The sequence below is a fragment of the Hyperoodon ampullatus genome (assembly GCF_949752795.1).
Source record: "Hyperoodon ampullatus genome assembly, chromosome: 3".
Lineage (NCBI taxonomy): Eukaryota > Metazoa > Chordata > Mammalia > Artiodactyla > Ziphiidae > Hyperoodon > Hyperoodon ampullatus.
This window is the reverse complement of record NC_136916.1, coordinates 50,819,079-50,963,257: the sequence shown is the minus strand read 5'-3', so window position 1 is coordinate 50,963,257 and position 144,179 is coordinate 50,819,079. Positions and strand designations below refer to the sequence as shown.

General features: G+C 38.8%; 2 protein-coding genes across 4 annotated transcripts in view; both read left to right on the top strand.

Moving 5' to 3' along the window:
• The window catches only part of RORA (RAR related orphan receptor A), a gene marked incomplete at its 5' end in the record, with an annotated part of 726,551 nt that extends 694,243 nt beyond the window's left edge, over positions 1–32,308 (top strand). For all 3 annotated transcript variants that reach the window (XM_079699026.1, XM_079699025.1, XM_079699024.1), the window contains 8 exons: positions 14,733–14,874; positions 18,442–18,837; positions 24,731–24,852; positions 26,449–26,581; positions 27,249–27,356; positions 29,151–29,261; positions 30,200–30,312; positions 31,946–32,308. In XM_079699026.1, the coding sequence (XP_079555152.1) occupies positions 14,733–14,874; positions 18,442–18,837; positions 24,731–24,852; positions 26,449–26,581; positions 27,249–27,356; positions 29,151–29,261; positions 30,200–30,312; positions 31,946–32,110 (1,290 nt within the window). In that variant the 3' untranslated portion in view covers positions 32,111–32,308. The remainder of the gene's footprint in view (positions 1–14,732; positions 14,875–18,441; positions 18,838–24,730; positions 24,853–26,448; positions 26,582–27,248; positions 27,357–29,150; positions 29,262–30,199; positions 30,313–31,945) is intronic.
• A 12,241-nt stretch (positions 32,309–44,549) lies between these two features.
• On the top strand, positions 44,550–108,715 carry ICE2 (interactor of little elongation complex ELL subunit 2; the record flags this gene model as incomplete). Its single annotated transcript, XM_079701002.1, has 15 exons — positions 44,550–44,590; positions 46,527–46,631; positions 51,935–52,196; positions 53,135–53,254; positions 67,834–67,971; positions 69,104–69,220; positions 69,394–69,553; positions 70,514–70,695; positions 78,187–79,183; positions 79,887–80,062; positions 84,700–84,829; positions 98,863–98,947; positions 100,419–100,469; positions 104,306–104,564; positions 108,532–108,715. 15 exons carry the CDS (start codon positions 44,550–44,552, stop codon positions 108,652–108,654), a joined length of 2,946 nt encoding a protein of 981 aa, XP_079557128.1. The 3' UTR covers positions 108,655–108,715.
• Positions 108,716–144,179: the final 35,464 nt, after the last annotated feature.

Genomic DNA, 144,179 nt, shown 5'->3' with positions numbered 1-144,179 from the left:
GTATTCCCAGCTCACCCTCTCCAAGTCCTTTTGGCCACGTGTAGAGAGACGGTATAGTGTCAGGCTTATGCTCTGACTCTGGAACCAGACTGCCTGGGTTCAAACTCCAGTTCTCCTATTTACCAATTTGAGCAAATACCCAACCTCTCTGTGCCTCTGTTTCCTCATCTGTAAAATGAGGATAGTAATTGTAGTTACTTCATATGGTTGTCACGTGCATATAGGTAAAGCACTTACACGAGTGCCAGGCATGTAACAAGCACACATTGAGTGTCGGCTCTTGTTATTATCATTCCTGGGCAAACTCCTCATGTCTGAGTAATGTGCTCTGTAGTCAGACACTATTTCCAGGATATCTGTGGGTCCAGTCTTGATTTTGTGACCATTTGTGATTTGTAATGTAGACTCTGCCAATAAAAACAATGAAAATATGAGCACCCCCTCGGGTGCTCTATAAGCACTGTTAGAAGTCCAAAGACATAGAAGACTGAATCCTTCCCTCGAGCAGCTTACAGTCTAGTCATAGAGATGAGGCCTTCATAGCAAACGAAGAACTAAATACTAGAGTAAGGCCGCAGTCTGTGATGTGACCCAAGAAGCACACATCCACTAGGCAGCCAGAGCCTAAAAAAGGGGAAGTCTTGGTTGTATAACCCGGTTTGACTGGAGCAGAGAGTCACTTTCTGCAGATAGTGGAAGATAAGGATAGACAGGTATGCCATTTCCAAATTTTTAGGAGCTCTGTTATGCCAAGGTTTTCTTTGTAAAATTATTTTCCTTGTTATTTGGAGATCATGAAGGAACAGTGTACGAGCACTGGGCCAGCCCTGAATATTGCATTTCAGAAAACCATTGAATCCAGGCCTGCAAGGGCTTAGTTCTGCCAGTAAAGACGTTCCTGAGCTCTTGGAACAGAATTTAGTCCCAGCCCTAGCTGGGTGAGCACTAGCAGGGGGTGTAAGGTAAGCTGGGTAGGCCTGCCAGGGAGGAGGGCCCGGGCATGGAGCACGGGGACAGCAGAAAAGGCCAGAAATAAAATGAAAGGCTGCAGATGTTAGGGTTAAGGTTCGATCTTCAGAGTGAGTGCAAATGCTGAAGTGTTTATAGAAAAACGACGACTGGTTGAGGCTTTCCTTTGAGAAATGGTTCTGTTTATCATTCAACTTCATTTCCTAGCTTCAGTATTAGATACAGTGGCTGCTTAGAGGAGGAGGATGAAAAATTTATCTCAAGATTAAACAAACACACACACAGAATTTTTAATCCATATCTTTTTAGACTTTGGGCCTCTACCATAACTTTTTTCCCCAATTTTGTTGAGAAATAATTGACATACGTTGCTGTATAAGTTTAAGGCATTCAGCATGACGGTTTGATTTACATATCTTGTGAAATGATTACCACAACAGTTTCAGCTAGCATCCATCTTCTCATGCACAGTTGACCCTTGAACAACACGGGTTTGAACTGCATAGGTCCACTTACTTATACTCACACGGATTTTTTTCATTGGAAAAAATCATAAATAAATATGAATTTCTTTTTAACATTATCTTTTCATTTTTGATGTCTAATGTTGGTAATACATATAACATCTCCTTTATTGTATATGACAATATGGATGTAGATACTGACAGACAATTCACCTTGAAAACAAAGGACATAAACTTATGGTATTGATAAATACAGTACAGTACTGTCAGTGTATTTTCTCTTCCTTATGATTTTTTTTAATAACATTTTCTTTTCTCTAGCTTACTTTATTGTAAGATTATGGTATATAGCACATACAACATACAAAATTTTTGTTAATCAACTGTTTATGTTATCAGTAAGATTTCCGGTCAACTGTAGACTATTAGTAGTTAAGTTTGGGGGCAGTCAAAAGTCAAACTCGGATTTTTGACTGCATAGGGGTCTACATACCCTAACCCCCGCATTGTTCAAGGGTCAACTCAGATACAATAAAAAGAAAAGAAAAAAGGGAAAGAAATATTCTCCTTGTGATGAAAACTCATAGGATCTACTCTTGTAGTAGCTTTCCTTTATATCATAAAGCAGTGTTAGCTATGATTATCATTCAACTATAGCTTCTTAAATAATAATGTACAGTTGAGTATTGAAGTTAGTGAATTGATTTCTGATTACATCTAAGACCCTTTGCCTCGTGATAAATCTAAGAATAGAGTCCATTCATGTGTCAAATGTTTATTCATCAGGGCTTCCCTGGTGGTGCAGTGGTTGAGAGTCCGCCTGCCGATGCAGGGGACACGGGTTCGTGCCCTGGTCCAGGAGGATCCCACATGCCGCAGAGCGGCTGGGCCCGTGAGCCATGGCCACTGAGCCTGCACGTCTGAAGCCTGGGCTCCGCAACGGGAGAGGCCCGCCTACCGCAAAAAAAAAAAAAAAAAAAAAAAAAATTATTCATCAATTAATACATTTAAGATGATGTCTTATGCAAAGATTCCTCTTCCACCCAGCAAAGGGAGAACTTGTAATAGTGTCTTCACATTAACAAATATGCTTTCTGAAATTAACAATAAAAAGTCTTCTCAAAGATATCCAGAATGTATAATTGGTACTTTTTTTTTTCCTGAAAGAGTTAAAGCATTTTCTGGAGCTTTTTATGTATTAGGTTAAAAACCATATCCATAAATGTTCCTTTTAGGCCCAAATTGTTTTTTAAAGGATTCTAATATTTTTATTTCAGTTGTAAAATATCACTAGCCCTGGATCAACTTGTCCACTTTTCAGCATTGGTACATTCATGCTCAACATTTTTACTTTAATATTTTATAACACTTGGCCCCAGTATTAGAGCTAGCCATTTAAAATGAAAATTAGACTTGGCTTTTATTACATCCTCTGAGATCAGAGTTTCACTTCTGTTATATACAGGTGATAGAAACAAATTTTTTATTTAGCAAAATCTTCCAGGCCTGTGATGAAATAAATGCACAAGTGGTAGGATGTGTTAAACCCCAATTTGCATCAAGATGATTTCAGGGTTTTTTTTTTGTATTTTTCTGGTTTCTTTGGTTTGGTCTTAATCATGCCTCAGCTCACAGAAGATGCTGGGCTTCTGACCTTGTCATAGATAGGGTCTCACATGGTGTCTGGCTCAGAGTAGGGCCTCTCACTCTTGCTTGGGAATCACTGTTGCTGAATGTGCCCACTGGATTGGATCTGAGGATGGCAAATCACCGTATGGCAAAGCAGACATCTCCACTTACCAAATATAACACACGAGGTCAGCTTTAATCAGAGATCATTTGCATATACAGTCCTATGGGGAGGCCAGTCACTACTGAACAGGAAAGTAGTTGAGGAGATCCACGTTTCCATGACTTATTGCTGCCCGATGCCTGAGTGTGGGACCATACCAGCTCACTTTGGAGAATGAGGTTTCCTGTTTTTTTTTTTTTTCTAAAGAACAAATTTCCTTCTTATTTGCTTCCTTGGGGACTGTTATTCCTGTATCCTCCCCCCAGTTTAGTTTTATCATTTCTCCTGCCTCTTCCTCTCTCTGATTTTAATCTATGCATATGCCCTCTCTTTCCCCCTCAATAAAATTAAGTTGCCAGTTATCTTCTTTCTTAACTTTAAATCCTTAACTTTCTGCCCACGTTTATCCAAAGATATTTCTTTTCCTCACCCCCATACTTCCGAACATTCCAACAGAAACTTCCCAAAATAAATAAAATCGAAACAGAGTTCATGCCCCTCCAACTAGGATTCTCAGCTCATCTCAGCCACAGAAATGGAATGAGAGGGATTCCCACGTCCATAGTCCCCCAAATACCAACATTTCCGTTGGATTGGAAAATACAATAATCCGCTCAGGCATATGAGCATTCACCATAAATCATAGAGTTATGAATAAATCTTGGTTGTCAAAAGCAAATGTGTAGCCGTTCCAACGCGTCTGCCATTAGAATTCAGCAAGGCAGCTGTCAGCTGTTTTCTTGTAATTAAACAGCCAATGAGCAGCTAATTAAGACATATGTGTATACAGAAGTGGAAGTGGGTATGTTAATGAACTGTAGGAATCAATTCATTAAGTGAAAATTGTCAAAAGACCAAACATCAGATCAGCATTTCAGCCTGTGCCTCACTGGGAAGGAGCCCCGAGCCAGAGGGGAGCCCCTCAGAGCTATACCCCACTCCACCCCAGCACCTTTCCAGCCACACCCACAGGTCTCTGTACAGCCAACACCCTCTTGGGGGCAAAACTATTAATAACCCCAATAGGAAATACCATGTGTATTTCAAAGCTTTTTATCAAGGAGACCTAGCAAAGGAGAGCGTTTTCCTACTTGCGTAAACCTGGTATTCGATACCCTATAAAATGCCATCTCCCTCACCTTGTGTTTGAACCACTACATGGAACTTTGTACAGCTGAAAAGTGGGGCCTTTTTACTTGTTTGTTTTGTGGTTTATCTGTTTCTGTTTGGTCTGCCCCACATGTTTGTCTGGATGATTTTTGGATAGTGTATTAAGAAGTCTCTGGCCTTTGGGTTAAGATGCACCCAGGGTTTAGGGATTCAAATCCTGGCTTCTCTCCTTACCTGCTGTGTGACTTTGGATACATGGTTTAACCTCTCTGAAGTGTCATTTTCTTATTTGTAAACAGATATAAAAATACCTACTTTGCAATGTTGTTATGAATTGCAAATAAATCATGTTTGTGAAGTGTCCTCCACGGTGCCCGGTATAGAATAGGAGCTCAGCATATGATTGTCACCACTGTTTTTATCACTGGCATCATTTTTCCTCTGGTCATTCATTTCACAAGTGTTTGTTGACTGCTCCAAGTACTAAGTTAGCTACTGGAAACAAAGAAACAAAGCTGTCAGTGAGGGAGACAAATTAGTAATACAGCAAGTTAAGGGCTATGAGGGGGATAGCTACAGGGCTCTAGGGGTGTACATGGGAGGGACCCCTCAACCAGCCTTGGGAAGGGCAAGGTCAGAGAAAGCGAATCCTCAAGAGAAGAGGAGAACTTCCAGGTAGGTTGTGGGGCCGGGGTAGGGGGTGTGGAATCCTTTGAGGAACTGTGGACACAGTGGTTTAGGCTTGGCCAGGGTGTGACTTTGAGAAGAGGAGAGAGCTGCCTGGACAGGTGGCCATAGCCAGGTCATCAGTGAGGAGCCATTGAGGGCTCGTAAGCAGGGAAGGGACTTGATCAGGGTTCTGTTTTTAGAAACAGAACATCTTCGGTGACTGTGTGAGGATGGATTGAAGGGAGGAAGGATGGAAGCAGGGAGCAGTGGGGAGGCTGTGTAATAACCCATTCAGGAGACGGTAGATGTGGGAACCTGAGAAAATTGCAGTAAAGATGGAGAAAGGTAGATGGATTGGGGAAACATGAAGGTGACCAGAAACAGCCTAACTTAGTGAGTGCATGGATGTGGGTGGCGAGGAGGCAGGAAAGCGCATCTTTGTGCTTTGAGTATCTGGGTGATGGTGGTACCCTTGACTGAACAAGAAAACACTGGAGGAGAAGAGGCTGGGAAAATGGTCAGTGGGTTGGGAAGTGTTCTGTTCGGAATGAAGATCAAGCCATTCAGTATGTATTGAATGGGTAAACAACAAGGTCTTACTGTATAGCACAGAGAAAAACTCCACAGCATTTAGTATCGTATGATGAACCATAATGGGAAAGAATATTTAAAAGGAAAGCATAGGGCTTCCCTGGTGGTGCAGTGGTTGAGAGTCCGCCTGCCGATGCGGGGGATGCGGGTTTGTGCCCCGGTCTGGGAGGATCCCACATGCCACGGAGCGGCTGGGCCCGTGGGCCATGGCCACTGAACCTGTGCGTCCGGAGTCTGTGTTCCGCAACAGGAGGGGCCACAACACTGAGAGGCCTGCGTACCGCAAAAAAAAAAAAAAAGGAAAGCATATATATATATATATATATATATATATATATATATATATATATATATATATATATATCTCTGAATCGCTTTGCTGTACAGCAGAAATTAACACAACATTGTAAATCAACTCTACTTCAATTAAAAAGAATAAAAAAGCCATTCAGCTGAAGTTTCTGGAGAGTGTGTGTGTATGTGTGTGTTGGTGATGGGGGTGACAGGGCTGTAGAAGGCCAGGCCATGACTTTGGGTTTGTGCCTGTCCAGAATACGGGGGAGCCACTCAGACAGCCTGGTGAGAAGCGAGGGGTCCAGCAAGGACTGGGCTCAGTCCAGTCACGTGCTGGTCAGTTTTTAGCAACCAACAGTGTCTATATGTATGTCCATAACTTTAGTGTATATGTCACTGATGTAATTTCATACATTTTATAAATAGTAAAATCGACAATATTATAAACAGAGACTATAGTGTATAGTATATATATATACTATATAGTATATATATAGACAGCCGATTCTCACGGAATGTGCTCATTGATTTTTGCTGAACTCTCACATCCATACCTGTGGTTGCAGCTGACGAAAGACTGTAGCACCAACGTGATTTTTCATTTACATTAATGAATAAGAGGAAAGTGAAACAAGGAAAAACATATTTTGGAACTTCACTCATTCGTCAATGATGACTTGAGCAACTTCTTTGCTGAATCAGATAATAGTTTTTAAAAACTGGAAGAATATTTCTTTACATTCTTTTTTGTGCTCTTCACAATGTGATGGCTACAGACATGACATATTTTTAAATTGAACCCACATCATTATCATTTTCTTCATCACTTTTTTTTTTTTTGAGGTATGCGGGCCTCTCACTGTTGTGGCCTCTCCCATTGTGGAGCACAGGCTCCGGACGCGCAGGCTCAGCGGCCATGGCTCACGGGCCCAGCCGCTCCGCGGCACGTGGGATCTTCCCGGACCAGGGCACGAACCCATGTCCCCTGCATTGGGAGGCGGACTCTCAACCACTGCGCCACCAGGGAAGCCCTCTTCATCACTTTTTAAAAATTTTTATTGAATTATAGTTGATTTACAATGTTGTGTTAGTTTCAGGTGTACAACAAAGTGATTCAGTTATATATATATGTGTACATATATCTGTTCTTTTTCAGATTGTTTTCTCATATAGGTTATTACAGTGTATCGAGTAGAGTTCCCTATGCTATACAGTAGGTCCTTGTTGGTTATCTATTTTTATATAGTAGTGTGTATATGTGAATCCCAAACTCCTAATTTATCTTCATCACTTTTTAAATCTAAGCAGTAAACAGAGCCATAAATCAAGCCCTGATCCATAGCACTTGTCAATTTCTGTGGCATAAATACTCTCAGCACATGGTCAATTTCAGACCTCCCCACACGACATCTCACTGCATGCACAGTAGCACACCGTTATGCAGTGAGCTACCATTCAGATATAATTGATGTAAATAACCTCAAAAACAGGGACAGTAGCAAAATAGTAATAAAATAATAAGTTAATGTTTAATAATGGTGATGTTTAACAGTTGGTTCACAAAATTCCTGAAATGTTAATATTCAGTTCTTGCAACCTGGTATCAGCCTTCTCCCACACCCATGGCCTCAGTTCCTGTCCTGGGGAGCTCCAATCTAGTGGAATCAATGAAAAATTTCATAGTATACAGCCAGATTGTTTTTTAAAAAACAATTAGGGAATAAAATTTTACAGGGCTTCCCTGGTGGCACAGTGGTTAACAATCCGCCTGCCAATGCAGGGGACACGGGTTCGAGCCCTGGTCCCGGAAGATCCCACATGCTGTGGAGCAACTAAGCCCGTGCGCCACAACTACTGAGCCTGCACTCTAGAGCCCACGAGCCACAGCTACCGAAGCCTGCACGTCTAGAGCCCGTGCTCTGCAACAAAAGAAGCCACCACAATGAGAAGCCCGCGAACCGCAAGGAAGAATAGCCCCCGCTCACTGCAACTAGAGAAAGCCCACATGTAGCAACGAAGACCCAATGCAGCCAAAAATAAATAAATAAAATTATTTATTTATTTAAAAAATTTTTTTCCCAGAGAATACAGACAGAAATCAGAAATAAAACTCAAGGAAAGGCACTTTGAAAGACTTGGTGAAATAAGGAGAGATACACTTGAGAGTTCTCTTTGAGGCAGCAGGAATGGGGGCAGAAAGCTGACGTGTGTGAGGAAATCAAGACTGTGTGACATTGGTTTTGTTAGCTCAGCACTGCAGGAGAGATGCTTACCTGGGAGGACACTGCACTTAAAATTAGGGCACTAGAGTTTGAGTCCCAGCACTAACACGTAGCCATGGGACAGCCTTGGACAAGTCACTTACCATTCTGAGCTTCCTTTTTGTTATCTGCAAAATCAGAAAACTAGAGTATAGACCTTAACAAAGGGAAGGCAGCAGAGTCTTCAGAAAGCTTTGTTAAAATGTTTGCCATACAACATGACATTTCTTCTTTTTTGACCTATAAAAATGGTGCTTTCACATTGTTCAAACTAGTTTGTATGTCTGCGACTATACTCTCAAAGCAACGTTGTAGTTCAATAGATCTCATGTGTATTTTATAAAAGCTACATGGATGATTCTCATACACCGTCAGTTTGAGAACTACTGAATCTGATAATCTCTCTACTTCATTTCATCTCTAAAGGCCTGTTTGTATTATTCTAATGTATTGCAACAACTCCATGTGAGTATGCTGCCACTAGGTGGTGGTAGTGTGCCGCAGCCACACCAAGTGCTGTATCCTACCCTGCAGTTCATCATGGTGGCCCTCTATGCTCAAGCCCACCATGTTTATAATGGCACATCTCCGTGTATCTTGACATCCGTAAAAAGTGAACTTTTAAGAAAGCCAAAGAAGTCATTCATTAGCTCAGCTTTTAGAAATAAAACTCCAAAATTGTGTACTTAATATCTTTCCCAGGTGACTCACAGCTTCAGCACTTTCTTCTTTATGTATACCTCCTCAGTTCCACCCCAAAACTCCAAGTGCTGCCTTGTGCTGTCACTACTCTCTGTGTGGCCTCAAGCTTCCCAGCCCCTAGAACTGGTGTCTCAGCTTACTCATTTCTCAGTGTGACCTTCTCCAGGATTGCTCCCCAGTCAGTCAAGATCCTGCTTCTACATTTATGAGCATACTTCTCCCTTGAGGAAGGAAGGTACCTACCATACTTTCTCCCTTTCTTCCTCTTCTTTCTTGCTCTTCTAATCCTTCTCCTCTTATGTATTCATCAGCTTTAAATACTTTTTCAGTTTAACTGCCCAAATCCTCTGAGAAACCCCAAGGAATACTAAAATGAAAAGTTTTTTTGTTTGTTTGTTTTTAAGGGAAAAAGGGGGGCAGGAAAGGAAGACCAAGCCCTCATTCTGTCTGAAATGCAAAGTTTAGTGTGTCTGAGTCACCCAGGCTTACCTCTTTCTCCCTTCACAGCTCTCACCTTATAACCCCACCTGACCCCTCCCACTTGGTATTTGATAGCTAGCCTTGTGGGCATGACTCTGTCGATTTAATCCAAAAGAAAGGTCTCTTCTCTGTTTCTTAGCACTGCCACTCCCTGAACTTTCCACAGTCATTTGCTCAAATGACTCAGTGAGAAATAAATGGTGTTGTAAAGAGTAAGGTGAAGCATCCATGAACAGGGAACTATATTCAATATCCTGCGACAAACCATAATGGAAAAGAATATTTAAATAAAGAATGTGTGTGTGTATATATATATATATGTAAAACTGAATCACTTTGCTGTACAGCAGAAATTAACGCAACATCGTGAATCAACTGTACATCAATAAAAAACAAACAAAAAACAAAGCTGAGGCATCCGAAGAAGTGAAGTCCTTTTCCAAACGTTGGTTCCAGCCTCAGTGCTGTCGCTCCAAGAGCATGTGGAAAGCCTTGTGGATTTGCTTTGCAACTGATGGCATTTCTCAAACATCTTTAATGATAGTGACTGTGTGTCCTTGAAGTCAGTTTGTTGTTGTTATTGTTTTGTTTGTTTTCTAAACAAGCCAGAGTAATTTAGAAATAAGTAATGTGAATAAAAGGAGACATAATCCTCCCAGTCAGAAATGAGGGAAAATCACGAAATTGTGAGACTGGTTTCCTCATGTAAATAACCCACATCAGGAGGTGGCAGTAGAAGAGGAATCTGTAAAATGACTGGGCATTGGCGCCGTGGCCAGCCAAAGGGGCTAACCTGAAGGAAAACGCTAATTTCAGAGCAGATCAGTCTCACTCTTTTGTTATGCATACCTTGTGTCTTGACACTGCCTCCTTTCAGGATTGCCTTCTATGAGAACCCCTAAGTGGGAATCCTTCTGAACACTCAAAGGAAGCAGAAAAACAACAAAAGGGATAAACGTGTGAGTTCTGGAATTAAACCACCTAAATTCAGATCCTGGCTTTACCTCCATGCTGGGGGGTAGGGGGGGAAGGGGGTGGGGGGGTTCTGAGCTAGTGCCTCTCTCTCTAAGCCTCAGGTTCTTTGACCTAAAAACCAGGAAAATGATAGCACCTGCCTCGTGTTGCCCTTGTCAAGATTACGTGATGGAATCCATATAAAGCACAAGGTGCCTAGCAAATAATAAGCACTGTTTTAACGATTCCTGGGATTGGTTTTAATCAAGTAGGTGAGACATATAGACAGAAAATGACTGCTGTGAAGAGAGAAGTTTGTCAGATTCACAGACTTAGAGAGTGAACTTGTGGTTACCAAGGGGGAAGGGTTGGGGTGGGGAGATAGATTGGAAGTTTGGGATTGACATGTACACACTGCTATATTTAAAATGGATAACCAACAAGGGCCTACTCTATAGCACAGGGAACTCTGCTCAATATTATGTAACAACTTAAATGGGAAAAGAATTGGAAAAAGAATAGATATATGTATATGTATAACTGAATCACTTTGCTGTACACCTGAAACTAACACAACATTGTTAATCAACTATACTCCACTATAAAATAAAAATTTTTTAAAAGAGAGAGAGGAATTGGTTATAACATAGGTCCCTTGAAACAGGAGGCACAGCATGCCACACAGAGGACCACAGTGGAAAGCACCAGGGTCAGTCAGGAGGCTGATGGAATGAGGGGGAAACATGGGAGGAGGTGGCTGGATGTTAGGGTTCTGGATCAGTTGGTCTGCATATAAAAGGTGTGCTCCCAGGCAAGTTGTTTGCTATTTCTAGGAATTAGGTAGTCCTGGGAAGCATAATCTCTCCTGGGTTATCAAGACCTCAAGATGTCAAAGCATTAAAAATACAGAATAAAAAGATATGATTAATACAGACACTCATTAAGATCTCTCATCATCATCATTATCATTATGCCCTCCCAGAATTCTCTTGTAGGAGAGCAAACTGGTGGTTGTATATAGCATCTGTGCTAACATCCTGGAATTTCATTAGTGGTGGTTTGATGTTAACTTGAGTTTAATATGTGAAAACTAAAGAGTAGCCTTTTTTTCCTTTGATAATGATCCAAGCATTATTCAAGAGCTGTGTCTAGTCCTGGATTTCAGATTTTTTAAGAAAGTGGAGAAACTGGAAAAGATCCTAAGAAGAAATACTAAAGGTACAAAAGAACCTAGAAAGAAAGGTGACAGATGCTGTGATTTGGTCTACAGACAAGGTAGATAACTTGGCAGCCTGCAAGTACTGGTTCCATTTAAAGAAAAAAGAGAGATTGTGTAGACATTCTCCATATTTGACGATTATAGAACGAAATGGAGCAGGCTCATTCAGCCTCAGCTAAAGGAAAAGCAAATAAATCCTGATCCTAGGCACCTGCAGTGACAGCAAACATGGAGGGTCTGAAGGTGGTAGGGTCTCAAGAAAGTAATAAACAGGGCTTCCCTGGTGGCGCAGTGGTTGAGAGTCCGCCTGCCGATGCAGGGGACGTGGGTTTGTGCCCCGGTCCGGGAAGATCCCACATGCCGCGGAGCAGCTGGGCCCGTGAGCCATGGCCGCTGAGCCTGCGCGTCCGGAGCCTGTGCTCCGCGACGGGAGAGGCCACAACAGTGAGAGGCCCGCGTACCGCAAAAAAAAAAAAAAAAAAAGAAAGTAATAAACACCTTTCAGCCTTGACAGAGATTATGTCTCAGACTCAACTGAATACCTGGACAGGTGACCTCTTGGTATCTCTTTCTAAGGATTATCTGCCTCTGTTACCATTTATATTTTCTTGAATTCTCTCCACTAAGCCCCAAAGAAAGCTTTACTTCTCACTTTCTTGTCAATAGAGGAAAAAAAAAAAAAACCATAGCTTTTTAGATATTTTGAGAAGAGAGAGATTGCCTCACAGAAGAGGCCAGACTTGATATCAGGGAGGTTTAAAGTACAATAGAGAGACAGTCTGAGACCCTGGGCCCCCAGCCTTGCCCATATTGGTCAGTGAGCAGCCTGGCAGAGAGGTGGTAAGAGATCAGTGCCTGTCCCTCCCATCCTAAGTTGGTTTCCAAAAGGAAAGAACTGGGAACTGAGGTCATATCCATCATAACCATGACTTAATCCACAAAGTCCCCAGCCATCACAGAAGAAAGCAGATGTACTGAATAGTTCTTCCTGAGTAGCTCACATACCTTTCTGCCCACATATTGTAGAAAAATCAGAAAGCACAGATGAACAGAAAGAAAATTAAGATCACTCATGCCCCCACCAACCAGTGCCAGCTGTTCTTTTCATTCGAGGACATAATTTTCCAAAGTTTCTTCCATGTTAAATATATGGATTTTCCCTACAAAATTGGATTATATTGTGTTTAGTTCTTTAGCTGTTTTTTTTTATTCAGCAGTATGTTTTTAATAACCCTTTTATGTCAATAATTGTATTTCTAAAACACCATTTTTAAAGGTTGCTGAATGTATAGATATCCAGTATGACTCTCCCAATTCACTACTGTTGGACATTTAGCGTCTTTCTAAAATTTTTTTTCTACCTTACCGATAGTGCTGTGATGAACATCCATGTAGGTAAATCTTTGTACCATTCTTAACATTCCTTTAAAATATATTCCTTAAAGGGTAATTACTGGTTCAATGGATAGGCATGTTTTTAAGGATTTTGATAGAACTGCCAAGTTGGCCTCCAGAAAAATCTTCTGGTGAGAGAGTGCTCTTATCAGTTTGCCCAGCACTCTGTCACTCTGTTAGTTCTTCAGGATTTTACCTTACCTTCTCCACTAGCGTCCCTTTGGTGGGGATCATCCGTCTTTGCCATTAAAGATTTGAAGGTGACTATACTCTTTTGTACCTTCCATGGCTCTGCTTCGTAGAAATGACTCTGGTTACCTTCTTTTTTTTTTTTCAGAATACATCCCTAGTTTGGAAAACCACTGAGAGATAAGTAAACAATCAAAAGATAACCAGAAACAACCCCCCCATATGTTTGGAAATTAAGAAATGTGCTTGTATAGATAAACAACAATATCCTACTGTATAGAACAGGGAACTATATATATATATATAAAATATATATATATATACACACATACACACACACATACATATATATGTAACTGAATCACTTTTGCTGTACACCAGAAACTAATACAACATTGTAAATCAACTATACTTCAACTTTTAAAAATGTGCTTCTCAAGAACATATGGATTAAAGAAGAAAGCTGTTGAAAACTAGAGCATGTTTCAGGTTGAATAATCATGAAAATACTACATAGCAGAACTTGTGGGCTGCTACCAAAACGTAACTAAAAGGAACCCTTGCAGCTTTAAGAAAAGAAACAGCAGTGAAAATTAATGAGCTAATAAGAATCTAGCTCAAGGGCTTCCCTGGTGGCGCAGTGGTTGGGAGTCCGCCTGCCGATGCAGGGGACGCGGGTTCTTGCCCCAGTCCGGGAGGATCCCACATGCCGTGGAGCGGCTGGGCCCGTGAGCCATGGCCACTGAGCCTGCGCTTTCGGAGCCTGTGCTCCGCAACGGGAGAGGCCACAACAGTGAGAGGCCCGCGTACCGCAAAAAAAAAAAAAAAAAAAAAAAAAGAATCCAGCTCAAGAAGTTAGCAAAAATGAATGAATCAATGAGTGAATGACTTAATTAAATCCTTGAGGTCAGTACTCCTTACGCATCTTAGTGCAGCTCCTTATTTCCAAAACAGTGCTTAACAAATAAGTGGAACTTGATGAACATCAGATTGGATTTGTTCAGTCTTCAAGGCCATGATTCTAAACACATGGTATTGCCAAACTGTCAAGGGTAGAGTATTCCCAGTCTGATTGATCTGCCAAGATAATCCTTCCAAGTGTCACTTAACTTCTTGGGGCAGTAGATTCTGACTTGAGAAATGGAAGACGCATAAAAGATGGTGGATTTACGTGGTCTGGTTGGGATGAGCACAGTGTACCAGGATTGCAGCCCCCTGAGTTACGGTGAAGCTGCATCTTCTTATCTCTGGACACCCCAGAAGAGTGTTTTGTGTGTATTCTACTAAAAATGTTTTGGAGATAAAGGTTAAAGATAAGTGCCTTTGTACTGTTTCATTAAGCACGCAGCTTTTGATCATCAGAGACCAAGAAGAGGGCCCAATCCTGTGCCTTCTACATAGGCAGCTGTCTGCTGCAGTTAAAGTTTTGCATATGTAAGGAACACAGGATTGGGCTCTGGGGATCAATTTTACTCGAGGAAAAAGAAGTGACTTTAATTTCATTAATGGTCTCCAGGATGATTGTGCTACAAGTTTAATTCTCCATTAAATGTGCATGCTGCATGGCGCTCCGTTTCTTGCCTTTAGTGTCATTCAGCTCCAGCTGACACTAACCTGTTTTCTATTTCATAACTGAATCACAGGGCTTTTTCAGGAGAAGTCAGCAAAGCAATGCCACCTACTCCTGTCCTCGTCAGAAGAACTGTTTGATTGATCGAACCAGTAGAAACCGCTGCCAACACTGTCGATTACAGAAATGCCTTGCCGTGGGGATGTCTCGAGATGGTGAGCACCCGCAGCCTGCGTTGTACAGTAGCACAGGGTTGTGAAAGTGCCCTCGGAAGCCTGGACCCAGATCTGCCAGAATATGTCCCCTCTGTCCCTCCAGCCCCTCCACCCCTCCCTCCTCTGGCGGCTTTGTGGGTGTCACAGCAGTTACTTCTCCTCCATAAACCATTCCAGTCAGTTCACTGGATGATGGAGGACTGGGGGTGGGGTGGCGTGGAGGAGAAATGTCTGTGTGTGGTCAGAACACCTTCAGATTTTTGACGTTTAAAACAGGGCTCCCCAACCCCCAGGCCACGGACCACTACCAGTTAGGAACTGGGCCGCACAGCAGGAGGTGAACGGGGGGCCAGCGAGCGAGCGAAGCTTCATCTGCGGCTCCCCATCGCTCCCATTCCCGCCTGATCCCCCCCACTCCCCCGTCCGTGAAAAAATTTTCTTCTATGAAACCAGTCCCTGATGCCAGAAAGGTTGGGGACTACTGGTTTAAAACATTACATGTGGATGAATTGATGGAAGGTGAGTGTCACCTGAGGGTCTTAAAAAGGATACCTTCTAGAAGCATTTTTCCCCACAGAAAACACAAGCCAGAGCTAATTGTTACATGTCTTACACTAGTAAGGTTATTGGCAGTTGGGATGAATTAGCTTTTATGCTAACTGGATCCAAAGTCAAACATTTGTACATACAGTATGTGTGAAAATAGTGCAAAGCATGCCCAAGTGACAAATGTTCTTTTCATTAAGAGAAACTATTTTAAGAACTAGAGACCATCTACCATTCATTTGCAAAACAGTTCAGGATCTTCCTGGAAAACTGTCTTAAGTGCACAGAATAATCAACACCAGATTTCAAGACTATTCTTATATAAGGAAATTGGGCAGTTAGTGTAGTGGATACATTTTAAGGACCTTTCCAAATATACTGGCTGGCTGGTTCTCTTGAGAGATCCCTTTGAAGGAAACATCTCTTCCAATGGAGTTTCAGCCTGTGGAAAAATAACTTCAGGCTGCTGGGCAGGCATTCTGAAGGTCTCCTTTCCCCATAATCAGATGTTCTTGGGGCCTGTGGACCCACCCAGGCACAAGTTGTACACAGGGTGACCTCTTAGAATTTGTAGGACCAAAGTGAAGTTTTGGGGATTGGAAGATGCAAGTCACAGAACTTACACTGTATTCTCAGAAATTCCTGTGATATGCAGCTCTGCAGATTTCATCTTCCAATGGCACTAAACTCATAAAATTAGGTATATCTCTCATGAATCTGTAAGTTAAAAATCACAAGTTGTGTGTGCATTTTCTCAAGACCCGATCCAGGGACTTCCCTGGCAGTCCTGTGGTTAGGGCTCTGGGCTTCCACTGCAGGGGGCGTGGGTTCGATCCCTGGTCAGGGAACAAAGATCCCACAAGACGCACAGCACGGCCAAAAACAAAAAAAAACCTGATCCATTCATTTCACTTATGGGATAGTATGATTACTGTGTTAATATTAAGAAAAGAGTTAAAACACAATTCAGAGTCATAGCAGAACAAGTTTCCCCTATGGGTATTAATCCCCTTGGGGGTTCCAGAGTATGCTTTTCAAAAAAATTAAGTACCTTCAGTATGCCTTGTGGAGATTTCTCGTATAAGTGACAGCACACTTTGTTGTGGACTTGGAGTGAATTTGGGGACTTATACAATTATAGGCCTGAAATTCAGAGCCCACATCAGCCTGACTGCTATCTAACCAGCCCCACCCAAGTTTGTCACCTGAGTTGTGGAAACTGGAAATTGACCAGAATCCAGCTCACCTGTTTCCTCTGTGCAAAATGAAAGTACATCCTCCTTGGCAGGAAAAAGATCCTCCAGCTGGCCTGGACAGTGGGCCCTGATTCCCAGCTTCACTTCCATCTATCCTGCCTCCTGCCCCAAGACTCATAGAATTATGTTGATGGTCAGATGGGTGAATTCATCCACCTGGTCAGGTATCAGTTTAACCATAATCAATTAGGAGGTCTTAATCCCTCCAGCAGCGGCTTTATCTACACATACAGAGTCAGGCTGAGAAATAAATGGGTTAGTGGGGGGTTCAGACCAGGAAATCATAGGATTTTTTTCCTCAATTATCTGGATGTTTTAGGAGAAATCATTTGGGATTCTAAATGAACTGGAAAATTACTCCAGTCACTGTTCCACTTTAAATATGGGGACACATCGCACGGAGAAGGGCTGCACACACAAATTCTCCCGATGGGGATCTTCCACAGAGTCTGCCCTTTCCAAAATTCTGATATTCTTTTTACTTGAGGCTAAATGAGAACAGCAGAAAGTGTCCTTTAAAGATGGGTCCAAGGCATGGAAGCAACCTAAATGTCCATCGACAGATGAATGGATATAGAAGATGTGGCACATATATGCAATGGAATATTACTCAGCCATTAAAAGAAACGAAATTGTTATTTGTAGTGAGGTGGATGGACCTAGAGACTCTCATACAGAGTGAAGTATGTCAGAAAAAGAAAAACAAATACCGTATGCTAACACATATATATGGAATCTAAAAAAAAAAAAAGGTTCTGAAGAACCTAGGGGCAGGACAGGAATAAAGACACAGACATAGAGAATGGACTTGAGGACACGGGGAGGGGGAAGGGTAAGCTGGGACGAAGTGAGAGAGTGGCATGGACAAATATATACTACCAAATGTAAAATAGCTAGCTAGTGGGAAGCAGCTGCATAGCACAGGGAGATCAGCTCGGTGCTTTGTGACCACCTAGAGGGGTGGGATAAGGATGGTGGGAGGGAGATGCAAGAGGGAGGAGATATGGGGATATATGTATATGTATAGCTGATTTACTTTGTGATACAGCAGAAACTAACACACCATTGTAAAGCAATTATACTCCAATAAAGATGTTAAAAGAATAATAATAATTTTAAAAAGACAGGTCCAAGGGTCTCACAGGGACCCCAAGACCCAGGAGCAAGAGAGGGCATAGACTCAAGAGATGTAATTCATGGAACTGCAAATGCTTCGTCCAGTCTGTTGAGCTTTCGCAAGGAAGCCCCAGATTTGGCTGTTTGATCAGGAAGAAACTCATGTAAGCATACGGATTAGTGAAATGAGTGCAAGTTGAGGTTTGACTGCTTGTGCCCCGATAACACCTCCGTGAGTCTGTGCGTCCCTGTGCTCTGGTCTGAACACTGGGAAGAGAAATGTCTAGACCAACTGCCTGGGTAGAGAGGGAACAAGCCCATTAAGTCGCATTTCAGTAGCTCCCACTGAGCCTAGGGTTGTGTGACAGCACAAAAACGTAGGTGGTCATTGCTCTGGGTCTCTTGTACCAGCCCTGGGTCTGTTTGTGAAATGCAGCTCCTCTGGGATGTGTCTTTGCTTTTTGGGATGTGGAACAAGCCTATGTGAGGTGGGACCATTTATTTTCACCTCGGGATCACGTCCTTATTTTGTGGTTGTGTGGTTTTTGATGGAATTGTCTGCAACTTCAAAGGAACTCCTAAAGCATGCTGGAGAGGATCATGGAGAAAAGCGTGTTGTATACGGTGTGCCTTGGCTTTTTTCTTCCAGCTGTAAAATTTGGCCGCATGTCGAAAAAGCAACGAGACAGCTTGTACGCAGAAGTACAGAAACACCGGATGCAGCAGCAGCAGCGAGACCACCAACAGCAGCCTGGAGAGGCCGAGCCGCTGACTCCCACCTACAGCATCTCGGCCAACGGGCTTACGGAGCTTCACGACGACCTCAGCAGCTACATCGACGGGCACACCCCCGAGGGCAGCAAGGCAGACTCCGCCGTCAGCAGCTTCTACCTGGACATACAGCCTTCCCCGGACCAGTCAGGTCTTGATATCAACGGAATCAAACCAGAACCAATATGTGACTACACACCAGCATCAGGCTTCTTTCCCTACTGCTCTTTCACCAATGGAGAGACGTCCCCAACTGTGTCCATGGCAGAACTAGGTAATGGCTTCCGTGTTTCCATTGGGGTGGACTACTTGGGCCATTTGAAGGAAATGGGATTTGTCTGACTTTCCTCTAATGAGTTATGTTATTAAAATGATGCATCTAGAAGGGTGAGTCACCTTTACCATTTGGACCACTTCATAATTCCAACCTGCCCCCTTGTTTTTGTCCACTGTTTCCCATCATATATTCAAGAAACTCAGTGACCTCTCAGCATCAGAGCTGAGACAATATGAACTTAAAGCAATCTTTAAATTCCACAGAAAACTGTGAGTTCAGGGAATGGCCCCATTAACTCCACTGATTTAGTTATGTTCTAAGTATTGCTTTATACCAAAAGTTATAAAAATAGCAACCCACAAACTTAACCTGGCACATAAACATGGGTTTTTGACCAGTGCAGAGCTTTACAATTTTTGAATTGGTTGCTAAAATTTTAAACCTGGACAATTCCACCTGAAAGTTCAGATTTTCAGTTTCTTGGGGAAGGAAAAAAAAAAAAAAAGATCTAGTTACACTGGACCAGCATTTGGGAATGGCAACAACCAACTGGTACCACTTAGGGCCCAACGCCTTGAAATGGGCCCATCCCACTCTCGGCATTTATATCACTGCCCAGTCCCTGTATGCATCTAAGTTTTGCAACTCTGACACATTCTATAATCGTTAAAGGGAAATTGGCTTCTTTATTTGCCAGAATGTTTTGGTGATGGATATTAATGCAAAACTGATGTATTTCATAGAAGACTCACCATGCCCCAAAAAACCCCCCACAAAAACCTGTCATTTCCTTATTCCTGTGACATTGGTGCTTCTTGGGAGATGTGACCTAGAAATGTTAACACAGACAATGGAAAACTTTTCATTTCAAGGAAGTTGTGTTATAACATCCTCTGTTATATTTACTCAATTTTTAAGCACAGCACTATTATTAGAGAAACTTTGATAAGGACCTTTACTCTTTGAGAATTTGATCCACTCCTCCCCACGGCTCCTCACACAAGGTTATAATCCTTTGGGATATTTCAATTAGTTGCTATGAAGATGACTAAGTTAAGAGGAAGAGAGAATGAAGACTTCACATGGAAAAGAACCAGCGGGTTCTGACTTGAGCACAGACGTCCTTAGTTCACAGAAATAATGGTTGTGTTCTTTAGATGGTTTCTCCACCTCTGTACCCCATAAAACATTTTTTAAGTGAAATTTATATTTCCAGTAAAATCTTTCTCCAAATAGAACAAATTGAATGTTCTTTACGGTTTTTACACAAGCACCTCTTTATGGGTCTAAATTTAAATCCTCAAGAGCAGGGACATTTTAAGCCTGGTCTTTAACCACTGAACAGCATTAAAGGTGTATCCCAGCTCTTTTGATTAACAGAGAAACCTCAGAACTAGAAGCCAAGCTGAGCAGAGCTAGGCTTGATTTTTTTTTTTTTTTTCTTGAACTAGAACAAAAACCTTCCGTTTTTGTCGTGAGATCTTGGTTGACTGAGCCTTAAGCAGAGCTGTAATGAAAGTAAAATTTTCAGAAATGAATAAGGATTTGATTGAAAACTGACATGATACAGTGAAAAATGACCTAGCTCACTTTAGGTTTGCTTCTACTTTATCATAAATACTAGTGAATCTATGCCATTTGCTTGTCAAATGTTCAACCCAGAGATAAACTCACACTGCTTGGCCTAAGTGTGTCCCTTGAACATGGCACTTGGGCTAAATGTGCACTAATACCCGAGTGGAGCCAGAAGTGGCTCAGCCGATTTCCCCAGCCCCTCCTTCACCCACAGATCCCTTTCCTTTTCTACAGCTGTCACCTCCCAGTGAGTCTGAGAGCCCTGTGCCCTCATCCATTCTCCATGTTCTCCTAAACTAGGGATTTTTCACACATAATTGTGGCATTTTTCCCACGATGAATAAAACTAACTCATCACTAGGATTTGCCCCAAACCCAAAACGAAACAAGAATTTAGTTGAAAGGGATATAACGGAGCTCTGATTTTCTGTCCCATTTACAGGTGCAAAATAGTTTGAGGAGCTAAGAGTAGTGTAAAAGCAGCCAAAGACCTTGCTGCTGCTTCTTCAAAGCTCTCTGAAGTTCCCTGGCATTTCCTTGGGGGCTTAAGTCCGACTCTTTCTTTAACTAACTTGACTTCATTTTAGGCTAAATTTTATCATCAGATTTGAAACAAATGAAACCATTTGTGCAATTGGAAAATAAATTGTAAATTAACATATCCTAAGCTCAGTTCTATCTTTCAATAATAGTATCTACTAATCCATTATACTGTTAGTGGAAATACATCTGCATTCCTGGCTACGAAATTTTGCCCCTGATGTACACTTAGTACCTGAATTATACATTCCAGATATACTACCTAGGTTCCTTTTTTTAAAAAAGCTAATTGGGGAATTCCCTGGTGGTCCAGCGTTAAGACTCGGTGCTTTCACTGCCATGGGCCCAGGTTCCATCCCTGGTCGGGGAACTAAGATCCCGCAAGCCGAGCTGCACAGCCAAAAGAAATAAAAAATAAAAAAGCTAACTGCACTTATTACTATAATTCATAACTAAAGCCTTGTACATAAGAGATAACTGGTATGTTGGGCAAAGCATGAGACAAGAAGTCAGCTTATGTGGGTTGTGGTCCTAGCTTTGCTGTAGGTTGTACAACCTAGTATAAGTCATGTTACCTCTGCAAGCTGCAGTCTCCCTACCCATGGACTATAAAGATTCAGAGCATAGACTCTGGAGCCAAATTGTGTATGTTTGAATCACTGTCCACTTGCCAGCTGTGACACCTTGAAAAGTCACTTAACCTCACTGTGGCTTGGTTTTTTCATCTGTAAAATGGAGATAATACTAGTATCTTCCCCCTAGAGTTGTCATGAAGATTAAGAAAAAATATTTGTATATATACACAGTATATATATATATAATGTATATATATAGATGTAGGTAGGTATGTTATATGAGTCTGTTATATGAGTCTATGTTATATAGAGTTTACATAGTAAACTCTACCTAAGTGTTAACTTTTACCGTCATTGTTAATGTCATTATCTACAAAGTGATGAGAGTTTGGACCAGATGATATCTAAAGTTCCATACCACTGTGAAAATCTGTGACTTTCTCAGAAGACAGAATTTTCCTTCTGAAGTATCTAGACCTTGGCTGTCCTGATGAAGCCATCATAGTTGAGGAAGTGAACTGATTTGCCTGTCACAAAGTGAGTTATCCAACTGAGCTCAGACCAGAAACCAGGTCTCCTAACTCCTAGTTCCAAGGTATTTCACTATGCCAGACTGTTTGTCTGAGAGAGCACACTAACTTCTTAGCTTTTACTCAGTCTGACCATATTCTCCTTTGCTGAAATGGAGACTTACAAACAGCACAGTGTCTAAAATCTTACACTTGCCAAATCAAGTATGAATCTTGATCAAAGGCAGCTGGTGAGAATGCAGCCACTGCCCTCTACTGGTCATTGGACATTGCATCATTTGTTGTCGCTTCTAAAAGCTGGACTCAAATAGGTAGGGATGGGTGGGGACAATTTTTAAGGATGAAGTGAAACAAGATGCTGACCAAACTAACTGGAAACAAAGCATGATCTGGAAGAGGATACTGTGAGCTTCTTCCCATTCTTCCCTTCCTAGGATTCTCCCAGCTTCCCTGTGAATGCTTTGCTTTCATCATTTCTTTCATATTTATAAAAATTGAATTTACTATGTACACACTTATTTTCTTGTTTCTGATTCCCCATTATTTTGTCTTTATTCCCCTCTTCTCTTCACACACATCACTGATTCTAAGACATAGACATAATTTCTTTCTCTCTCTCAGTTTCTGTCTCCTTTAAATTTTTTTCTTTTGTTTATGTTTTATTTTTTATGATATTTACTTATGTTGTTTTCACGTCTGTGTGTTGCCAAGTAGAGCTGTTAAGGTTTATCGTGCTTCAGTGTTTCAGAATCTCTGAGGAGGTTCTAGTCTCGAGCTTTGTTTAGGTGAACCTGCTCCGTTTTCACACAAACAAATCTGATTCTGTTTGACGGAAGCAGTAACAAATTTCCAAACAAAGACACTCTTACTAGTGTTGCTAAGTTTGCCCTCAGCACCACTGTTTTAAATAACTTTCCTATTATATATTCAAGACCCTGGGAGGGGCATCTCTTTAGGATATGGTTTTGTATTCTTGGAGTCTTGTCAGTTCTTCTTTTAAAATACTTCTTGAATTGTCCATCCCTTCCATAACAATTATTAGCAACCTATTTCAAGCTCTTAGTCCCTTATGTCTAGATTTCAGCAGCCTTCTAATTGATCCTCCTGCCTCCAGTCCACCAATGACAAAACTGCTTGTTCTGTTTCCCCAAATACAGTGTTCAGCATGTCAGCTCCCTCTTGAGAATCCTGCTGACTCCTTTTGTTAATCAAGTCCATACCCTCAATCTCAACATTCAAGATCCTTCAGGATGTGGACTCTTCTCTACCCATACTTCTGTTTTGACACCATCACTTTTTCACATCGTCCTGTCTCCTGTAGATGCCATATCCATTCTTTCATCTACCATCCCTTGAACGTGGAACTGGTCCACTCCCTCACACACTGGCCTCTGCCTACCAAATCCTCCCCTTCCTTCAGGGGCCAATCGAGATGTTCTCTTCTGTCAAGAAGCATCCCCTAATTCCCCTCATCTCTCCCTTCTCTGATAGCACCTATTATGTTTTTATTTTTCTTTCTCTTCTAGTAGAATTCAACTTCATGCTTTATTGTCTGGTGTCTTAAATTGTCCTTTCAGCATGTATGTACATGTTCTCCAGATTATAAGTCCCTAGAGAAACTTATTTGGCATCTATTTCTTTTAATATCTTCAAATTCAGTACACTTCAGGGTAATAAGAACAAATGTTTATGTAGCAGATGCTATGTTATCCTCTCTATTCTAAGTGCTCAACTCACTTAATTTTCACAGATGCCCTATGATAAGTAGGAAATTAGGTACTATTTTCCTCATTTTACAAATAAAGAGACCGAAGCGCAGAGAGGTTAAGTAACTTACCCAAGATCACACAGCTACTAAGTAGCAGAGCTGAGATTCAAACCCAAGCAGTCTGGGTCCAGAGTCCATCTCACCTCTTAACCACCACACTATATATATAGTGACATAGTAGGCTTCAGTAATGCTTGTTCTGCCATTTTTTTTTTTTTTTTTTTTTTTTTTTTTTTTTTTTGTGGTACGCGGGCCTCTCACTGCTGTGGCCTCTCCCGTTGCGGAGCACAGGCTCCGGACGCGCAGGCTCAGCGGCCATGGCTCACGGGCCCAGCCGCTCCGCGGCATGTGGGATCCTCCCAGACCGGGGCACGAACCCGCGTCCCCTGCAGCGGCAGGCGGACTCTCAACCACTGCGCCACCAGGGAAGCCCTGTTCTGCCATTTTTGCAGGAAAAACAAAATACATAGTTGTTGTCCCCCAAAAAATACCATTTTCTAATTTTTCAAGAGTAATCCTCCCCCAGTCAATGTATATGGCAGATCTGTCTTCATAAAAATACCAAGTACAGGTCGTGTCAGTCATTTTTCACACTTCTCTAGGTCAATATTTTCAACTCCAACATTCACTCCCAGACGCTGGTGTAAAGGCACAGAGAAGGTCAGGTCAGGAGGATCTTTGAAGACGCCAAGCCTTATTGCTAAATGTTGGCTTTGCCTGTCCTTCATCCTCATGTCCCCAAATATAGAGTAGTTCCAAATTGCTTACTTAAATATGTCGAGATCATTAAAACTGGTTCAGCCATGTTGCTTTATACTTGTTACTTTTTAAGTCAAATACTAAGTAGGGAAAACCCTGAAGAACTTGGCTTTTCATGTTGTGATCTCCTGTTTTCTCCTTAGAACACCTTGCACAGAATATATCTAAATCACATCTGGAAACTTGCCAATACTTGAGAGAAGAGCTCCAGCAGATAACGTGGCAGACCTTTCTGCAGGAGGAGATTGAGAATTACCAAAACAAGGTAGACTGAAGAATTTTACCTAAGATTGAGGCAATGTTGGGAAGGGTGTTTGTGCAGGAGGTTTGAATACAAACAGACCAAAGAATGAATGTTTTTCATCAGATAGCAGATTTCTATTTAAAAATCTTTCTTCCAGAGCTGATCACGCTCTTGGGGCTTTGTCACCTTATTGAGATGTCAGTGTGCGAAATTTCAGAAATAGCACACAGATTCTATTGTTCCTGTAACTATACACATATGTCCTATCATTTGTCAACAGGGAGCTAGATTAAGGAGCTTCCAAAAGGCTCAAAGAATTGGGATTTGTCCCGATATCACAATGGAAGATTTCACGGTCCAGAAGTTGATGTAAAATAATCTCAGCCTCATGGTTCCGAAGTTAAAAAGGAGGAGTTTAGAGAATATGTGTAAAAAAAAGTTTGGAAGCTATGATTCTAATTCCAGTCTGAATCTAGCAACATGAGTCTGACAAGCAGTGCTGCCAGTTACCTTTTTCTATAAAACAGTCTGATCAACAAATTACCTAAATGGGAGGGCAGGGCTGGAGAAGGAGGACTTTTAATTATCCATTCTGCCTTTAGTAAAAGAAAATGCTGTGATTTTTCCCAATAATCATAGAAATTCAGGCTTAGGAAGTACCGTAGAGATTATCAAGGTTAATCCTCCCCTTCATTTTACATATGAGGAAACGAGCATCCCTTGGCACATGGCTGAGAGCGAAAACATCAGGACTAGACCATGAGTCCTGGTTCCTAATTCAGTGTTTCTTCCATCCTGTTGTATTGGTAGAAACAGTCTTAAACTAAGATTGGGGAAATAAGTGAGCAACAAGATGGATCCAGGTTGGCCTGTAACTAAATTGGAGAGTGGGTATATAAAAGGAATTAAACAGGACAGGTTGGGGGAATAGCAGCGTATCACCTTGTTTACCTTTGAGATAGCAGGTAACCCCAGCAGCCAAAATTACCAAGGGAAGCAAGAAAGCAGCAAACAGCAGCAAGGTGTGTGAAATGGGATTCAGAGTCAGAAATGCTGGGATTTGAATCCCACCTCCAATACCTCTTAGCTGTGAAACCTCTGTGAGCATTTGTGTCCATTTATGGGTAATGGAAAAACATTCTTGTGAAAATGAAATGAGACAAGGATGTCATAAAGCACCCAGCTCATAGCAGGTGCACAATAAATATAACTGACTCCCCTTTTCTTCCCTTCCCCCAGTAAAGTGGTGTGAAATTCCCCAAGGCAAAATAATTGCTGACAAGGAGATTCTACTTTGCTACTCTCCATGGCCCAGGATTAAATCAGTGGCGTGGGTTGCTTTCTTGACTCCCGTTTTCATCTTCTGCTGCATATATGCTCATAACATCTTCCCCCTGTCCCTTTGCCACCAAAATGGTAAGAGAGGAATTGGAGGAGACCAGGAAGAACTTGGAAGCAATCATTATAACCCAAGTAACTGGCCAACTGATTATTTTTAAATCCTCTAGCTTTTTTGGATCCATTTCCAAAGAAGGATTTTACACAGTAGGAACAGTTAAAACAATTGTGTCAAGGGTATGGGTAATGGGGATGTTAATGCGTTTCCCTCTTCAACAGCAGCGGGAGGTAATGTGGCAATTGTGTGCCATCAAAATTACAGAAGCTATACAGTATGTGGTGGAGTTTGCCAAACGCATTGATGGATTTATGGAACTGTGTCAAAACGATCAAATTGTGCTTCTCAAAGCAGGTATGTGCTTTGCAAGTGAATTTTGAGATCTCTGACTAACCTGCTTTCACCGGCTTATTAAAGAAATGCTTGGTAAGGAAGGTGTCGAGAACAGTTTTTCTCCAAATGATAATAGCTCAGTTTCTCTTAGCAGAAACTGAGAGGTTTTTTTTTTTTTTTTTTTTTTTTTTAAGGTTTTTGAGCTATTTGCAGGAAACATTCCCTCCATTTTGCTTCTCCTCTAGGTGAAAAGATTAATTTTAAAGACACCTGCATTCCACAGTTTTAACCATCACCTGTGTTTTGTTTCTGTGCCCCAGGTCCTCAGGAGGTTTTGGTAAGCTGTTAGGAAGAAAGCTGTTTGTGGAACTCAGAGAGACATCCCCGGGTTTTTGTTTGTTTTAATAACAGGAGTCCATGTTTTTCTCGCAACTCTGAGATTCTGTATTATTGCAGGACAGAGAAGTGCCCTAGAAGTAATTCATAAATCAGTCTCTCTTCAGTAATACAGGCCTTAGCTTTGGCACAAGTCTTTAATTACTCTAATGAACTCTGCTCTTTTAAATAGAGAGCTAAGGTGACTGAGAGCCTGCTAGTTAAGCCCAGCCCCATTGACTCAGAAAGGGGTCTCTATGGTCAAAATCAACTCACCAAGACAATAACCCACCCCGTTTCTGCCTTTGCTCAGGTTCTCTGGAGGTGGTATTTATCAGAATGTGCCGTGCCTTTGACTCTCAGAACAATACCGTGTACTTTGATGGGAAATACGCTAGCCCCGACGTCTTCAAATCCTTAGGTAAGGAAATCTCTGAGTGCTTTGTCTTCAAATTAGGACTAGGGGAAAAGATGGGAGTTGGGTGAAAGCTCTTCTTGAACAAAATGGAGATTGGTTTTTTGGACACAAGAGTTAAAGGATTTTATACCTATGTTACTTTATAGTTAATCACCGTAGAAAATATACACAGCTCAAATGCTTTTTGTCTGTATTACACCTAAGGGTCTAGAGTTTCATTTTATCTAATTGGTAATCGAAGAAATTTATGTTATATATCCTTCCAGTTCCCTTCCAGGTTTTAAGAACCAGGTTTGCAGGGGATATATTATTCAATAAACTAGAGGATGTGATTTGCTACATAAAATCAAGCAAGGAGCTAAAAGTCTGCCCTTCCATACCTGTCAAATAACAACCGTTAATGAGATATCAAAGAAAGAAAGTATAGCTAAGTGAAACTGTGACATATACTTTAAAAATAAATTATTTTAGATTTCTGTAATTTAAAGTAAGACAAAGTCATTAAGAAGAATGGGACGGTATCCAAGATATGTTGTTAAGTGATTTTAAAAACAATTAAATGACGGAAGGTATGTATACTTGAGAAGAGCCCGTTGACACTTTTTTTTTGGCTGCGTTGGGTCTTCGTTGCTGCGCTCAGGCTTCCTCTAGTTGCGGGGAGCAGGGGCTACTCTTCCTTACGATGCGCGGGCTTCTCATTGCAGTGGCTTCTCTTGTTGCAGAGCACAGGCTCTAGGCGCGCAGGCTTCAGTAGTTGTGGCACGCGGGCTCAATAGTTGCGGCACTCAGGCTCAGTAGTTGCGGCACGCAGGCTTGAGGGCACAGGCTCAGTAGTTGTGGCGCATGGGCTTAGTTGCTCCATGGCATGTGGGATCTTCCCACGCTAGGGCTCAAACCCATGTCCCCTGCATTGGCAGGCGGATTCTTAACCACTGCGCCATCAGGGAAGTCCCTAGCCTGTTGACATTTAACTATATGTACATAATATGGAAATCTGAAAGAACAGACCCCAACTTAACCAGCTTTGTGGGGGTGGGTTTTTATTTTATGGGACTTTCACATTCTATGTTTTCAGTTCTGTAATAGTTACAATAGGGACTTCCCTGGTGGTCCAGTGGTGAAGACTCTGTGCTTCCAATGCAGGGGGCATGGGTTCAATCCCTGGTCAGGGAAGTAAGATCCCACATGCCATGTGGCACGGCCAAAAACAAAAAAAAAATTATAATGGTTTTACCACCATAATGCGTCACTTGTTTGCATTTCTAAGCGTGTTGTACATAAAATAGAGTGGAAAACAAAAAAAATGAGTGAACTTAACATTTCAGTTAGATTATAGCTGTTAGACTCTATTGGTTAAGAGTGTGGGCTCTGAAGTCGGGCAGCTGGCTTTGAATCTCAGGCTGTCACTTCCTACTTGTGGAATCTTCAGCACATTCCTTTTCTTTCCAAGTCCATTTCCTTGCCTTTAAAATGGGGATAGTAACAATAACACCCCCCTCATAGGGCTGTTGTGAAATAGTAGAATATCCAAAGAATCCTCTCAGAGCAGCACCTAACACAGTAATCACACAACAGAAGTTCACTGTCATTATTGCAAATGATGATGATGGTGGTGATGTTGGTGGTAATGGTGATGGTGGCTAAACTGATTTTTCTTTTAACATTTGAAAGTATTAAACTATAGAAATGTTATTACTAGTCCCTCTGATCTTCAACTGCTAGATCCCTCTTCACCTTCTTCGATATTTTTCTCCTAGAATAGTAACCAAACTCCTAACCTGTCTTTAATTTTGGCAGGTTGTGAAGACTTTATTAGCTTTGTATTTGAATTTGGAAAGAGTTTATGTTCTATGCACCTGACTGAAGATGAAATTGCATTGTTTTCTGCATTTGTCCTGATGTCAGCAGGTAAGATAACCAAATAGAATGGTTTTTAAGTTGTCCAGGTAAAGAATTTCTACAAGTACGTAACTTACAATGGCTATAGACTATTCAGAGGGACTGCCACCCTTATTAAGTCTAATTTTAAGTTTTTCAGACAACAGTCCCCTGCTACACACATACATATACATGTACGCTTCTAAGAAGACCTCATGCCATTCTGATAATACCTTAAGAAATGAGAATTGAATAAAATCCCATCTACGATTAGCCTCCTGCTACCAAGAGAAATGCTGTGGTAGAGTAGGTGTGCCCTTCTCAACACCAGTCTCCAAGATAACATGGTTTTTAAAACATTCTACTTTTTAAAAAAATCCATTTGGATGTCATCCACAAGCGTATCTGAATTTAATGTATGTTTTCAACCAGTACTGCCTCTTGGTGATAATCACTTTTGCAAATTTGCTATCTTCTTTTTGGAATTCTTAAACATAAAACCTTTATCCTAAATTAACAATCCTAATTCATTTGGCACTCTCTTGACAATTTCAGTTGCCTTGGACTATAAGGCAATTTTCATATTTGCCAGAAAAACTTAGCAGGATTGATATGAGTATGTCATTCAGAAACATAACTATTAGAAAGGCTTAAGGGCCATGGTGGTTTCATTTGTACTCGTCCGAGCATGGCCTTAGATTTAAATGGCTGTCTTTTTGGAAAGGGAGGACCCTTCCTTCTTTCAAGTGTCAGTAAAGATGGAAAGGCTTAACACTCTGTTTTGTAACTGTCCTAGATCAGCTTTTCACTCCTTTAGGAGCAAATTTTGAAAGAGGGGTGAAAGCGGCCTGTTAGTCCCTGACTCTGCAGTGTGGTGTAATAATCTGTATCTAGGAGTCAGGAGGAGTTGGGGTGTTCTGACACCATATGTTGGAAGAATACTCAGGAGTATGGTTTTTCATATTTAGATCGCTCATGGCTGCAGGAAAAGGTAAAAATTGAAAAGCTGCAACAGAAAATTCAGCTAGCTCTTCAACACGTCCTACAGAAGAATCACCGAGAAGATGGAATACTAACAAAGGTGAGAGCCAAAGGTTTCCCACTGACAAGCCTGAATTATCCCTTGCCCAGGTCACGCCAGCCACGTTTATATGTCATGCCACCAGACCCCAAAAGTATCAGTAAGCAGTGGCCTGCTGAGAAGAAAGAAGTATCCTCATTTCAAAAAATTATCTTGGGCCAAAATTCAGGTTAAATTCTATTTATTATCATCGGTTATAAAGTGTCCTGGAATAACAGAGCGATGATAGAATTTTTTTTAAAGCATTGATACATTCTGAAAAATCCTCCACCTATCCCATCAAAGATGGGCAGAAGGCAGAGTTAATGTTCTGCCGTGATATAAACTAGAGAATTTAGAGTTTAAATCTTTGATTTCAGAAAGACGAAGTTATGAAGGACTAAAACAATAGAATTAATCTATTCTAATATTAGTTCTAGTTCCATTAAAGTCATTAGTAATCAACAGTAAATGACTTTTGTATTTTCTTCATCAATTTTGCATTACTACCCTGTATTCAAAGCATAGGGTTTCATTTTTGCTAATTACTATCTTTCACAATAAAAATATAATTAGGATGTCAATTAAAAATATGATAATATCCTTCAGTGTTAGTGCTAGTAGTATGTATTTGGTCTTAGAAAAATCAGCCCTATTCTTTCTTGGATTATTTTATGTGTTTTATTGTTCCAGAAGATGATTTGAAAGGTTTGGGTTTTTCTTCCTGTCCATTTTCTTTCTTTTCTCCTGATAGCTAGGTTAGGTCAGAAAGGGGAAGTTGGGGGGTTAAATGAGGTTTTGTTTTTGATTTTGCACCTGTTAAATGAGACACTGAGGCAGGATTGGGAAAGAGAAGGAAAAAGACCTTTTCTCCATCTTCTTGCCCCAGTGCAAGGGTACCATTAGGGTCTTTGATTGTAGAGAGCACCTAACACATGGCCAAGATCGATGCTCTGGTGAAAATGTTTCTTAGGATTATGCTGGGTGGAGATTATAAATATTTTGTGCTATACAATGCTTTAGAGTTTAAAAAGCATTTTTGCAAGTCATGTTATTGTACTCAACAGGTAAATAGTCAACGCTGAGACTTCCACCAGGCCTGCTGACTATTTTTTTTTGTTTTCCAGTCGGGACCTTTTGGGCAGACCCAGAATTGCTTTGTTCTAGGCAGAGCTCTTTCTCCAGAGAAACTTGTTGTCACTGGAGTTGACTAGTACTCATTTTGCATAAAATACGTAGGGGCTGCCATCATCTCTAGTTGCAGTGGCCTCACCTACCTGTGGCTGTCCCCTTGCCCACTTGTCTATTACCACATGTCTTCCTTTTCCCCAGTGGTAGAGGGTGGGGTTCAGGATGGTAGAGCAGAAACCATGTTTGAATAGGAGGAGGAGGTGAGACACTTGGGTTCTTTTGCTTATGAACATGTTTTTGGGTTACAAATTATTTGTCTTCAAAATCATATTTAATGTATACATGGTATTCTGTGATACGACTGTATCATCATTTATTTTTACCCTTCCTCTATTACTAGACGTTTAAGTTGCTTCAAGTGTGTTTCTCCATTGTAAACAATGTTGAAGATCATCCAGATGCCCTGATTTTTGATTCTCACGTCTCTTCTCTCCTGACCCTATGTCCTTTCTTCCACTTATAGTTAATATGCAAGGTGTCTACATTAAGAGCCTTATGTGGACGACATACAGAAAAGCTAATGGCGTTTAAAGCAATATACCCAGACATTGTGCGACTTCATTTTCCTCCATTATACAAGGAATTGTTCACTTCAGAATTTGAGCCAGCAATGCAAATTGATGGGTAAATGTATCACCTAAGCACTTCTAGAATGTCTGAAGTCCAAACAATGAAAAACAAACAAACAGACAAATTAACCGAGACACTTTATATGGCCCTGCACAGACCTGGAGCGCCAACACACTGCACATCCTTTGGTGATCGGGGTCAGGCAAAGGAGGGGAAACAATGAAAACAAATAAAAGTTGAACTTGTTTTTCTCATGCATATGATTTCCATTATGCCTACAGATATGGACCCTTTTTCTGTCTCGACTTCTTGATCATTGACCTCTGTTTACAACAGAAGGCGGGTACTAAAGTCAGAGGATGTCCTTTTTTTTGTAGCTCACTGCCCACAGACTTTCTACACCTGTCGGTAACAACAGAGAGTCCAGCACTAATCGGTGACTGGTGTGCATAGCGGAGGTTGCGGCATTACTTTGCACAACTTGCTCTTTGTCTCATGAAGGAAGTTTTTATTTTTTCACCGATTATTGCCAGTCAGCAGGATGGCATGAAAAGGGTCCATAGCACTAGCAACAATAGCATTATAATATATTACAGGGTAAATGGGCATGAAGACTATATATAGCTAAAAGAGATATTGTTTATATATTGTTTTAATTAATATAAAATGTAGTTACTGGTGTAGCTTTTCCTGTTGAATTGATAAGGCACTTTCATTTTGCACCTTTTTTCTTTAAATTAAATGCTAGCGTGTTCACTGTCGTGTCGCATGTGCACCAGAAACACAAGTTTAACTGAGAAGGCTTGGAAGGTACGTCGGGAGGTATTTATGCTGCTGTTTACACAATTACTTTTAAAAGACTGGCTGGTCATATCTAGAAATCACGCTGTTGGATTAATTTCTTTTTTTTACACATGAATTTGGAATTAGAAACAGAACTCTCCCTAAATTGTACTTTGCTTTTGGGTCAGTTTAAGGATAGATGTGTTTATGCTTCATACAAAGTTGAGTGATTGATTGATTGGTGCTGTGGACTTACACCCTTGTGCACAGTATTTTTTAAAAGCTTTTGAAAATGCCACCTCATTGAGGCAGGGGAAGGGAGGCTCATTTTGCACAGCTGCGTAGTTATATAGACTCAGCCTCAACTTGGAGTTCTTATGCTTTAAGAACGGATCAGTAACCAGAATATTTATCAGAATCTAGCTTTTATTAGAAGAAGGACCCAAAGATTATATCTGGAGCAAATGCACACTCCCCATGTGAAAACATGAAGCATTTACTTTGTGAATGTTTATGTTCTTGGTATAATCTAGGAACCCTGAGAGTTTATCTCAGAGTGAATGGTTTCTAGACTAACTGCCTCTAGATGGTGTCATTCTAGAACACTGTTCTCCATGTTTCATAGTCAATGGATAGGAGGGCAAAGGAGGTGTGCGATGTTGAACCAGTTTCTCTTATTTAAGTATTAAATATTTTAAGCCTTTAAAGTGAAGTCGATGCAAGCTGCAAACATTTACTTTTGTATTTATCTTCACTAGAAAACTGTGGACTGTAATTTATTTTATTAAATCTTTAGAAGATTGTTTGGCTTTTGTGTTCAGGTGAGAAATACTGAGTTGTTTTTGTTTAATTTTGTGGCTTTTTTTTAAATAATTCCCAGTGGGGGAAGGGAGAAGGAACAGTCTGATAGACAAGTGTGCATATTTTAAAATAGGTGACCTTTGGGAATGTAGGCATTTAGATGATGATTTTAGTCACACTCGGAGTGGGGTTCAAACTTCTGGTCTGCCATCGAAGACCATGTTTGTACAGAAAAGAGAACATTTCCCATAGTGTAAAGGTGGGAGTTTCCAAGCAGCCCGTTACAGCGAAGAAAGCATCTCCCCTACCACCAGGGTCCCTCCCAAATCTTCTGCAGGAAATCGGCTCCTGCTGTCGTGCTGGGTCATCAAGCACGAGTTTCCCAGAGCCCTCCACTCTGTTTTTAACTCCACTGGCTTTCTGACTTGTTTCCCGAGGGACTTGGAAACAGGGAAGGAATTATTCACACCGAAGTGTGTATGAAGCCTAAATGACATCTAAAAAATTGTTTTTTCAAAAATATAGTAAGGGTTTCACCATAAACAGAAGACGAGAGTAATATTTACTTAAATTTCTTACAAACATATAAAACTTTATGGGACTTTATATAGAGAGGTAACTATCAGCATATAGTATTTATATTTGGGCAAGAAGGGTTAAATCAAATTTTTTATTTAAATAAGCATAGTTCCTTGAAAGATCAATAGTATTTATACTCTGAAAAGAGTACCAAGCTTAGTTCGGTTATTTATTTATCCATTTTTTTTTTTCCTGTTGTTTCTCCTTTGGGAGGAAATGGTGTGTTTTTATTTTGGTTTTGGTTTGTTTTTTGTTTTTGCTTTTTTGTCATTCTGATTCACTAAATTTGGGGATGGTTTTATTAAAGTCTATTAACTTCTTTTTAACCAAAGCTTTCTGAATATGACCAGCCTCAGGTGCTAGCGCATTAAAGAGCAACTAAACCTAATTCCAGTGTCCATTTGTGAAATGATGAGAACTAATTGAACTTCTCTGAGGGTGAGAGAGAACACAACGTTGAACTTAAATTCCTTTTCCCAGAAAGGATTTTGCATGTACCTAATGCAAAAAAAAAAAAGCTCTAATCTCAGTAATAGTCACACCATGGTGACATTGCTTTTAGAGTAAACCAAGATACATTGACATGATGCTGCTACTAGGTCTTTGTGAAAGAAAAACAGGGTGTGAGACTTTAAGACTAAGTACATCACAGTGTAGGAACAGAGTAGAGAGTAATAGAGGCGTGCTAGGTGAAATGAGGGAACAACTATTATTCGGATCGAAGCTGGGATCTGAAGTTAAACAATAATCTCTGTTGAAAAAAATATGAGGTACAGAGAAGGATGTGAAAAACTTTGTATTTTTATTTTCTTCCTTATTATAGAAACACCTGTGTGATGACACAAAATACTTGGTGATATAGAACAATTATTATTAATCGTTCTTACAATTAAAATTTCCTAATCTTAGATGTCCTATAGTCTTTTAAAGATTGGAATCACATCATTGTTATCCTGGCTGCTGTAATGCCTTTTATACAATTTTTTAACATAGGGTAAATAAGGCTTTTGCACAGAGCCTGAATACCTTCGGTTACAGTGGTGTCCAAATGATTGCATTATATTGTGAAGAAACTGGCCGTGGTCACAATGAAATCAAAAGTGCAGATGAAAGTGCTTTTGGGGGCAGTTTGCAAATTGTGGTTAAAGCTACGGATTTTTTTTTTTTTTAAGTGTTCAGCATCCCAATTTGCTTTAAAGGTGTGGGGTTTTTTTTTTAAGTCTTCAGCATCCTAATTCACCCTTTCTAACTTAAAGAAAACATGACTTAAGACACTGCTTCTAAGTTTGGTTGTTCTTTATAGTGTGGATATTCAGATCTCTGTGAGTGTATGGGGGTGGGCTGAGGGTCAGATGAGGAGGGAGCGTGTGTGTGTGTGTGTGTGTGTGTGTGTGTGTGTGTTTATGTCTGTGTGTATGGTTTTCGTGTGTATGATGTGTGTGTGTGTCGAACCGCTTCTAGGCTACTAAGTGTCAATGGAAAAGAAAATGTATTCAAAATACTTAAATCAAAACTAGAAGATGGAAAAAAAAAGATTTATTCTATACAAAGCCTTGTCTGGACCACTTTAGAGAGACTTCTATTTTTTTAACCCTTCTATAAATATTTGATGGCACTTGAAATATTCCTGCAATAAAATGTGATTTGTGTAAAGAAAAAAAAAAGATTTTGTAATGTGAAACAAAGAAAGAAAGTAATGTAATTTTCTAAAAAAAAAATACAAACAAACTTTGTATTATTTTCTTGATGGAATTTGTCTATCTGTCTTTGGAAAACTTTTTATTTCATTGAATGTGCCATAGTAGAAATACGTGTTTTTAGTTTTAGACTTAAGGAATAGCTGTTTGTGTTCCGACATTCCAAAATGCAAAACAACCTAGTAGAATCTTTAATGAAAAGGTTTAAGTAGGATGTAAGCTTCTCTCATTGTTGCTTTTTTGCACATGTTCTTCATTCCTCTCTAGTGCAATATGTACATAGAGCACTTGCGGGTGTACCTTGATCCCTCAGGGAAAAATACATATTTGTACAGTTTTTTTGGTTTTGTTTCTTGTTTTGTCTTTTGTGGGTTTTTTGCCTTTTGTTTTTGGCTAAGGAATGTCGACTGAATCACTTGTTATTGTTGAGGGGCAGCCAGATAATAATCCTAAAGCCACTGTTTCAAACATTGATTGTTTAAATCATGTGTCCTTCCAGTGCTATTATTTGAAGATAATAATAATAAAAAGTTATTTTCTGACAGTTCTTTGTGCTGATTGGTGAAAAAAAAAGGGTAAATAAGCACCTTACAATTGACTTACTGTGAATGACAATCCATCTTGATATCAACAATAGAAGCCCTATCACTTTGGAGTTGGGGTTAAGAGTCAGAAACAATGTGCTCAGGGATCTTCTAAAACTCTTAAAACAGGGTGGCCAGTACTACTGGGACAAAATTGTGTTTTGTATTGTTAATAATAATGATAAAACTATCCCTCCAAGGCACAAGTGAACTGTGTAGAACTGCGCGTGTGTATAAACTTCACTGTTGTTCATTTTGTTTTGTTCAAAATGTATGCGTTCTTCAGTCTTGTATGCTTAAAAACATTGAATAACTTCCAAAGCAGTACAAAGTGATGCCAGTATGTTCAAAAGATAAATTAATAGGTCATATATCAACAAAGAGCATCATTCAAGTACAGTCTTGCCTATTCCACTTACCATTTCTCTAATAATTAAAATATTCTTGATAAATATATTTATAGCATTATATGTTAAAAACTATTATTCCAAATCCTATATAGCATGGATAAAAATTTTTTAAAGCAGTAATGAGATGAGAGCCCTACCTATCAGTGCAGTGAGAGAGGTAAAAGATGAAACATTGTGTTTTTTTTTCCCCAAATACCAGCAAATAACTCCCATTTTCACCATGTTCTCCTCTAGAAATAAACCAAAAAAATCTCTTTATGTAACACAATTCTACTTCTGCATTTGTAATCTGTATGAGAGCTAATGTTTAAAGACAAACAAAACCCACCAGTGTAACAGCAATGTGAGCCAGCTTTTAGGGTTACATTTTACATTTTTGAAACATTTTGAAAGTAATATTTCGATATATTACTTTCCATAAGGTCAGTGAACATCACTGTAATTGTTGGCTTTGGTTCTTGCACACCTAGAATATACTTTCAGAAGAAGCTTTACATGTTTTCTTACCACCATGGAAAAGCAAAATTTGGGATAACTTTCCATGTGTTTAGATAAAAGAGAAACCATCACTTTGTTTTGATGATAAAAACTATGGGAAATGGCAGAAATCTCTCTCCCTCTCTCTCTCTATCTATCTATCTATATATATGCACACACACAGACGTTATTGACGTACATATTATAACATTTGGTTGCCACTTCTTGCTTACAAAGATATGACACAGCAGAACCCCATAAAAACAACTTTATACTGTGGATCAAATTATATGCCCATAAATGCAATTGCAACAGTAAAACTTCATCTATTACTAAAAGTCTGTGATATGGGTCTTAATTGTATTCCCAAAACAGTAGTATTGTTAAAAGAGGTTCCACCAGATTGGACAAAAGAGACCTTCCTATTATTGTTTATTCTTAAGAAAAGAGCAGGCTGGCAAGCAATGTCTTTACAAAGCAATTGGTTTCACTTTTGGGTCTGTTTGCTTGTTTGTGTAATTGTGATCATTTTTGTCAGGCTTTCAGTACAGTTTTTAAAATAATCCAGAAGCCTGGCTTCATACCAAGGAGACATCGTAGATGGGAGGGGAATCTCCATGTTTAACCAGACCTTCAGAACTTAGAGCAATAAATACATTCAGTCATTTATTTATTTATAAATGAATGACAGAATATTCAATCCAAATAGAAACAATGTTTTTTCAGCAATGCAACATAACATGGAGTCTTATGTTAAGAAGGTGAATATGAGAATATTAAGTAGATGCCTAGAAAATCCATGTTTGCTGTTGACATTTAGTGTGTTTGCCACATTAGTAATATCACACTTCTTATTTCTTTTTCCCTTCTGAGAACTGATGAAAGATCTCTTGTTGTTAGCTTTGACATGCTGCACGTGCCATTATGTTGTTCTCTAAGAGCAACTAAATTCTTTGCAGTATTCATGTGTGATTCCGTTCTCCCTCGTTATTACTTTAATGTGGATGAATACTATCTCTAGGAGCTTGGTTATCATTGAACAGATTGCATATGTAAATGCAGATAATTCTTGAGCAATATAGTGAATCTGATTTCACACACACACACAAAATCCGTATGTACTGTACACATCTTCCTGAATCCAAAACTCTCTCCTTATCCACAGTGGTTTGAAATCTCATATAAAACAGTGGTAAATTTTTAAACGTTAGGACATTAGCTGGCTGCTTCTTTAAATGTACCTGTATTGTCTGCCTGCTCCTTTTGTGGAGATGTGTTTTTGTATTGGATGTTTGGGCCAATGGGAGGCTTCAAGCTACAACATATTTTCCCAGTTTAAATATATTTAACATACGACAAACCCCAGACAAGGCTTTTAATATGTATAAAGAACTGCAGTGTTAGGTGGTTTATTTGCAAACCGTTTTCAATGTTGTCCATTTTTATGGCACCTTTAACAATATTCTTGTTTCCAAAGTACAAAAAAAAAAAAAATAGGTTAAATAATCTAGCCATAACTGAATGTCAAGCAATAAAACAAATGACTTCTGTGCATAGACTTAAAAAAATACAAATTTTAGACATCTGCATGTAAATGCAATCTCTTGTTTACTGCTTTCTTCAACTTGAGCAATTGATTCCTTATTTACTATTAACTTAAGAACTTGTAATGGCCTGTAAACATTTTCTCTCTTACTCTTCTTTCAAATTTACCTTCGTCCCTGCTTTTGAGTCATAATATTTAATGTTGTTCTGCACATCTCTATACAGTTAACTTTTTGGCTTTCATTCTGTATAGATAAGAAAATGTTATATTATAAACAGCCTACTCAGTGCAAATATTTATCTGTTTATCAAATCCACAATATGCTGTATGATACTGGTTTTACTATATAATCTATTTTAGACATAGCTGTTTAGAACTAGAGTGTGCTATTTTTGTGTTTTTCTGATGTGTGGTGCTAGATAAGTTACTTTTGTGAACAAAAAAAAAACCCCTTTTATTCCTAGACAATACCACCTTTGGGTCTTGTTAATTTCACTGAGTATAACTATATATTTGTATATATATATACATATATATATATATATATATATATCTACCTGTGCCCAACTGGCAGCTGTATCAGAGTGCTGGATTTGGGACATGCTTTTCTCTTTAAATACATAATATCATTATATAAATTATTCTAGAGTGTATTTAATTAGGATAAAATTACTTCCTTAGTATGGATATTTGACATCTATAGGGTGAATTTGTTCATAAATATGGATATATAAAAACGTATTAGCATTTACTTTATGTTTGCTACTTGGCTTTATACCATATCTCCTAAGCTGAAAAATAATTTGCCAGGCCTTCAAGATCCTAAAGAAACACTCTAGTTTAATGGAGTAATATTTTTTTTCTTACTAAGGCACCTTATTATTGGCACCTGGCAGAGTTATGTATTAGCTCCTATTATAGATAATAGGCACTTATATAAACTATCCTTGGTGGCTTGATGGCAGAATAAACCTTTCCCCTCCTACCTGAGCCATGAGAAGTATATAGACGTCCGCTATCATGGCAGAACATTGGCCATAAAGCAACTTTGACAAGGGGTGTTCTGTGTTCACATGACCTCAACCAGTTCCATGAACTGAGTGAGGGACCTTCATTTTAAAAGTCATTTAATAATGAGCTTAGTTAAACTCTTTCACCTGTTCTTCCAAGACCTATTGGCATTGTTAAAAAATCAAAGTATATCAAATATCTAACTAAGGATGTAGTTAACCTTATTAAATATTGATTAGAATTGTTCTGTAATATTACTGAATTTGTAAGATCTTTAGCAAAGATTTTTGAGCAATTTATAAATATAGAGCAAATGTTTCTGTTTATTGCACTTTTTGTAATTGAAGGTGATAAATTCTCAAGCCATGGTTATTGGCTTCCATGCACTGAATATTTACCCACAATTCTAGACATTTTCCATTTTTATGGAAGAGTTGCTGTTACCTTAATTATAAATGCAATCATGTGGTTAATGAGAGCTAATGCTAATAGTTAACCTTTTAAAGTGAATTGGCTACAGTTTAGGGAGAAATCTCTTTTAATACAAATCACATCATTCCTTATTGCTTCGCTTAGAAAGGAATTGAAACCTTTTTTTTTTTTAAGCACCATTTAGTATCCTAAGCTTCCTGAGGATAGAGATTGTATCTCTTTGTGTCTGCACAACGGCCAGAACATGTCAGCATTTGATCATTGTTAAATGACAAAAAGTATGCCCCAATTCACACTTTTTTCCTGGGTTGTTTTGGTAAATTTATAAAGTTTGCCAAGCCTTATGGTTAAAACTTTCTTCTACAACTAAGTATTAAAGCCACATTTTAAAAGACCACATGAAATGCTGATTCTAATTGTGTGTAGGTCTTGAGGATTAAGCACACAAATTTCACAAAACTCTGTGAGTAACAAACTCAGCCTTCTGTAAATATACATGCAAGTTTGGAAACAGTAATACTGTACCTATAAATATATGCTGTCTGTTTTGTGTACAGTATGTAAAAACTCTTTTTCTGCCACACTAAAAATACAAGCCATTTATGGGAATCCTAAAAATAGTATTGTACTAAAACTTTGCTAATGATCTTTATTAGAGGATCATCCAACTTTTCACTTACATTGGGTTTTCTTTTCAATTCACTCTTACAGTAGTCTGCTTATCTCCAGCTGTTTGTTATTTTATTGAGTCCTGAATTTAAAAAAAAAATATTTTGATTCATTTTGTACATACAAGCTGTAAAAAAAGAGAGATTTAATGTTGTCTTTTAAATACTCCGATTTTCATTCTAATATGAATGTTGTTATATTGTACTTAGAAACTGTACCTTTAATATTACATTACCTTTATTAAAAGTGCATTGAACACATCAATTTTAGATGTGCTTTATGTACTGTTATCCTATAATAAAATTTCAGCTTCTAATGGAACACTTGCCTTGTTTTTCTTCTTTTTTCTTGGTTCTTGAGTTGCATTGTACAGAGTTTTCTAGCTTACATCTTGTCTCCAGAGAATGGAGTAGTAGAACCTTGCTACTCAAAATGTGGTCCACAGACCAGTAGCACTGGCATCACCTGCGACCTTGACCTTGTTAGAAATGCAAAATCCTAGGCACCACCCCAGACCTACTAAATCAGAATGTGCATTTTCACAAGATCCCCAGGTGACTGGTTTGCATATTAAGGTTTGAGAAGCACTGGTCTATAGTGTAGTACTTTAAAAAATATAATTCATTTCTATTTTGCAGGGGACAAAACACATATACAAGGATCAAACTGCCCTTTGATCAGAAAAGGGAAAGAAAGAAATTTCAACTTGTGAGTTAACGTCTATTGATTGATAGTAGCTGCCAGAAATGCAGAATTGCGGATTCTTAAAGGAGGGCACCAGCTGATTTGCAAGCATCCACAAGCCCTGTCTCCTAACTGGCCTCTTCCCTACAAGTCATTCAGTACATTGCCAGATAAACATTCCTAAAACACAGAAGCTCTGATTGTATCATTCCTCTCCTTATAAGGTCCCCTCTCCCCTCAGCATCCCATTTCTTATACAATAAAATCAAAATCCTTACTCTGGCTTATAAGGTCTTCTGTGTTCTATTCCCAACCTAATTTTCCAAACCCTTTCTTCTACTGCTCTTCAGAGACCTTGTAATGCAGGCAAAGTAAATTACCTAAGGGTCCCTGTATTCAAGGGAGATTTTTCACATACGTGTGATTTTTATGTAAACATAATTTTAAACAATATCACTAATCATTCTAAACTTTAGAACATGCTTTCCTGCTAGCATACAAACTGGACTTTGTTCATGCAGTAGGTTTATGCAGCTCCCTGTGCTGGTCTCTATCTAGAACCATCCTTTTCCATCATATACATACCTCAAATTCTTCAAATGGGCTGACATGTCAAGTGCCCAAAGTGGTAACTGACATACAAATGCTCAGTAGATGTCTTTAGCTAGTCAAAGCTGCTTTCTGTTTCTCTCACTAGTGATTTCTCTCCCTCCCTGAACTCACACAATCTTTTCTATAATACCTTTCTTATGTAGCTCATCACTTTGTATTTTATTTTGTAATTATTTAATGTGTATATCTTAGATTCCCAATGATCAAAAGCTCTTGGAAAAACCAGTATTGGCTCCGAGTCCTATGCGTACGCAGCACCAAGCACAAATTATAAGTGCTCAATACATCTTTCCTGAGTGAGTGAAAATCTTACACTTAGTGAGTGCAAGAGCCAGAGTGACCGCTGGTAGAAAATGACATCTAAAATGGGAGGAGAATGGAGTGGAGATGCTACTGCGTGCCAGGTAACTGTACTGAGCACAGCTTCATCCTTTATTTCATTTGATCCTTTCAAAAAACCCTACTAAGTAGGTGCTTATGATATCTCCATTTTATTGATGAGTCAGTTAAGACACTTAAGGTCACAACCAACCAAGTCTGGGTCTTTCCAGTACTGTACTTGTCACCTTTCCTCCTTCCAGTCTATGATCTCCTCAAGGTCGAGGACTCTCTAGGACAATACATAGCCCCCCAGCCCTCAAGGTGAACTCCAGCAACCCCTGTCTCAGTTTCCAGCGGAAACTACCAGGAGTCCGGGGGCGGGGAGGAGGCGGGGAGGAGGCGGGAAGGGGGCGGGGGGCGGAGGGGGAGGCGGGGGACGGCCCTCTCGAGTCGCAGGGCTCCGCCCGCTGCGTCGCTGATGACGTCACCACGCAAAGGCCGAGGCGGCGCGGCCACGTCTTTTAAATAAGGCCTTCCCGAGGTGCGCGACAGAGGGGAGTAGGTTGGACGCGAGTGTGAGTGTTTCGCCAGGGACCATGTCGCGGTTCGGGGCGGAGGTGCCGCGGACCACGAGGTGGGCGGCAAGGCTGCTTTGTTGCAGAGACTCGGCGGGGAGGGAGCGCTTGTGAGGGGCGGGAGGAGGGAACATGGCGGCCCCTAGGCCGGGCCAGGACCCTTCGCACCTGGTGCTGGCGCGGTCCCCTCCCCCGGCTTTGCTCACCGATTTACTGCCTTTCTAGAACCTTGTTTTTCCTTTGGTTCCCTTTCCCTTAGCCTTCCTTGTGCCTTCATCGGCTCTCCCGCCCCAGCCCCTCACCGGGCAGAAGCGTGGGAGGTGGATTAAGTGGGAGCAGGTGAGGCCCGCCCGCTACCGAGAGATCGACTCCTACGTTTGACTGTCCGTTGCTCACAAACTCTTTATCAGTCCGCACGGGGTGGCAGGAGAAACACTGAACATGCAATGTTGACATTCAAGCCAGATGCAAGCCAGATTTCTAGTGCTGGTGATTCCTGTAAGTGATCCCGTGAAATGTCACTTGTTATCTGGCCCTCAGTCTCCTCCAAAAGTGAGGTTCTCTTTGAAAGATTCTTGATATCCAGATAGCTTTTGTCCTTCGTTGCTTGCCAGAATCTTCCCCATAATAATGTATGGTTGGGGGGCTTCCCTGGTGGCGCAGTGGTTGAGAGTCCGCCTGCCGCTGCAGGGGACACGGGTTCGTGCCCCGGTCCGGGAAGATCCCACATGCCGCGGAGCGGCTGGGCCCGTGAGCCATGGCCGCTGAGCCTGCGCGTCCGGAGCCTGTGCTCCGCAACGAGAGAGGCCACAACAGTGGGAGGCCCGCGTACCGCAAAAAAAAAAAAAAAAAAAAAAAAAATGTATGGTTGGGAAAATGGAAGCAAGATTTATTTTGACAATAAGGGAGTCGGAGCAGGGGACTGAGTCAAGACATACAGCCCATGCTGGGATCTTGTATGTGAGCAATGAGAACACCATTCTGTTTCGGTCTTCTTTCGTGATGTTCCTGGAATAAGTTAAATGGAGAAGGACTGATCCTATGTTAGCTTCGCTGTTCTGCCTCAAAGGCCTTGGGAATATTCATGTCTGCTCTCCTCTATTTTAGGTGTCTGTGTCGATTGAGGGTGGGTGTTAGGAACAGGTTCTTGACTCATCTGAGTTAACAATATCTGGTCCAGCCAATCACCTGCTTTTGTTCTTGACCTTTGGTTTTTCCTCAGTTGATTGTAAATTCTAGAGACATCCTGCCTCCTCAGGAGCCTACACTGCCAGGCAGCAGAATTGTGGACTAGAGTGAAGCAGAAATCTAGGAATATGAGCTCCATGATGGCCATGGGTGAACCAAGGCTGAACTGGTGAGTTACATCTGTTTGTAATCCCCTAAAGAGGATTGAAGTGGGTCTGGTGGCTGCATTAGGAAAGGAGGGTGTCTGGCCTGGAGAGATTTGGAGGAAACAGAAAGAAGATAAGTACAGTGGCTTAGAGTTTACCCCATTCTCATCTACCCCGTTCTTATCTACACCTGCTTGGCACTTTTGAGTAATCTTTGACTGCACTTCCTCTCCTAAAGTGATAACAATTCAGCACTTAGATTGCTTCTTGGTATAACTCCATCATGTATTTATTGTTGATCTTAGTGAAGGAGAGATGCTGGAACTTTCCTGCGTTCAATAGGCAAGCTTCTTTTTGTTATATTGGAATCTATAACAAGTGATAATGTAAATGCATAGACTATTTTAGATGTGTATGAGAACTTTACAAATAGAGGACTCTATTAAGTAATATGGTTGCTATGTAGAAATCTAATGTGTGTGCTGCTTTAGATCAATTTAACACACATTTAGTGAGCATCTACTCTTTACTAGCGAAGGAGTTTGCTAGCGGAGGAGAATATAAAAGTTACAAGAGATTACAAAGATGACTAAAATAGTACCTGACTCAGAGAAGATTCAGTCACTACATCCTCTAGTATAATGCATATAGACAATGATATTGTCTATAATTATGTAATGTGATAAATATTGATTCAGTGGCAATCATATTACAATATAGAAATGTTATCAAAGTAACATGCTGTACACCTTAAATTTACAAAGTGCAACATGTCAAATTTATCAAATAAATACAAACAGTATGTGTTCAGTAAGTATTTGTTTATTGCAAACAGTGTTTCCTCCAAGGAGCTCACAATTCCTGAGGCCCATGACTATCTTTTTGTATGTTACACAAAAACTTTAGAATTTAATGAGATGTCACAGATACAGCACAATAGCAAGTACTAACAAACTACCCCGGTGCATAGCAAATAAGACTTTTTAGTTTTATCATTAATACCTTAATTATTGTTTTTAGATAAACACCTTTAAAACAGTAAGAAATGAGTATGGAGCAAATATGCGAGAATTTCCCATTTTATTAATGGGCCAGCCACAAGGTGCCATTTGACTAGATTTTTCTGTTGTAAGTTTTAAGAGTAATGCACATTTATGCTCCTTGCCATAAAAAATGTGTTCAAATGCAGCACAGATGCTCTTCTATATCATTGACATTGTGAAACCAAACGTGGTTTAGAGCCTTTGCACAGTATTACAGTCCTTGGAATGGTCCTTTTCTACAGAATCCTTCTAATTTTTGTTCTCCCTAGATTAATCGTTCTCAGTGTGTTTAATTTTTAAATTCTTTCGTTCAACCAGCATTTATTGAATGCTTACTATACAGAAAGCATTGACTATAGTATGTTAGTCTGTAAATTAATTACAATATAGAAAATCATATATGACCTTGCAAGTAGTTTTAGTAGAGGCACACCATTTATCACATTTGCCAAGTTAACAAAAAACGTTGGATAATCAGTCTTTGTAGTGTTTTTTGGCTGAGCACAATAGTGAATGAGACAAAAATAGGTTAAGAAGCGTTTTCTTTCAGCAATCAAACATCTTAATGTTACACCACAGAGCCTGAGGTGAGCCTTGCCCCTGACAGACCCTTTATGATACTTCAGTCTGTTCTGTCTTTAACTCTCAAGTATCTCTGACATTTAGTTGGGTACTAAAGGAAAAAGCAAGGCTGATTGTTGGAATTGGAGAATTTCAGAGTGGGCCTAGGTTTAAAACTATCCAAGAAGTAAAGCATCTAAACTCACACATGAAATTAAAATTATTAAGAGGTGATTTTTCTGGGAAAGGGGATGTAGGGGACATGTAGTTTTAAATTTCAGTTGTACCATTATGCTTGTTAATCTAGCATGAAATTTTGAATTGTCAAATTCAAGTAAATTACTTTGTTTTACAGGGATGTTTCCCCCAAAAATGGCCTTAAGACATTTTTCTCTCGAGAAAATTATAAAGATCATTCCATGGCTCCAAGTTTAAAAGAACTATGTATTTTATCTAGCAGGTAATATGTTTATTTATTTGGTTATTTATTTCCGTATTTGATTGTTATTTTCCTGATAGTTGAAGTTTTGTATCTGTCTATATCCACCATGATAAATTCAAATTATAGAAATGTAGAAATTAAAAAATAGAAGAACTCAGTACCAAAAAGAGACCACTCTTTGGTGTGCATATATATCTTTTCAGACCTTTCTCTCCATATATGAACAGATACATATTAAAACAAAAATGGGGGGACTTCCCTAGCAGAACTGTGGTTAGGACTCCGTGCTTTCACTGCTGAGGGCCCGGGTTCAATCCCTGGTCAAGGAACTAAGATCCCGCAAGCCGTGTGGTGTGGCCGAAAGAAGGGGTGGGGGGATCACACCATAAATACTGTAAGATGCTGTAAACACTATAAAACTGTTTTGCAATTTGCTTTTTTCATTTAAAATAATTGTTTGGGTATTTTGTGCCCCTACATTAACTCAGTCTTCTTAATGGTTGCATATTATTTTACTATACAGAGATACTTTTAATTCTTTTAGCTAGTTTTACATTGCAAAATGTTTGTGTTCCTCTTTCTTTGGGATTTTAAACAGTAACATTTATAAAGTTCTTGTAATTATTTCTGTAAGATAAATTCATAGAAATTGAATTGTTTGGGCAGATTCTATAAATATTTTATATTTTAATAGATACCACCAAATTGCCATAGAGTTTTTTTCTGTATGAAAATGCCTGTTAAGTGATGATTTTCCCTTCTCACTGCTTACTTGCCTGTAACAGCTCTTCTTTCCTTTGTGATCAGCTGTTTCAACTCTATTGTGGATGAATCTTAAAACTAATCAAGTTTACTAGAAAGGAGTGAAAATATGCCAAATGAGGAATTGGGGAGCTCTCCTAGGGGAGCTTAATTTTTAACTTTCATCCTTTCTCCACTCCTTTTGCAATGGAGGAATCATACTTCTAGCCTCTGTATGGAATGGGACCCCATCTTTTCCTGCCTTTTCAGTACCCTTTCTGTCAATTAGCATCCCCTCTTAACTCCTGTCTCTTTTTTCTTTTTTTCTTAAGCCATGCCACTCAGCTTGTGGGATCTTAGTTCCCATACCAGGGATCGAACCTATGCCCCCTGCAGTGGAAGCGCAGAGTCCTAACCACTGGACTGCCAGGGAAGTCCCTCTTTGTTCTCTCTTGACCAATATTAAACATGCTCAAGTTTGTCCCATCTCAATCCCTAGGTTCCACATTCCCTCCTAGTTACTTTCTTAGCTCTTCTCTCATTTGTACTTAGACTTCTTTAAATACTTGTATATGCTTGCTGGGAGGAAATGAGGGACAAAAAATCTATAAGACATACCAAAAACAATTGACAAAATAACATCGCTTAGTCCCTCCCTCCCAATAATTACTTTAAATGGATTAAACTCTCCAGCCAAAAGACAGATTTGGAGAATCAATTTAAAAAACAGGATGGAAAAAAAAAAACCCTTCCCTTTATTGCATATCCCATTGCACTTGCTTTCACTGAACATTCCACTGTAATCTGCCTTTTGCCCTCACTAGGCTACTAAAACTGCTCCTCTTAAAATCATCAATGAGCTCTTGACTATAGAGATATCTCACTCTAATTTTCCTCCTAGTTTTCTGGTGACAGTGGTATTTCTTAGTGGAATCAATTAATTGCTACCACTGATACTCATTTAGGTTGTTTCCATTCCTTTACTGTTACAAACAATGAGCATCTTTTTTTTTTTTTTTGGCTGCATTGGGTCTTCGTTGTGTGTGAGCTTTCTCTAGTTGTGGCGAATGGGGGCTACTCTCTGTTGCGGTGCATGGGCTTCTCATTGCGGTGGCTTCTCTTGTTGTGGAGCATGGGCTCTAGGTGCGCAGGCTTCAGTAGTTGTGGCTCTCGGGCTCTAGAGCGCAGGCTCAGTAGTTGTGGCGCATGGGTTTAGTTGCTCCGCAGCATGTGGAATCTTCCCGAACCAGGGATCGAACCCATGTCCCCTGCATTGGCAGGCAGATTCTCAACTACTGCCCCACCAGGGAAGTCCCTTGCTACTGCTTCTTAATTATTTTATGGTTCTTTTCAAATCCGGTTCTATTCAGCATATCCCAAGCGTGGGTTATAGTCTGAAATTTGTAAGGGAGAGGACGTCCTACTGGAAGTTGAGTACACTTAACACCTAAAATCTTTTTTTCTTAGAATATCACTTGTTTTTCTTTAGATTTCTATATAGCACAAAATAATTTGTTAGTATAATACACCTTTTAACATAGAAGAAATAAAGACACAAGTCATTGATTTCGTATGTTTCTAGTCTTTTTTGCTAACCTTTAGTTTTATTATAGTAAGAATGGATTTTCAGACTATATTAAATTACCACAGTTTTCTTGATGAAAAAACTAGGAAGAAAAAAACAAAAAAAAGACTCAGAAGAATGTAAATTTATTAGCCCTAATTTTGTGTTTTGTGTTCTATAAAAACATATTTGGGAAAATATTGATACCTCTAATTATGCCACTTTCAACAATATGAGGTTTTTATTCAACCCTTTTCCCTCAACTAAAAGGTAAATATTTGCCTTTTTAAAAATTAGTTTCCGGGGACTTCGCTGGTGGCGCAGTGGTTGGGAATCCGCCTGCCAATGCAGGGAACAGGGGTTCGAACTCTGGTCCAGGGAGATCCCACATGCCGCAGAGCAACTAAGCCTGTGCGCCACAACTACTGAGCTTGTGCTCTAGAGCCCATGAGCCACAACTGCTGAGCCCGCGTGCCACAACTACTGAAGGCCATATGCCTAGAGCCCGTGCTCTGCAACGAAGAGAAGACTCCGCAATGAGAAGCCTGCACAGCCCCTGCTCGCTGCAACTAGAGAAAGCCTGTGCTCAGCAAGGAAGACCCAGTGCAGCCAAAATTTAAAAAATAAAAAAAATTAGTTTCTGGTTATAGATATTTATAACTGAGTTTTAAGCCAACAGAGGGGAAAGAAGCTTCAAATACACAAAAAAGAAGAAAAAGAAGAAATTTTAACATGTTTAATGTATATAAGTAAATCAAATTCAGGAGGTACAGGTAGACTTTAGGTGGAGGCTAGAAGTACCATTTCCAGGGCTTCCCTGGTGGCGCAGTGGTTGAGAATCTGCCTGCCAATTCAGGGGACGTGGGTTCGAGCCCTGGTCTGGGAAGATCCCACATGCCGCTGAGCAACTAGCCCTGTGAGCCACAATTACTGAGCCTGCGCGTCTGGAGCCTGTGCTCTGCAACAAGAGGCCGCGATAGTGAGAGGCCTGCGCACCGCGATGAGGAGTGGCCCCCACTTGCCACAACTAGAGAAAGCCCTCGCACAGAAACGAAGAGCCAACACAGCCATAAATAAATAAATAAATAAAAATTTTTTTAAAAAGTTAAAAAAAAAAAAAGAAGTACCATTTCCAAATGGTACTTAAAGAAGCTAGCTACCCAAACCAGGAGACTTAAAGCATAGGAAACGAAAACTTTTGAATTCTGCCTTTCTTTCATAGAGACTTAAAGTAAAAAAGGAGAGTGGGTAGTTGACAAAATGAAGGGAGAAAACTTCAAACCATCAACTTAAATAAAATATAATGCTGTAAATGTGGATAGAAAAGTCCTGTCAGATGCTTTTGGCTTGCACCCTGATGAAGATTTTGACAGCACTGCACACAGAAATGATCTTGATGTGCTGCCGTTTCATTCTTTGCTGAATGTAGCCAATTTAAACTGCCAGGATTTCTTGACATTCCTACTCTGGCATATCTGAGTCAGCATCTTGTTGCTGCAGCAGCTTAATTAAATTTGCCAGTTTGTGTCACAAGGACAGACATGTTCTCATATTCAGAGAGACAGCTGTGAAGCAGTATTGTTAAGAATTGCGGACACAATACTGTTAGGTTTGAATAGCTCTCAAGACATTTTCTAGTGAGAAATCAATTTGCTGTAATACATTTCTCCCAAGATCAGCAGTTAATATTCATTTTGTTAACCTAAAATATGCTTATTTTTATGCAGTTATTGGAGAAACTTTAGTAGCTAAGTATGTCTTCTTTCACCTGTATTATTTTCAGAGCCAATCTAAGCATCCTTATTTTAATTTCCAAAATTCTTTTTCCATTTACTAACCTGCTCTCTTCGTTAGTTTTCCATCCAGAGTTTAGCTCTAAGAGAGTAATCTTGAATATTTTGCCCTATTTGAGGGCTCTAAGTCTTTTTTTAAAGAATTTTGGAATTTTTACCATATTTATTCTAATATTTTAATGTTGATCTAAAACAAATTAATGGTAGTTTTGGATGGGGCTTAACTCACCCTTTTTAGTTTGGAACCAAATCATTACTGTGGTGGAAATTGAAGTTGTCGAGGCTAAGGAAATGTAGTTTCGTGTGTGTGTGTGTGTGTGTATGTGTGTGTGTGTGTGTGTACTTTAAGACTTTCTTATGAAAAATGTAGATTATAACACTGAATAGCAGCAATAGAGACAGATTATGTACAAGATAAGAAATTTGTATTCATATACCTTAATTGGGGTAGTAAGGTGGTTTTTTTTTAAATTGGGGTAGCATTTCATAAACAGATAGGGTAACAGGTTCTCTAGCTACTCACCACTTTTTCTTGTAGTGTATTTCATTATAGATGTGCCAAGATTTCTCTTTTATATCTATACAAAACATAAAGACATTTCCATAGACTCAGCCATGTGCATGAGTGATAGAGGATTCTACAACTCTTCTAAAACCACTGTTATTTCCATAAAATATATCACAGAGTGTTGGGATTTTCTTTTTAATTCTTGAGATAATTACAGCAGAGGAAACCAGGAAATTTAGAATCTCAGTGAATTTGTGAACTTCAAGTTTGTGACCCCATCATATCCTGCTCTTAGTGGCTTTTGTTCACTGCATTAACTGATATATCTTATTGAAGAATTTAGGTATTAAAAAACAACTTGAATTGTAATAAAATGTAAACACAAAGTACCTGCATATATAACTAGCAAGAGTGATTTACCCCTCTTCAGTAAAGGGAGGAAGCTTCCAAATTGAATAACTTGTCTAAGGATTTTGCCTCTTCCTCTCCATCATGTAATTGAAGGTAAACTTGTAATGTGATCCTATCCTGCAGAATACTTAATTTATACTAAATGGCTAAACATCAAAATGCAGGTGGCAGAGTTAGATAATAATCCAGAATTTACTCTGTTAATCACTCTATATTCTCCCTGGTGATTGAGAATCATGAAGTTTCATGATAGTAATCTTCATGTGAAAAGCACATATTTGTAAATTGTATTTTTTTTCCCCAGACGTATAGGAGAAAATTTGAATGCCTCAGCAAGTTCTGTAGAAACTGAGCCGGCAGTTAGTTCAGCAACTCAAGCAAAGGAAAAAGTGAAAACCACAGTTGGAATGGTTCTTCTTCCAAAACCAAGAGTTCCTTATCCTCGTTTCTCTCGTTTCTCACAGAGAGAACAGAGGAATTATGTGGATTTGTTGGTTAAATATGCAAAAATCCCTGTGGGTTCCAAAGCTGTTGGAATAAATAAAAATGACTACTTGCAGTACTTGGTATGTATTCTGTTCTTCAGCGTCAGTTAAAAAATATTTAAAAATTAGGAAATATTTGAAATTGCTTTTATGTTTTTAGGTGCAATCACATTAATAAAAATGGAAACTATAAGGAGTTTAATTGACAGAACATTGGTGCTTTAATTCTATTGTTTCTATTATAGTTGAGGCATTTTGCTCTAGTTCTGGGTATATTTCACCCCAGTTCATATTAAGTACTAGCAGTAGAACTTTACCTTGCTCCTTGAACCACTTTAAAATTTTTGTTAATTATTACTTTAATTAAGTAGTTTCCAAATTCTCGATTAGGTAAGTGATGCTGTGCTGAATATCATTGTTGCAAACTGTTCATATCTATGATTGTTTCCTTAAGATAAATTCTTAAAAATATAATTACCAGATCAAAAACTATACATGTTTTTAAGGCGTTGATCTGCAGTTACACACGAGTAAATTGTTCTGAAAAAATGTTTAAACCAATTTGTATGTACCAGTACTGTATGAAGGTTTTTTTCAAAATATCTTCACTAATAATGAACATTACTTTTTTTGCCTCTAATTTGATATGGAAAAGATGGCAATCTCTTGTTTTATATTAACTTACAGTGGTTACTAATGAAAATAAGCATTTTCCGTGTGTTTATAAGCCATTTCTAATTCTTCTTTTGTAACTTGCATATTTATATGTTTGCTTATTTTTCCATTTGGGTGTTTATCCTTTTTATGTTAAGAGTATTTTATAAAATGAGCTTATTAATTCCTAATCATATATTGTAGCATTAGTCATTAGCTTTTCTCTTTTTGTGGAATGAACTTTTTTGTGATTTCTGCTTTGGACATGATACTTTAAGTCCAAATTATTAGTGCAGCAATTGAGAAGTGATTGTTTTTAACCAAGCTTCTTATTCTAAGATATGTCTACTTTTTTTCAAAATCAGGATATGAAAAAACATGTGAATGAAGAAGTTACAGAATTCTTAAAATTTTTGCAGAATTCTGCAAAGAAATGTGCACAGGATTATAATATGCTTTCTGATGACGCTCGTCTCTTCACAGAGGTAAAAAAATAATAATCACATTTACTTAAACTGCCAAGTAATATGCAATAGCAGCATTTTAAAATGTGTGATGACTTTCCAAAAGCACATGTTAATATTGTCAAATTAGAGACCAAATTGTATGTAGGTCTTTTATTCATCATGTATTTAAATAATAGAAATACTGACACCTCAAAATCAGGTACTATAGTATATTCATGTTTTTTTCTTTTAATGATCTAACTACTGTATTTGAGTTATATTTTACTCACATGGATGGTTTGATCTGATGCACTGATTTCCCTTGCGAGAGAATGGCGTTTAAGGAGTTATCTTGGTCCTTAAAAATCTGTGTGGTCCTTTAGAACCTAGTCATATAAATTTATATTCACTATTTTCATGGTAACCAGCCACCGGATGATAAATTTCATCAAATAATTTTTTGATACTTAAATTATTCAAGCAGGTTTATTTTTTAATTTTTTTTGAGGGCAATTATCATTTTTTTAATACATGTTTATTGGAGTGTAATTGCTTCACAATACTGTGTGTGTTTCTGTTGTACAACACAGTGAATCAGCCATATGCATACATATATCCCCATATCCCCTCCCTCTTAAGCCTCCCTCCCACCCTCCCTATCCCACCCCTCTACGCTGTCGCAAAGCATGGAGCTGATCTCCCTGTGCTATGCTGCTACTTCCCACTAACTATCTGTTTCATGCACATTTATTAGCAAAGCATGTAAATCCTCCCATCATGTAGTGGGCGTAGGAAAAATTTAGAGTACAGTACTTGAATAGTAACTTAATAGTAGAGTTGTAGTAGAATTCATCTAGAAACACCAACAACAGTCTGAATCTTTTTTTTAAGCCTTTAAAACTAGTTAGGGCTTCCCTGGTGGCACAGTGGTTAAGAATCTACCTGCCAATGCAAGGGACACAGGTTCGAGTCCTGGCCCGGGAAGATCCCACATGCTGTGGAGCAACTAAGCCCGCGCACCACAACTACTGAGCATGAGTTCTAGAGCCTGCGAGCCACAACTACTGAAAACTGCGCGCCTAGGGCCCATGCTCCACAAGAGAAGCCAGCGCAATGAGAAGCCCGCACACGGCAACAAAGAGTAGCCCCTGCTCACGGCAACTAAAGAAAGCCTGTGCACAGCAACGAAGACCCAACACAAAAATAAATAAATAAATAAATAAATATATTTAAAATTTAAAAAGTAAACCATACATGATAAAATTGATAAATTTGAAATAAATAAATAAAACTACTCACTGTACAAAACAATGTGATAATACTTAATAGTATTGAACCCTACACTTAAAAATGGTTAAGATAGAGCTTCCCTGGTGGCGCAGTGGTTGAGAGTCTGCCTGCCGATGCAGCGGACGCGGGTTCGTGCCCCGGTCCGGGAAGATCCCGCATGCCGTGGAGCGGTTGGGCCCGTGAGCCATGGCCGCTGAGCCTGCGCGTCGGGAGCCTGTGCTCTGCAACGGGAGAGGCCGCAACACTGAGGCCCGTGTACCGCAAAAAAAAAAAAAAAAAAAAAAAAAATGTTAAGAAAGTAGGTTTTAAGGGTATTTTAGCACAACTTTTAAAAAAACTGCTCATTATAAATTGGAGGACAGCAGAGGGTATTAGTTCTACTTTCAAACAAACACTTTTTTTTTTTTTTTTGCGGTACGCGGGCCTCTCACTGTTGCGGTCTCTCCCTTTGCGGAGCGCAGGCTCAGCGGCCATGGCTCACGGGCCCAGCCGCTCCACGGCATGTGGGATCTTCCCGGACCGGGGCACGAACCCATGTCCTCCCCCTCCTCGGCAGGCGGACTCTCAACCACTGTGCCACCAGGGAAGCCCTAAAACAAACACTTTTTTAAGGTGAAATTTTGTTGTTAATATGAACCAGAAGAATTAATCTTCTAAATCAAAGGCAGAATTTCATTTTTTTCTGAACCTATGTATGATATACTTAAACAGAGTGTCATATTTCTCCATATGTGAAAGGCACTGTAGCTGTTCCTATTTTAGTATTGTTGGTGAAAGGACCACAATGACGATTTTAAAACATAAATCACATCCCCTCATTTTGCTGGTTTCAAATGGCTTCTCATCTCACTCAGGAAGAGACAGTCTTTAGAAAGTTCTGCAGTACCCTACATGATCCCGCCTCCTCACCACCACCACCCCAAGCCTGCTTCATCTCCTGCGTGTTCCTCTCAGTTATTCCGTTCCAGCCTCCTGGCCTCTTTGTGTCTCTTGAATACGTCAAGCACGGTCCTGCCTTAAGGCCTTTGGCTGTTCCCATCTTGCTGGCAAGCTGTTCCCCAGATACCTGCATGGATTAGTTCCTTGATTCCTTTAAGTCTCTCTCTGTTCAGTTGCCAGCTATCACTGAGGATACTCCTAATTACCGTATAAAAAGTAGCATCACCCTCAGCATTTCCTTTACCATGTTTTGTTTATTGTCTTTCTCCCTAACACTTGTATGTAAGTACTGTTTGCACCGCTGGGGTGTTCCCAGTCACTGGAATAGTGCCTGGCACACAGTAAGTGCTCAGTATAATTACTTGTTAAGTGAAGATAAAACTGTTTATGAACAGAGTACATTATTTGATAGCTAGCAATCAGCATTAGGTCTTGCTTTTTAGCCAGGTTGACTTGGCAGCACATTGTCTTATTACACTTTACGTCTTACCCCAAACACCCACTGATTTTCTCTAACCTTTTTATTGTTTTAAAATTTTAATTTTATATTATGAAATGTAATGTACCTATGGAAAAGTATTTAGAACAAACATGTACAGCTTAACAAATAATTATATATATATGAACACCTATGTAACTCTCTTCCAAGTCAAGAAATAAAACATTACTGGTAACCTAGAAGGCCCCTGTGTATCCCTCCTAGATAATAACATTTTCCCTTGTTGAAGAAATAATCACTGTGCCAAGTTTAGTTTGATAATTTCCATGCCTTTAAAAAATTTTTTTTGGTAATTCAAGTTTTCTTTTGCCTGTGTTTGAATTTTATGTGAATTCTTTTGCTCTTTTATGTGAACAGAATTCTTCCTTTACTCAGTAGTATGTTTGTGAGATTCATATGTATGTGTGTAGTTGTATTTCATTCATTTTTATTTCTGTACATGTATAAGTAAACTGGTTTATTCTGTTGATCAAAATCTGGGCTGTTTCCAGTTCTGAGCTATTCTAAGTAGTGCCCCTATGAAAATTCTAATACATGTCTCTTGCTGCACATGTACACACATATCTACTGGGTATATGACTAGGAATGAAATTGTTGGGTTATAGAGTATACATATCTTCAACTTCAATAGATAATGTTAGACTGTTTTCCGAAGTGGTTATGCCACTTTGCATTGTACCCAGCAGTGTTTGAGAGGTTTTTACTCCATATCCTCAACAATTGATACTTACAGTCATTTTAGTTTTAACCAATCTAGAGGATAGGGTGCTGTATTTATAAGACTGTATACCTTTTCCTATGTTTCTTGGTCATTTCCTGTGAATTGAGTGTTCAAGTTTTGCCCTTTATTCTACTTGATTTTCCATCCTTTTGTTACTGATATGTGAGAGGTTTTGTATATCCTAAATACAAAAGTATTATGGGTTGTACAGTAGTCCCCCCTTAATCTTGGTTTTGCTTTACTTCGTGTCAGTTACCCACAAATGGAAATTCCAGAAATACTTCATCACACACCATTCTGAGTAGTGTGATGAAGTCTCTCACAATCCCGCTCCACCCAACCCACAATGTGAATTATCCTTTTGTCTAGTATATCCCACCCATTAATCTCTTAGTAGCCACCTTGGTTATCAGATGGACTTTCAAGGTATCACAGTGCTTGTGTTCAAGTCACCCTTACTTCACTTGATAATGGCTCCAAAGTGCAAGAGTAGCGATGCTGGCAGTTTGGGTATGCCAAAAAGAAGCCGCAAAGTGTTTCCTTTCAGTGAAAAGGCGAAAGTTCTCAACTTAGTAAGGAAAGAACAAAAACCATATGCTGCAGTTACTAAGATCTGCAGTAAGAACGAATCTTCTATGCATGAAATTATAACGAAGGAAAAAGAAATTCGTGTTCTGCTGTCACACCTCAAACTGCAAAAGTTACAGCCACAGCGCATGATAAGTGCTTAGTTAAGATTGAAAAGACATTAAATTTGTAAGATATTTTGAGAGAAAGTTACCACATTCATATAACTTATTACAATATTGCTATAATTGTTCTGTTTTCATTTTATTATTAGTTATTGTTGCTAATCTCTTACTGTGCCTAATTTTTAAATTAAACTTTATCATAGGTATGTATGAATAGGAAATGATATTCAGTCTTATCCACGATTTCAGACATCCACTGAGGGTCTTGGAATATATCCCCCATGGATAAGGGAGACTACTGTATACATTGGGAGTTTTTTCTTTTATTTGATAAAACAGTTTTTTTAATCTACGAGTTCCCCCTCCATATTTTTTTTCCTTAAACTTTATCTTTTCAAGAACCTGGGTCATTTGACCTTTAGAGTTTCCCACAGTCTAGATTTTGATAATTATATATTCATGATGATACTCAACATGTTCTTTTTTCCTCTATATTTCTTACAAATTGTGAACTGGATCCAGAAGCTTGATCAGAATTATAGTCTTGCCAAAGGGTTTGAACATACAGATGGTGGTGTATTCTTTAATCAGGTGGCACATAATGTCTGATTGTTTTTTGTGATGTTAGTAGCTATTGATGCTTAATGCCAGATTTATTCATTCACTGGGGTTTGCAAAATTGTAAGATTCTAATTGCATCATTTATTTTTATTCATTAGTTGGAATAATTTTATTAAAATATGTTTTTCCTCATCTACTGTTCGGCTTCCCATTTCATGTAGCAGAAAAAGTGCTAGATTCTTTATATACCAGTTTTGAAAAAATTAATTGGTTCTTTCTTATTTTACAATGGTGATCACTTTTAAAAAAATATTATTATTGAATCATGAAGTTAAACATATTTGATGGGTTTTAGTCCGCTACAATTATCCTTTTTGAAACTCAGATAATACCAACTTGGACCAGTGATGGGGTCTTCATACTGGCTTTTGAGTCCTTTTGAGTCACTCTAGGAGTCTTTGAGGCTTATTTTGTACATTTCCTATCCCAGCCCTGGAAACAGCTATTTTCTAGAGCCTTTGTTTCTTTTAGTGTGAAATGGCATTTCAAGACTACAGTCTGGGCACTGGGGATGCTCAATGCACCTGAGTTGATCAGTGTTTATGAGACTATTTCAGTAGATGGAGCTAGAAAAAATACATTTAAAGAAAAAATTTCCACGTGTCTCATTTGCTTTATCCCACATTATACTCACAACAGCCTCAGAATAATACAATGCCACCAATCAATAGAATTTCTGAAAATAGTTCGAAAAATTTTTTTCATATGTTCTCACCATTCTCCCCTACTTTTTTTAGTACTGCATTTATATTGTTAGAACAGGTAGCCATTACGTACTAAATAAACTCTCTCTCTTTTTTTAAAGTATAGTTGATTTACAATGTTGTGTTAATTAACTGCTGTACAGCAAAGTGATTCAGTTATACATTTTTTACATTCTTTTTTTTAATATATTCTTTTCCATTATGGTTTATCATAGGATATTGAATATAGTTCTCTGTGCTATACAGTAGGACCTTGTTGTTTATCCATTCTATATATAAAAGCTTACAGCTGCTAACCTCAACCTCCCACTCCATCCCTCCCCCAACTTCCTCCCCCTTGGCAACCACCACTCTGCTGTCTATGTCTGTGATTCTGTTTCTGTTCCATAGATTGCTTCATTTGTGTCATATTTTAGATTCCACATATAAGTGATATCATATGGTATTTGTCTTTCTGTTTCTGACTTACTTCACTTAGTATGATAATCTCTAGTTGCATCCATGTTGCTGCAAATGGCATTATTTTGTTCTTTTTTATGGCTGAGTAGTATTCCATTGTGTATATGTACCACATCTTCTTTATCCATTCATCTGTTGGTGGACATTTAGGTTGTTTCCATGTCTTGGCTACTGTGAATAGTGCTGCTATGAATATAAGGATGCATGTATCTTTTTGAATTATAGTTTTGTCTGGATATGTGCCCAGAAGTGGGATTGCTGGCTGATATGATAATTCTATTTTTAGTTTTCTGAGAAACCTCTCTACTGTTTTCTTTCTTTCTTTCTTTTTAAAAAAATATTTATTTATTTATTTATTTATTTATTTTGGCTGTGCTGGGTCTTAGTTGTGGCACGTGGGATCTTCATTGCGGCATGTGGAATCTTTTAGTTGCAGCATGCAGACTCTTAGTTGCGGCATGCGAACTCTTAGCTGCGGCATGCATGCGGGATCTAGTTCCCTGACCACGGATCAAACCTGGGCCCCCCCACACACATTGGGGGCTCAGAGTCTTACCCATTGGATCACCAGGGAAGTCCCTCCCTACTGTTTTCCACAGTGGCTGCACCAACTTACATTCCCACCAGCAGTGTAGGAGGGTTCCCTTTTTTCCGCACCCTCTCCAGCATTTGTTGTTTGCAGAGTTTTTAAAGATGGCCTTTCTGACCAATGTGGGTGGTACCTCATTGTAGTTTTGATTTGCATTTCTCTTATAATTAGCAGTGTTGTCCATCTTTTCATGTGCCTATTGGCCATCTGTATTTTTTCTTTGGAGAAATGTTTATTTAGGTCTTTGGCCCATTTTTGGATTGGCTTGTTTGTTTTTTGTTGTTGAGTTGTATGAGCTGTTTGTATATTTTGGAAATTAGGCCCTTGTTGGTCACATTGTTTGCAAATATTTTCTCCCATTCCATATGTTGTCTTTTAGCAAAAGACATGTTCATGGTTTCGTTTGCTGTGCAAAAGTTTGTAGGTTTGATTAGGTCCCATTTGTTTATTTTTGTTTTTATTGCTATTGCCTTGGGAGACTGACCTAAGAAAACATTGGTACAATTTATGTCAGAGAATGTTTTGCCTATGTTCTCTTCTAGGAATAAACTCTCCCTTTTTAATCCACATTTAACTTTAAATCAATTTTACTGAGGTAAAATTTACATACAATAAGCATCGATTTTAAGTGCATGTCAGTGAGTCTTCCTGTGTAACCATGACCCCAGCCATGATATGGAGTATTTCTTTTTCTTTTCTTTTTTTTATAATTTTTAATTTTTTTAATGTATTTTATTATATATTTTTAAAATTTTATTTATTTTTGGCTGTGTTGGGTCTTTTTTGCGGCAAGCAGGGGCTTCTCTTGTTGCGGAGCACGGGCTCTTGGCATGTGGGCTTCAGTAGTTGCAGCACGCGGGCCCTAGAGCACATGGGCTTCAGTAGTTATGGCACATGGGCTGTAGGGTGCGTGGGCTTCAGTAGTTGTGGTGCATGGGCTCAGTAGTTGTGGCTCGCGGGCTCTAAAGCACAGGCTCAGTAGTTGTGGCGCACGGGCTTAGTTCCTCCGCATCACATGGCATCTTCCCAGACTGGGGATCAAACCCATGTCCCCTGCATTGGCAGGTGGATTCTTAACCACTGTGCCACCAGGGAAGTCCCGATATGGAGTATTTCTATCACACTAAAAAGATCTCTGTGCCTCTTTCCATCCATGGCCCTAGGAAATCACCGATTTGCTTTCTGTCACCATATATTAGATTTGCCTTTTCCGGAGTTTTATAAAAATTGAATCACACACAGTGTACTCTCTTTTGTGTCTGACTTCTTTCAGTCAGCATTTTTGAGATTCATCCACATTGGTGCAAGTATCCATAATGTATTCCTTTTTATTCCTTTTTGTTTTGTTGTATGGTTATACCAAAATTGGTTTACCAGTTCAACTGTTGATGGGCAGTTGTGTTATTTCCAGTTTGGGGCAATTTTGAATAAAGCTATTAGGAACATTCTTGTACAAGATTTTTGGGGGACATATATTTGCATTTTCTTGGGTGTATACCTAGGTATAGTATTCATAGATCATCTGGCAAGTGTACAAAGTTAAATTTTATTAGAAACTGCCAAGCTGTTTTCCATAGTGGATATACCATTTTATACTCTCACCAACAGTGAATGTGTAAGAGTTCCAGTTGTTCTACGCTTTAGCTAACACTTAACATTGTTAATCTTTTTTAATTTTAGCCAACCTGTGGTGAGTAGTAGTGCCTCATTATGGCTTTAGCTTGCATATCCCCAAAGAGCAGTGATGTTTGAACATCTTTTTTGTGTTTTTATTGGCTTTTGTGAAATGTCTGTTAACATCTTTTGCTAATTTTATTGGGTTTTATTTTTATTGATTTTTGAAAGTTCTTTATATATTCTGAATACAAGCCTGTTTTATATATATATATATATATATATATATACACACACATATGTATGTGTGTGTGTGTGTGTGTATATATATATAGTTTTCTCCCAGTTTGTGACACGCTTTTTAATTTTTTTAATAGTCTTTCAAAAAACAATTTTAATTTTAATGAAGTCTAATTTTTGCAAGTGTTTTATGGTTGGTGCTTGTATGTGTTCTAGCATAGAAATATTTGCCAGCCCCAAGTGGTTCTTATCCGAGGTCACCTTTACTCCTTTACCCTTGTGCCCACTCCCCACGCAGGGGACTTCAGCAGTGTCTGGAGATATTTTTGATTGTCACAACTGGCAGAGAATGACTCGTATCTAGTGACTAAAGGCCAGGGATGCTGTTAAACATCCTACAATGTATATAACATCCCCCACAGCAAAGAATTATGGAGCCTCAAATGTCAGTAGTGCTTGTGTTGAGAAACCCTGATCTAGAGGTTTTATAGTTTTAACTTTTATGTGAATGTGTGTATGTTAATTTCAAGTTTTTTTTGTGCAAGATGTGAGGTTTGGGTCAAAGTTTATTTTCCTTTCATCTGGATATCTCGTTGTTCAAGCATAGTGATTCTCTACTGAGAGTGATTTTGCCTCCTACCAGACGTATGGTAATGTCTAGAAATATTTTGGGTTCTCTTAACTGAGGAAGGAGTGCTTCTGGCATCTAGTGGGTAGAGCCAAGAATGTTGTTAAATATCCTGCAATGTAAAAGTTGGCCCCCCCAACACAAAGAATTATCTGGTCTAAAACGTCAATAGTGCCAATGTTGAGAAATTGTTTCGCGCTATTGGTTGAAAAAGCTATTTTTTCCCCTCATTAAATTGCCTTTTCACCAATGATGTGTGGGTCAATTTCATGACTCTAGTCTGTTTCATTAATCTATATCTCTGTCTTTATGCCAATACCACCATGTCTTGTAGTGGAAGACTACAAGAAACCATCTGGTGGAAATCCTACAACTTTGTTCTTTTTTTAAATTGTTTTAGTTTTTATTGGTTCTTTGCATTTCCATGAAAACTTTGGAATCAGCTTGTCAATTTCTGGAAAAAAACTAAGTGGGACTTTAATTGGGATTGCTTTGAATCTATAGAACTTATATTAAAGTTCTATAGATTCTATAGAACTATAGAAATAATTTTTAATTATGGAAACAAATACCTCTTAAAATGATGTTTAGCTAGAGTGCCTTTTAAAATAAGATCTGACCATCTCTTGCCTATTAATTAAAAAGTTGAGTCATTTACATTCATTGTGATAATTTATGTATATAAACCTGTTTATGATTTCTACTTGTCTTTTTCTAAACTTCTTTCTTTGACTTCTTTTGAGGAGATTGACTTTTTCCCCCTTCTTTTTTCCCTCTCTATTGATGAGGAATTTATACATTTTTGTTGTTGTTGTTGTTCTTAGTGGTTATTCTTGAATTTTCACAATGAATTTTTTCCTTATTGAATTACCTTGTCACCATTGACCTATGGGTAAATTTCTCAACTCTATTTAGTTCTGTTAACCTGTACATGTACAGAGACCATAGAGCATTTTGACTTTTATCAGTCCCTCCTCACTGATATTATTGTTTTAATGTTGTCTCTTTTTTAAACCTACCTACATTATTATTTTATATGAACAATGTTTGTCTTCATTTATCTACAAATTTGGACCTTTTTTTGCCTTTCCATCTCCTCTTTTCAAATCTACATTCTGAAATCCTCTTCATTTTTCCTGAAATGTTATATGTTCTAGATGTTCCTTTGGTGAAGGTCTCTTGGTGGTGAACAATCTTCTTTTTTGTTTACCTGGAAATATTTTTATTTTGTTCTCATTCTAATAAGATAGTTTTGCTCCATACATAGTTCTAAGTTGACAGTTTGTTTTATTTCTCAGAGTTTGATGATATAATTCTGCTTTTTCTGGCTCACGTATTATTATTGAAAAGTGTATTGTTTGTTTAATTGTCATTTTTTTTAGGGAATCTGCCTTTTCTTTCTGACTGCTCTTAATTTTTGGTGCATTACAGTTTCATTACAATGTACTTTATTAGAATAAAATTCTACTTGTTTCATTGTATGTCTTGTATCTGTAGATTCAAATCCATCATCAGTTCTTGAAAATTCTCAGCCATTTTCAATTATTGCTTCTTTTTTGTTTTCCCAACTCTCTTTCTGGAATTCCCAAACTTCCTAGGTTTCAGTCTGTCTTCCATTTCTCTTTTTTTGGTGTGGTAAAGTATATATAACATAAAATTTACCATTTTAACCATTTTTAAGGATAGTTCAATGGCATTAAATACTTGCGCACTGTTGTAAGTGGATTTTCATCATCCATTCCCAAACTTTTCCATTGTCCCAAACTGAAACTCTGTATTCATTAAATAATAACTCATCATTCCCTCTTCCCCCCAGTCCCTGACAACCACCATTCTATTTTTTATTTCTATGAATTTAACTTCACTAGGTACTTTATGTAAGTGGAGTCATTTCAATATTTGTCCTTTTGTGATTGGCTTATTTTACTTAGCATAATGTCTTCAAGATTCACCCATGTTATAGCATGTGTCAATATCTTTCCCTTTTTTAAAAATAATTTTTAATTATGGTAAAATACACATAACATAAAATTTACTCTCTTAACCATTTTTATTATTTTTTTAATAGATTTTATTTATTTATTTGTGGCTGCATTGGGTCTTTATTGCTGCACACGGGCTTTCTCTAGTTGCGGCTGGCAGGGGCTACTCTTTGTTGTGGTGTGCGGGCTTCTCATTGTGATGGCTTCTCTTTTTGCAGACCACGGGTTCTAGGCACGTGGGCTTCAGTAGTTGTGGCACGTGGGCTTCAGTAGTTGTGCCTTGCAGGCTTTAGAGCACAGGCTCAGTAGTTGTGGTGCACGGGCTTAGTTGTTCCGTGGCATGTGGAATCTTCCTGGACCAGGGATCAAACCTGTGTCCCCTGCATTGGCAGGTGGATTCTTAACCACTGCACCACCAGGGAAGCCCCTTAACCATTTTGAAATGTGCAGTTCTATAGTATTAAGTACATTCATATTGTAGTATAGCCAATCTCCAGAACTCTTCATCTTGTAAAACTGAGACTCTATACCTGTTTCTGAACTGTTTCTATTCACAACACTTCTGACACCAAATATGTGGGATTTTTTTCCCCCATGCCAACCAGTTCTCCAACTCTCCAGACAGTAGGCCTAGGGTTTCCATGACCCATCCCTACCTTGAGTTCACTAATTAGGTAGAACGGCTTACAGAACTCAGGAAAGCACTTTACTTGCTATTTCCAGTTTATTATAAAGAATACAACTCGGGAACAGCCAAATGGAAGAGAGAGATGCATAGGGCACGGACGGGGGGAAGAGGCACAGAGCTTCCATGCCCTTTCCAGGTGCACCGCCCTCCCAGCACCTCCATGTGTTCACCAACCCAGAAGCTCTCCGAATCCCATTGTTAAGGGGAGTTTTATGGAGATTTCATTTAGTGAGCATGCTTGATTAAATCACTGGCTGCTGGTGATTAGCTATCTATGGGCCTTTTGTCATCTAATTAGCATAAAAAAGACATTCTTATCACTTAGGGGATTCCAAGAATTTTAGGGGCTGTGTGTCAGTAACCAGAGACAAACACAAAATATTTATTATTGTGCCACTCACCATACTACTTTCTGTCTCTGAATTTGTCTACTGTAAGTACCCCCATATAAGTGGAATCATATAGTATTTGTCTTTTTGTGACTGGCTTATTTTACTTAGCATAATGTCTTCAAGATTCATACATGTTCTAGCATGTGGCATAATTTCCTTCCTTTTTAAGGCTGAATATTCCATTGTATGTATATGGACATTTGTGTATCCATTCATCCATTGATGGACATTTGATTTGCTTCCACCTTTTGGCTGTTGTGAATAATGCTACTGTGAACATGGTTGTACAGAAATCTGTTCAAATCTCTGCTTTTCAAGCCTTAAATGTAGGACTCTCCTGTTCAGCTCCCTACCTGATCTTAGAACTGGTTGAGGCATTTGCCCTCAAGCCACTTCACCTTTCATGGGTTTTCTTACTGCTCACTGCTCCTGTTTCTCCTCATTCTAGATGTTTGGCGTTTATTTATTTATGGTCCTTGGAGATTCTCCTCTCTTTTTTTTTTTGCGGTATGCGGGCCTCCTTCGCGGAATGTGGGATCTTCCCGGACCGGGGCATGTCCCCTGCATCGGCAGGCGGACTCTCAACCACCGCGCCACCAAGGAAGCCCTCTCCTCTCTTTTACCAAGCCCAGCAATGCATGAAAATTGTTAATTGTAATTTATCCAGCATCTAGTGTTGTTTGGATAGGAGTGCTCTTCAAGGTACCTACTTTACCATATTGCCAGAAGCAGTATCTGTTTAAGTTTAAGCTTCAAACATGTATGAAAACCTATTGTATTTTCTCTTTCTGGAACATAGTTATTTTCATCTTTCTTTGTAGATGATGCATGTGTTTTTGGTGTTTTTAACTTTCAAGATACTTTGAGTGTTAAATAACATCCGGGAGTGGGTGATAATGGGAAACAGCTTGAATCTCTTAACCTCCTTTGTTCACTCTTAGCAGTTTTTCAAACATAAGTAAATTACTAATTAAAAATTTTTAATTAAATATATTAAATAATGATCCTTTAGTTATTACTTAATATCTACCAGTTGTGAAATACCTTTAATGCTATGTAGTGTATCTGAGTATAGGTATAAAACTGTCTTAGATTTTCCCTTGAATTTTTCTCTTGCCATAATTACTGAGTTAAGTGAAACTCACTTAAAAAGCACTGTAACATCTAGCATAGTTTCACCAAGAAAGATGTGCTGATAAATATCTAACCAGAGTAGTCTATATGTCACATAGTTCTTATATATTGCTTTCCTTTGCATGTTCAGATTTTTGTAATGGCTTCTACAGGATAGGAATATTAGGGGTGAAAGTTGACTAATATTATAAATGAGGAGCAAAGATATTATGCAGATCCGAGTTTGCAGTTTACTAGCGTTTTTAAGAGCAAACAGAACTTCTTCATATTAACCTATATCTGCCTTAATTGAAAGTAATATCCTGATTAAGTATCAAGGTCATTATTGAAAAGCGTAGAATTGAGGGGGGAAATGTGAAAGATAATAGAGAGTGAGGATTAAAGAAAGAGAGAAGAGGATATGAAACTATAGATAAGAAGATGTACTGGAGTAATGTTATTGATTTGTAACTTGGCACACTTTATAAATATCTGAAGGGAAAGAGAGTGTAAGGTAGAAAAATATGCTTATTGCTAAAAGCTTTTGTGATACAAACTATATTCTAAAAGGCTCAGATTAAGGTTCATTGAGAGAAGAAGAGAAAACACATACATTTGGCCCTCCATATCCGCGGGTTCTACATCAGTGGATATGGAGGGCTGATGGTACTATACCATTTCATATAAGGGATTTGAGCATCCTTGGATTTTGGTATCCATGGGGGATTCCAGAGATGCGAGGGACAACTGTATCTTAGAAGATAATGTAGTATGTATGGTTTTATAACTCCCCTACCCCCTCCAAAACTGCTGTGCTTCTTTGAGTTATTTACATGTTATCACATGCTTGGGTGAAACTGAATTTTTCTTCCTCATTACATTTCCTGGTAAGTCATTAATATTTTGAGAACATTTTGGAGAGAAGAAAATACTTAATACTCCATCATTTGAAGTAGTTATAAAATTCCTTATTTATTTTTTAGATTGAAGGTTAGAATGACCTGTAAGATAACTACTTCATTAATTAATTGTGCTTGGGGATCTTTTTAGGGTATTAAACTTACTTATTTCTAATCATTCATGTAACTGCTTTTATTCCCATAAAGTGTGTTAAAATTTTCACATGGCTTTATTTCTTTGACAGTTTCTTAAATAGCAGAGAAAATATCATGTGTCTTCTCTAACTTTAAATTTTAATACAATTGCTAATTTTAGTATTATTAAACATCAATGTTTTAAGAAATTAGGTTAAAAAGAATTGTTATGAAAACTAAGAGTTTAAATCAAGTAAGGAATATACAGTATGCCTGGATTGTTAGAAGTTCGGTTAATGAGATGAGGCTCATATTTGAAATGAATAATTATTTAGTCACATGTAACTAAGTTATTTTTGTTGTATTATTAGAGAAGTACAAAAAATGAATTTCTCTTAATTTTTATTTTTTAGCAAATTTTAAAAGCTTGTATTGAACAAGTGAAAAGGTATCCAGAATTCTATACTCTCCATGAAGTCACCAGCTTAATGGGATTCTTCCCATTCAGAATAGAGATGGGATTAAAGTTAGAAAAAACTCTTCTCGCATTGGTAAGGTTTACCATAAGAAAATAAAAATAAACTTATTTTTGTCTGAAACATCATCTGTATTTCACACAGAAGCATAATTTAGATATATTTCAATATTTATGTTTAAGTTTTGAGCAGTCACGAGATATAATTTTTAAAATATGCAATACAAATGTGTCCCCTTTTATTGTATGACTACCATTACTTGATGTTTTAAAAAATATCACTACCGGGACTTCCCTGGTGGTCCAGTGGTTAAGACTCTGCACTCTCAGTGAAGGGGGCCTGGGTTCAATCCCTGGTCAGGGAACCAAATCCCACCTGCCGCAATGAAGATCCCGTGTACCACCAGCTAAGACCCGGTGCAGCCAAATAAATAAATAAATATTTAAAGAAAAAAGAAAAAGTTAAAAAAAAATATCACTACCAACTTTATTTCTTGATTTTCTTTGCTTAGTTTCCATCTCTTTTATGTTTCTGAATACACGCAGAAAGCCCCTTTTCTTTTAAGGGGATTTACTCAAAATCATATTGGAAGTATGTGTGTGTAAAGAAGATATTTTAGAGTTTCTCTTATACCCTGCTATGACTTGTACTTCATAAAATGAGAGGTTAGAATTTAAAATGACAGGCAAAATTTCACGGCACCCTTATCTTGGACCCTTGTTTTAAAAAAAACGTATATGGGGGACTTCCCTGATGGTACAGTGGTTAAGAATCCGCCTTCCAATGCAGGGGACGCAGGTTTGATCCCTGGTCGGGGAACTAAGATCCCACTTACTGCAGGGCATCTAAGCCCACATGCCGCAACTACAGAGCCCACGCACCCCAACTATAGAGCCCACGTGCTCTGTAGCCCGCGCGCCACAACTAGAGAGCCTGCGCACCACAACGAAAGATCCCACGTGACCCAGCTAAGACCCAATGCAGCCAAAAATAAATAAATAAATAAAATCTTAAAAAAAAAAACAACTATATGGTGGTTGTCAGGTAAAAACATTAAGGTCTTGTCTTAAGAAGGCTCTAAATTTGATATTTGCATTTAGTACAATGAAGAATTTTAAGTTATAAGTTTCATATGATGAAAAAATACTTCAGGAAAAAAATACATCAAGATTTCTGCAATAAAACATTCATGTTTTTTCTAATTTAGGGCAGTGTAAAATATGTGAAAACAGTATTTCCCTCAATGCCTGCAAAGTTGCAGCTGTCAAAAGATAACATACCTACCACTGAAACACCAGAACAGACAGCTGCAGCTATGCATTATGTAAGTAGTAAAGTGGTTTTGGATCTTCCTAAGCAATCTTCTGTACCTCATAAAGTACATGTAACCTGGTTGTTCTAAAGTACCCTTCCTGAATTTCTCCCTTCTTTTCATTATTTAATCAAAGAAGTTTCCAATAAGTGTAATCAAGTAACAAGTTTTATGTTGTTTTTCAGGACATTAGTAAAGACCCAAATGCAGAGAAGCTTGTGGCAAGATATCACCCTCAGATAGCTCTAACTAGTCAAGCATTATTTACCTTATTAAATAATCATGGACCAAGCTACAAGGAACAGTGGGAAATTCCAGTGTGTATTCAAGTAATACCCGTCACAGGTTTGTGATTTGCCATGTCAAGTAACACTCTCAAAAGAGGAGCTGAAACAGTTCTATTTCAATTGTCTAATTATAGGTGGTCATTTGTCAAATACAAAAAGCTAAGTTTTGATTTAAGGAGGATGTAAATTTGACAATTACATTCAGTAGAAGAACTTTTTAATATATAGTGCTAAGTATGCAGTTGACACTCATAAATGAGTTATTAGATTTACAGGACCTGTATGCATGCTGGGTGTGAGAAGTAGAGAAAAAATTATAGTTTAGGGTGGCCAAAGATACATGAAATGGTGAGGTTCTTCTGTCTTTCACTGAAATAAAAGGAATGTAATACTTTATTAGACAGCCTCAAATGGGTTAGTTTCCAGGGTTTATTTACTTACCTATTATTGGAATTCAGATTTAAATAAGTCTATACTTATAAATATAAGATAGTGTCTCTCTTAACGGTAAAATTAATATTTACACAAATTCTGTACAAAATATTATTCCCCTTCTATTTTTGTTCATATTTAATAATTTTCTCATATCTTTTAGAATTAATATTCTTGTATGTAATAACATAATTGGAGTAAATGAAGGACTATGTCTAAAAACAAAACTACAAATCAGAGTTAAATGTAATATATTCTCCGTGGTAAACATTTTATCACTTTTTGAAAGTATAACCCAAGAGGAACTGAGTAATAATGACAGTAAAAGTATAACAATAAAAAACAGAAAATATTTTTTTAAATTGTTAGAAAAAGAACATATTTTTCTTGCCAGTAAGAGTCTATTGCCCTTAGATCTCTAAGGGACTTTAAAAATCTTTTCATTCAAGGCACACGTATGGGACATGTGCTTCCAGTTTCCTATCCTGTGTCTCTTTGTTTAGTAATTCTTCTGTTATACATCCTGTTTTCTTTTTTAAATATGACTACTAGTAACTGATCACTCCCATTCTTTTTCTGTTTTAAGGTTCAAAACCAGTTAAAGTAATCTATATTAATTCACCACTTCCCCAAAAGAAAATGACAATGAGAGAGAGAAATCAAATCTTCCATGAAGTTCCCTTAAAATTCATGATGTCCAAAAACACAACTGTTCCAGTCTCTGCAGTATTTATGGACAAACCAGAAGATTATGTATCTGAAATGGATGTATGTAATGCTTTCTTTTGTTTCCTTAAGAGAATGTACTTGTTTGTCCTTTTGAAGAATAACATTTTATTGCAAGTCTCTAAATCTGGTAGTTAAAAATACAGACTTGAGATTGAAACTTAAAATTGAACCCCACGTGGATTTAGACTTTAGACAACTAATTTAACCTCCTTCAGCCTCAGTTTTCTTCTTTTATAAAAGAAAGATTATAATACCTACTTCATAAAGTTGCTGTCAGGATTAAGTTTGATATTTATACGTAAGATGCTGAGCACAGTCTTTAGTACGTATGTACTAAAAATTCAGTTAGTAATGGTGATCATAGTGGTGATGGTTTTATTTAATTAGTCTCATTCATATTCAAGAGTTTTTAAGTATGAAAAGGAACAGATGAGTTTGACTGGGGCAGAAAGAATTTGCCGGATTGTTAATCCTTTTTAGTGTATGCTTATTATCTGCGTGACCGTAGGCAAACTACATATTCTCTCTGTGTCTAGTTTGCTCTGTCTTTAAGATGGGTATCATGATAACCTAACTCAGAATTATTGGGGATTAAATGAGTTAATACACCTAAAGCATTTAGAACAATGCTTGGTACTCCAGAAATACTAGCTTTTATTATTTTGTGTATTTTGAAATATTTTCCCATGATTATTAGAGCAAGACATTCTGTTTATTCAAAACTTTATTCATCCATTCCACAAATATTTATTTTTTCTTTTTATTTATTTTTTTTTGCGGTACGCGGGCCTCTCACTGTTGTGGCCTCTCCTGTTGCGGAGCACAGGCTCGGACACGCAGGCTCAGCGGCCATGGCTCACGGGCCCAGCCGCTCCGCGGCATGTGGGATCTTCGCGGACCGTGGCACAAACCCGTGTCCCCTGCATCGGCAGGCGGACTCTCAACTACTGCACCACCAGGGAAGCCCCACAAATATTTATTGAGCAGATACTGTTCCATGCACTCAGGATACAGCAGTAAATAAAAATGAAGTCTCTTTTCTTTCAGAACTTACATTAGTGTCAGAGGGCACAGATAATTAAAACAGTATCAAAAAAGCACATATTGATAAATGCTATGCAGAAAAATGGAGTAGGTTAAGGGGAAAGAGATAGGAATGGGATTCATGATCAGGAAGGCTTTTCCAAGGACAGGAAATTTGAACAGGGACTTGAATAAAGTGAGAGATCAAACAAAATTAGAAAATAAAATAGAAAAATTTTTTCTTATTTACATATAAGAGCTCATACTATTTTAAGAATATTGTCCTTTTGTCTTTCATATTTGTTTATGTATTTTTGGTTTGCCATTTGCCTTTCAGTATTTTTATGATGTGTATGTCATAAAGCACTTCCAACTTAAGTTTTTTGGAAGTATTTTTGGTTTTTTGTTTTGTTTTACATTTTTAAAATCTACCTAAAATTTATATTGGTGTGAGGTAAATGTCAGTAAGTAACAAGTGCTATGAAGAAACATGAAGTAGGTTAAGAGGGATGAAAAGTGATGGAGTAACTTCTTTCAGTAATGGCAGACCAAGTAATTTGGGCCTTCCATTACCGATGACAACTAAAAGAAGCTGGACATATTATATAAGTTTATTTCTTAGAATCAGCAAAGACCTAACAAGATAGGGGGGACTTACAGGACTGAGATACTAAAGAAGACCAGAATCCAGGTTGGTAAGCCTGTCACTTAGGGTAGTTTTTGCCCTGAATGGTATTTGCCAGTTCTGAAGAGGCAACAGAAAACGTGCTTTTGGCAGCATCACAGGACTAGGGGGACAGAAGTCAGAGTTCATTTTTCCACCATGAGCTTGGACCCTGCAAGGCTATACCCCAGGAGTAAGAGTGAACAAGAAATACATCAGCTTTCTTGTAGATTGTATCCTGGGTTTTCAGACCTTGAACTTGGATTCAGATGCTTTTGGATTGCTAATGTCTCTAGATACCTAGCAAAAGCAAGTGAAAATAATTCTTAGAGGAACAGAATGTCATTTTGAGCCTCAAATTATTTCTACAAATAAGTTTTTAAATATAGCATCTGGAAAACATTTAAAGATAACTAGACACTGGAGGAGTAAATAAAAATGAAGTTTCTTTTCATGTACTGGATACTCTGAGCAACAACCATGACAAACTGACCAAAGAAATAAACTCACAGAAATGGATCCTAGAATTATTAGTCACAAACTGTGAGCCAACTGTTTAATTATACAGCATGCAAGAAAATTAAAGCCATGCTTTAATTGGAAGGAATATGCCTTGCAACGCAGGGGATGCGGGTTAGATCCGTAGTCGGGGAACTAAGATCCCACATGCCGTGGGACAGCTAAGCCCGGGTGCCACAACTACTGAGCTCGTGCGCCTCAACCAGAGAGCCCGCGTGCTGCAAACTAGAGCTCACATGCTCTGGAGCCTGTGCATCACAACTACAGAGCCCACACGCCCTGGATCCTGCATGCTACAGCTAGCGAGAGAAAACCCGCATGCCACAACTAGAGAGAAGCCCACACGCCGCAACTAGAGAGAAGCCTGTGTCCTGCAATGAAGACCCAATGCAGCCAAATGAATAAATAAATATTTATTTATTTATTTATTTTAAACAAAAGTACAGTTAAGAATTCTGTAAAGGGGGTTATTAGCACATTAGATAAAACTGATAAGAGAGTTAATAAACTGGCAGATGCGTCTGAAATAACTATATGAAACAGGCAACAAAAAAAAAATATGGAGAATAGGGCAAAAGGTATAGAGAATGTAGTTAGAATATCTAACATTTGTGTACTTGCACCCAAAAGGGAGGTGTAAAAGAGGTAATGGGACCAAACCATACTTGGAGACAAAGAAAAAACTCTTAAAAGTCACCAGAGAAACGAAAGGCACATTAGCTATAAAGGACTGAAAGTTAGACTGGCAAGTAACTTCTCAAGAACAACGATGGAAGCCAGAAGACATTGGGACAAAATATTCTCCTGAGAGAATATAACCCTCTTACTAAAATTCTCTAACCAGTGAAATATCCTTAAATAATAAAAAATTAAGAAAAGATATTTTCAAATAAAAACTGAGTTTGCTACTAGCAGCCCTCCTCTAATGGATGTTCTTCAGGCACAAGGAAAATAATCTCAGATGGAAAGAGGATGGTGAAAGATGCAAGAATGAATAAAGAATAACAAAAGTGAAAATAATGTGGATGGGCTCTAATTTGTAGGTGAGTGCAGGGGCACTCGGGAACTTAAATAGTTCTGAGATGACCTGGGTCCTAAGAACTCTAGAAACTAACCAGCTGAAGTTCCTTCCAAGACAAAAGCCTTGGCTCAGGAAAATTCACCAGTGGTAAAGTTCATATTGAGCAGAACAAGGACATTAAAGGTAAAGGAAAAATAAGTTTTCAGATAATTGTGGGAGAGGGAAATAGAGAAAGCAGATATCAGAATGTATTAAAGCTTTTATATGCACACACAGACACATACAAACCTACATGCATACATACATACATCATGGTAACAGTGAAGCATGAGGTTAGAGCCATGAAGCTAAGAAAGCTATCCTGGCACACTCTCACACAGGATTGTCCTCCTGCAGAAGCAGGTGCGCCCATCTCAATTAAACATGAGAAACAGAAGAGGATTGTTGATGGAAATTCTTACAAAGTTATTAGAGGAAGAAAAGATAATTGCTATAACATTTCTACAGTCAAATGAAGAGAGATGTACCCACAGAACAGATGAAAACTAATGTGTTCATCCTTTGCCCTAGAAATCTCACTTCTAGAAATGTAGCTCAGAAGTACACTAGGAAAAGAATAAAATATTTGTGCAGGGTATTCACTGCAACTATAGGTATTCATTAGAAACAGTCGTCATGTCCCTTAATAGGGTATTTATTAAATAAACTGTACATCTTCAATAGCATACTATGCAGCTATTACAGGCACACCTTGTTTCATCGCACATTGCTTTATTGCACTTCAAAGATGCTGCGTTTTTTTACAAATGGAAGGCTTGTGGTAACCCTGCATCAAGCAAGTCTGTCATTGCCCTTTTTCCAACAGCATTTGCTCACTTCATGTCACTGTGTCACATTTTGGTAATTCTTACAGTATTTCAAACTTAATCATATTTGTTATGGTGATCTGTGATCACTGAGTTTTTGATGTTACTATTACAACTTGCTGAAGGCTCAGATGATTGTTAGTGCTTTTTAGTAGTAAAGTATTTTTCTTAAGACATGTACATTTTTAAAGACATAATGCTATTGCACACTTAATAGACTGTACTGTAAACATATCTTTATATGTACTGGGAAACCAAAAAAATTTGTGTGACTCACTTTTTTGTAGTATTTGCTTTATTGTGGTTTGGAACCAAATACACAATGTCTCCAAGTTATGCCTATAAAAAGAATCAGAAAGCTCTAGGTATGCAACTGTAGTGTGATATCCAAGATATATTGTTTAAGTGAAAATGGTCACTCAGAGAATTGTGTCTATACATCCTTAAAGATTTATATCCTAAGTTCAAAAAGAATTGCCAAAAAATCTTAAACTGCATTTAGTAATCATATTATTAGTAATGATATTGCTGTTGTTATTTTGAACACATTAGGTAGTATGATAAAACAAATAAGTACTTATATTTATATTAGAAACTAAGAATTTTAGCATAAGAAATACAAATGCCAATCAAAGGACTTAAGTAAAAACCTTATAATAATATTGGAATTATATACAAAAGATGACAGTGCCAACTTGAAGGGTTTCCCATTGGCCAGAGTGTGTCAGTTTGACCATGACAAAGAATAACTGCAGTGGATGGAAACATATGAAATAGTTAAAATCCATGAATTCATAATAATATCTTTTTTAAAAAGTATTAGTCACCTTTGGAGGGTGCTAGTGTATCAAGTCTGAAAACTGATTTTTGAATTCTGATTTTTTATTTGGAAAACTGATTTTTTAAAATTCAAGTATTTGTCTTACTTTTCCAGTACAAACTGTATTTCAGGTGATGATGAAATGTGACTGTTACCATTTTGCAGTTCCGAATGAAATAGTGAATCTAGGGCAGTGATCATCATCAATGACTGCTAAAAGCATTAGAAGATTAACAAGGAATTTTAATGGCTAGATTAGTTTGTTGACCCTTGATGAATCAACAGAACAGTTGTAATATCACAAGAAGAAAGATAACTAGACGACATTAGCCTCCTGATTGAAGTGGGAGGTACACAGTAACACATATAACATGTTCAGATTTTTTTAAATGTGCCTGAATCTGATCAAGCTACTAGATCATTTTAATAGGAAATGTAGGGGAAGAGTGTGTTAAATGATATCATGGGGATGCAAAATCCAGAATATGGAAAATTTTATAGGATAACTGATCTAGTTTCTTCTACAAATACCTGGTGGATATGGGAGTTGGCAGAGTATGGGGGAGAGGCATTTGACAAATAAATTTGAGAGACATCAACCAAATGCAGTGTAGGGATGTTGGTTGGATCCTGATTCCAATAAACAATTGTAAAAAGAAATTTATCAGACTAGGAAATTTTAACAGTGATTAGATATTTCCAGCCATTAAGGAAGTGTTAATTTATTGATATAATTAATATGTTTTACAGAAGAATCATTTTATAACCACATACTAAAATATTTACAGATAAACTGCTGTTTTTACTTTATCCAAATTTGTTCTGTCAGGGGTTGAGAACATTGTTTCTCAATTCATTAATTTTGGTCTTATATTTATGAAATTTCTTCATTTTATTATTGTGATTATATTATTCTTTTCCTATTTCTTGAAAAGGCTATGAAGGATGCTTCAGATTTTTAATGTCCAGCATTCTCATTTTTATTGCTTTTTAGGTATTCTGTAATTATCATTTTAATTTCTTCTTTTATCCAATAATTTGGAGAGTTTTTAAATTTCCAAGTCTTGGGTTTATTATTGTTTGTTTACTTTTTTCTTAATGATTTCTAATTTTATTTTCTTCTAAACAGAGTGTCAGACCTTAACAGATTCTGCTTTATACTATATTGATGTTTTCTTTGTATATTAATTTATAGTCCATCTTTGGAAATGCCCCTTCGATCCTTGGGAGGGAAAAGGTATATCTTTGCAGTCTATATGTATGTTTTCAGTCATTCATGTATCTTTGTTTCAGTCATTAAATATTATTCATACTTTCTACCTCCTTATCTTTACTAAGAGACAGTGTATCAATGACCAAGTACAGTTGTGTTTCTGTCAAATTTTCCTTTTATTTTTCAGTTTTGACAATTTTGATGTTGTTATTTGACATATCACAGTTCGTTATCTATTCATCATGGATTGCATCTTTTTCAACATAGGATTCCTTTTTCTATCTAATGCTTTTTGCATTGACTTCTCTCTAACACTTAATATTGCTAGTCCTTCTTTCTTTATTTCTTGATGTCATGTCCCATTGTTTTGTTTTGAACCGTTTTGTGTAAGAATGCCTCATGTAAACAGCATATAGTTTAATTTTATTTTTTGACTAAATATGGTAGGTAGTCTTTTTATTTTAGTAAGTGCTACCGTTTGCTGAGAAACTACTTACTATGTACAAGGACTATGCCAAGAAACTTTCTATATATAATTTCTCATTTAATCCTTAGAACAAACCCAAGAGGATAACCCTATTATCCCTATTTCAGAGATGAGGAAATTGAGTTTGAGAGAGGTAAAGGAATTTACACAGGTAGATCTTTCTTACTCACTACCTGAGGCTGTCAGAATATTTTTCTCTCAAATCCTAAACTGTAATGCAATTCCATGGTATTTATCTAAAGTGCTCTGCCAGACTGAGGAGAGATGTTGCTACCTGGGGAGAAGATAATTTATTCCTGAATAAATTAGAACTGTCTGTAGTTCTTCCATTACCCACACAGTACATGAAGAACTATAACCTCGGTGGCTTCATGTCCCAGAATACAATAAAACCACTTCCGATCCATTTCTCCTCGTATTACTGAGAGTTGTTTTCCCTGAGTAGATGTATAAAGAAAGTCACTGATTGATGTGAGAGGCTGTTGACACTTCCCCAGTTGCATTAGAGAGCAGCTTCCTTACGCTTTCCTCCTGGTCAGCTAAGTCTCTGCAAGAGTGTATAAAGTGGGTATGAATGAAGACCTTCTGCCTTCCTATTTGGCCTTACATTTCTTCTTTGTGGTCCTGTCTGTTTTTGATCAGTGGAAATACCTCTTGAGATGTGGTAGTTCACAAGTATTCCCCATTTCCTGTGGTATTGCAACTTGGCAAATTTTTCTGTGTTTCATCAACATTTCAATGGGAAGGTAAGGTTAAATAAATTAGTTGGTAGTAGTTTGTCAAAGCAAGAACCTTTCAAAGCCATTAGACTTTTCTTTCTGCTTTTAAAGAGTATGAACTATGTTTGTGATGGGACGTTGATGGGTGAGGGGTGGCCTGGAATTTTTGCTAATAGTTTGCCAATATATTTTCTTAAGATGTCTTACGAAGTTAATGAGTGCCGAAAAATTGAGACCCATGAAAATTTGGATCTGGATTTTGATGATGACGTCACAGAACTTGAAACTTTTGGAGTAACCACCACCAAACCATCAAAGTCACCGAGTCCAGCAAGTACTTCCATAGTACCGAACGTGACAGATATGCCCACAGCCCCCAGCATAGCAATCACATCTGAGGCACCAACTGCACCAGACATTACTGCTCATTCTAGAAGTTTATCTCAGATTCTGATGGAACAGCTGCAGAAGGAGAAACAGCTGGTGACTGGTATGGACAATGGCCCTGAAGAGTGCAAAAATAAAGATGATCAGGGATTTATCCCCTGTGGTGAAAATGTATCAAATTCTGAGAAGTCTTTGGTACAAGATAGTGACTTGAAAACATCTGATGCCTTACAATTAGAAAGTTCTTCAGAAATTGAAACCTCTAATAAAAATGATATGGCTTCTGATATGGAGTGTGTTGATGAAACAGTGAATGTTCCAGAGAACACAGACAATAATTCAAAGGAAAAGCCTGTTACATCAGAAGCAGCTAAAACTGGAGATGTAATTCTTTGCCATAGTGATACAGATGAAGACTGTTTAATCATTGATACAGAGTGTCAAAATAATAGTAATGGAAAGACCGCTGATATGGGTTCTAATTTAAGTTCTAAACCAGCTAGCCTAAATTCTTCCTCAGGACAGGCTTCTGTAGGAAACCAGACTAATACTACTTGTAGTCCTGAAGAGTCATGTGTTTTAAAAAAACCTATCAAACGAGTGTATAAAAAATTTGATCCAGTTGGAGAAATTTTAAAAATGCAGGATGAACTCTTAAAACCAATTTCCAGAAAAATACCTGAAATGCCGTTGATGAATTCAGAAAATTCTAAACAACATTCTAGTTCTGAGCAACCCTCTGCTACTTCAGATGCCTCTAGTTGGCCAAAATCCATATGGCCTTCTGCATTTCAGAAGCCAAAAGGACGTACGTAAATATTTATAAAGAATTTTATATTAACTGTTTTGCTTGTTCCTTATCCTTAGGTTTTTTTCCCCCTCTTTCCCCTACTTTCTCTTTGTTATAATATGTTTATGATCTTTATATAGTCATTGAGAGTTCATTTTCCAATCTACTGATCAGTATTTCAGCTTTCAAAACTTTCACTCTAACGATGTACCCACAGTTGTATGGATTTTTTTAACCTATGTTTATCCAGCATTTACGATGGCTGCTAAGCTATAGATAATGTGGTTTGCTGAACCGATGAAGGGAAAGTCCATCAAAAATAATGATAAATATTTATTAGTCTAAATTTACTTATTCTTGGTGTTTAGACTGTAGTTTTGTACTTTTTCATTTGTGAAATAGATGTAAGGCTGCACCTCAACTCTGCCTCGATTATGAATAACACTACTTTTTTAAACTTTTTTTTTCTTCATATGTTGTCTCACAGATTTATACTTTGCCTAGGGTTAGTGAAGGTAGAAGGTAAAAGGAAGAGAACCCTAAAGCTTTGATTTCAGCTCTTGCTGAAGTTCCAGTAAAAGTAAACAGAAATGGTAATAGTGTAATGGTCAACTCAGAGGAAACAGAAGGTTGATAGTTGAATTGTTTTATCTTGGATTATGATGGATAAAGGGCTAAATGTATTTTAAAATAAAAATGACAAATAAAATTATTTTTAAAGGGTTGCCATATGAACTTCAGGACTATGTTGAAGATACATCAGAATATGTGGCTCCTCAGGAAGGAAATTTTGTTTACAAGCTGTTTAGCCTACAAGACCTGTTGTTACTTGTGCGATGCAGTGTCCAGAGGATAGAGACCAGACCACGTTCTAAAAAACGAAAGAAAATCAGAAGAGTAAGTTGTTACCTGGGGAGTTAGGGTGTGGTAGCATAAGTAGATGATAAGCAAATATTTAACATGCTATTCTTATGAAGTTTAATTTTAAATTGTTGATCAGTCTTAGAGTATTTTTTCAGGTTGAGTTTTTTTAGTAAAATTCTGAAAACACTTTTAATAAAATAAAGTGTTTAGTTCAATGTAATAGTCATGAGTTCCAGTAACATTCTTGCATGGAATATATAAACTTTGTGAAAAACGGCACCATTATAGATATGACCTAGACTGGCACATATGTTCCAGCTTTCTCTGTGAATTTGGATTTCCTTTATGACATATTAACCTCTTTCTTTCTTACTTTGGGAACCTTTTTGAGTCATTTTAGAAGTTCACATTTTGAAAGGTGGGCTTTCATACACATTTTAAATGTCTTCCCAGGACCGTTAGAAAACCAAATGTCTTCCTTTCTTTTTCCCCTATTGTTTCTTCTGGGATTTGATATAAATATTTCCCTCAGTTAAAAAAGTTTTTGCTACAATTTGAGTAATTTGTTCTTTCGGCAGTTTGCTATATTTGATATTTTAAGCTCTCTTTCAGATTAATTTGATTTTTGTGTGTGTAACCACTGAATTCAGGTAAATAAAGAGGAGCTTTTATGGTATAATTGATTACGTAAGAAATAGTGAAGTCTCTTTAAGTTTTTCTTAAGAGATTTTTTTTCAGTTGTATCCATTATATCATAGTTCACTTTTCCTTCCTTCCTCCCTCTTTCCTTTCTTCCTTCCCTCCTTTCTTCCTCCCTCCCTCCCTTTCTTCCTTTTTTTTTAATTTAAAAAATTTTATTTATTTATTTATTGGCCACACTGTGTGGCATGTGGGTTCTTAGTTCCCTGACCAGGGATCGAAGCCACGTCCCCTGTATTGGAAGCTGGAGTCTTAACCACTGGACCACCAGGGAAGTCCGTTCCTTCCTTTTTTGATGTCTCTGTTTCTTGCTATTTAACCTACCACCCAATAAGAAGCCTCAGTGACCACTTTAGAATGTCAGTGTTTTGGATTAGGGAACAGGTGACTCAGGAACAGTGATGTTCCAGCATTGACCCTTATGGATCAAGTCCCTGACTACTACTTTACCATATTAAGGTATAACTGGAAAAAAATTTTTTAAAGAAGAAGAAGAAAAGAAAAAGAAGTGCCAACCTTTCTGAGCTGCTAATAGCAATAGTGTGAGGGTCTGTCATGAAAAACCTCTAAGGCTAATCCATCAGGATCAAGGATGTATACGTTGTCCACCAAAATCCAGTGGACCTAGTGGATCTTTTGCTTGATGATACTTTTGTTCTTAGAAGGAAGACTGTGAATAAAATTTTAAATTTCTAATTCTTGTAATTTGGTATTTCATCACTGGTTCAGACTTGAAATTATAGAAACCAACTGGTTTTGAATTAAATATATGGGGGAGTGTTTTTTATAAGAGAATGTCAGGAATGACGAAATGCTGTAGGTGTGATTTTAGTCTCCTCCTAGATAAATACAAATATTCCCTGTATTAAAAGATTTTGCTTTATTTGCCGATTTTTTCCTGTCTCATCTGTATTTAATGGCCATAGCATGCATATCTTGAATACATATAGTGTCAGTGCTATGGACTGTATTTTCAAGGTTTTATTTCATTAATTCATATTTGCTATCTGATTTATTTGGGGACTAACCTCATTTCTTTCATTTTCTACCCTGTGAGCCCATACCACTCTGTATTGATCTGCCAGCTTACAGCACTTAGAAATTATTGATGGCCAGGATGTCTTAAGTAAGAATAGCCTAGGGATATTTTTGGACACTGGTTTAATTGTTGAAAGAGACAACCTGTTAAGGACATTGTCATTCACTTGACTAAAGTGAAATTTGTAAATATTAAGATAAAACCTTACAGGAGAGAATTCACTCTTCATCAAAATATATCAAAAAAGTCAAGCCCCAAAGATTAGCTAAATAGGAGCCTTCTATTTCTGACATGTCAAACCCGGAGTAAAATTTAAAAATTTTCAGTGAATGCTTATCATATTATACCTATCATTATATGTAATAGTTTAGTACACGTGGTTTAAATTCCTTTGTAGAATGTATTCCCTTTGGAATCATCTCCTATTCATCTCTGTTTCTCTCAAATGTTTTATTCCATAGATACTCAATAAATAGGTATTGAATAAATGAGAAAAACTGAGGCATGAGGAGAGAGGAGGGTGTTGTTAAGGAAGGGAAGTTGAAGCACTACCTGAGAAATTTTGAAGGTAGTGTTTAAACCCTAGTTAGGTAAGAATGCATCTTCATTAACATTTCCTTCTTAAAAACCAACTTGTTTAGGTAAAGCTTTAAAATACTCGGAAGTCTCTTCAACCTCTGCTCTGCAAGAACCTCATCTCTTTTTTCCTTTGGTTCTTCAATTCTGTGTTATTGTAGCTGAGATTTTACTTTCCAATATCATTTATCCCTTCTCATCAAAATTCTGCTTAATAAGAGCTACATGACAGAGGAGAACTTAAAGCAGCAGCCAGTCTCAAATGATGACATGAAATAAAAAGGGCTAATTTGGAACACAAGATGAAGCTAGAACTTACTGAGTTCTACATATAATTATGAAATCCAGACCACGTACCTTTGAATGATTTAATATTATGTTATTGTCTGTCTCAGTTAACCAAATTTCCTAAGAGCTATATTCTAAAGTGACTCAAAAATTTAGATCCAGTTATATTAAAGTTTATATTGGCAATCTCGGGCCAGAAAAAAAGGATCCTGAAGGTGCTTGAATATTAGGAAAGAACAGAATGTACCTATTGGGATTACTGACAGGATACTAGCTTTGAAATATTTATTTAGGAATGTATGTAAACGTTTGGAAGGTTTATGTAAGAAATTGGAAGACAGAGAACCAAAAGAAGCTTTCATTTAGAATAGGAGTGACCAATAAGGGATAAAGGAAATAGTAAATTTAATTTTTATAATTTGAAAACTTTGTACTTAAAGTTTCACTTTAATTTTGGAATACTGAGATCAAATATTCAGACTTTTCTTTCCCTTGGTTTCCTGGAGATGGCAGTAGAATACATATGGAAATTAATACCAGGTTCAGGATTTAGTTTTATAGATATGACAGTATTATCAAAGAAAATCCCCCAGAGTACTTTCTTCAGAAAGAGTAATATTTTTAATTTGAAGAGAAATCTTGAATTAATTCTATTACCTGTTCATGATCCAAAAGGGGATCTTTATCAATTATTCTTTTTCTGACCCTGCTGTAAACTGGTTCTCTCTCCTTGAGCAAATATCTTAGCCCTCTGGGCCTTCATTTCTTTATCTCTGGCTTCTATTGGCAACTATGAGCAGCCATAAATGCAGATTACCTGTTGCTGAAAAATTATTATACAATTAAGTGCTTTTAGCAATGAAATTGTCCTAATCATAATGTTTTTTTTTTTAATTAAGAAGACACTGTAGGGACCTTACTACTCAAAGTTTGGCCCCTGGAACAACAGCTTGTTAAACATGTAAAGCCTTGTTTTTCACCTCAGATTGTGCATTTATTTTAAAATGGTTATTCACACACACTGAAATTTAAGAAGCACTGCTGTAGAGTTTTACAACATTCAAAGGTAATAATGAACCAAAGTTAATTGTTAACAGAAATTTTACTGGATTTGAATTGTTCTTAACACCACCATTGTGCTAATAAGCCCACTAAATTTGCTACTTTATGAAAATCAGTAATTCTGAAACATTTATGAAATATTTACAGGTATAAAAGTGAAATACAGCTTAGTATAATTTCAGAAGTACTAACCAGTTATATCACTTTAAGTTCCTTAAATCATATGTTTCTCCTTCTGCAGCTGGAAGTGAAGAGACTGCTATTAAGATTAGAATTTTCTTTGACTCAAATGAGGTAATATGAGCACAGGGAACATGACTAGCACTGTGTTATTTTACAAGCATGTATTTCCTTACATATCCTCCTTTAGCCTAGTAGAGGGTATAGTCATTTTGCTTAATCTCTTTAGTGTGCTGACCAATAAACGCTAAATGGCTAATTTGCCAAGTACTTAGTGTCTGGAATAAAGCCTTTTGTATTAATGAAGATAGCAACATTCACAGATATTAATGTAGGTGTTAGTGCTCATACATTCATAGAATAAAAACACAGTATTTAAGCCTGAGACAATGTGACTAATGCTTTAAAGGGGCAAAAAAGTCCTACTTTTTTTTACCCTCTTGAGAATTATTAGTATGTATTACAGTCATGGCTTCCCAGCTTCTAGCTTTGAACCTTGGGCCATTATGTATCAGAGGCTTTGTTCCAAGGATTCTGTCGGTCACGTTCTGTGACAGAAATAAAATATGTGCATGTGTGGAGAGGTATGTTGATTTTGGTTGTCGGGGGGCGGGCAGCCTCTGGTTCACGATCTCTTATTTATCCACCACTTAGCCACATCTACTAAGGGTTCTATCCATCTTTCTGTTTGAATCCTACTGTATTTGAAAGGATGAAATAAGATTACCTGAAAGTGTTTTGAAAGTGGCAAAATTATATAGGCAAATGTATTTACTGTTAATAGTAAATTAATGGAGCTTTATAAGAGTATAACCTTGGATTGCAGCAATTTCCAGTTTACGTACTACCAAAAGTGGAGTATCAAGCTTGTTATGGAGTTGAAGCTCTGACTGAAAGTGAACTTTGTCGCTTATGGACTGAAAGTTTATTGCATTCCAACTGCTCATTTTATGTTGGTAAGTTATGCAAGAGGCTTTGCTCTCTTTTTTTTTTTTTTGCGGTACGCGGGCCTCTCACTGTTGTGGCCTCTCCCGTTGCGGAGCACAGGCTCCGGACGCGCAGGCTCAGCGGCCATGGCTCACGGGCCTAGCCGCTCCGCAGCATGTGGGATCTTCCCAGACCGGGGCATGAGCCCGTGTCCCCTGTATCAGCAGGCGGACTCTCAACCACTGCGCCACCAGGGAAGCCCTGCTCTCCTTTTAAATTCCCTTGTAAATATATACAGTTCAATTCATTTATAGATACTTCCATTCTCTACTTTTAATTTTCAGTTTTCTGATATATTAATATTTCTTTCTATTAAAACACCATTCCTACTCAAGAGTTAAATGGCAGGGTGGGAGTAGTGATTATCAAATGTTTTAATTTCTCTCTTATTCCCTTATTAGTTGTACATGAATGCCAATGTAATCATTGTATTTTTAAAATACTTATTTTATTTAGGAGTGTAACTAAAAATATAGACGTGTTTTGTAACAAGCTTTTTTTTAAAGTACTATTTAATTGGCTTTAAAATATATATTTTGAAATTTTCTTAAAATTATAATGACATTGTTTTTTAAACCTCAAATATTATCTTGATGAAATAGTTTTTTACTTTGTTTCTGTTTTAGTTTTTTGTTGGGGGGGGTAGTCAGGCAGGGTCTTAATTTGTGTTGGCTGTGTTCATGTACAGTTAACATACTTCACATGAAGGATTACTTGCTAATCATTGTTGATACTGTTCTGTTTCATTTGAATGATTAATCCTGTGCTTCTCTATTCATCCCATACGTCTCATGCCACCTATCTCAAGCTGCCCCTCCATGACGTAATTTCCTTCCTTTGAGCTCTCAATGCATTCTTCTTTTTTTTTTTTACCACTTTTATGATTTGTTGCTTTCTACTTAATTGTTGTTTTTTAAGCCTATCCTATTTCTCCATAGACAATAAGTAGTTTAAGGTCAGAGTCTGATGAAACTTTATGTTCTCATAGTGCTTAGCATAATTCCTGGTATGCCATAAGTGTTATAAGTGTGCTTTTCTTGCTTAATCAAAAAAAGGTTACTCACTTGAAAACTTTTTCCATATTTTGGTTAATCAATATTTTGTCTTCATATTTCGTGAGAGTGTTAATAAGATCATTGATTCACTCTCTTTACTTAACCCAAAAAGGAAGTAGCTAATGTACCACTTGGTGGCCCTAGCCTCTTCGTCCCCCTTTATACACACTGCCAGAAGTTTACTGTAGTAGTTTTCAGCCAATAACCACAATTTCAATGTTCCTCCAAAAGACCTGTTGCCATGAAACACACCAACAGTCCTCGTGTAAACTACTTGAAAGCAATCGCCAACCACATCCATTTTAGGAAAGCACCAAACAAAAACTTAACATTGAAATCCTCTTTAAAGTACTGACAGAAAAGACATTCCTGACTAAAACACTTAAGTTTTTTTTTTTAATGTACAGTTTAACAGGTAAAACTACCATCATCTATATCTACATGGCTTACTTCATCGAAACTACAGTAGTCTCGCCTTAATTGAAGTTTCACTCTCTGTGGTTTCAGTACCTTCAACCAGTCAACCACGGTCTGAAATATTAAATGGAAGATTCCAGAAATAAGCAATTTATATGTTTTAAATCTCACACCATTCTGTGTAGTGCCTGGGACGTGAATCATCCCTTTGTCCAGCTTATCCCACCCCTTAGTCACTTAGTGGCATCTCAGTTATCAGTGCATGTTCAAGTAACCCTTAATAATGACCCCAAAGTGCTGCAATTTAGATATGCTGCAGAGAAACTGCAAACTGCTTCCTTTAAGTGAAAAGGTGAAAGTTCTCAACTTAATGAGGAAAGAAAAAAAGTTGTATGCTGAGGTTGCTAAGATATGTGGTCAGACGAATCTTCTATCCGTGAAATTGTGAAGGAAAAAGAAATTCGTGCTTGTTTTGCTGTCAAACTGCAAAACAAACCTCAAACTGCAAAAGTTAATGGCCACGGTGCAGGTAAGTACTTAGTTAAAATGGAAAAGGCGTTAACTGTGTTAAGATATTTTGAGAGAGAGTGAGGGAGAGAGACACCACATTCAGAAAACTTTTGTTGTAGTATGGTTAAAATTGTTCTGTTTTATTATTAGTTATTGTTGTTTATCTCTTACTGTGCCTAATTTATACATTAAACTTTATTGTAGGTATGTATGTGCAGGAAAAAACAGTATATGTAAAGTTCGGTACTATAGTTTCAGGCATCTACTGGGGGGGGGGTCTTGGAACATATCACCTGTGGATAAGGGGGGACTACTGTATTCTTTAAAGTCATAAGTAGTCATTGCCTTATGTGCTATTTATCATTGGTAAATCCTATCCACTGATAAGCATTCATTTTAATGTAATGGGATGGTGTATTTGGTATCTTTGACAACAGAAACAGTGGTATCTGTTTCTCACTGTTTGGTGAGAAACTTATGTTGCATTGCTATATGGTTGTGTTTGCTTTGTTTGGGTTTTTTGTTTTTTATGTGGGGGTGAATGTTTTGAAATGCTATTTTAACAGCATCTATGAGTTTTGAGGGGTTTTATTTTATAAATTTATTTATTTAATTTTTGGCTGTGTTGGGTCTTCGTTGCTGCACACGGGCTTTCTCTGGTTGCGGCGAGCGGGGGCTGCCCTTCATTGCAGCGCACGGGCTTCTCATTGCGGTGGCTTCTCTTGTGGAGCACAGGCTCTAGGCATGCGGGCTTCAGTAGTTGTAGCACATGGGCTCAGTAGCTGTGGCTCGTGGGGCCTCAGCTTTTTTGTCTGTATGTAATGGACATAATAATAATTTGTTCAGGGAATTCCGTGGTGGTCCAGTGGTTATGACTGAGCACTTTCACTGCTGTGGCCCTGGGTTCAATCCCTGGTCAGGGAACTAAGATTCCACAAGCCACGCGGCACAGCCAAAAAAATAATAATAATAATAATGTTTTGTTCGATTTACCTCAGGGACTATATGCACAAATCCTTTTTCTTCCAATGATTACATAATATAACGCCCTAAAAGTACACTTCTCCTTGATGAAAATAGATACCACAAGATAATGAAGTGATACTTCGTGTATTTCTGTACTGAGAAAGAACTAGCTATTAATCTAAAATTTAGATGAAAATATGGACAATCATCTTTATGATACAAGAGTAAAAAAGGATTTCTTAACCAAAGATTAAAAGCGGACAAAAACAAAAAATCTGGTAACTTCTCTATATTTACACATAATTTTAGAAGTGTCTACATAGTACTCCTTCTGTCCTAAAATATTGTCAGTTTTAAAATACATCTTTGATTTGATAATGTTTTCTTTTCCATATGCAACTTTTTAAGTATAATATACATGCAGAAAAGTGAAAAAAATGTACAGCTCAAGGAATTATAACAAAACCAGCACCTCTATAATTTGCACCCAGATCAAGAAGTTGAAAACTGCCAGTGCCCGGGAAGACCCCACCTTGTGCCACTTCCCAACATAGCTGTCTTCTCTTCTCCAGGGGTAACCACTGTCCTGCCTTCTAATGTAATCATTTGGTTTTTGCCAGCTCTATACAAATGGAATTATAAAGTTCTTTTGTTTATACCTTCTTTTACTTAACACAGTTTTTGAAATTTATGTGTGTATAACAGTAGTTTTATTGTTTTTGACATATTCCTTTGTAAGAATATACCACCATTTATTTATTTATTTATTTATTTATTTATAAATATTTATTTATTTGTTTGTGTAATTTATTTATTTTTAGCTGTGTTGGGTCTTCGTTTCTGTGCGAGGGCTTTCTCTAGTTGCGGCAAGCGGGAGCCACTCTTCATCGCGGTGCGCGGGCCTCTCACTATTGCGGCCTCTCTTGTTGCGGAGCACAGGCTCCAGACGCGCAGGCTCAGTAGTTGTGGCTCACGGCCTAGTTGCTCCGCGGCATGCGGGATCTTCCCAGACCAGGGCTCGAACCCGTGTCCCCTGCATCGGCAGGCAGATTCTCAACCACTGCGCCACCAGGGAAGCCCCCTACCACCATTTATTTATCCATTTAACTTTGGGAGCCTGTTTAGGTTGTTTCTATGTTAATGCAACTATGAACATATTGTAAGTGTCTGTTAGTGCAATGGGTACATATTGCTGTTGGGCACATACCTTCGATTGGAAGTATTTGGTCATAAATTATTGGGTCATAGTTTAAGCTTACATTTATCTTCAGTAGATAATTCCAAAAAGTTTTCCAAAGTGATTGTACCAATTTACGCTTATATTAGCACTGTGAGAGTTACATTTTCTCCTCATCCTTGTCCACACTTGGCCTTATCAGTTTAATTTTAGCCATGCTGGTGGGTAGGTATTATTAATATCTCATTATTGTTTTAATTTGCCTTTCCTTGGTTATTTATGTAGTTGGACACTTTCATGTTAATAATCATTTGGACGTTCAGTTTTGTGAATTGCCTATTCAAACCTCTTTTTCTGTTGTCAAGTTTTTGTTTGTTTGGTAGTTCTTTGTTGGTTTTAAATGTTACAAATATTTTTCTCATACTTTGTGACTTGCCTTTTCAGTCTCTTAAAAGTGTCTTTTGAACTTAATATAGACCAATATTTAGCCATTTCCTTTATGGTTAGTGCTTTCTTTGCCCAGTTTAACAAATCTTCCTTACAGCAGCATCCTGAATATAATATCTTCTAGAAGCCTTTTTAAAATTATTTTTTAATTTCTAGGTACACAGTTTATGTGGTGTTTATTTTTGCATGGAATATCAAGATTTCTTTTTTTTCAGTTTTCAGCACTGTTTATTGAAAAGACCACCCTTTGTTGCTGCTCTCCAGTGTTACTTGTGTTGTAAATCATATATGTGAATCTAATCTGGACTCCCTATTTCTCTATCCTTGAGGCAGTACATGTCTTAATTACTCTAGTTAGAGTAATTACTCTAGCTAGACAGTTAACACTGTCTTAATTACTCTAGCTTTATAAAATCTTTTACTGTTTGGTAAAGTAAATCTTGTCAACTTTTTTTTTTAATTAATTTTTATTGGAGTATAGTTGATTTACAATGTTGTTAGTTTCTGCTGTACAGCAAAGTGAATCAGTTATACATATACGTATATCTGCTCTTTTTTAGATTCTTTTTCCATACAGAGTATTGAGTAGAGTTCCATGTCAACTTGTTTTTCTAAAAAAATTTCTTGGCTATTCTTGGCCCTTTTGCATTTACAAATTTGGGAGTCAACTTGTTAATTTCTCCCAACAGCAACAGGAAGATTGGGATTTTTGTTAGGAAGTGCATTGACTCAATGTGGAACAAACTGACAGCTTTACAATAACAAATCCTTCAATCTGTGAACTTCAGATATTCTTCTATTTATTTATATCTTTAATTTCTATTAATATCTTTATGATTTTCTTTGTAGAGATCTTCACATCTTTTATTAAATGTATTTGTTGATAATTGATTCTTTTATGTTATTATAAATGGTATTTCTGAAATTTTATTTTCTTATGGCTTGTTACTGATAATATAGGATTTATTTGCATATTGATTTTGTATATTGATATTGTATCTTAATAACTTTGCTAAGCTCATTTATTCTTTCTAGTAATTTATATTTTCTAATTAAATAATTATGTTCTCTGCAAATAATGACCATTTTATTTCTTCTTTACAATCATTATACTTTTTTTTTCCTTGCCTTTGCCTAGAATTCGAATAGAAGGTGAATAATGGGCATCCTTGCCTGTGTCTAATCTTAAGGGGGAAGATTAGACATTTTGTTTAGTATTTCGTATGGGTTTTTGTAGATAGCATTTATTAGAAGAAAGCAGTTCCTGTCTATGCCTAGTTTAAGAATTTTAATCATGAATGGGTAAAAAAAATTTATCAGATATTTCTCTGCATTTATTGCGATTATATGATGGTATAACTTTTGTCTTTTATCCTACTAAGGTGATGAATCATGTTAATTAATTTTAAAATATTAATCCAATCTTGTGTTCCTGCCATAATTCCATCTTGCTCATGATATATTACTCTTTTTATTTATTGGTAGATTTAGCTTGTTAATATTTATTTTGCCATTTGTGTTTATGAGTGAGACTGGCCTGTAATTTTCCTTGTGAGGTATTGGTATTAAGATTAAGTTTATGCCATAAAATGAGTTGGGATTTATTTCCTCTTTTTCTGTTATCTGGTAGAATTTCTATAAAATTGGTATTATTCCTTACTTAAATGTTTGGTAAAATTGACCTGTGAAGCCTAGAGTTTTCTTTTTGAAAGTTTCTAATTATCAATTCAATGTTTGCTCTTTTTTTTAATTGAAGTGTAGTTGATTTACAGTGTGTGTTAATTTCTGCTATACAGCAAAATGATTCAGTTATACATATATACCTATACATTCTTTTTTATGTTCTTTTCCATTATGGTTTAATCATAGGATATTGAATATAGTTCCCTGTGTTATACAGTAGGACCTTGTTGTTTATCCATTCTGTGTATAATAGTTTGCATCTATGAACCCAAAACTCCTAATCCATCCCTCCCCCACCCCACATTTCCTGGCTTCTTTTGTTTCTGTTGAAAAGTCAGCTGTTGATCTGATTTATGCTCTTTTGCAAGTAATATGTCTCTTTTCTTTGGCAGACTTTAAATTTTATCTCTCTCCCTTTCCACAATTTTCGTACATTGTGCCTATGTTAGGTTTTCTTTGTAAATATTCCTTTTTACATGTTCATTTTATAACATTGCTCCTTAATATGTGATTTGATGACCTTTATCAGTTTGGGAGAATTCTTGTCATTACCTCACCAAACATCACTTCTTCCCCATTCGCTCTCTCTCTCTTCTGGGATTTCAGTTTTATTATGTTACATCTTACTGTATCCTTAACGTCCCTTACATGCTCTTCTGTATTTACCTTCCTTTTGACTCTTCATGCATGAGTCTCAATATTTTCTTCTACTTTACTAATTTTCTCTTCAGCTATCCCTAATATACTATTTCACCCATCACCCGAGTCCTCAATTTCATTTATTGTATTTTTTGGTTCTAGATTTTTCATTTGATTTTTTTATACATTATAGTTTTCTATAGAAATTCTCAATCGTGTCTTAAGCATATTAGGCAAAATTACTTTATAAAGTCTGTCTTTAATACCTCTGTTATCTAGATTATTTGTGAGTCTTTTCTATTATTTTTTTGCATTAGTTTCCTAGCACTGTCATAACAAAGTACCACAAACTGGGTGGCTTAAAATAATAGAAACTTCTTGTTTCACAGTTCTGGAGGCTGGAAGTTTAAAATGAAGGTGTCACAAGGCCATGCTTCTTCTGAAACCTGTAAGAGAGAATCCTTTGTTGCCTCTTTTTCCTTCTGGTGTTTGCCAGCAATCCTTGGCATCCTTGGCTTGTAGATGCATCACTTTCATCTCTGCCTCTATCATCATGTGAGATCTTTTTCCTGTATGTCTCTATCCTCTTCCTATAAGTACACCATTCATATTGAATTAAAGGTCCACCCATCATAACTAATTACATCTACAACAATTCTACTTACAGAGGAAGTCACCTTCTGAGGTAGTGGGGGTTAGGGCTTCAACATATCTTTTTACAGGGACACTTCATTCCATGGCATGTTGTTTTCCTGTCTTCTTTTTTATTCATGTTTTTTCATTGTATGCCAGAATATTCTTTATCAAGGGCCAGATATTGTATATGAAAAATTCTAGAGCAAATATAAGAGCTAAAATGTTACCTTCCTCTAGATAGGATTACTTTTGACAACACTAGCAATCTGGATTCACTGTAATCCAGTTACGGGGATTTAGGTGATTTGAAGCTTGACTTTGGACCCTAGATAGGCCAATCTGTTTCCCCCTTATTGCTAGGATGTTGCCATTCATGGTGTGACATTGCCAGTCTTTGGAAAAGCTTACTTGCAAGTCTGGCCCTCAGCTGGTATCTGGGAACTTAGCTAGTAAATAGTTTTCTACACTGACATAAAACTTCCTTTAGCTGATAAGGAGAGTTCATTGTGCCTACACCGTTTGTATAAACAATATGGCTTATTCTGAACATCTGCTTTTCTTCTGAGAGTCTAGAATTTTGGTATGTGTTAGTCAGAGGGTGCCTACATGATGAGCTCCCAATAAAAACCTTGAGTGCTGAGTCTCTGATAAGCTTCTCTGGTATAAAAAGAAAATGTTGTTGGAGGAGTTAAGTGAATCTTGTGTGACTCCAATGCGAAAGGCCTCTTTTTTTTTTTTTTAATTGTAAAATATATGTAACATAAAATATACCATTTAAACCATTTTATGGTACAACTTACTGTACATTTTTTAGTGTATGATTTAGTGGTATTAAATACATTCACAATGTTGTTCAGCCATCATCACTGTCCATTTCCAGAGCTTTATCATCATCCCAAATAGAAACTCAAGAGAGGACTTTTGAAAATTGCATCTCATTTCCTCTGAACTTCACCCACACTTCTTTTCCTTTTGGTGATTCTCCTTTTGCTTGTATCCTTTTGCTATAACAAATCTTATCCATGACTACAACTGTATGCTGAGGCTATGAGTCCTTTTAGAGAATCACCAAGCCAGGATCCCAACTCAGAACTTGTGTTTATCTAATTCACAGACCCTGAACTCCAGTTTTTGTTCCTCTAATCCTGAGAGACTATTGAAAGCTCTGGTTCATTTCTTAGCTTCTCAGTTGCTTTTTCCAGATTAACAGGTACTCCTAAGAGAGAAGCAGCCCTAAGTGCCAGGCTCACATCTCTGGGTATGTTTCTTCCTCTGGTTTGTTGACTCCAAATATATCCTCAATCCCCTTTTCTGGTAGCCACTAACAAATTATGTAATTTAATTAGTCATGATATTTATTGCCTGTCTTTGTCTCTTTTGTTTATTGATATATCCCAAGCACCTAGAACAGTATGTGGCACAGAGGTGCTCAATAAGTATTTTTAGAGTGAGTGAAGTTGGCTTGGATAATTGATTGAAGGAACAGTAAAAGTCAAGGAGAAGGGAAATGGTAGAAAAAAAGCCATAGAATTTACATACTTTATTCTTTTTATTGTCCCTAGATGTATGTAAGACAAACCATTGGGATGCAGGAAGAATATATTATAACTCTTATTTATTTTTTGTATGAAAAATTAAAAATTTAATATTACTCATTATGTGGATTGACAGGTGGTCCTCTCCTTAAAAACAGTCAGTGTCATGGTTTAGTAAGCCAAGCAGTGAGGCACTTGTTCCATTTGGATCTATGTATCATTGTGGGTACTTTTTTTTAGCAATGGCAGCTGTTAAAACCTATATAACAAAATGAATTGAACTTTGCAGCCATCCTTCAAATAGTTGGTATCACATAGAATTTAAGCCAAGATTTTTCAAAACAACAAAGCATAGTTAATTATATATTGCATGTTATTTTATTCTTTTCAAAAATTTTCATCTGCTTCAATTTCTATTAGTTAATGGTTTTTAATGTGTGTTGACTGCTGCTGTAAATAAAAGAGAAAAATAAAGCTCAGAATGATTAACTTACGAATAGATACAGACTCCATCTGTGGCAGGATCAGAATTTAGTCACAGTCTTTTAAGTGTGTATAACTTTGCTGTAAGCCTAAAAAGGGCTAGGGAAAAATTGGTGGGAGGTGGGGGAGGTCAGATATAACAAAAATGAAGCACTGTGTGTGTAACAACGTTAATCATTGTGACTTAAGGCAGATGATTCATTGTGTCTTAGAAACTGGGACCTAAAAATCCTAACCAGAAGATCTCCATGTGCTCGTATTCTCTTTCCCATGCAGTCCTTTCTCAGTTGTGGCCTGTGTTTCCCTCACTCAACCATTGCTAGCCACTCCTCCATTTAACTTAAGCATTCATTGTCAGTTTTCCCTGCCCAGCCCTATGATCTCAAAATTTCAATGAAACTTAAGACAGTCTTTCTCAGAAATCAAAGTTGGGGACCAGCGCATTAGATCTTTTGGAGAGGACAGTAAGAGTAGAGTTTACGTGCATGGTTGAGAGACTCAGATACAACATATCTTACGAGACACAAGTGACATAGAATCTCATTTATTTAACTGAAGAGCATATTGGTTTATAGGACTCTAGTTCAGCAATTTTGAACTAGAGTCCTATAGTCTCTTTTTCAGGTAGAATAAACATACTTGTTTTTTGTTTGTCTGCTTTGCTGTGAACATGTTCTCCTGTTCCTTTAGATTGCAGTATTCTTTTTATCCTCTTGCCCCATAAAAACATTAAGATGTATTCCTTAAAGAAAATTCCCGAAGTCATCTTATCACAAGTTCTGTATCTACTTTCCAGTTCTCTAATATATATCAATTTTGTATAGTTGACATACAGGCAGTCCTTCCTTTGCACAATTCTGATATACACAAATTTCAGTTACGAAGGTATTTAACTGTGAGTAATTGCGTAAAGTACAGACGTTACTGCTGACTCTTCAGTCCACAAATCACTACATAAGTAACAAACGCACATCATGACCAGTGACCAGTCATGTCACTTCTTTCAAAGTCTGTCAGTGATTGTTCACTGCGCACCTGTTACTGAGTTGATGCACAGGAAGCAAAATGTGTAGTTGTGTTCCCTCCTTGTCTCCCAGTGATAAACTCATGTGATGTTTTACAGAAGTGGATAATCAGAAGAGGGAATTGGCCAACAAAGATTTAAAGCACAGCAAAGAAACAAAAGGTGATACTGCTGGAAGTGGAATTTGAATTGAGCATAAATGGAGTTACAGAAGAAATAGCTGACAGTAGAAATGTTGACACTGGTGCAGTTCAGGAGACCAGATATGCCAAAAGAGGAACTTAGTGAAGGTGAACTTACATAAATGAGGAAAGTACTTGTGGCATAAAGGATGAAGAAGTGACACTGGCATAATATTTTACATTAAAAGAACGCTTTGAGATATATCAGGATATTAAAAGCGCAAAGGCTGTCATGTTGGAAGCTGATCCAAGGAGTGTGACCATTCACCACAGCATAGAAAAGGTGCTTGCTCCCTATCATAAGTTGTACCAGGAGAAGGCGACAAGCACTATTCAGACTGCTCTTAATGAGTTTTTTATAATGAAATAGCACTTTAAATCTCAATGTTTTTAATTTACAGTATACTAAATAAAGATTACTTTTTACTATTTTTTCATTTCTCTATACATTTATAACTGATGGCGATTTATAATGTTTTGACCAAAAAAATCTTAAAGGTAATGAAACAGTTGTAATTTTTCCCATTGATTTTTAAAATTGCTTCCATAGTTTTGGCTTATGTGTGATAATTTTTCTCATCCCATACTGCATGCAGAGTAGGAACTGCCTATGTACATGTATGTGTGCAGATAAATATGTATGAATGCATGCATGTATATAAAGCCTTGATTTGTATTATATAACCTTCTCAAACTTGACACACATAAAAAATATTTGGATAGCACACTGTGATATACAAAAGAGATTGCTGTGGCTGAGGGGTAGTGTCCAGGAAGCTCTTGCCACCCCACGCCTTGCTCAGCTGCCTCAAGGACTGAGGAGATAAATATCTCACACACACATGTAACTCATTTAAGCCCCACAGGTAAAAACGCTCCAATGTTAAGAGAATGGTAGACTCCTTGAGGAGGTGGCCCTCATAGCACTTAGTATGGTATTCTCTCTATATTTTTTGACCTAACTGTATTTGACATATACTGTATAATGCATACTTTTCATTGAGATTGCTTTTAAAAGGTAAGAACTGTTAGTGATTTTCCTCGAAGGTACATTTAGTAAATGTATAAAAATGTTTTATTGTACCTGATATTCCATTTCTACAGTACTAAACCATTGAAATGTGTCCTTTTTATTAGAAACATCACTGTATAATGAGTGTTAGAAATGCAGAGGTGAAACTGAAACTTGGCACAGGAAACAATAAGTAGGCGTGGGAAAAATAGATTTGTTGTCGTAGAAGGAAGATATCTGGTAAAAATGTTTCTAATTCTTTTTATGAGCACAAAGCAAATGAAAGGGGACTAGATAAGAAAATTCGATATTAAATTATGTGCATTTTTTGTTGCACAATGATTGATGTCAGCTTTCCAGGTCATGTATTTTGATAACCAAATATTGGAAGCCGAAAAAATTAAAATTAAAATGGTATTATTTTCAGTATTGTTAAGTATTATACTCTTACGCTATTGATGTATTTAACTGCTGTAATAACATGATTTTTGTATTGACATGGTTATATAACATTTAACTAAGAGCTATCTTTTATATCACTTCCTTGGAACATTTCAGGACCTCAGTGTTGTGTCTCAACCTGTTTTGTTGTAGAACATACGCATTACTTTTTAAAATGGAAGTGTAATCTTGAGAATTTTCTATTTTGTTTTTTGGAATTCTAGAATTAGGTCATGTTTGTAAGAAAGTAAGTCTTTGAGCAGACTTTTGATTTTTTTTTAAACCATAGGAAATCTTATGGTGTGCTTTAATTAAAAAATAAGACAGATTTTTTTAAGGTTTATTGAGATATAATTAACTAATAAAATTTTAAGGTATTTAAAGTATACATCATGATGATTTGATGTATGTATACATTGTGAAAGGATTCCTCCCATCTAGTTAAATTAACACATCCATCACCTCACGTATTTATATTTTTTCTTTTTTGATGAAAACATTTAAGTTCTACTCTCTTAATAAATTTCAGTTATATAGTACAGTACTATCAACTGTGGTCACCGTGTTATACATTAGATCCTCAGACTTTATTATCTTATAGCTGAAAGTTTGTACCCTTTTAGCCCCCAACCCCTGTGAACCACTTTCCTACTTGTTCCTGTGAGTTTGACTTTTTTTTTTCTCCAGATTCCTCGTGTAAGTGATATCATGCAGTATTTCTCTCTCTCTTTCTAACTTATTTTACTTAGCATAGTGTCCTCAAGGTCCATTATGTTGTTGCAAATAGCAGGATGTCCTTTTTTCTTATGGATGAATAATATTTCATCGTGTGTGTGTGTGTGTGTGTGTGTGTGTATCACATCTTTATTCATTCATCCATTGATGGACGCTTAGGTTATACATGTCTTGGCTGTTGTGAATGAGTAAGCCACATTTTTGTAATCTAATTTTTACCTTAACCCAGTCTGTCTTAGAAATTTGTAGAGCATGCCCAAACTATAAATTTGACTTTATCTGCTTGCTTTCATAATAGGTACATATTTCTCTAAATATTTAATTTCCATAAAAATGCAACTTTAATAAAAATTAGAAACACTACTATTTTAACAGTTGTTATTCTTAAATTGTGGGCTTAGAGATGATTTTTTTTGTTATAGACATGTGTAAACTTTTCTATGTTAAGCAAATATTTTAGAATGAATACATATTTCTTTTATAATCTGACTTATAATGTCATTTTATTTTTTCTATAAATTTATTTATTTATTTATTTATTTATTTTTGGCTGCTTTGGGTCTTCGTTGCTGTGCGCAGGCTTTCTCTAGTTGCAACAAGTGGGGGGTACTCTTCCATTGTGGTGCATGGGCTTCTCGTGGTGGCCTCTCTTTGTTGTGGAGCACAGGCTCTAGGCACGCGGGCTTCAGTAGTTGTGGTTCGCGGGCTCAGTAGTTGTAGCTCAGGCTCTAGAGCACAGGCTCAGTAGTTGTGGCACACGGGCTCAGTTGCTCTGCCGCATGTGAGATCTTCCTGGACCAGGGACTGAACCCACGTCCCCCTGCGTTGGCAGGCGGATTCTTAACTGCTGTGCCACCAGGAAAGTCCCTAATGTCATTTAAAAATACATCTTTAGTTAATAAACTTAATAAAGTGTCTATTTCTCCTCTTTTTAGAATATAAAGTTACTTTACAATTAACTACAGTTTTGTAAAAACATCTTTAAAGAGACTGGATAACTTGGCTTTTTTGTTTTTTAAATACTGCAATTGTTCTTTTTAAGTTTGATCTTTTATTTTAGGACATATTGATACATTTACTTCAAAGCTTTTCCTGCTAGAAGAAATCACCTCAGAAGAATTAAAAGAAAGACTTTCATCACTCAAGTAAGAAGCTTTACTTTGTGTTGGGAATTTAAAAACTTAATATGATCACTAATTTTCCTTTATCTGTAAATATTGGTTAAGTTTAAATGATTTATTTTCAAGACTTTTAGTCCTTTTTTACATTGAGGCTTCCCCCTGACCCAGTTTGTGATCCATTTCACATTAATCATTTCCATTTCCAAATTAAATGTACTAGTGACACTAGTATTATTTCTGCCTAAGACAAAGGAGACTAGAACAACAGAGGAGTCTTCCATCTTGGTAGTGTATGGGAGCATAAGACTCTTAGCTCTCAGGGATGTATACACTCATTTGGACACCCTAACTTCTAAAAGTTTGTTCTTTTACCAACTATTACTGTACATCAGATTGAAATTAATTTAATTTGCATCTCACAACTTTCTGGGAAGGGCTGGTGGTAGTTTTATCTCCATTTTATATATGAGGAAACTGGAACTTGGAGTGACTTTCCCCAGAGCATACAGCTGAACTAGGGTGACAACCTTGGTAGTTAATATGTTTGATTCACCGTGAAGGATGGGAAATTGTCCTGACTTTTATTACTTCCATAGTTCCAGCTTTGGGGCTTGTCATAGTTTTTGAAGCCTCCAGATTCAAACTTGAATTCTCTGCTTATACTTAAAAACATCTACTTCTATTATAAGGATTGCTTCTTTTGAGGAGTAACTTTTTATTTACATATGTGAATAGAAAAGCTTTTCTGTACATTACTCACTGCCTGCTCTACCTCTTCCAATGAAAACCTTTTTTTTTTTTTTAACTTTTTATTTTTTTGCGGTATGCAGGCTTCTCACTGTTGTGGCCTCTCCTGTTGCGGAGCGCAGGCTCAGCGGCCATGGCTCACGGGCCCAGCCGCTCTGCGGCATGTGGGATCTTCCCGGACCGGGGCACGAACCCGTGTCCCCTGTATTGGCAGGCGGACTCTCAACCACTGCACCACCAGGGAAGCCCTGAAAACCATTTTTAAATAAATAATAAAGGGAATGAATTTAGGTCTAGAAGAGATACTAAATCAATATATTTCATTTCCCTTTATTCATTTAAAGTACCTCTCAATTTCTCTGGTTACCACCACCATCTCTAAAAGTCCCTCTTCTGCAGATTAGTTCTACTAAAGGCTTTTTAAACTTTTAATCTTTAAAAAAATTTTAAACTTATAAACTTCTTTAAAAGCTTATAGTTTCAGTATAAAATAATGATCTCTTTACAACTGCTCTGACTCACACAAGCCAAATACTTTATGATTTTGAAGAGAAATCAGAAAATGGCAAAAAATTAAGTAAATATAAGTGAATCAAATTAGAAATAAATTTTGGTGTTCTGTGTTTTACATTATTTCATCTGTTGTTTTTTTCTGCTATTGAGGATATTTCTCTTCCTGAGGAGCTAAAATTGTTAAGAGTAAGTTTTCTTGTCGCTTAATTTTATATAGATTTCTTCTGTTTAATAGGATATCAAGTTTATTTAACATCCTTCAACACATTCTAAGAAAATTAAGTAGGTAAGTACTTTGGAGGCATTTTGCATTGATATGTCTAATTTTCTTGGGTGAAAATTCATAGAAACTTTGAATATATGTTGTTAGGAATAGAGGGAAAATAACCTAGAAATACACAATTTATTCTACTGTGTCAAAAGTTGAAATTGTGAAAATATAAATAGGAAGGTAATATAATAGTCTCTGGCTTTAATGAGCTTGCAATTACATTTTTCTGTAAGGCTATTGTAATGGTTTCCTATTGCCACTATAAGAAATTACGACAAACTTAGTGGCTTTAAATAACACAAATTTATTCTATTATAGTTCTGGAGGTAAAAAGTCTGAAATCATTTTCAGTGGACTAAACTTGTGTCAACAGGGCTGGCCCCTTGCGGTGGCTCTGAGGAGACAGTTGTTTCCTCACCTTGATTTTCAGCTTCTAGTGGCTACCTGTATTTCTTTTCTTTTTTAATTGAAATATAGTTGGTGTACAGCATTATGTTAGTTTCAAGTTTACTACATAAACTTGCAAGTGATAGGACATTTGCAAACACTGTGAAATGATCACAATAAGTCTAATAACCATCTGTCCCCATACAAAGTTATTACAATAATATTGATTATATTCTTTATGCTGTGTGTTACATCCCTGTGGCTTATTAGTTTTATAACTGGAGGTTTGTACCTCTTAAATCCCGTTCGCCTGTTTCTCCCTACACACACCACCCGCAACTGGCAACCACCCTTTTGTTTCTATATCTGTAAGTCTGTCTTCATTTTGTTTTGTTTGTTTCTTTTGTTTTTCAGATTCCACATATAAGTAAGTCATGTGGTATTTCTTTCTCTGACTTATTTCATGTGGCATAATACCCTCTAGATCCATCCATGTTGTTGCAAATGCAAGATTTCATTTATTATGACTGAGTAATATTCCATTGTATATATATCACATCTTCCTTATCCATTTATCAATGAACACTTAATTTGCTTCCATATCTTGGCTATTGTAAATAATACTGCAGTGAACATTGGTGTGCATGTATCTTTTTGAATTTTTTTGTATTCTTGTGGTAGATACCCAGGAGTGGAATTGCTGGATCATACGGTAGTTCTATGTTTAATTTTTTGAGGAACCTCCATACTGTTTCCCAAGTGGCTGCACCAATTTATAATTCCACCAACAGTGTACAACGGTTCCTTTTCTCCACATCCTTGCCAACACTTGTCTTTTTGATGATAGCCATTCTGACAGGCGTGAGGTGGTATCTCATTGTGGTTTTGATTTGAATTTCCCTGATGATTAGTGATGTTGGGCATCTGTATGTCTTCTTTGGAGAAATACCTATATATCTTAACTTGTAGGCCCTTACTCCATCTTCAAAGTATATCACTCAAATTTTTGCTTTTATTGTCACGTTGCATCCTTAATTGCATTTGCAAAGCCATTGATGGGTAACATTCACAAGTTCTGGAGAGAGGATGTAAACATCCTGGGGGAATATTAGTCAGCCTTCCATAGCTATATTGTTTACATTTTCAAGGCAAGGAAGCAACATAGAGGCTAGTCACTCGGTCCATAGCAAATCTTAGAATATAGATTCTCCACATGATCATTTATCAAACTGTTTCATTATACGAACCTTTGCACTCCTTGTCTTACGCCCTTACCAAAAGATAAACTAAAAAACAATTCAGGAATTTGAACAAAACGTCAAAAATCTCGAAGTTCTAACTTTCCTACTTTTTATGCAACTAGATAGATGTCAGTTTCCTTATTTATAAAATGATGGTGTTGAGTTCAGTGATTTCCTAAGTACTCCTCAGTTCTGAGATTCTGTGATTCTGTGGCAAGATTTTTGCTTTATATATTCCATTCTTCATGTGAAGTACAATGCTTAAACACAAAATTTGCCAAGTGCTTTTTGAAACTTGAATATCAATATCTTAGCTTATGTATTAGTTTTCAACTGCAGCTGTGACAAATTGCCACAAAATTAGTGTTGACAACAGGAATTTATTATCTTGCAGTTCTGTGCGTCAGGAGGCTAACAGGTCTTCCTTCTCAGGCTGAAATCAAGGTGTCATTTTTCTGCCTTTTCTGTAGGCTCTGGGTATGGTCTGTTTCCTTGACTTTTGTATATTCTAGAGGCTACCTGCATTCTTTGGCTTGTGGCGCTCTTCCTTTCCTCCCTTTTCAGACTTTGAAAGGCGCGTTGAGTCCTCCTCACATCACATCACTCTCACCTCTTTCAAAGCCGTATCTCCCTCTGAGTCTCTTCTGCCTCCCTCTTCTACATTTTAAGGACTCATGGTTACAGTGAGCCCACTAAAATAATCTAGGAAAATCTTACATTTTAAAATCAGCTGATTAGGAACCTTAATTTCACTTTAATTCCATCTTAATTCCCCTTTGCCATGTAATGTAGCATATTCACAGCTTCTAGGATTTGGGATGTATGTTTTGGGGGAGGCCGTTATTGTGCCTACTGATATTTGTATCCATCCATGTACATTGCTGCCTCCGTGCAGCACTTTTAAGATATTCTTTCTTGAACTGCCTCATTCTCCATGAATTCTCTCTGTAAACCAATGCATTCTTCATTTTTAGTGAAGGAGGTTAAGATATAAAGTTTCACTGATAAAAGCTCAGTGTTTGAAATGTTACTTATTCCCACTGTCAAATCAGTTATTATTCATTTCTTTATATGGGAATAGAAAATGATTGGAGAAGAAATGCTCTGAGAATAAGAATAGTTCTCTGAACCACTTTTGTCAATACCTATTACTTTTCTGTTTAAAAACAGTAATGAATTAATGAAAAACTTATCAGGTTTGTAGGAAGATCCTTGTAAGTGTGACTAGTCCTTATTTTTAATGATAGATTGTGGGAAGAAACTGATATCTTCCATTGTACCTTTGAGCTAGAATGTAAAATCCCCCCAAAAAACACAGTATATTAATCATATCCTTTTAGCTCTTTATGTTGTTACACTGAATTCCTTAAAGCTTTCTAAAGAGAAAGGGAAAATGTGGATTTGACAGAACTTATTATTGTGACAATAGAGGATCATAATTAAGGGTATGGCTTTTGGTGTTCTACTGCCTGGGTTTATATCCAGGTCCTGCACTCAGAACTTTGGGCAAATTACTTAGCATGTCTGATTTTTGTTTATCTCAAATATGAGGTTAATAATTAATATTATTACTTAAACGTTTGTTTTGGAGAATTTAATGATGAAATGGATATAAACAGTACAGTCGTCGTTAGCACATGATAAACATTCAGTACCTGTTAACTGCTTTGGTTGCTATTATTCTCATGGCCCCTCGTATTGTGATTGTTCCATTGACTGTTTCTGCCACTTTATTTTAAACTTCTCAGTGTAGTGAATTTGTCACATTCACTTTTCTATCTCTGTTCACCTATTAGTAGACAGAAAGTAGGTGCAGTGTTTGTTTAATTAATTTAAATGTTGTGTATAGGAATGGTATGTATATGTACTCATGTACTCATATGTATATGTACTTTTCCATATGTTTCCGTATGTGTTGTCCATGAATTAGACAATTAGGCAGACTATTTCCCATTAAATTTTTGAAATTTTACAATTTAACTGATGTAACAGTGAAAAGAAAATAAGTATATATCCTGAACTTGGAATAAGAACTAAAGTGAGTTGCTGAAAAGGCATGAAAATAGTTTTAAAAATTCTTAAATCTTACTTGGTCATAAAAGTGTTTTTAGAGGTGGTATCCCATTCCCCTGTTTTCAATTTTATTAATATATTATGATTAAGAAAGTGCTATTGAATTTGACACAGTGAACCAATGAGTTGAGTTTCCTTGTGTGGATTTAGCTTGCAGGAGGGTTCCTACTTGTTGTCTCACGCAGCAGAAGATTCTTCACTCCTGATCTACAAGACCTCTGATGGAAAAGTTACTAGGACAGCGTACAATTTGCATAAAACACATTACAGCCTTCCTGGTGTGCCTTCCAGTCTCTCAGTTCCCTGGGTCCCGTTAGACCCCAGTCTCTTATTACCATATCATATCCATCACGGAAGAATACCTTGTACTTTTCCACCTAAATCACTAGGTCCCACAACACAACAAAAGGTAAGATCTTTTTTGAAATTAAATGTTCCATTAGGTTGTTTATTATTAATCTGTTTCACTGACTATATAATATTTCAACCTGATGTCTACATTTGCCATGTTAATCACAACACCATTCTAAAAATAATATCTATAGGAAGCATAGATAAAGTTGTATGCTCTACTGAATCCAGTCATCACATCAATGGAACTTTTTATTTTTGTAAGGTTTATGAGTCAACTAAAGAAAATTCTGTTAGCCTCCCCAGTGAGGGCATGGGTAAGGCAACCACATAGTTAAATCCCTATGTACCTATGAAAAGCAAAGTTATAATGTTTTTTGCAATTTTTATTTATGTATACTGTTTCATTTCATTAAATATTTGAGGCAATTTGCAGAATACATGCAATAAAATTATGATGATACAATTAAAAATTAATAAGTAGGATATGGGAAAATATAAAAGGAAGTGTTAGTAATTAGTGACTGCAGTGCCTTATTAAAAGTTCAAGAGGGACTTCCCTGGTAGCACAGTGGTTAAGAATCCGCCTGCCAATGCAGGGGACATGGGTTCGAGCCCTGGTCCAGGAAGATCCCACATGCTGTGGAGCACCTAAGCCCGTGCGCCACAACTACTGAGCCTGCACTCTAGAGCCTGCGCGCCACAACTGCTGAAGCCCGTGCGCCTAGAGCCCATGCTCCACAACAAGAGAAGCCACCGCAGGGAGAAGCCCGCACACCACAACGAAGAGTCGTCCCTGGTCGCCGCAACAAAGACCCAATGCAGCCAAAATTAAATAAATAAATTTTTTTTTTTTTTTTGCGGAATGCGGGCTTCTCACTGTTGTGGCCTCTCCCGTTGTGGAGCACAGGCTCCGGACGCGCAGGCTCAGCGGCCATGGCTCACGGGCCCAGCCACTCTGCGGCATGTGGGATCTTCCCGGACCAGGGCATGAACCCGTGTCCCCTGCATCGGCAGGCAGACTCTCAACCACCGCGCCACCAGGGAAGCCCCAATAATTTTTAAAGTACAATAAAATGTTAAGATGTAAATTGTGTTTTAACGCCAAGTATTTTATCACTCAATATTTTAGTTATAATTAATGTTATGCTCTTTATAGAATCCTTCCCCAGAAATACCAGTTGAATGATATTTCTCTATCTGAAACTTTTGTAAAACCATGGTTAGAGATACACTTTACCATGTCACTCATTCTTTATATCATGTAAGAAGTTCCAGTTTGAGTTTAGTTGAAGGAAAAGTTTTATTCTCTACAAGTGAATCTGACTCTTCAGTCAGCAATAACACAGTACATTTTCCTTCCCTGCTGCCAAAAATCTTTGAACCAAAATTATTGTCTGAGTTTTCTACTCTTCTCAATATGTTTACCATAGAACATCTGTCACGTGTATGTTTTTCACTTCTCCATTCTAATGTTATTACTGAGAGGATCCTTTTAGAAATGACAACTTCTTATACATTCTTAGTTGACTTTGGCCAAGAAAATATATAAATGTGGTTAACTAGTTGGGACAAGTGAAAGAATGGAGAAAGTGAGTTATTAGTATTTTAAGCCATTTTAGCTACAGTTTTTGTTGGCTATTTCCAGTTTAAATTATATAAGTAGTGATTTTTATAACCTCCTGAGGCAACATTTTCTTAACTTAAAAATAATAATTGAAAACTTTTTTGAAGAGTTTATGTTATTTCTAAGAGAATGATTTTGTTTTAACTTAGAAAAATCTGATGATAGTTTCACCACTAACGTTTAACTGTGTGAGTGGCTTATTCCTCTTTAGTGAAAATGAACAGTTTAATGTCTTGACACAATTCCATGTTTTCAGGATTTGACCACATAAATATAAACAGCTTAATTATGTATATGCTGAGCATTTGTTGATTTGTGTTTTTTTGAAGATATTTCATGCATTCAATCCACGGACAAAACCTTAGTGAGATTGTCTAGGACCAGGTTGTTGTACAGCCAGACATTAGGTACAGTAGACAATTAGCTAACTAGTGCTTGGTTTGATGTTTTTTTAAGCCTATGGAAAGTTTTTGGTTATCTCTTACACATCTCCCTACAATCTGGCCCTACATATGTAGGAATTACCCCATCTTTCTCCCTTACTTCCTCCTAGCGAGGCCATGGGAATGAGACTTTCTAATCCTACCAAGCTAATAAGCACAGATAGGGATTCCAGCTTTAGCAGCAAAGGAAAAGACGAGAGCTTCAGGAAATGCTGGGACGTAAGATCTTATATGGAACAGAAATGATCTACTTATATTTCATGATGTAAAAACTCATATGACAGATATCTCTGCCTCTAATATGATTCCTTAGTCCTTAGTCCACTTGAACTCACATGTCACCTTTTTGTAGTAGTACCTTAAGCACTAATCCTGAGAGATACCCCAGTAGAGCCCATGTCTGCCTCTTTTTGCGTCAAGCAGAGCTTAATAGGAGGATCCCATTTGCTTCCTGTGCTACTCCGGACTTCTTCTGATTCTAGTCTTTTTGTAATGGCTCTGTGCCTATCCCTTTTCTCCTTCCACAACTTCTGCTATAAATATGGTTCACACACACACACCCATGCACATACACACATACACATATAGGGTCAAAATGCTTGCAATATGGTAGATACAATTAGAGTGGTCAGTATACTTTTATAGTAAATACCAGTTGAGTGGGGAGTGGTATACATAATCTAAAAATCACAGCAATTTTTTAATCTGTATGTTAAAAAAGTTCTTCAGATTCAGACAGACAGACTGGCAGACTCAAACCCTAACTCAAGTTTGTCTTTTCTAGTCATCTAATTGTAAACCAAAAAATGCCCCTAAAGAGACAAGATATTAAGTGAGGGTAGCTGGAGTTTGATTCATTCTTAGTGAGCCAGTAGCCTCTTGGGGCAATGCTAGTAATATTTCTGTTGTATAAGGAATATGAGAGAGTGTGATTGGAATTACAATCATTTCCAGGTCTGAAACACACTGGAGAAGATGTGAAGAAATAGAAGGGGGTGCAAGGTCACTAAAGAAAATAGAGGTAGATATGGACAAGTTCTGGGGAAATGGTTTCAGGCTATAAAGCTTTTGTCCTTCTCTGTAAGGCCTGGCTTTTCTCCATTACCCCATTTTAAAATTTTATACTCTTCCAGTGGCCAAGGGGATGACAGTATTTCCAGACCTCATCTTCAGTGGGACTGCAGTTAGCAAGGGATTGCATCCTAAGAATACACTGTCTTCCCTAGACTGTGTGAGCTAGAAAGTGGGAGTGAGTAGCAACTTGTGCTGAGGAAGAGTAGATATTAAGGTAGAACCAGCACCCCAACAAAGCTTCTTCCCCCTGCTCCCTTCTTCCTCTTTTCCCATCCTCTGTAATCGCCTTCCAATTTTTCCTTCCCCCTTTTCTTTCTTTCTTTCTTTCTTGCTCTTCCAGCCTCTCAATTTTCCTTTCAAATTGGGGTCTTTTTTCTTTTCCCTTCATTTCACTTTTATTCTTTTTATCCTTCTTTTTTGGACTCTTCTGTTTTTCTTACTCTCTTTCTCCATTTCATAATTTCTTCTCTCTCTTTACCACCTCTGACCTTCTTGTATTTCCTTTCCCTCCCTTCCTATTTTTCATTTCTCCTGCTCTTCAGTTTCAGTATTGTAAGCACACTGCTCTAAAGGCGTGTCATTCCCTCATTTTCTCATTTAGCATTTCAAACTTTCCCAAATTTAGCACAAAGTGTGGTTTTCCTCTTCACTTCTCTCCATTTACCCTGATGTGTCTCCTTCCCTGATTGTTATTTGAAAGTTTCGTACTTTAAAACTCTGTCAGATTAAAGCTTGCTTAGAAGCAGCTAAATGGCTAGGGATTAAAAATATATAAAGGACCATTTGCAAGGTTATTAGTCCATGTGTAAATAATAGAGTTGACTGTGTTTAAGAATGTTGTAAACATGTTAAGCCATCCTGTTCTTTGCTTCATCTCTTAGATTGGTGGAACAAGAATGCCTACCCGCAGCCGCAGGAATTCAGTTTCCATGGAAACCAAAAGTCTGCCTGCTCAGCAAGTTGAAAATGAAGGAGTGGCTCCAAGTAAAAGAAAAATAACTTAAGGACTGTACCATGGAAAATGAAGAAAAACCAGTTATCACAGCATTCAATTTAGAAAAGTTTGAGGGGAAATATACCTGAAAGATCTGTAGGCAAGAGGAATGTTTTTCTTTTACTGTTCTTGAGAGTTTTTATAGTGCCTCGAAAATACACATTGACTATGTGAAGCAGTGTTCCAACTAAAATGGAATGTTGTGCTCTTAACACCTGATGTTTGAGGAGGCTCCAGATATGTTTTTTTTTTTTTTTTTTTTTTGCGGTACACGGGCCTCTCACTGCCGTGGCCTCTCCCGTTGCGGAGCACAGGCTCTGGATGTGCAGGCTCAGCGACCATGGCTCATGGGCCCAGCCGCTCCGCGGCATGTGGTATCTTCCCGGACCGGGGCACGAACCCGTGTCCCCTGCATCGGCAGGCGGACTCTCAACCACTGCGCCACCAGGGAGCCCCCAGATATGGTTTAACATTATCGTGGCAGGGAAATAAAGAGAGAAGAAAATATTTTTATAGTAGACCTTTTGCAAAAAATTGTAAGTAGGAAAATAATTTGCTTTTTTTCGAGAGCAATATTTATCATTATGTATTATGTTAATAATTTGAGGTGTATTGCCGGTCTGTTGAGGTTGGCTCAAAAGGTTAAATCTTGCCACTGTCAGAGAGAATTTTGAGCTACATAAACCTTATTTCTGACCCATCTGACAGTTTTTATATACTACTTTAAAATGATGATTGTTGCAGGTTAATGAAGTTAGTATCTTTAAAAACTTGGTGAAATTCCATTGCAGAAGCCAAAAAGGGAAATAAAAAATAAAAAACTCTCTGGCTCTGAAAATTCACAAGTAAGTTACCAGTTTTTTGTTGGGCAATCATCAGTTTGTTTAAAAAAAAAAAAAACTCTTGTGGTGTAACAGGTTCGATGACAAATGCCTCTATCTCTTGGCACAAATCTTGGCTAAGTGTTGAAATACACTACTAAAAGCAAAGAGATGAGTATGGTTTCCAGAAAAATCTCATATTTCAGCCAACAAGGCTAATGTGTGGTAAAACGGAAGGTATTTTTCTTCATCTACATTGATTCATTAAAATTTTTCCGGACCATGGAGATGAATTTGGAAAATGGCATGATCAGTTGATGTTATTATAGCCAATAATAAGAAGGGATGGACTTACTTAACTTTTGTATTCCCCTTCTTTAATGTGCACTAAATATGTGCATCTTTTGTAAAATACAAGCTTTGTAATCTAGGGTAATACTTGCTAAGTTTTTGGCATTTTTTATGCATTTTATATTAATATAAGAAACTAGTCCTAGAAACCTTCTCAACTGTTATAAATAGCAGTTAAGTATTTTATTTACTACCAAGTTTTGATTTTTTTGGTTGGTTATAAAATATTTTTTTAATTAATGAGCAATTACTAGTAAAATTGTTTTATGCATTTTACTATATAGTTTCCTCATCCTGCCATTCCCATTTTAAAATATTGAGCTTGGTTTTCAGTGGTCTTGATCTTTTTTTTTTTTTTTTTTTTTTTGTGGTACGCGGGCCTCTCACTGTTGTGGCCTCTCCCGTGCCGGAGCACAGGCTCTGGACGCGCAGGTTCAGCGACCATGGCTCACGGGCCCAGCCGCTCCGCGGCATGTGGTATCTTCCCGGACCGGGGCACAAACCCGTGTCCCCTGCATCGGCAGGCACACTCTCAACCACTGCGCCACCAGGGAAGCCCGTTTTTTTTTTTTTTTTTTTTAACTTTGTCACATATCCATATTTCCCAGAAATATTCCAGCTGTGAGTTATTTGGCAGTGAACCAAGGGAGAGGCAGGGATTCGCTTGGAATTTGCTCTTTTAAAAAAAACTAAACAATGATTGCTTCAGACTTCTGAATACCAGAAAGAGTTGGCTTTCATTTTTTTAGTGTACTTTTTACTTAGTAAAATGTGTGATCTTACGGGTGGTTATTTTGAAATTATCCTAGCCATCTATCTGAGTAACCGTGATAATATATATAAAGCTAGACTTTGTTTTCCACTTGTGCTTTACCAAGCCTCTTTTTTCTAATGTATATTTGATCTTGTGTTCTTTTTCTTGATTTTTAGTACTGAGAATGTATAAGCAAGAAAGTGACATTGACAGTATGAGCAAAGATTTAAAAAAAAAAAACAGACTCAGTGTTGGCAAGGATGTGATGAGCCTGACCCACTTATATCTCTGAGGTGAAGGTATAAACCTTTCATTCAGTAAACGTTTGAGTGCATCTGTACTGTATGCCACATAACCTAAAGTAGGTCCTCATGTTTACTCTCTGATAAAATTCTTTTTTCATATATCACAATATTTGTTTATTTAACTTACTGTCTTTCTTCTTGAATAGACTACAAGCTATGCCAGAGTAGGGCATATTTGTTTTGTTCACTAGTATGTAACAAACACCTAATACAGTGTCTGTTGTAGTTGCTCAGTAGATATAAGTTGAATGTATGAATAAATGAATGTGTAGGTATCGAGGTTAGATTTTTTTTTCCTCAGGAGCTAACATTCTAGTGGAAGGCACATGCTGATCTATGTGATAAGTGCCCTGATAAAGTAATATAAGAAAGTCATCTAATCTGGACCTGATAATTAAGGAAGGTTCTGAGATAAACCTTGAGGTGAGTCTTTTAAAAAAGAGTAAGAGTTATAAGGAAAGAATGAAAGATCTTCCACACAGAAAGAAAGCAGCATATGCAAAGGTGAAAGATGGCCAGATTGTAGGCTGTGAACGTGGAGATGAGAGAAAAAGCTATAGGACACGACAGACGTGCCGTGCTGTGGCATTTGAATTTTGTCCTGTGCAATGTGGGAACTAGTAGTGATTTTTTAATAAAAATAAATAACATGATCAGATATATTCTTCAAAAAGTTCTTATTGGCATTAATCTAGAGAATGGAATGGAGCTGGGAAAGACTATAGGGAAGGAGAAAAGTTGCAAAGGTGTGTTATCAAAATTGAAAAATGGTAAAGGCCCTGAATTAAAGCAATAAGAGTAGGGATGGGGAACTTCCCTGGCAGTCCAGTGGTTAAGACTCGGCGCTTTCACTGCAGGGGGCGCGGGTTCAATCCCTGGTCAGGGAACTAAGATCCCACATACCGTGTGGTGCGGCAAAAAAAAAAAAAAAAAAAAAAAAAAAATAGGGATGGGCTCAAGTGATGGAAGAAAAAAAATGATAACTTGGTGATATAGTTGGTAGGGAGAGTCAAATATGACTTCCAGGTTCCTCATACGGGATACTGGGTAAATAACAGTGTTACTTACTGAGAAAGTACGAGGAGGAGTGTGATTAGAGTGGGGAGAGAGCTCACTTAAAATGGTCGTTTCCATTCACCACTTGTATTCCTTGGATTCTGGGTCTGGGTGTGCCATTATTGCTGCATAATAAGTTACCCCAAAACTTACTAGTTAGAACTACAAATAATTATTATCTCAGAGTTTCTGTGGGTCAGGAGTCCAGGTGCAGCTTAGCTGCGTGCCTCTGGCTCAAGGCCTCATAAAGTTGCAGTCAAGCTGTTGGCTGGGGCTGCAGTTGTCTGAAGGCTTGCGTGGGGCTGGAGCATCTGCTTCCAAGGAAGCTCTCTTGTGGTAGCAATGGAAGTTCTCAGTCTCTTGTTGGCTGTTAGCAGGAAGCCTCATGCTCACCACAGGTACCTCTCTATAGGTCTGCTTGAGTGTCCTCTTGATGTAGCAGCTGGCTTACCCCAGAGAGAGCAGTCCAAGACAGAGCAAGGAGGAAGCCAGAGTGTCTTTTAAGGCCTAGTCCTGGAAGTCAAATACTGTCACTTATGCCATATTCTCCTTGTTAGAAATAAGTCACTAAGTCCACACTCAGGCTTCACCTCGTGAAGGGAGGAGTATAAAAAGATTTAGTGAACATGTTTTTAAACCTTCACAAATGCCATGAACATTTTAGGAATACAGAAGAAATAGCTTTAAGGTGGAGAGAAAAGAGAGGACACTTTTTAAAAGTTCCTTACTACCAACATGTTAAATCTGACATAGAGATAGTTGGTGTCAAAGGTAGTTGATCATTTGAGTTTTGAACTCGAGAGAGAAGCCTGATCTCTTCAGTACAGATTTGGGAATTGTTGGTGTATCTGTGGTGATTGAAATCAGAGAAAAGGATGACATAGCAGTAATGAGTGAAATGAAGAAAGGACCATGAATAGAGCCCCAGGAAGAACCATAGAACTTCAGTAAAAGGAGAAGTTTCGTTAAAGTGGCTACAATGGAAGTCAGATTTATGAATGTTAAGGAATAAGAAAGTGAGGTGGAAACAATGAAAATCTTTATTGCAAAACTTGGAAATAGCTCTGTTTGGATCTTCTTTTGTAACTGCAAAGGAAGTTAGCCTATTCCTTTCCATTTCTACTTGGATTTTGTGTTTGGACACCATGAACGTTTTAGAGATATTAGAAGGAGGCACAGGTTTAAGGTAGAGAGGGGAGAGAACACTTGTTAATATTTTATTACCAACATGCTAAATATGAAGTTCTTGATGGACATGCTGGTAGAGATATTAAGATGTTTTTCATGTTTTATAGGCATATGGTAGGTACTTTTTTTTTTAACATCTTTATTGGAGTATAATTGCTTTACAATGGTGTGTTAGTTCCTGCTTCATAACAAAGTGAATCAGCTATACATATACATATCTCCTCCCTCTTGCGTCTCCCTCCCACCCTCCCTATCCCACCCCTCTAGGTGGTCACAAAGCACCGAACTGATCTCCCCATGCTATGCGGCTGCTTCCCACTAGCTAGCTATTTTACATTTGGTAGCGTATATATGTCCATGCCACTCTCTCACTTTGTCCCAGCTTACCCTTCCCCCTCCCTGTGTCCTCAAGTCCATTATCTACATCTGCATCTTTATTCCTGTCCTGCCCCTAGGTTCTTCATAACCATTGTTTTTTTTTTGTTTTTTTTTTTAGATTCCATATATATGTGTTAGCATACGGTATCTGTTTTTCTCTTTCTGACTTACTTCACTCTATGACAGACTCTAGGTCCATCCACCTCACTACAAATAACTCAATTTCGTTTCTTTTTTATGGCTGAGTATGGTAGGTACTTTTTAACCAAACCTTAGTGATGTCAGGATTTATCGAGTTTCTCACTGAGATGTAGAAATAAAGGGTATGCATTTCATTGATCCTTCCACTCTTGCTGTCTTCCCTCTGCTAGTGTCCAGACTTCTTATCAAAGTACATAAGGGCAGACACACAAGCGTCTATCTGGGGATTGGGTCTGATCTGCTGAGCAAAGCTTACTGAGTCGAGGCCCAGGCATATATTTCTAGGATCGGTCTCCAGGTTGCCTCAACAGATAGGAAGATTCAGTTACCTTGGCGTATATGTTTGCTTTCAATATATGAGCTACTGTTAGAAAGTGATCAAGCAAGGACCTACCAAGGGTTAGTTTTTAGTTGTACATGCATGGTATAACCTGGTTAATTCTCTAAGGAACTGGGGTTGGGGGTAAGCCTGAGTGTAAATTAATTGCTGTTTTGAAAGTGAAGAAACCTAAAAAATCTGTGGTTAGTGGCTTGAATTACTCCTTCCCTTTTCTTGAAGAATGTGCATTTCTTAGAGGGGAAAAGGAAATCTTTTTATATTCCCCACCCCAGGTTTTGCTTACCCAAAAATACACAGTCCAGAAAAGTATGTGCATGTTACTTTTAAAAGGCGCACTCCAGTAAGGCAGTGCCACACCATTGCCATGGGTCTCAGGTCTCTCCCAAGCCCTGCATTAATGCAACATCTGCTCCAGTCAGGCTTTACCAACACACAAAGTAGCCATTCTTGTCCCTACCTGCATGCTTTTACACGTAAAGCTACATCTGCTTGCATTTATTCATGCCTCTCAAAACTTTGCCTATCCTCTGTTCTGTTGAGTTGATGATGCATATTTGAGCATCTATTGTAATACATTATACCAGTCTCTTGAGATTTAAAGATAAATAAGATTGGTTTCTGCCTTAAGGGTGTTACCTAATCTAGTTGGGGAGATAGGTATGCACAATTAGCTATAATACAGAGCAGAATATTCAAGTGACGTAATAGTGACGGGAGTAAGAAAAAGGGATACTTGGAAGTAAGAGAAACTCATGGTAGAAATGACTTTTAAACTGTGTTTGAAAGACAAGTAAAATATTAATGTGGATAAAAAGGAAGCAAAGCATCAGGGCATGATGGAAATTCTTATGAAAAGAGCTAGTTTTAGGAAATAGCGAATATGCTTATTTAATAAGCATGGAGGTAAAGGATGATAAATGGAAGATGAAGTTGAAGAGGTAAGTTAACGCTTGATAGCGGAAGGTATTGACTGTTATTTCCAGATGGTTTGATTTGATTCTAAAAACAATGAAGAGGGCTTCCCTGGTGGCGCAGTGGCTAAGAATCCGCCTGCCAACGCAGGCGACACGAGTTCAAGCCCTGGTCCGGGAAGATCCTACATGCCGTGGAGCAACTAAGCACGTGTGCCACAACTACTGAGCTTGCACTCTAGAGCCTGCGAGCCACAACTACTGAGCCCGTGTGCCACAACTACTGAAGCCCTCACGCCTAGAGCCCGTGCTCTACAAGAGAAGCCACGACAACGAGAAGCCCATGCACCACAACAAAGAGTAGCCCCGGCTCACTGCAACTAGAGAAATCCCGCACGCGGCAACAAAGACCCAACGCAGCCAAAAATAAATAAATGTATTAAATCAATCAATCAATCAATAAAAGCAATGAAGATCTATTGAAGGCTTTTTGAGCAAGATGACATGATGAATTTTAGGAATTACAATATAAAGGTTTATTTAGAAAGGAAAAAGTCTTCATACTATTTTACAATATGAAAATATTAGAGGGAGAATATGGATGGGGTGAACAGACAACTAGTTATGTTTTCAACCAAATGTTGGCAGTACAATTAAGGTGATATCCTATAGAACCTATGGACTGAAAATTGGGTCTGCAACTTAGAAACAGGAAAGTTGGGGACCCACCTTTGGGCTGACATACCAAGAAATAGGTGCATGTCTGCAACCAAGGTGGCCTTTTTTTTTTTTTTTTAACTCTTTTTCTTCCACTTCCCCTTTATTTGGGTCAAGGGGCTAGGAGTTTGGTTACATACCAGATTAATTGAGGAAATAAATACATTGAGGATAATGGGACAGAGGAAGGCAAGAATAAACCCTGTAGTATTGGTTTGGAATTAGAAATGAAATCATGGTACTTAATATATAGAGAGATGGAGAAATAGATGTGTGTGTGTACCTATGCATACATGTTTCCTAATTCTGCTGATAGGGTCTAGAAGCAATGGCACTCTAGTAGTAATGAGCACACCTAGCACGAGCACCCAGATCTTGGTTTCCAAGTCCCATTCTTCACTTAAAGAAACGGGGGCTCCTTGGAGAAATTACTAATTCCAAGAATGGGGAAGGGAAGCTGTAAGATGAACCTGGAAGTGTGAAAATGCTCAAAGAATGATGGGTGCATGTCAAAAGAACACAGGAGCTAGCTTAAAGGAGTTCCCAGGTCGGTTGTAATTTGAGCATGAAATAATGATAGTAACAGATTGAAATCCTTTGAGTAAAATAGTAGTCCACAAGCTCATACAGATATGAGTGAATTAAAAATGGGGCAAAAGGGAATATTCTTTGGTAGAATGCCAATGAATTAATCTAGAGAGAATGATGGAATTAGAGAAGTCACAATTTGCAACCATTATAATAATAATAAAGCTAAAAATCATCAAAGGATGCTAAATGCAGTGGGTGAAAATTTGATGGCAAATGGGAATATTTGCATAGTCTTAAAGAATCTCACTGCTAGATAGTTATTATTAATAAGTATAACATACTTATTAGTTTACTTAATGCTGAAGAAACCTGGCAGAAACTATTTTAACCAAGTAACTAAAGTTGATATCACCAGTAATGAGACAAATTAACAATGTGTGTTTCTAGGTATGCACGAAGAACACAGCATCACTTTTGTGGTATGTTCCTGCCAAATATGCATAAGTTATAAGGAAATACCAGAGAAACTCAAAGGCGTAGTCTGTAAAGTAATTGGTCAGCAGTCTTCAAAACTGACAGGATCATGAAAGAGACACTGGAGGACTGTTTTACTTAAAGACTAAGTTAATGGGACTCATAATCCTGGTTTGTATGTATAGTCCAGTAAAGGACATTATTGGAACAACCAGCAAAACTTGGAGTTTGTAGACTACATGGTACTAATGTATCTATGTTAATTTCCTTTGCTGTGGTTATGTTAAGAGCATGCCTTGTACTTAGGAAATAAACACTGAAGTAAAAATTGGTAATGGAACATCATGTCTACAACTTAGTCTCAAATTGGAGGACTTGGGCAGAGAAACGTTAACAGGGAGTCTTGGTGAAAGGTATATAGGAGCTATATGTACTATTTCTACAACTTCTTTATAAATTTGAGATTATTTCAGAATAGAAAGTTTGTGAAGGGACTACCCTGGTAGCGCAGTGGTTAAGAATCCGCCTTCCAATGCAGGGGACATAGGTTCAAGCCCTGGTCTGGGAAGATCCCACATGCCGTGGAGCAACTAAGCCTGGGCACCACAACTACTGAGCCTGTGCTCTAGAGCTCGCGGGCCACAACTACTGAAGCCTGCACGCCACAACTACTGAGCCCGTGTGTCATAACTACTGAAGCCCATGCGCCTACAGCCCGTGCTCTGCAACAAGAGAAGCCACCGCAATGAGAAGCCTGTGCACTGCAACAAAGAGTAGCCCCTGCTGACCGCAACTAGAGAAAAACGACATGCAGCAACAAAGACCCAACACAGCCAGAAATAAATAGAAAATTAATTAATTAAAAACAAAAGTTTGTGAAAAATGTATTGTTCAGTGTCAGGTATTATAGGAAGGTCAAGGAGGATGAAGACTGAAGGGAAAAGGCTATTAGATTGAATAATCAGGCAGAAAGACAAAAGAATCTAAATGAAGTGGCAGGGGGTGGGGGAATCAGGCACTCCTGTTTTTAGGGTCCCGGGCATGAAATTTTCCTTACAGTTCAAAACCCTAAAAACAAAACTTTTCTGCTTTAAATTCCTACTGTACTTATTATAATACCACAAATTTTGAATCTCAGTTGTTACCTACATTATTCTCTTTCAAGTATTTTGCACAAGTCAGTAAACAGACTGTAAACTCCTTGCAGGCAACGATTATGTTTTTATACAGCTGTGTGTCTAACCCAAGACCAAGCACAGCATGAGGCAGCCTCCAGATGCTGCATCAACACCTACTAAATTGTGCTGATACCTCCCCATATACCAGCATGCAGCTAAGTTGTCTCTAACTCAGTCTTAGATCCCTTACTCATAAGGGCAAGTCTATGGGCAGCTATGAGCCCTGCACAAGAAAATAAATTTTAAAACTTGTATTTAGGGAAACCCTTGGTGGTCCAGTGGTTAGGACTCCACACTCTCACTGCTGAGGGCCCAGGTTCGATCCCTGGGCGGGGAATTAAGATCCCACAAGCAAGCAAGCAAGCAATAAATAAATAATAAAAATAAAAACTTGTGCTTATTAAAGGCCATGCCAGTCACCTCTCAAGAAAGACTGAAGTTCCATGTTTTGGATACATTTTTACAATACTGTCTAACTCACAATGTTACTATTTGTCATTTAAGAGCAACAAGGTAAGTATAAATTCAGGTTAGATTTAACAATTTGGAAGACCCTGTATTTAAAACCTCTTAAAAACATTCTATCTAGCACCCAAAACTTGTTTGGACATGAATATGTAATCTGTGATTCTTTCTTCGGCAGAAAAAAAAACAACAAACTTCCCTTGTCAAAGAGTGAGACCCATGTCCAGTCACCGGCATGCTGAAGAGAAGCCTGCTCCACAGCTCTGGGGTGTGTGAATGCCAAGTAAACTCAACTCCCCAGTTTGCAAACTGCTCTTTCAACAAAATTCTGCCCAACTTAGACTGCAGAAACTAAACTGTAAGGAAGGTATTTTGATTTTAGCCTGTTAGATAGGACTCTAAATAAATAGGATGTTGTGTCCAGGAACAGTCTTACTGACTGCATCATCCTCCATGAGGCAATATTTAAATTTACCCCTGAAAGTTTTCAACTGAAGTGAGAAATGAGTCCGAAATAAGTAAGAAAGTGATTACAATCTCTTTGTTTAATTGAATGAGAAAGTTAACATTTCTATAAAACTAAGAAATAGAGTGTATTTTATGGAGTTTGTGTTTTATGTTTAGCTAGTCTTGGGTCCCAACAATGTGCAAACAGCAGTTTTACTAATGTGAAAAATACATAATTGAATACATTTTACAAGTATATTGTCTGCCCTCTGCCCCACCAAAAGTGATGCAAATTATAGTTTCCCAAGTGCTGCAGTGGGCAGCTGGAAATAGTCTCTGTCCAATTATACAATGAGTTCTTTGGAGTTCAGGAAGAGGGTGAGGGAGACTGAAATCACAGTGCAACAGGCTTGAATGTCTGTGTATATGTTGGGAAGCTAATAAAGTGGTAGGTCAGTCCCTAATTCAGTTTGGCTTTTTTTAATGCTCATTCTAGTGCCTGAAAACTTTTACTCTTAAGGAGCGAGGACTGTGTAACTAAGTGCCTAAGGCCAAAATGTCATTTTGCATATGAGGGAGTGCTGAGTTTGCTGTCAGCCAAGCCTTCTGCCTCCCAGGAGCCCCTGCTAGAGTTAATTCACATCCTGCAGTGGGAGAAGTCTTTAGAATGTTTAAAGACTGTCAGCTGCAACTTGGAGAGGTAAGAGAGGCTAAGTCTTAGAAGTAGCCAGTCCAGAGTTTGTTGGAAGAGGCGAGCGATGAGGGGGTAGCAGAGAGCCCTGAGTTAGTCTCAACTCCACCATTTGCTAAGGCTGCATCTCTCCCCTCTTTGAGCCTGGGTCTTTTCATCTGTAAAATCCAGAATTTGATGCCTTCCCAGCATATTCTACAGGCTCTAGTGACCTTCCAATAAATAATGGATATAAAACTTCTTTTTAAACTGCAAGTCACTGTATAAATGTGAAGAATTGTCAGATCACATCAATTGGAGATGTCATTTGAGTTAAAACTTGAAAGGAGCTTGTCAGACTGGAAGGGAAATTTCAAGCTGAGGGACAAAGTATGATCCATGCTGCAGAGGTAGAAACATGCACAGCATGTTGTAATGGCAGGATATCCAGGGTGCCTAAGGCCCGCTCAGGGTAACTATGGTGAAGAGACCAAAAGGAACCTAAGAAAGTGTACTTCGGAGAACTTAATAAAAAGCCCTGAGTGCCTTCTTAGAAACAGAGGGCATTGTCTTGAGATGGGGAGTAATCAAAAGCTTTTTAATGAGGGTGGCAGTCGAGGTGAGCAACATGATTAAACTTCTATAATGGAAAGTATGGCAGTAATATGTCAGATAGATTGGGAGGCAGAATGGACAGTAGGGAAGCCTGAGGGTGGGGGAATCAAGGGAGGCTATTTTTCAGTCTAAACCTGAGGTTATGGTGATCAAGTTAATCAGCAATCCGTTCACCTTTGTTTCTGCAGTACCAAATATGCCTGCCAGATTTGTGAGAATGTGGCCGAGCCAGTGAGATAGAAGGTGCAGATCTTAAATCTACTGTAGTTGGACACGTCAGAAATGGGTAATAAGTCCTACAGATCCTCACACAAGGTTAAGTCAGACGCCTCTCCTTCCTCTAGGGCTCAGAGCTAAATGGGATAAGGGTTCCTTTGCAAAAGTTGTTCTTTGGGGAATCAAATTCCAGTTGTATCACTTGGAAGTGGATTCTAAATCTGCAAAACAACAAAAAAGTGATATCCTCCCAAGAAGGTCGCTTAATGAAGGATGGTTAACTCTTTAAATGTTACTTTTACCTAGCTGGACTCTCCTAACTTTTTTTTTTTTTTTTTTCTTTTTTGCGGTACGTGGGCGTCTCACTGCTGTGGCCTCTCCCGCTGCGGAGCACAGGCTCCGGATGCGCAGGCTCAGCAGCCATGGCTCACGGGCCCAGCCGCTCTGCGGCATGTGGGATCCTCCCAGACCGGGGCATGAACCCGTGTCCCCTGCATCGGCAGGCAGACTCTCAACCACTGCGCCACCAGGGAAGCCCTCTCCTAACTTTTTAAAGCTTGGACTCTGGAGTGTAGGAAAGAAAAAGAAAGTGAGGCAAGCAGCAGTGCCCAGATTGAAACCCAAGTTGCCCTCCCTCAGGGACTTGAGAATCTGTGTAAATCACAGCATGACCTCCTCCCAGAACGTTTCAATGTTTACGTGATATTTATGTTAATGTTTAAACGTTTAAAATGGATACTACAGCCTTGAGAGAGAAAATTGAACTTAACCCGTTAAAACTTAATAATAATATGGAGACCAACATTGCTAACCCAAGTGGGTCTCAGGACATGCCCCCGCCCCCCCATTCCTTTTCAGTTTGGTATCAAGTGTGTTCATGCTTCATGTTGGTTTTTTTTTTAACAATACAAGGTGGATGATTCTTTTTTTTATGTTCCTAACTTATAAGCAGACCAACTTGTTAAAAGACTAACAAAAGCAATATTAACAATTCTGAGAAATGATTTCTGTTTATGAAGGAAGAATAACTGCAGGTCCAGGAGAGTAGTCAACCTTTGTGAGAACTGGCTGGTAGAGGTCTCTGGGGCAGCTCTGTATCCACCAACTCTGTGCCTTTTCCTTTTCCTCTGCAGCTGTCTGGGGTTCTGTCTAGGTTTGTTCCAGCTCTCCAGAATGCCCACATGAATACCACTGGCTCTGGAATGGGAAAGGGACTGATGGTACTAACTGAATTCATTTTTCTGGAGACTTACAGGAGGCTGATGTCATTCACTGGAAACTGCAGCAAACTTGGCTATTCCCTTGCCCATGGGAGTATTGGGTTTTTGAGAATTTTTTTTGTTATATAAGTACCTCATCCATAGATATGTCATTATTGAAGATTCCACTTCAATCCAGTATATTTTTGGACATTTTTCACCAAAAACATTACTTTTAAATAGTATTACATAATTTTGAATATTTAGCATCTCAGGAACTCTGAAAACTTTATTGGGCTGATAGATATCCACTTCAGACCTAATATCAGAACAATCAAATTTCCTTAAAACTAGAAAAAAGTACTACTGAGTCCATTGAACAATGTAATTAAACAAGGGCCCGATCACGCCTTCATTTTTTTTTTTTCTTCATGTGTTTTTAACCCTAGTTGGTGGTATTCTCTCCTCCTGCTATTTTTTGCTCTCTTAGTCATAGACCTTGTCTCAGAGTGACCTTTAGCTGTTCCTCAAAACTCTCTCAAGTGACCAGGATTTGCCTTAGGCTCTGAGGGAAATACTTAAGTGGAGGATTTCTAAAAATATTTCCACAGTTTAGACAATGGTGCCATTAAATAAATATACACCTTCTCCAGTGACTAATCCTCTTTACCAGTTTTTATAATGGAATGAAATTTTTTTTCTTTTTTTTAAAATTAATTTATTTTATTTATTTACTTTTGGCTGCATTGGGTCTTCGTTGCTGTGCACGGGCTTTCTCTAGTTGCAGTGAGCGGGGCTACTCTTCGTTGCGGTGCGCGGGCTTCTCACTGCGGTGGCTTCTCTTGTTGCAGAGCATGAGCTCTAGGTGCGTGGGCTTCCGTAGTTATGGCACGTGGGCTCAGTAGTTGTGGCTCGCGGGTTCTAGAGCGCAGGCTCAGTAGTTGTGGCACACGGGCTTAGTTGTTCCATGGCATGTGGGATCTTCCCAGACCAGGGTTCGAACCCGTGTCGCCTGCATTGGCAGGTGGATTCTTAACCACTGCGCCAGGAAGTCCCTGGAATGAAATTTTTAAAAATTAACAGCCACATCTCTCTACATTGATGCTTCCCATGGATATGGAGTACTTTGGTATATGGTACATTTCCTCTTTTATGATTGCACAATGACTTCAAATAGCTATGAGTAACTGTGAATGCGTTGACCAAGAGGGACTATCTTACTTCCTTTCTCTAAGGGTTAACTGCTGCTGGGCTCCCCTAGCATTTTGATTTCATTTCTGATACATTTGTTAAGTTACAATTACTCATTTACCTCCACCAGATCTTGAAGTTAGAGTTAATGTGTTTTCTCCTATTACACATCTGCTATGCAGTCTTGCCCTAGTACCTGGCATATAGTGGATACTCAATGTTGGTTAAATTGAATGAATTTACCCTGATTTCTATAGTCAGATAGATACTGGCAGCTTTCTCAGGGACATGAGTGATCAAAATCAAGTAGGCTTCTATCTATACTAGATTAAGGATTTTACTAATTTCATAGAAAAATATGTGTAAAACACTTGATAAACAAAACATTCATGTAATTGATAATTAAAGAGAAAAGATTGGGGCACCGGATATAGGGAGACCTGGGAAACATTAACAAGTTAGGAGTATTGTGAGTCATATGTTTTTTTCATTGTTTTACAATCTTAACAGCTTTTCTTAGATTCCTTCCTTTTGAGCTGCGGCATAACCTGAATATTAGGGTTGTTTTTTTTAACCCCACCCTGGTTGCTGTAGTTGATGAGTCATAGAAACCAGAGAAGGGAAAGACCAGTGAAATCATCTGGTTCATCTCCAAATTAGGGAGTGGAGCATTGGGATTTGGGGAAGACTAACCTCTATTTGAAAAGACAAAAGGAAAAAACTGCAACTAGAGCTGATTAGAGCAGCTCACCCATCTGTTTGCCTTTCGCTTCTAACACAGTCCTGAGATCCACCCTGTTAGAAAGCAATCAGGAGTTCTTATCAAGGGCCCCAGGAAAACCAGATGCCAAAGTGTTGAGGAGTCGAACCAAAATTCTCCTGCCTGAGTAATAAAGTCGGATTATGAATCTTTCAGTGATTGTTTTAATGGAGTCTTACAGAATTTGAAACTCTGTTTTTAGCAAGGTCTTATAAATTTAAGAGCTAGCAAAAGCCTCACAGAAGATCTGGGCTAAAATGCCTAGTTCCCAGATGCAGAGACTAAGGTGGAGATGATAAGAGATGATAGGTATGCCTAGGTCAGGAGTACAGACTGTCCTCTTCTCTCTGTGTCACAGTCGCACAGTGTCCTCCCTCACAGTGCTCTCCTCCACTGTCATCGTCCTCCTCTCCTCCTCCTTCTTGTTCTCCTTTTTTGCATTGTTGGCTGAAGCAGTGGCAGAGACGATTAGCATCCCTGTCTGCTCTTCATGTTAACCAAGGCTGACCCCCAGGTATCACATGAGCTTGGGCCACAGAGGCAAGTGGCTGCCACTTCAGCCTCACCTGCAGCCTGTCTACCACGCTCCTTGCTCTCCTCCTACTTGCCTCTGTGTCGTTCCAGCTGCAGAACCTTGGCCTCATCTCCTGTTCAGACTTTGCCCTTGTCCTTTGAAATTTTTAACAAATCATAGTGTCCTCACCTTCCCCCTTGATACCTAGCTTAGCTCTCCCCCAACTTTTGATGACCCATAGCATCCCTGCACCAACTTTGGCCTCTTGGGTTGCAGAACTGGCTTCATACTTCTTGCTCTTATTTTTTTATTTTTTTATTTTTTTTTGCGGTACGCAGCTGCAGCCATGGCTCACGGGCCCAGCCGCTCCGTGGCATGTGGGATCCTCCCGGACCGGGGCACAAACCCATGTCCCATGCATTGGCAGGTGGACTCTCAACCACTGCGCCACCAGGGAAGCCCATACTGCTTGCTCTTTGCCAATGTCCCCTTACAAAATGGGGAGGACTCTTTGAACCTTATCAATGCTGATAGCATCTGTATATCCCCAATGTAAATCCCCATATCTAGTTATCTGAGTATGTTATCACAGGTTCACACTATTAGAAATCTAAATTCCTTTGCAACATTAGAGATATTCAACAGTTGCCTGTTATTTTATTTTGATAATATTCTAACAGACTTATTTTACTTTAAAGTGATGTTTTTCAGTCACAGCTGTACATTTGAATAATTTAGGGACTAAAAACATGTTAGGGTCTCATGACCCAAAGATTCTTGAATGAAAACAGCAACTTTATATGGATATATTCAGTTATGCAAGGGGTATTCTTCCCAACTTGGACAAAAATGAAATGCAGAGAAAGAAGGTGGCCAGTTGTATTTGATAAAAACAATCTATTGATCTCCTTGCAAAGAGATATAATTTTGTTATTCAAAGTATTTCCATTTAGAAGTCCTGTTGGGTCTGTTCTAATGAGTAGATAAGACCTGTTTACGTTTAGTAACATCCATGTGCCTATAGACATTAATATGCCTAAATCAGTTACATTTGCATATTAAGGATTGAGTTTTAGAGCTAAAAGAGAATTTGAAGATTTTCTAGTCAAAGCCCCTCGTTTTCCAGATAAGAAACAGAATCATAGATCCTGGGTGATTTGTCCAAGTAAACTCAATTAGGATAGGAGCTAGGACCAAAACCTCTGCTTCCTGGGGTCGATGATGACTAGCACAGGACTCAGCAGTAGAGTACAGTCCAGCAAAGTCAGGTCTTTAAAGATGCAGAGCCTGTCATGGGCCCATACTGGGTGAGGTGCTGGAGTTGCAAAGATGAACAGGGAGCTCCCTAATGGTACAGCCTGGTACATAAACAGCCATAGTGCCATGGAATAAAGAAGTACTGCAAATAAGACAAAAGTAACGTGAATAAAGAAGTCTATGCTACCCTTCCCATAAACCTCATGCCACGAGGTATCTTATTTATTATATTATCTTGCTTAGCAAACCTTTTTATTTTTCCTATATAATATATGAACTGTTTAAGCTTTGGCTCTACCTAAGTTATATTATAATAAATTATGATTAGAGGAATCAAGATCAAATGAGGGACTTCCCTGGAGGTCCAGTGGTTAAGACTCTGCACTTCCACTGTGGGGAGCACAGGTTCGATCCTGGTCAGGGAACTAAGATCCGATGTGCCATGCGGTGTGGCCAAAAAAATAAAAAGAAACGTTGGCTTAAAAAAAATCAAATGAAATTTTACTAGATTGAGTGTTTTCTTTGTCTGCAGAGGGTGCTGTGATATCCAACTTTTACTCTATAGTTTTTTAATTGTATTTTCTTGAATATATTTGAAAAAATACCATCAAGAAGATTGAAGTTTTCCCCAAAGCCTGCCACAGGCTGTTATAATCTTAGTGTGTAAGACGGAAGCCCTCTTTTCACTATTTCTTTTTTCAACTATGTTTAAAAATTATAGAAGTAATATGTATTCATTGTTAACAAAAATCAAATAATATAAAGAAGTGTATAAAAAGTGAGCATTCTCCTTTACACATACACACCAATCTTCTTCTTTCCCAAGAGCTAATCAATATCAGCTTGGTGTATATCCTTCCATATATTTGCATGTGTGTGTGTATATACACATTTATACACCTACACACATATGTAAATATGTAAATGTACATACATAGCTATTAACTTAAAACTAGAGTCAAATTAGTATTATTAGTCTAGTTGACTTTTTTTAACTCAGGAGTTGTAAGGTCTTTAAAGTATAAAAATATTCAAACACTCAAAATTTATCTAGTAGACATTTAATAAAGATGAAAACATTTGAATTGTAGTTATCTTTATGTGTGTTTGCATACTCACTAAACATTTTATTTTATGAAAAATACTGTCCTATTTTAAGCAAACTCTTATGGCTAAGAGATATATTTTTTATTACAGAATTAGGATTTTTCCAGACACTTAGCACCTAAGTAATATTTGTATATATGTTGTGGAAAATGCTGCTTGAAGGAATGATAGAGGCTGAGAGAGTTTGAAATATTTATCCTCTGACTTGCCAAACCATAAAAATGCAACAAAATGTACTGAGGTAAGACCTAAGATGCTACTCTGATGGCTCAGGAAGCATCCCAATATCTCAGCAATTTAATATAAGAGTGATCATGATGGGGTGGATATGTGTAGCCAGACCTGTTTTCATAATGTTTTATATATCAGTATTGTAATAACTTAACATGCCAACAGACACAGGTTTACACTCACATTCTGCTTTCTCTTCTGTTTTACTCTGTATTTTTGAAAACTGTCCATATTGATCTGGCTTCAGTCGATAATACAGATATTTCATAATTTTAATTTAGCCTCACTGATGAGCACTTAGGGCATATCAACCTTATAATGCTACAATAAAAATCCTATACACATATGTTGTGGTCATGTATGACACCCTTTTCAGGATAGCTTTCTTGAAGCAAAATCACTGAATCGAAGGGTATGAACATTTTAAATATTGATAGATATCGCTGAATTGCCTTCTCACCGATAACATATAAGCATTTCCATTTCAGCCATTTCCAACCACACTGGATACTCTCAGCCTTTTAGTTTTTGCCAGGTAAGTTTAAGTATGAGTAAGGACAAGGTAATGTTTTATGAAGAGAAATCCAATAGTAAGAGGTACTGGGTAAGAGTATCAGCACAACCAGTAACAACCAAATGCCTGTCCTCCAGGGGCTCCTGCCTAGTTGCAGAGACCAACAAATAAAAGAATAATGATGCAAGGTGATAACTGAGAGAGGAGAAGGACATTAAAAAATGTCAAGAAAAAAAAAAAAGAGAAACAGATTAGCACCAAATCTGCCTGCAGGGCTTGGGGAAGCTTTTCCTTCATGAGAAAATAATATTTGCCCTGATGATGGAAGGATGAGGAGAAAATCACTATTAAGGAAAGTGGGAAAGGGCATTCCAGGCAGGGAAACAGCATGGAGAAAGGCATATGGAGGCGTGAGTATGATTGGCAGTGGTGCAAGGTGGGAGTGAAGGGAAAGATGTGGGCAATTGGCTGTCAGGTCAGTCAGACCCTACGTACCAAGAAGGGTTTCCAGAGACGGGTCATGTAATCAAAACTATTTCTTAGAAAAATATTCTGGATGCCTTGTAGGGAATGAATTGAGACCAAAAGTACATGTTACAGCTAGGAAAGAGAGGTTGAAGTCACTGCAGACATTTCCCTGAAAATATCTGAAAACAAAACAAATTATGGTTTGACCACACAGAGTACTCTGTGTGGTTTGGGTCATGATACCTTTATTCAACAAGTGTGTATTGAAATCGTACCATGAGTTCAGTAGGGCTAGATGCTGAAAGAAATCAAAAAGCCAATGAAATAGCCACTGTTTTTTCAACACCTACAATACACCAGGCACTTTTTATACTTTGTCTAATCTTTACATTTGTCTTGCAGTATCACAAATGAGAAAATTGCGGTTGTTAAAGAAGCAGAGGGGGCTTCCCTGGTGGCGCAGTGGTTGAGAGTCCGCCTGCCGATGCAGGGGACACGGGTTTGTGCCCCGGTCTGGGAAGATCCCACATGCCGCGGAGCGGCTGGGCCCGTGAGCCATGGCCGCTGAGCCTGCGCGTCCGGATCCTGTGCTCCACAACGGGAGGGGCCACAACAATGAGATGCCCGCGTACTGCAAAAAGCAGAACAACAACAAAAAAAAAGAAGCAGAGGGACTTCCCTGGTGGTGCAGTGGTTAAGAATCCACCTGCCAGTGCAGGGGACACGGGTTCAAGCCCTGGTCCAGGAAGATCCCACATGCCGCAGAGCAACTAAGCCCGTGTGCCAGAACTACTGAGCCTGCACTCTAGAGCCCGTGCGCCACAACTACTGAAGCCCGCACGCCTAGAGCCTGTGCTCCTCAACAAGAGAAGCCACCACAATGAGAAGCCCGCACACCGCAACGAAGAGTAGCGCCCGCTCACCGCAACTAGAGAAAGCCCGTACGCAGCAACGAAGACCCAACGCAGCCAAAAATAAATAAATAAATTTATTAAAAAAAAAAAAACAAAAACAGAAACAGAACAAGATGCCAGAACTGGTTCACTCCAAGCCCCACTCTTGTTCACGGACTCAGTCTCTCTGATTCTCCTCTACCTTCTTCCCTCCTTCCCTTCCTTCCTTTCTTCCTCTCTACCTCCCTCCCTTCCATCTTCCCTCCTCTTTTAATATTTGTCTTCAGCTGTTATATAGGTGAATAGTTCTAAAAGTCACATATTTACACAAGAATTCTGTATCAATTCGATATAAATCAGAGTTAAGCTTATTTGTTGGTAACAGAGACTGGATGTAAGTACTTTAAATAAGGTATAAATTTATTTTTTCTTTCATGTACAAGAAATCTGGAGGGAAGCAGTCCAGGATTGAATTGATGGTTTCACATTCATCAGGCAAACAGCCTCCTCCTGACTTTCTGCCTTGTGCTTTTGTTTTCATCCTCAAGTTTTTTCATCTCCATCCTTTGTGCCTAGTTTCCATCTTCCAGTTTTCCTCAAGGTCCACAGTAACTGAGGGAGCTCCAGACATCACATCAAGTATTAGGCAAAGGAAGTAGGAGAAAAAAGGGTGTCAGAACAAAAAAACCCAGACCAAACCAATCCAAACCAACAAACTAAAACAACAAAAACCCCATGTCAATTGTCTCTTTTCTTTTTAAGGAGATTTTCTTGAAGCTGAAAACTGCAATCGTTTAGCTGAGTATATAGTTGCCCACTTTAAAGAAAAGGTTGCTAAGGAAAAATTGGATTTTCTATGATAGCTCGCTCCCTCTCTCTCTCTCGCTCGCTCTCTCTCTCTCTCTCCCCCAGATAATACCCACAATTTCTGCTCCCAAAACCCAAATATTTTCAACACTTGTAGCTATTTCTTGTGGAGATTCACCAATATATTTTTAAATAATATGCCAACGTTTCTTAATTTTTCAGTTTTAAGTAGTATCTATTGTGTACTAATGAAAAATAAGGTCTTTTACTCCTCACCTACAGTGTACACACGTAATCTCAAAATGGTTACATTATTTTTCTCTAATGTTGTTCACAGAATTATGATTATAGAAACATAGAGCCAGGTAATGTGTTATGTTTACCTTTCCTTCTCGTGGCAACTTTCAGCTATATATTGCTGCATAATTAACCAGCTCCAAATTTAGTTTCTGAAAACAATAATTTGTTTTGCTCACTAGTTTGCAGTTTGGACAGAGCTTGGTGGGAAAGGCTTGTCTCCACTCATTTAGCTGGCATGATCCACCTTCAAGATAGCTCCCACAGATGTCAGGTTGGTACTGGCTGTCAGGTATAGACTTTGGAACCTCTCCATAGGCTGCTTGGGCTTCCTCATGGCATGGTGGCTGGATTCCAAGGCAAATGTCTCAAGGAAACAAGGTAGAAATGCAATCAGGATCTAGCCTCAGAAGTCACACAGCATGATTTATGCTGTATTCTGTTGGTCAAATAAGTCACAGCAGGTCATGAGATTCAAGGGGACTGGGCATACCCTCCTCCTCTTGATAGGGAAGTGGCAAAATTCTAGAAGAGCATCTGGGATGAGAAATATTACTGTGGTCATCTTTGGAGAATATAATGTTGTGTCTCAGTCCATTTGGGCTGCTATAACAAGCTGCCATAGATTGTGTGGCTTATATACAACAGAAATTTATTTCAGACGGTTCTGGAGATAGGTAAGTCCAAGATCAAGATCTGGTGAGGACCCACGAGGCTTGTGGGATCTTAGTTCCCCAACCAGGGGTTGAACCTGGGCCCTGGACCCCCAGGGAATTCCCTGGGCCTCTTTTTTTTAACATCTTTATTGGAGTATAATTGCTTTACAATGGTGTGTTAGTTTCTGCTTTATAACAAAGTGAATCAGCTCTACATATACATATATCCCCATATCTCCTCCCTCTTCCGTCTCCCTCCCACCCTCCCCATCCCACCCCTCTAGGTGGTCACGAAGCACTGAGCTGATCTCCCTGTGCTGTGTGGCTGCTTCTCACTAGCTATCTATTTTACATTTGGTAGTGTATATATGTCCATGCCACTCTCTCACTTCGTCCCAGCTTACCCTCCCCCCCCATGTCCTGAAGTCCATTCTTTACGCCTGGCCTCTTTTATAAAAGTACTAATCCCATATGAGCGTTCTGCTCTCATGGCCTAATCACTTCCCCAAAGCCCCATCTCTAAATACCCTCACATGGAGTGTTAAGTTTCAAGATACGAATGTGGGGAGGATATAAACATTCCGTTTATAGCATGCTGCAATAATTTTCTGTTTTCCTGGAGCTTCTCATTTGATATCAATAGTTTTTCTTATCACGCTCACAAATTCATTCCTAAGCCACCCAGTGAAGCTGTTAATGTCTTCTCAGTATGTTCAAACACCTGGGGTAGTTTCTTCCCCCTACTCTTCCTGAGGCATTTGTGCTAGAGCCTTTGGTCCTCTTCTCCAAGCTAGACTGGTTGCCCTTTTTTTTTTTTTTTCTTTTTTTTGGCCATGCTGCCCGGCTTGTGGGATCTTAGTTCCCCAACTAGGGATCAAACCCGGGCCCTCGGCAGTGAAAGCGCAGAGTCCTAATCACTGGACTGCCAGGAAATTCCTTAGACTGGTTGCTCTGTACGCCTGCTGCACAGCTATTGTTCCAAGTTCTCTTCCCCATCATTCTGGGAATTCTGTTCACTTATTTGTGCATTGAATCCCTTGTTTTCTGGATCCAATGATTCAGTTTTTGCTTTATTCTCTTGTTTTGGTGAAGTACATCATTCAGAAGTCTCCTGAGACAGGGTGTATAGTGGGATGAATGGTGGCCCCCCAAAGCTTATGTCTCCATCCTAAGCCTCAGAATCTGTGACTACTTCCTAATTTGGAAAAAGGGTCTTTGCAGATGTAATTAAGTTACAGATCTCAAGATGAGATTATCCTCGATTATCTAGGTTCCTAAATCCAATGAGAAGTGTTCTGAAAGACAGAAGAGAAGATGCAGAAACAGAGAAGAGGGCCTTGTGAAGATGGAGGAAGAGATTGGAGTGATACAGTCGCAGAGAATGACTGGGGCTGCCAGAAGCTGGAAGAGACAAGGAAGGATTCTGCTTTAGAGCCTCCAGAGGGAGTGTGGCCCTGCTGATACCTCAATTTCACACTTCTGGTTTCCAGAACTGCAAGAGAATACATCTGTGTTTTTTAAGCCACCAGGTTTGTGGTAACTTGTTATGGCAGCCTTGGGAAACTAACACACGGCACATAGGCATAAACAACATTTTTGAAAACTTAATTATGCATGCATTCTTTATTGTTTGGCTGGGTATGGAATTCTAGTTGCAAAATAATGATTTTTTATATTTATCTTTCCTGATACATTTATAAGTTAGCATTCTTCTCTAAGAGCTCTCTTTGTCCCCTCTTTGTGTATTTTCTGTTTGTTTGTTTTTTTTTGCGGTACGCGGGCCTCTCACTGTTGTGGCCTCTCCCGTTGCGGAGCACAGGCTCCGGACGCGCAGGCTCAGCGGCCATGGCTCACGGGCCCAGCCGCTCCGCGGCATGTGGAATCTTCCCAGACCGGGGCACGAACCCGTGTTCCCTGCATCGGCAGGCGGACTCTGAACCACTGCGCCACCAGGGAAGCCCTCTGTTTTACTATCAGACTATTCAATGTGTATCATCAGTTCCTATCATTATTCAATATGATGCTCAAATTGCCCCCAATTTTTAACCAGTGAGAACCCCTTCAAATGAGCTTTTGTGTCTTTTTGATATGTTCCCATAAGTCATTTAACTCAAAGCCCATCATGTATTTTCTCTCTGTCCCACCTCTGGAACCAGCCATTTCTCTAAGAACTGGACCATTTACTGGGGAATAGTATTTGGAAACTAAGATCTGAGTCTTATCATGACATTCTCCTTTCTTACCTTTCATATATGACTTATTTTTTTAATCTCTCTGGAATCTTTTACGAATTTCTCCCTGGCCCCATCCAGTGTTCTGAAATTTCATGATAATGTGCCTTGGGTTTGTTTTTCCATTGTAGATGTTTCAATCTAAAGACTCAGACTTCAGTTCTAGAAAATGGTCTTCAGTTATTTCTTCATGATTTTCTCCCCTCCATTTTGCCTATTTTTCTTTATAGAACTCCTATTATTTGGATGTTGGGTTTTCCAGATCTTTTTCCTCTTCTGGCCACGTCTTCAAATATAATACATTATTATATACTGATTGCATATAACAGGGCTCAAGGTAATAACAGTTTTATGGTTGGTGAAACTCTAAGCCATATAATGTAGGGGACTTGGAGACAGCCTGTGTCTCCCTGAAGCAATGGTGGTATGTGAGAGAGATGGTGTAATGGAAAAAGCAGTGGATTGAAAGGCAGACAAATGTATTCTACCCTCAGTTCTGCCACTTACTAGTTTAAGGATTGTGATAGATTGTCTACAGAGGTGGTTGCCAACGACTCCTTCCACTCATGTAAATATATGTCTCTCCCTTTATGAAGAGGTGGAATCTATTTCCCCTTCCCTTGAATCTGGGTTATATGACTTCCCTTAATCAATGGGATGCAGCGGAAGTGGCACTATTCTACTTGTGGGCCCGACAGCTTCCACTTTCACTCTTGAAGATCAGTAACTACCCTGCTGGAGGGAGGCCCTTGTGGATCTTCCAGCCTCATTTGAGTCTCCCTAGACAATGCTAAATAGACCAGAGATGAGCTGACTCCATGAACTCTGCCCTATGTGGAATCATGAACAAATACATCAGTGGTTGTTTTAAGTTTCTAAGATTTGGAGGTGGTTTATTTCCTAGTAATAGGTCACTGAAACAGAAGTTAGTACACTGAAACAGAAGTTAGTATGTGGATGTGGAGTGTTGCTATAACAAAAACCTAAAATATATGACACTGACTTTACTTCCAGACAGTAACCGGAGAGAAGACTGTTAGTGGAGGTTGGAAAAGCGGTAAGGAAATTGCTACAGAAGGCTGGAGAAAAGGCAACCCAGGTTATGTATTGGCAGAATGTTTAACATTACTGTTGCCTGTGGTAACATGAGTGATAAGAAAATGTGCCTAATGAACTTGTGGATCTAGTCAAGGAGATTTCCAGGCAGAATGCTGAAAATGCCAGTGGTCTTTTTTAGCTACTTATGATAAAGTACAAGAAGAAAAAAAATGCACTAAATAAAGATCTGTTTGGTTTTCAAGCAGAATTCTAGCCAATGAAAGATTTGCAAAGTAAGAAACTGCCTCAGAGTAAAGATCAAATCACATGTGGCTGCAAAACTTTTTTTTATTTTTAAAATTCCAGAAAGATTTAATGTGGTACTTTGAAGACCATCTCAGGGCTTCTAAGAATCTTAAGTGCATTGTTCCTGCCTGACAAGCTCAAAGTGAAGAGAGAGATCTATTATTAGAAAGAATAATCAATGTGAATTTTGGAGCATGGAGTTAAGCCTCATTAAGATTTACAGAAATTCCACAAATTTGAGAAAATTGCATTGGATATGAATTTTGGAGCATGGAATGAACCTCAATAAGATTTATAGAAAATCCACAGAATTTTAAGGATAATTGTATTAATGAAAGGACTGCCAGGTTGGACACAGAAACAGTTGAAAAGAAGTTTCTGGGCCTTCAAGTTTCTACTAGCATGAAGCAGGTTGAGAGCTACTCAGCTACAAATATGGACCATTCTTAAGGAGAAGGAAAGACGTCTCAGAGAGTGGAATCAAGAGGCCAGAAGGCAAAGCCAAAAACTGATCAGATGATGGATTAAAGCAAAGATTGGCAAACTACAGCCCATAAAGTCAACCCAGCCTATTTTTGGATAGCCCACAAGCTAAGAGGCCTGGCAGCTTCAGCTTTTGCTTCTTGAGAGCCAGCTTCCGTTATTATCCTGGTGTAGAGAGGAGGACCTGGCAGATGAGAGTCCAAGGGACGGAGAGACCCAGCCTGCTCTCAGCCATTCTAGCAACCCTAGCTGAGGCACCAAATGAGTGAAGTTCCTTTCCATCCTACAACCCTAGTTGAGCTGCCCCATCCAACACCATGGAGAAGAGACAAGCTGTTGCCCCTGAGTCCTGTCCATATTGCAAAATCATGAGCAAATAAATGGTTTTATTTCTGTTTGAACCACTAAGTTTTGGTGGTAATTTGTTAAACTGCAATAAGTAACGAGTGCATTTTTAAATCTCTGGACTGGGCAGGAGACTTTATTTGGGCTCCAGTTTCTTCATCTATAAAAATCAAGAATTGGAAATGTTAGTCTCTTAAGGACCCTCTCTGCTCTAACATTCTGTTATTGGGTGAATAATTCTATTCTGTAAGTTTTAGTGAGTGCCTATCACTGCTAGCTAGGCACAATTAGCAGTGTTGAGGTGCAGCAGAGAAAGTGTGAACAAAATAAAGTCAAGGCTTTAGAGAACAGAATGCACAGCAGCAGACACAATCTGAGATCTGTTGTTGTAAACATTCTTCCAGCCATGGAGGAGAAAGAAAGAAAGAAAAAAGGATCTTTGCACTCAGAGATTCAAAAGCTCATTTAAACTGTCAGAATTGGCCCCCCATTCCTCAGAAAGAGCAAACCATGACTTCTGATAGCTTCCTTTTTATGAAAATACCAGTGTGAAGTTCTGTAGCAAGAAGCAGACTCTGGTTATTGGACAGATCTGTATGTTTGGCTTTGCTGGATGCCCTAGACAAGCAAAAGCATTCTTCTGGCTACTTGGCTTTTAGGTATTCCACATGATTTGAATTAAATCTTATCTTCTGTAGAGGGCCTATCACAGCACAGCTGGGCGTCAAGAGGCCCAGAGAAGAGAAGGGAAGCAGAATCCCGTCCACCATTACGGTCAGCCTGTGTTCTCCTTCTGTTCCAAAATGTTTAGGCTGTAAAACTTTCAGCCTAAATTGAAGGGCTATAAATGTAAATCAGAAATTGTATCAACAGAATTGCTTTATTTTCTATTTGTCCTTCTGACAGTGCCTATCATGTTTCATTATGAGTGAAAGAAAGAAATGGGTAACAGTGCTCTGGGCTGAGTGTCCAGAGCCCCCATTTGTGGTCTGGACTTGACTGTGGGCTTGGCAACGATGTCTTGGCCTTGCTGTTTCCTGATTCCCAGGAGTGAAGTGACGCTCAACTGGAAAGTAAAAACGGACGTTAAGATAGACGGGGGATTAAAACAGAAGCATCAGGAGAAAGAGCTAAGTGAGGTCTGTGAAAGGGAGGAATTCAAAGGTGCAGAGAGATCTTTGGGATTCTTAGCAAAACTCTCCTGCTAGTTTGAGGTCTGAGTACAGTATTTGCGCAATCAACCACAAAACCATGTTTGCCTGCATGTTGCCACTGGGGTTCGTGGAAGCAGAGAGTGGAAGAAAAGCGAGAAACAGCAAAACCAAGCCAGGGAGCTAAGAGTCTGAGAAAAAAAGAAAAAAACCAAGAAAACAACGGCAGGACAGAATGAAGGGAGGAAACTTCTTTGTTGGAACTGGAGGTTCAAAGCCACCGGCCCCACCCAGCCCGGGACGGCCTGCCACGAGGACGCGCGGGAGGCCCGGAGGGTCGCGGGAGGCGTGGAGGGAAGCCAAGCAGAGCGCGCTCGGGAAAAGGGCGCCTCCCCGGGCGGGCGGGCGGGGTGGGATCTAGGCTCCTGGCTTCGGCCTCCTACCCCGCCCCCCCCACCCAACTCCCACCTTGGCTCCGCATCTCCCAGCGCGCTCCGAGGCCGGGGCGGGGCCAGTCCTTTGCCCGCCAGGACCCGGCGGATCTCCTCCCCGCGATCCTCCCGGCAATAGCCGGTCAGAGGTTAAGCTGATATGTTTGCAGACGGTAACGGGGAGCTGGATGCCAACGGCCCAGCTCAGGGGAATCACGATTTATGTTTCTTGGAACAATTCTTCCTTCCATTGCATTGACGCCTTAAACAAACAAACAAAAAAGTGACTTAAGGTCAGAGTCCACGAAAGTCTTGCAAACGTATTAACCTGAGGCAGGGCTGCGCACTCGACGTGGCGCTCGAGAAGTAAAAGAGGAAGAGACGAGAAAACTAGGCCGGTACTGGGCCTCGAAGAAGCCTCGGCGGCGCTTCACCGGACGGCAGAGCCGTGGGCGTGGGGCCGCTCCCACTGGCGCGACCCGGGGAACGTTCCAGGGCGAGGCGTCCCCCGCGGGCGAGCGGGCGGGCCTGGCAGTGTGAGTCACCCCGACTCCGGGGCTAGCGGCCGGAGCAGGAGAAGGCGGGGCGGGGCGGGGGGGGGCGGCGGCGGGGCGGGCCTCCCGTGCACCGCGAGGATGTGGAGGCTATAAAAGCCCCACCCAGGCCAGCTGGCTCCGCTCTGCATCTGGCGACGCTCGCTGCGCACTGCGCTTGGCCCAGGTAAGCGGGGCGCCCCGCCCGCCCGCCCGCTATGGCCCCGGGGCCGCCGCGCTGGCGGGGTGTGGAGAGCGGGGGAAGGAGACGGCCTTGCAAAGAGCAGCTCTGAAGACGGGGACTCGGGAGGCCGTCCGGGGAGGGGGCTGAAGGGACGGTCCGCACTAGGAGCTTTGCGAGGAGGGCTTTCAGTGGCGAGGGGGGTCTGGACAGGAGTGAGGGGGACCGCGTGTGCCCCGGCCTGGGGGGTGCAGGGCAGAAGGAGGGGGTCGGGCATCCCCCCCGAAGTGCTCGCAGGAAGCCCGACGAGTTGGCGCCGGGGAGGGGGGCGGAGGGAGGCCTCGCATTCCAGACGCGCCGGGCGCCGCTGGGGGGCTGGGTGTGGCTTCCCTGCGAGACCCTGGTCGGGTGGAGAGCAGACGTGCGGCACCCTCCACGTTTAACACTCGCGCTACGGCTATCTAGAAAGTAATCCCCATCTGTTCCAAGTTAACTTTACTTGAAACAAACGCGCATTTGTGGAACTTGTGCCGACGAGCAGGACGGAAGCAGTCGGGGGAGGATGAGTGGTGGGAGTTTTTAGCAGCAACCTCCTGCCCCAGTAAAACAAAACAACGGAAGAACCTCCCCTAATTCTCCTTTGTCTAGCTTAGCTTGTAGGAGAGCAACTTCTGATTTCCGTGTATCTGGAGAGTTTCTTATTTGGTTGACTACTTTTGCATCAGGAAAGGAAGTGTTCCCCCGTGGTTCTGTGGGGAGAATCGTCACTGACTTACTGGCGCTGATGCGACATTGAGTCAGGGACAGAGGGTACAGAAAAGGGCGTAGCCCCCCGGGCTGCTCCTTGTATCTCTGTGAGATGGGTCCCAGCGCCTGGTGTTGTAGGCCTGGATTCCATCAACTCTCAGTTTAAAAGGTGTGGACATCAATTTCCTTATCTATGAAAGTGGTTTAAGAATGCACATTCTTACTTTCCCCACATAGGGTTATTACAGAAGATTCCAAAAAACATGTTCATTCAAAAATAAATTTGTAAAGCACACTGAAAACATTAAGTGCCATACCAAAACCGAGTGTCATTCTTTTTGTGTTAAGAGTTGCCATTTCAAAGCTATTAAAGGTAAAAGGACAGTAACCTCATGGGGCACGCTGGGTCTTTACCAGGAACCCTAAGGTCCTGGAGTCCAGGGGTCGGGACCCCTGAGCTCATACTGACGGTACTGATGGGCTCTGTCCAAAAGTGTGCCCTACTGTGCCTGTCCGGAACTTGGTCGTTTCGAGTGCAGAATGCGCTGTAGCACTGAAACAATGTTACACAGGGTGCTTAGGTTCTCAGGCTAGCCCAGAAAACCTCTACCTTAACCTGCACTATATCGAAGTACTGATAGTACACGCCTAATTTGCGGGATGGGAGTGATGGTGGGTGGGGAGGGAGGGTGGGAAGAGGGTGAGGTATATAATACGTAAGAGTAAATCATTGAAGTATTTTACTGGAAGTTTTCTAAGTTTTAAGGTTGGTCCTGATTAAATTATTTTAATTGGAAAATTATGTCCTTATCATCCTCTCTACTGTTCTCTCTTCCTCCTGCCTCCTTGGAGACCCCCTCACTCCGCCCCCACATATTACAAAAGCCTGTCCATGCTTCTCCAGTTCTGCTGCATTCCCCCCTCCCTCCCACTTCAGTGTTCTCATACCCAGCTAGAGACAAGCAGATTGAGTCAATATTCATTAATATTCAACGTTAGGAATGGTTGGTGGTCCTGAAATCCTCAGCAACCCAGGGGAGATGTGTTATTTAAAAGATAACAAGAACCTTTTTAAAACTAAACATCTGTAATTTATAGAATTTGAGGCTATGGAAGGAGCCACATAATATAATATTCAGGCATTGTGAAGGAAGATCTCATATGAGGCCAGGTTCAGTGTCCTTAGTGGTCAGTGGTGTTAAGACCATCCCTTACAGCACTTCTGACTCCACCTATTATCTCGTATCTTCAGTCAAGGCTTTCTCCAGAGGTATCGATTGCATCTGCAGTGCAAGGGTGTGACCATCAATGTAAATTTTTTAATTGGAGGTTTATGATTGGGGGACCGCCTAGATTTGGTGATTCCCTGCAGTGCTAAATGGCTTGCCTGTTGCAAATGCCCAGGAAATATAGCTGACTCACTGGCTTTGAGCAGGAGCTTGGTCTTGGACTGGGGTCACGACAACATCCTCTGTCTTTGAGCTATTAAAAATGCTGTATCGATTGACATGCCAGCAGTCATGGCCATTGGTTTCCTGACTAATTTCTAATTTAAGTAGTTTTCCTGGCAAGGTAGATATCTTTCTATAATTGTTATTGATTTTGAGGGTTGTTGGCTCTTCTTGCACCATCGGGCCTAGAATTTGGCCTTTGTTCTTGGTCTTCCCTTGTGTGGGGCTGTGGGCCTCCTGAGGCATTTCTTACAAACTGAGCGTGGGTGTGTCACAAATAGAAGTCCCAGGCGATCTCTTTTTTTTTTTTTTTTTTTTTGTGGTACGCGGGCCTCTCACTGTTGTGGCCTCTCCCGTTGCGGAGCACAGGCTCCGGACACGCAGGCTCAGCGGCCATGGCCCATGGGACCAGCCGCTCCGCGGCATGTGGGATCCTCCCGGACCGGGGCACAAACCCGTTCCCAGGCTCTCTTGGGCTGCCTTAAACATCTGTTCATTCCACAATATTTATTAAGCACCTACTATGTTCTACTCACAGTATAAGCACTGAAGATATAGCACTGAACAAAACAGACCAAAACCAAAACAAAACTCTGCTCTTTAGGCTTTAAATCTAGTGGGGAAAAAAATTGAATAGACAAAATCGAGTGAATTGTATAGACAGTAATTGGATTTTGAGCTTTACGTTCTCCCAAATTAATGTTTGTTTCCAAACTTGGTTGGGGCTCATTTCCCGTTTAATCCAGCTGTTCCACAGACCTGAGCTTCATAGTGTACTTGCTTTAGGGTAAGTGTTGTTTAAAGTTATCATTGACTTAACCTGCCTTCTGGATTTGACTGTGAGAATAGAAACAGAGGGCTTCCCTGGTAGTGCAGTGGTTAAGGATCCGCTTGCCAATGCAGGGGACACGGGTTGTAGCCCTGGTCCGGGAAGATCCCACATGCCACGGAGCAACTAAGCCCGTGTACCACAGCTACTGAGCCTGCGCTCTAGAGCCCGTGAGCCACAACTACTGAAGCCTGTGCTCCTAGAGCCCGTGCTCCGCAACGAGAGAAGCCACCGCAATGAGAAGCCTGCGCACCACGATGAAGAGTAGCCCCCGCTCGCCGCAACTAGAGAAAGCCGGCGCACGGGTAGCAGCGAAGACCCAACACAGCCAAAAATAAAAAAAAAAAAAAAAAAAAAAGAATAGAAATGGAATGTTCTTTTTTTTGCTTGCATATGGGAATCCACCTCCCTCTTTTTTCCTGGTGCCACACCCTATTCTAGTTGTAGGCTACATCAGGAGGAAACTCCAGTCTTTTTAAAAAAAAATTTTTCCGCTCTTTCACTGTCGGGTCTGTTTTTCCTCCTCCAGTTGCCAGAGGCGGTCCCCATCTCCTTTGTTGGGGAGCAGGTCAGCTGTAGGGGTCAGGAGATGCCCAGCCTTGTGGCTCCAGTGAGATTACCTCCAAGTCTCCCCTAGGGTACACCTGAAGCTGTGAAACTGTCTGAGCTCAGTCTTGTCAGAGAGAAGTCAGTAGCATCTAAGTGGTCTGAATTACACTCCCAGGCTTGGTGTGGGAAGTTCTGACTCAAGGGAGTGGCTTGTCACATGGAATCCTTTTGCCCTTTGTCTCTCTGCCACACCCAGTCCCCACACTCCCAGCTCAGAGGAAATCAGAGTCCCAAGGCCGCTTGCAAATCTTTCGTCCTTGCTGCCTCCTTCCCTGCCTTTCTTGCCACAAGGAGATGTAGGTTAGTTTTCCACGTTGTCCCGTGGACAGAGCTAGGAGGCAAGGGGCCCTGACGGTATTAAAGGTGGAAGTTGAGCTGTGGGAGAAGGTGAAGAGCTGCATATCATATGAGAAAGAGGCTGTCTCCTGAATTGCTCTACCAGGCTTTACAAACATGTGAACAGGGGCTGGGGATTGAAGCCTCCAAGCTCTGAATGTATGGAACTGGAACTTCATTTGAGATATGCAGTCCGAGGAAGGGAAAGGAAATTGAGGAAGGAGAATGTTGTGGGAAAAGAAGGAAAAAATATAATGTGGAAAGACGTAGTGTGTGTAAACCATCCAAAAATGTGAGTGAACGCTTACAGTTTGTTAGGCACTGTGCTCAGACCTGTGGGGAAATGGGGATGCATAAGACAGAAACCCTGGGGGCAGGTAGAATGGAAGACCGCCTTTGTACCCTCAGCTCCGACATTTCACAGATACACCAAGAGAGACAGGAGCACAGAGCAGGGAGAGGTACAGGAGAAAGGTAACAGTATTTTTTGTGTCCTGAAGTCTCCTGAGGATGTCAGCTGATCCAGATAGAGCATTCCCAGTAGAGGGAACTTGGAAAACCCAGGCCTAGAGGTAGTGGGACAGTGCTGAATGTGTTTGGAGAATTACCAATCCAGTCTGACTTCGGTGCTGTGTGTGTGTGTGTGTGTGTGTGTGTGCGCTTTATTTATGGAAAAGTAGGTAGAGTCCAGAGTGTGGAAGATCTTGAATGCTGTGTAGACTTTTTTCTGTAAGCAGCAGGGCCCCATTGGAAATATAATATTTGGGCCATAAAACACTGAAATTGAGTTGTAGATGTGAAGACCTTGATTTCTCAACAGTGAGAGTACTTTGTGCCAAGTGACATCATTCTTCTGCACGTCTCTTTCTGCCCACTCCAACCCCACGTCGGGAGATTGAACAAGAGGCTCTGAGAGCTTGAGGCCACAGTGTGTCTGGAGTTAGTAAACAAATATTGATTCAGATCAGGCAGCAAAAGGGACAGGCCAGAGCAAGTGCAGCACCGTGTCCATCCTGCTCAGTTTGGTCAAGGCCCCTGGGCAGAATTCCAGGATTTCTGGGGAATGACTTGCGCCTGTGACTCAGGCATTAATCAAGACCATAAAAACCAAGGAGAAAACTGTGTGATTTCCGGAAGGTTCTGCTAAATAAAAATGCTCTGGGAGGGAGGGGTGGAGAGTGAATAAAGTGGGCACTCTATCCCTACCCCCGACTCATGCATTTTTTTTACCCCCTCTTGGTATAAAATTCCAGTCTGGTCCTGTAGACCCAGGACTGCACAGTAAGGGCTTGGCGGGGAATCCCAACCCTCCATCCCCACACCCGCCCCCATTTTTTTGGTTTTAAAAAATCCTCCTTTGTATCATCCAGTCCCTGATTGATTCATCATGGTTGCTAGGGATGTGTTTTGCAGTAACACATCAACACTCCACATTTTAAAAGTGGGTGTGACCACGAAACTGCTGGGTTATACTCAGATTCTGCTGGGCACAGGAGCCCTGTCTCAATGTGTTTTTGTTTGTTTGTGAGAATTAATATTTGGGCTTTCTGGAGGTGGTTCTTCATTCATTTCAGTAGAATTTGTTTTTATTATTTGAAGCACTAACTTTTAGGTTTACTTTTTTTGTTTGTTTCAACCTTTTTGCAAACTTTCTTTTACTTTTTTTGGGGGGGCGGGGAGACGTTAAAGCTGTTTTACTTGTACTATTTTTGTTGCAACTGTGTGTTGGAAGTGAAACAGTGAAGTACAGTGTAATCTATTGGGTTTAAAAAAAAAAAGGACAAACTCTTATCTTTAAGATAGTGCTTATGTTAGATGTAAGTTGCTTCATTTCCAGCAGCTGCACGGATTTGTTTAATGTCTAGCTTTGCACTATAAGAGCTTTTCCAGTCAGGCAATTAACAGTTTCATTTATTAATATTTTCAAGGCCAGAGGAAACTGTTCCGTTCCCTTCATTAGGGTGCAGTGTCTGTGTTCCCTTCCCAGTGGTGCGTTATTTCAAGCCAGTCTGAAGTGGGTATGGCTCTCACTGAGTCTCCTTGTACTTCTCTAGTTATTTTCTTAAACAAAAAACTTTCCCTGAAGAAGGCGATTTTAACAATCTTGTCTATGTCACCCAACCCTTTCCTGGGAATAAGAGGTACTGGTATATGGAGGTACTCAGCAACAGATTGAATTTGCTGATTTTTTTCTTTCTCTTTTTTGCAAGTTGAAACCAGTTGGAGATCTGGCTGAGGCTGTAGTGTTGGAAAGAGTGATGCCATTTTCGTGTCTGTGGAGAGGTCTGCCAGGAAAGGAGCGGTTCTGCTTTTAATGCGCTTATGAATTTTTCAGTGTGCTAAGTGGTCACTGGGGGTGGAACTGTCTCCTAGGGTATGGAGACTTAAAAACAACAGGTACACTAAAAAGGCAGAGCTATTGTTTCAGTAAGAAAGTTCAGCCTCCAGAGCAAATACGGTGAATGGATACTGAGTATTGGCATCAAATCCCTTTCCATAGCCAAGCTTAAATCTGCACCGTTCAGAAACTTACACCTCAGGCCCCCCACGTGCCACTACATTAGACGTGGCTGGTTTTAAACCTGGCCTCTTGTCCCCCCCCGCCTCCCCGGCACACTCTCCCACATCCCATCTCCTCAGGCTTTCCCTTGTTTCTCTGGCTGGAACCTTCCAGGGTGAGTGAGTGTCCTTCTCAAACTAGTCAGTACCTCACCTTTCAGACCCTTAGCCAATCTCACTCATGCTACTTTTATCTTTCTCTGTCTCCATGTCTTAATCTCTGGGAATGAAGAGCCACTGTGGTGCAGTTGAAAGGGCAAGGGCCCAAGAGTCAGGGGCCCTGGATCCTGGCCCTGACTCCCTCACTCATTAGCTGGGTGACCTGGGCTAGTCTTCCTGGGGCGAGAAGGGAAGAGAGCCGCAAGGTCCTGCAGGAGTGGAGTCTGTGTTTCATAGTTTTGTGTGTGTCTCTCCCAGCCCTTAATGCGGGGCAGGCCCAGTGTGTGTGTGTTAGGGGCTTGTTGATTGATTACCTGGGTGTCACCAGTGATTGTAACCTACAGTAGCCCTGCCAAGGCTTTCTCTTTCTGCTTCCAAGGAGAACAGCACTCTGACATCTTCTCATTAATCACATGCACTATATTAAGCTAATGTTTTAACAAACATGAGTGACACGGCCGACTCTTCTGGAGATGAATTAGTCATCTGCAAGATGACTTTGCATTCCCAGGGGATTGGATGTAGTGAAGAGACCAGGATGTAGTGAAGAAACCAGCGGATTGCATGTGAAGAAATGAGGGCCATGGTTTTAAAAAATTATTATTAAATAATATTTTTAATATTATTTATTTTT